This window comes from Schistocerca gregaria, chromosome 4 (genome assembly GCF_023897955.1).
Source record: "Schistocerca gregaria isolate iqSchGreg1 chromosome 4, iqSchGreg1.2, whole genome shotgun sequence".
Taxonomy (NCBI): Eukaryota; Metazoa; Arthropoda; class Insecta; order Orthoptera; family Acrididae; genus Schistocerca; species Schistocerca gregaria.
The window spans coordinates 483,474,217-483,618,395 of record NC_064923.1 but is presented as its reverse complement, the minus strand read 5'-3'; the positions used below and the strand labels follow the sequence as shown (position 1 = coordinate 483,618,395).

General features: G+C 42.6%; 1 long non-coding RNA gene and 1 other non-coding gene across 3 annotated transcripts; one reads left to right on the top strand and one right to left on the bottom strand.

The window, feature by feature from the left end:
- Window positions 1-52,201: 52,201 nt before the first annotated feature.
- On the top strand, window positions 52,202-137,183 carry LOC126365987 (uncharacterized). 2 transcript variants are annotated; one of them, XR_007566284.1, is made up of 4 exons: window positions 52,213-52,283; window positions 78,793-78,925; window positions 128,844-128,986; window positions 135,733-137,183. It is a non-coding gene; the product is annotated as an uncharacterized LOC126365987 (long non-coding RNA). The 2 variants fall into 2 exon arrangements; XR_007566285.1 differs by lacking the exon at window positions 78,793-78,925 and having other exon boundaries at window positions 52,202-52,283.
- On the bottom strand, window positions 82,574-82,648 carry Trnal-caa (transfer RNA leucine (anticodon CAA)). Its single transcript has one exon. It is a non-coding gene; the product is annotated as a tRNA-Leu (tRNA).
- Window positions 137,184-144,179: the final 6,996 nt, after the last annotated feature.

Below are 144,179 nucleotides of genomic sequence, written 5' to 3'. Positions count from 1 at the left end.
ACATTGTTTGTTTGAATCTTTTATATAGCTGGCAGTAGTGGCGCTCGCTGTATTGCAGTAGTTCGAGCAACCAAGATTTTTGTGAGGTAAGCGATTTGTGAAACGTATAGGTTAATGTTATTCAGGGCCATTTTTTGTAGGGATTTTTGAAAGTCAGATTGCGTTGCGCTAAAAATACTGTGTGTCAGTTTAAGCACAGTCATGTATAATTTTTCTAAGGGGACGTTTCATATGGCGACCCTGCCAGAATACGAACCTGGAATCTTCTGATTTTTTCTTGTAGTTTGTGTAATTAGTGTAGCTTTTGTTTATTGCTAGCGCATAATTGTAGAGAGAATCTCCTTTGTAGTTGTAGTCTTTCATTGCTGTACAGTAAAACAGTTGTGACATGCATGTAGATTTGCACCAAGTATTTCGCAGCTGTGCTTGCAATTAACTAGATATTATTTTCAGTGCTATGTTAATGTGTTCTCTTATTTTTGCTCTTCAAATTGTGCTTTTCTGTGTTGTCATCTGAAATATTGTGACAATAATGGCGTTTGAAAAACGTAATACTAGGCTTTAAAGTAAACTGAGAAATGACAGTGAAGACGAAAGCAGTGTGTTAGCGCCACCGTGTAATGAATTAACTAATGTTCAAAGTAGTAATTTGGTAATTGTGCATAGGGAAATGGAGCGGGCTGCAAATAATGGTGTAGTCAGTGAAACAAGTAGTTAACAGGGAAGCATTATCGATCGATCGGTCGACAACAGCTCGCCTCAGGAATCCGAAATGACAGGACACAATCTTGCAAATACTGTACATTCAGGTTTTTCGTCCTCACCGTTTTCTCAAATAAGTTAAGACACGTTTTCTGCTTGTCAAAATGTGAATGTTGCCAGTGCAAATGCAATGCCGAAAAGCATAGAGGAACAGATTCCAGACAATAATACATTATTATTGCAATTAATGCAACAAATGAAACAAAATCAGAGACAAACACAGCAAAAGCTTCAAAAGTTAGACACAATGGAACAGATTCAAAAGTTAGACATTGTGCTTGAACAAACACGTGAAGATTTAACTACTGAGTTACATAAAATCGAATCGAAAGGTCAAAAAGTCTGTAATGACGTAAAAACACAAATTTGTGAGTATTTTCAACCTATTTTTTTGGGGCATGAAAATGCATTACAGAATCACGAAGCAGCCATAAAAGAACTGCAAAAACTATTGTTCGTGAAAATCACGACACCTTGCAAGCTAAAATGGACTCAGTTGCATCCACCGATATGGTTACACAACTTGTAAAAACTCAGGAAAACTTAAAGGACACAGTAGATTCGATTTCAACACAAATGGACACTCTGAAACTTGGTTCAGAAAAACACACTGAGGAAATGTGTTCACTATCGGAGAAAGTAGCCGAACTTTCGGATCAGTTCACTAACTTATCTACAAAGGTAGATGATGATCTGAATGACACAAGACCCTTAGCCTTCACTGACACAGAAGAGTATGAACAAATTAGAAAATTCAAACAAAACCAAAATCAAATCAGTACACAGTACAAAAGAGAAATCCAGGAAGTACAAAATCAGTTGACGCAGGTAATACAAAAATTACATATTTCAGAGGACACACGCGCTCCAACACGGGAAGAGGGACTTAGAAATATGGAAAAGCCACAAAATAATAACACAGGGCATTTCGGAAATTATGAAAGAAATTGGCAAGGTGCAGCGAATTTTGAGATGGAACCGCCGACACGACGTAACAATGACCGATATGCGACTCGCCGACACGATGATTTTGACTATAAGCTGTTTATTACTGCACATAAATTCAAAACATTTAAGAATTCTGACAACGACATTCATCCACAAGCATGGCTTTATCAATTCTCTCATTGTTTTCCTCCCAAGTGGTCTTTGGAGCACAGGTTAGAATTTATGTGTGGCTACTTGGAGAATGAACCAGCTGTAAGAATGCGATCGGTTATTCACGACTGTCACAGAGAAGGAGAATTTTATCATGCCTTCCTCTCAGCGTATTGGTCTCAAGCTACACAAGACCGAGTGAAACATAGCATCATAATGATGAAAGATTTCGAACAATCTGAATTCTCCAGTCTTGCGAAATATTTTGAAGACATGTTGCACAAGAATCAGTACCTGTCAAACCCATACAGCCCCTCAGAACTCATTCGCATTTGCTTAATAAAATTACCTGAACATTTACGACATATTATTTTGGCAGGACCTAGCAAAGACGACATTGAAGATTTTCAGGGACTCTTACAAGAATTAGAAATTGACACTGACAATCGCGGAACGCGAAAACAGTAACACAACAATTACAGGTCACATCCGTCGCAATTCCGCGATGAAAGAAATAATAACTGGACACGACAAGGCTATTCTCACAACACAAATCGTGACCAAAACAGACACCACCCGTACGATAACCGTTGGCAGAGTAGTAAAAATTACAGAGAAAGATCGCATTTCCGTAGTAATGAATATAACAGAGACAATCATGGAAACAGACAATATGGCAACCAGAACTATTATTATCACGGGAGACAGAATAACTTCAGACGCAACGATCCACCGTGCAGTGATAATTCAGGGAGAAATTCTCCACCACATGACTGACAAACAAGAAACTATGTAAATTACCGACAAAACGACAGACCTGAATTCCATCAGAACTGGCGAGCTTCAAACAGGGCAGGACCTTCTGGTCAAGGTGCGGTCTCCTAATCCCAATAACGACGCGCGCCAACAAAGAGACAGACAGTGACTCGCGCCGCAGGCAGCCACGTGCGCCGGCTGGCTCACAGAAAAATAACATAGACGCTAACATTGAGGAAAAATCCAGTATTCCTTACCGACGTATACAACATTATTGTTTTGAAGTTTAAACTCTGTCCACTAGGAAGAGTAAAGGATTGCACCACATTTCACATGTAAAACCATTTATTGAGAGATAATCTGCTTCTTAACTTTGTCTTTGGCATAAAATTTTCCACTTCACGCTACTAGTATGCTTTGTCAGACTTAGAATCTGTTAACATGCAACAATGTTTGAAGTTAAATATCCAGTCAAGAACCAAGAGAACTTATTTAAACAGAAATTACAAATGCATTGTTATTGTGAACAGACTACACAGTGTTATTGTGTGTGTGCATTCCTGCTTGTTAGTTGCACGATTACGTAACTACTATAAGGCTCACATACTTAGAACATTTACCAGCACTGCTAATGAGATTTTAATGCACATTTTGGTTTACTTGAAAATACATTTTGGATTTAAAGTACTTTCTGAGAGATACCAGATGACACAGTGGTTAGTTTATGTGACAGCTACACGATTTTATCACGACGCTACTAATGAGTGACAATTTACAGTGTTGCTTTTGCGGTGTTTCTGTTTTATGTCTGCACAGTTTTATGTATTATTCTGGAAAGTAAAACATGTTTTAGTAGTAACTTTTGTGGTATAGCTACAGTGAGACAACCTTTTCCGTAGCACAACAATACGTTACATTATAGTACTTTCTTGATCACGGTAAGGTACGTGATAACTACGATATCTATACGCAAAGCATTTCACTTTCGTTTATGATGAGGTAAGTACATTGAGTTAAGCAGAACTTTTCTTACAGAGGACGATGACTACGACACTTCCACAGAATTATCTTACAGCAAGACGCACATTTAGCGCTACAGGACACGCATTTGAGTGATTAATTTTGTACTTAAACCACTTATTTTTCAAGATTTTTCAATAACAAAGAAAATTTTCCTTGATATATTTCATTCCATTGCTGTAAGCTGTAACACCTAATGGTATAATTACATTAATCCTCAGGGGGGTACACGCTTACTTTGTGTACCATGTGTTTGGCAAGCACAAGGAGCCCTAGCTAATATGGTATTTGCTTATACAACTTTACACATCGGTACCATTATTTACACAGGTTCTGATCATTTAACTGAGAGAGACAAATATTTATTTTACTAAGTCAGTGACAGATGTTTACGCAATTACACGGTTGGATAACTTCACACTTATGAAATTGTATTTTGTCTGTACTTTGTGAACTGTTCATATTTTTTCGGAACCATTGTGATACTATGAGAGCTTTGAATGATGTGTTTGGTATGGGTTCATGATTTTTAAAGTACGTTTGAGGCAGATGACACTTTTGACATGAGCAGAGAATTTTTTTTAGGTTTTGAAATTATTGGAGGAAGCTACGACGATTTTGAGAGTTGACTGAGGTGTTATGATGTTATTATTACGATGACTATGTGTATTATGCTGTTGTGGTATGTTTATGATCAATAAGCTGATGCTACATGAGTATCTGTTATGATGAAATATTGAAGAAGTGTCGATGAATAAGGTAAGGAATAATGAGTAGTGGTTAGGGACTCTGGTTTGTGAAAAAGGTTGTTGGAAACCAAGAATCGTACTATAAGAGTTATGAAATGTATGTAAATGCGTGAATGTATTACAATGCCGACGAAAATTTTTTGGACACTGTTATATTTACAGGATTTTGTTTCTACAGATTTGAAACGCAAATTCTCGACCTGTGAAATATTTTTATATGAGACTGTCACAGGTAGCAGAAACTGCTGTCGTAAATATTTCGGTAAGAAAGTTAAGTGACCACCTTCACGTAATGCGTCGTGGGCAACCCAGCTGCGCGACAATCGCTTGGAAAAAGCCATTAGTGTGTGCCTTTCAGAGGCACAGGTGGAAAAAAAGGGGGCCATTATCCTCGATATTGACATTCCTTTGTAGAAAGCATCGTAAATACGACACCCTTAAAATTGAAAACATGATTACACTGTAGAGTTCTTAATTTATGATATTTACTGAAATGAAATGATGAGAAACATTTCATGTCTATTGTCTTCCTAGTTGGAAGATTGTTTATTGCATTATGAAATGGCTTATGGCTAGCGAATGACGTTTCACGCCTTGCTTTGCCTATTTTGTTTAATATCTAGTTTCTTGTTGCACCGCAGCATTGTTTAAAATTAAAATTTAATACAAGTACTAATATAACTACTTTCTGTCTACAGACCCAGTAAAGAATAATTTTATGATGTACTTTCGTAAAAAAGGAGGAACACAAATAGACATTTCCCCTCACAGGAATTGTACAATTAATTTTTTTAACAGCTTGGTAACTTTCTTGCAGAGTAAGTTTTTGTGATGCATCACTCTAGTGTTAAAATGTGATATAGGTATTAAACATGGTCATTTTTACTGTAATATTTTTTCTGCTTGAGCTTTGTCATGTTTAGATATAAGTTATTGCATTTGCTGCTGCTGTTTGCCAGGCATAGTGTTACTGAATTTGACTTGGTATTACTCTGTTAAGCTAATTTTACTACTAATTTATTTTTCTTGTTACCGCACATTGGCTCATATTAGTTTTAATGTTGCATTGCTTGGTAATTTAGATTTACTGTAGCTTGCTTTGTCAATTTCCATTTTTTTCATTGCTGTTTGTATTAATTGTTTTGTGCTGCTGCATTGCCTCGTCCCTTAGTTTAGCATCTGAGCTCAGTAGATTTAAGTTAGCTTAAGAGGGGGTAGACTATATGAGAGAACGAGTTGTGATGAATTGGAAGAAATGCATTGAGAAGTTATACGAAAAATGTACAGAAAGCAGGTATATGTAGGATTTTCTAGGAAATAAATGATGAGGTAAGATACTGGAAAATAAATAATGAGGTAAGAAATATGTGAATATGTAAATACAGAAAGCATGCTTGGATAGGATTTTTTGTGTGGAAACAAATGTTGAAATAAGACGAAAGATCTATGGAATGAAGTTTTGGGTTGGACTGCAGTACCAAATGTTACACTGAAAACAAACCCTGCCCTTTCCTCTTGTGTTATCCCACTATCTGTTTGTGTACCCTTGGGTATTTGTGTTCTTCCTGTCTTTATGTGTTTATCTGATGAGAGTTAGATTGTAAAATTTTTCTGATAATATGTTATTTACTTTGTAAAGATGTTTACACATTATTTATCTGTTTTGTTTTGTTGCTCATATGTGAAGTTGATGTTTCAAAAGTTGTTTTGATCTTTATGTATGTACTTATGTCATAATTTTTGTAACACTTATGTGCATGTTTATTTCTATTCTTTTGTAAAGCCTGTTTTACAACAAATGTTATCTGTATTATTATGTTTTAATGATGTATTTTGTACCTTTGTTATTGTATTCTTATGTTATAAAACTGTAATTGACACCAGTTCATCAAATTAAGTAACTTGTAAGCTACATTTCACTACACACATTTTTGTTGGTCATAGTATATGGACAATATGTGAGAAGTAGGGACTGAGAGGTTTGCATACGTGTTAATAATTCAGCAAGGGACTGGATAACAGCATTGCTGGTTCTAAGGACACTTCAAAAAAATTGTGAGTGCACAAGTGGTGGTTTATGGACTTCCCATATTCTCCACAAGACTCTTTGATGGTGATTGTGCACCTGCACAGTCGCAACAGATGGCTGCTGGTCGTCTCACAGATGGCTGCTGGTCGTCTCTACAAGGACTACAGTGGGTCTGCATCTTTGATGGCCCTCCAATACCATTATCTCTACAAAGATTGCAGTGGGTCTGCACCTCTGGTGGCCCACCAATACCATACTCTCTACCAGGACTACAGTGGGTTTGCTCTGTGATGACCTACCTACCAATATTCTTCAAAACTTCGACTGACTCTGCTGGGGGTTTGGTCTGTTGTGGCCTATTACCTGTCTGCATGTCAAGAGTCAGCACTGTCTTTCTGTTGGAAGGACAACGCAACTTCTTCAAGACTGCATGGAAATCCACTACTTCCGTATGCATTTTCTTTTAATGCTCAGACTTTGTGCATAAAATTGTAATTAATACTGTGATGAATGATCTGGACTGTCTTTATGGACTGTGAGAAAATTTTAGCTTTTGACCAACATTGTATCAATAAGTGTGTGCATTTGATATCTTTGTTATTGTAATTATGAAAAATTTTATAAAATCATTATTGGCCACTGCCCCAAACAATTTGTAAATTTTTCTGTGGGGAGCATGGGGGCTATGTAAGTAGGCTGTTTAGGTTTTATTATTGGTAACGCCACGTAGCGCTCTGTATAAAAATCACTGGCTGTGCTGTGTGCAGTCTGTGGCTAGTTTGCATTGTTCTCTGCCATTGTAGTGTTGGGCAGCTGGATATTAACAGCTCATAGTGTTGCGCAGTTGGAGGTGAGCCGCCAGCAGTGGTGGATGTGGGGAGAGAAATGGCGGACTTTTGAAATTTGTAAGACTGGATGTCATGAACTGCTATATATATTATGACTTTTGATGTTATTAAGGTAAATACATTGTTTGTTCTCTATTAAAATCTTTCATTTGCTAACTATCCCTATCAGTAGTTAGTGCCTTCTGTAGTTTGAATCTTTTATATAGCTGGCAGTAGTGGCGCTCGCTGTATTGCAGTAGTTCGAGCAACCAAGATTTTTGTGAGGTAAGCGATTTGTGAAACGTATAGGTTAATGTTATTCAGGGCCATTTTTTGTAGGGATTTTTGAAAGTCAGATTGCGTTGCGCTAAAAATACTGTGTGTCAGTTTAAGCACAGTCATGTATAATTTTTCTAAGGGGACGTTTCAGCTTCAGTCTGGAACCGCGCGACGGCTACGGTCGCAGGTTTGAATTCTTGCCTCAGGCATGGATGTGTGTGATGTCCTTAGGTTAGTTAGGTTTATGTAGTTCTACGTTCTAGGGCACTGATGACCTGAAATGTTAAGTCCCATAGTGCTCAGAGTCATTTGAAAAAAAAAATTTAATTTGGAGGATGATGGATTTGGTTATTTATATACGAATTGTAGGAATCACTTTGCAGATCCAAAAGCTGCTGTGTGGTTTCTGTTGACTCGTTTCCCACAGGTGAAGGATATGGTGTTGAAACAGAATTTGCTGAGTGAATTGATGGACTGATACGTCATTCATGAGTTGCTTCAGTTTAAAGTCTTGTACAATTGAAAAATCCTACTTTTAGCTTGATGAAAATGTAGTGGATGCAACGATTTTAGGGCTGGTGCTATACCAGCCAAATAAGCATCAACTGGGTTTTGTATTTATCTCTGTTTTTCAGAGTTTTTTTCTGCCAAAATGTAAGCCATGAGCTAGCTTGATGCAGATTCTTGTGGTTTAACCTCAGGCTGAAATTTTCGTTTCAATGGTAGTTTCATAAACGTGTTCTTATTTGAAGTGATGGACGAATGAGCTGAGGACGTCTGGGAATGCCGAGTGCGCTCTATCAAATTCTCTGTTTCACTACCTTGGGGTTTAATGATCCATTCTTCATCTGCAATGTCTTCTTGTGTAGACTCTTTTCCGTTTTCAACAATAGACTGCTCCTCTTGTGAATCTGGATTTGATTCTTGTTTATACTCATTATTAGTTTGCGTGTATGGAACATTGGAACTTTAAGAGATCTTCATACTTATATTTATGTTGATGAACAGCAGTTTGTCCTGAAACAGTTTTCCTTTTCTGCAGGGTCTTCCTTAGTTGGTCACGAACAGATGCCCATTTTTTTGCATTCCTCTATTCCGACTGTAGCAAAAATATTTTAAATCGCATATTTATATTACAAGGTTGAAATGCTGCAAATATTTTATAGATTATACAGTATTTCTCATCTTACACAGTTCAATTTTTTTTCAGGTTCCTTGCTACAGGAGATTCCTTTAAAACTGTTTCCTTTAGCTACAGGTTGGAAAAATCCACAGTTGGAGCTATCGTCCATGACACCTCTAGAGCAGTTATCGATTTATTGTTAGAAGAGGTGATGCCTGTGCCGAACGAAGAAAAATGGATCGCGACAGCTGAGGAGTTTTGGGCAAAATGGCAGTTTCCAAACTGCATTGGATCTTTAGATGGAAAGCATGTAACAATAGAGGCTCCAAACAACTCCGGAAGCGTCTATTGGAATTACAAAAAAAAAAAAAAAAAAAAAAAAAAAAAACCATATTCCATTGTGCTTCTTGCTCTGGTTGATCCATGTTATAATTTTATTGCAATAGACGTGGGAGCGTACGGAAAAAATCTCTGATGGGGGCATTATAGTAAATTCAAACCTTGGAAAGTCATTGGAAAACAATACGCTTAGCGTCCCAAAGAGTAAAACTTTACCCGGAACTGATGTTGAACTTCCAATGGTAATTGTAGGCGATGAAGCTTTTCCTCTCAAAACATACTTGATGCGACCATATCGTGGCAGGAACTTAACAAATGACAAGGCTATATTTAATTATCGTTTGAGTCGGGCAAGAAGGATATCAGAAAATGCACTCGGTATATTGCAACAGAAATTTCAAATATTTAGAAGAATCCTACAGGGAGATCCTAATAACCTTACAATGATTGTGACGGCTGCGTGTTTACTGTACAAATTCATTCGAAAAATGAAAGGTTATAGGGTGCCTGAACAGAGGATGGATCAAAAGGAAGCTGCTGAGGGATCCGGAAGATCATCAAATCTTCGAAACCTGCCTCGAATTCGTGGGAGATCAACAGATGCTGCATTTGCTGTACAAGAACAACTCAAAAAATTCCTTAATTCTCCACAAGGGACTGTGGAATGGCAAGAACATGTCGCCTTGACGATATAACGATGACATAGACCAAACATCTGTTTGTAAAATAAAAAGAAAATAAAGATTTTTCGGGTATTAAAACTTGTATAGTTTTTGTCTTACCTTTGGCTTGTAGATCTGTTGCAGTTGTCTTTAAAAAATGGTTCAAATGGCTCTGAGCACTATGGGACTTAACATCTGTGGTCATCAGTCCCCTAGAACTTAGAACTACTTAAACCTAGCTAACCTAAGGACATCACACACATCCATGCCCGAGGTAGGATTCAAACCTGCGACCGTAGCAGTCGCGCGGTTCCGGCCTGAGCGCCTAGGACCGCTAGACCAGCGCGGCCGGCGCAGTTGTCTTCCAAGCTCTGTCTTTGTGCTCGATATTCCCGTAGTTTTCACTTCCCTGATCGTAAAGAACAGGAAACTTACGAACTTCTTCTATTAGTCGTTCCACATCCATGTTTTGCACACAGAACAATCTTGCGCAGTTGCACAGCTCAGAAGACAATTCTACCGTCAGGCCGTGTCCGTCACGTGAAAAATTAAACGCGGTGAATCCCGCCCAGCCCCGGCCCAGCCCGTTAACGTACCCCGTGCACGGCCCGGTCAAGAAAGAAAAAACAGTGTAAGTATTGTGCTTGCGTGTGGCAGCGTAAGATTTGTAATTGGAAGACTAGTATTACTAAAATGTGCTGAGAAAAGGAAGTAAGTCATGGTACAGTATCAGCTGACACTTAACCAAGTGCTGAGCGGTTGTAGGCGCTTCAGTCTGGAACCGCGCGACTACTACGGTCGCAGGCTCCAATCCTGCCTCGGGCATGGATGTGTATGATGTCCTTAGGTTAGTTAAGTTTAAGTAGTTCTAAGTTCTAGGGGACTGATGACCTAAGATGTTAAGTCCCATAGTCGTCAGAGCCATTTGAACCACTTTGAACTTAACCAACTCAGGATAATGGACACGATGTAAGATCTATACTAAAATTTATAACTGGTAGCCTTCCGCGGTCAGAGTCAGTCGACATAAAAGCTTTCTGGATATGGTACCGCGTCATAATGTAAAAAAGTACTGCTTCTGGAGAAAAACCAACGTTTCGGTCACGGTTGCAGCGGCCTTCTTCTAGCTTTGCAGTGTCCTTTATATTTTGTTGTTACTGTTCACTGCGCATGCCATTACGTCATAATTTTAAAAAGGTAGTTAGTTTCATTGGTCACTTAAGGAAGAAGGAGAGTGAACTTTATTTTAATAGGTTATTGCTGTAGAGGGAGAACATGACCGCTGTTGTCTATTGGCTCTTGTGTTATATGCCATGACTGGCTAATGAGAAGTTGGCTGCTGTTTACCAACTGCTGGACGTCGGCCGCGCGGCGGCAGTTACTCGCCGGTAGTGCTCGTGCCTCGTGTTAACAGCGCGGTCTGTTGGGCTCTGATTGCTCGCAGCCAAGATAGAGCAAGCCTAAGTCCATACTCTCTGTTCATCTTATTAGGGTGTTGAAGTATTTCGATGGCCTCTCTGATTTTGCGTTTCATCATAACCGGCTGCTTGGCCAACACACAGGTTTCGCTGAATTTTATTTCTTTTCCGCAGTGTTGCTGATGTTCTGCAACTGCGGATTTGTTGTGTTGCCCTAGACGAATATAGCGCTCGTGTTCCCGTATGCGCGTTGCTGTTGGCCTACCAGTCTCGCCGATGTATGCCTCTCCACATTCGCATTCCACCTTGTAAACGCCTGCAGTGTGTAAGGCATTCACCTTGTCCATAGTGGAGCCTAGCACGTCCTGGATCCTACGACCACTATAGAAGACAGGGTGCAACCCAACGCGGCGAAGGTGTTTGCCTATTCGGTCAGTAACATTCTTCACATAAGGTAAGCGCATTGTGGGCTGCAGTTTGTCTATTTCTTGCTTATCTTTCTTGTTTGTGTTCGTCGACAAGGCTGTGTTTATCGACTGATGGCTGTAGCCATTGGCTAGAAAAGTTGTGCGTAGCCTTTTCAGCTCGAGTGCCTCATTATTAAATGAAATGTTAATCAGCGATATGAAAAAAATATTATGAATGATAACCTGGGGGGGGGGGGGGCAATAACGTTCTTTGAATTGCTAAGTAACTGACGATTACCAGGTGCCTGAGTTAACTGACAGCATATTTCATTTTCTTTTCCTGCTCTTAGTTCTTCCCATTCTTTCATTCAGAACTATTACCTGTCTTCTTTAACATTCTTCAAAAAATAAACAGAGACATACAGGGTGTTTCAAGAAGGTACGGCCAAACTTTCAGGAAACACTCCTCACACACAAAGAAAGAAAATATGTTACGTGGACATGTGTCCCGAAACACTTACTTTCCATGTTAGAGCTCATTTTATTACTTCTCTTCAAATCACATTAATCATGGAATGGAAACACACAGCAACCGAACGTACCAGGGTGACTTCAAACACTTTGTTACAGGAAATGTTCAAAATGTCATCCGTTAGCGAGGATACATGCATCCACCCTCCGTCGCATGGAATCCCTGATGCGCTGATGGAATCCTAGAGAATGGCGTATTGTATCACAGCCGTCCACAATACGAGCACGAAGAGTCTCTACATTTGGTACTTGGGTTGCGTAGACAAGGGCTTTCAAATGGAAGTCAAGATGGTTGAGGTCAGGAGAGCCTGGGGGCCACGGAATTGGTCCGTCTCTACCAATCCATCGGTCACCGAATCTGTTGTTGAGAAGCGTACGAACACTTCGACTGAAATGTGCAGGAGCTCCATCGTGCATGATCCACATGTTGTGTCGTACTTGTAAAGGCACATGTTCTAGCAGCACAGGTAGAGTATCCCGTATGAAATCATGATAAGGTGCTCCATTAAGCGTAGGTGGATGAACATGGGGCCCAATCAAGAAATCACCAACAATGCCTGCCCAAACGTTCTATTACTGTAAGGCAATGAGTCGCATGTCAACACAAGCACCGATGCAACAGTACCTTCCTTCAATTGGGCCAACTGGCGGTGAATCGAGGAAGTACAGTACATACTGACGAAACTAAAATGAGCTCTAACATGGAAATTAAGCGTTTTCGGAGACATGTCCACATAACATCTTTTCTTTATTTGTGTGTGAGGAATGTTTCCTGAAAGTTTGGCCGTACCTTTTTGTAACACCATGTATAAGCGGACAGCCTAGAATATACGAAGTATAGGATTACAGATGGACCAACAAGAGGACACAGTGTATAGTTACAACAAGATACCAATACCGTATTAATGCCCATAACAAAAAAGTATGTCATACAGTATATAGTGCAACAATTTTTAAATATTTATAACAACGATACACAAACCTTTATGTTCTAAATTATTTTAAGACTAGGAAAACAAGGAGAGGGCTATTTTATCCGTAACATAGGTGAAATAACGCACAGAAATAAGCTGAAAGCTGCAGAAGAAGTGGACGACGCTAAACCAGGTAAGTGAATACGACAATGTACAATAGAAGAAATTCTGGTGGCAAGTATAATGGAAATAACTAAATGTTGTTTTCAGATTATGTGTCAAAAGAGACATATCGTTACTCCCTAGCATGAATTGAGACGCCGATGTGGTTTCCGCTGTAATGAATTATGATTCACTGGTAGGCCAGGAATAGTCCTGCCAAAGAGCTTTATGGTAAATGGAGGGTTATGGTTCTAGGTGAGAGAAAAGTCCGCCAGTTGTGTGCGTAGAGAGAGAAAGGTGAAGAGTAATTATTAGGCGCCAGGAAAGTCGGCCAGTCATTTGCGAAGGGTGAGGGACGACGTGTAAGTCGGCCGTTAAGTAGAATTTGTGAGCGAAGTGGTTTCCGCCAACTATTTACATTTACATTTACATTTATACTCCGCAAGCCACACAACGGTGTGTGGCAGAGGGCACTTTACGTGCCACTGTCATTACCTCTCTTTCCTGTTCCAGTCGCGTATGGTTCGCGGGAAGAACGACTGTCTGAAAGCCTCCGTGCGCGCTCTAATCTCTCTAATTTTACATTCGTGATCTCCTCGGGAGATAGAAGTAGGGGGAAGCAATATATTCGATACGTCATCCAGAAACGCACCCTCTCGAAACCTGGCGAGCAAGCTACACCGCGATGCAGAGCGCCTCTCTTGCATGTTTTGCCACCTGAGTTTGTTAAACATCTCCGTAACGCTATCACGGTTACCAAATAACCCTGTGACGAAACGCGCCGCTCTTCTTTGGATCTTCTCTATCTCCTCCGTCAACCCGATCTGGTACGGATCCCACACTGATGAGCAATACACAAGTATAGGCCGATCGAGTGTTTTGTAAGCCACCTCCTTTGTTGATGGACTACATTTTCTAAGGACTCTCCCAATGAATCTGAACCTGGCACCCGCCTTACCAACAATTAATTTTATATGATCATTCCACTTCAAATCGTTCCGCACGCATACTCCCAGATATTTTACAGAAGTAACTGCTACCAGTGTTTGTTCCGCTATCATATAATCATATAATAAAGGATCCTTCTTTCTATGTATTCGCAATACATTACATTTGTCTATGTTAAGGGTCAGTTGCCACTTCCTGCACCAAGTGCCTATCGGCTGCAGATCTTCCTGCATTTCGCTACAATTTTCTAATGCTGCAACTACTCTGTATACTACAGCATCATCCGCGTAAAGGCGCATGGAACTTCCGACTGTTTGCTAACAACTCTTCATTCCAGCCACACAGCTGGTCTGATATTCCGTAGGCTCTTACTTTGTTTATCAGGCGACAGTGCGGAACTGCATCGAACGCCTTCCGGAAGTCAAGAAAAATAGCATCTACCTGGGATCCTGTATCTAATATTTTCTGGGTCTCATGAACAAATAAAGCAAGTTGGGTCTCACACGATCGCTGTTTCCGGAATCCATGTTGATTCCTACAGAGGAGATTCTGGGTTTCCAAAAACGACATGATACTCGAGAAAAAAACATGTTCTAAAATTCTACAACAGATCGACGTCAGAGATATAGGTCTATAGTTTTGCGCATCTGCTCGACGACCCTTCTTGAAGACTGGGACTACCTGTGCTCCTTTCCAATCATTTGGAAACTTCCGTTCCTCTAGAGACTTGCGGTACACGGCTGTTAGAAGGGGGGCAAGGGAGTAGACATATTGTCGACGTAGGACACAACACTAACATCGAAATCTCATAAAAGACATAAAAGTCGTAAATAAGGCTTACATCGATGGCCACGTAATGCGAAGTACAGAGAGTAAAATCACACACTGTTTTTATATATGAAAGGAATTCAGAATAAACTTCTAGCTAAAGATAATTAGCTTCCACACGTTACAAAGTCACACAATGTTCGTATATGAAAGTCAAATAGAAAATACACTGTCATTATGTGAATAGAGTTCCACTAGTACATTTCGTAGTAACAATAACTCTCAAAAACAGAAGAAAAGATGTCTCTTACTGTGGAATGAAGCAGTGGTTTGATAAATTAATGTTTGTGCATTATGCTTGAAGTAAGATTCTGAAATGTTCTCTCGATGTATCTGTGAAATCCAATTGTAAGCGTCCGTAGATAAGATTTAAAGAGCAGGCGACGCCTTCTAGTGGCGTGAGTCATTAGCGAAGCAGATGGTGCAAGCAAGCACTGAGTTGCTAAAAGAGTGCGAAGGGCAACGCTACGGCTACAGCTGCGTGTAGCTACAGCTGTGACCAAAACAAAAATATTGATGAATCATTGTCGTAGTACGATGTAAACATTGCCATTGTTTATAGACACCCTAAATCAAAACAAAACTACGTATTTGTATTATGATAGTGTATGAAAACGTGCTTATTTAAAATTTGTTTAAAATTATTAAGAAACTAATTTAAGGCACTTTGTATAATTTCAAGGAACTCTTCTGGAGCGGTGTACCGTGGTTGAAGATGGGAGAATGGACTGACAGCTGTTGAACTCAACATCACTTCACAACGCAAGACCACATCATGGACAACATAATCATCAATATGGGTTGCTGTTTTGAGCTGCTTGCGTATGCTCTGGTAGAAGGTGTGAGTGTAAAGTTCTTCCGTCCCCGTGTATTTGTGAAATGTATAGGTGTTGTGTTTATTTTATTTCTAACCATGTAATGTGGACATGTTTACGATCCATTCAAATATAATTAAGTGCAGAACAGTATGGTGCCGGCATAATAGTGAAGAAAGGTGTAATGAATGTTTCATCGAATTGAAATAACGGCAATGCGCCCATAGTAATTGTATAGCAGTGTAACTTTGCGAGAAATATTTTGTTGAATTTAATGGACGGCAATGCGCCGATAGTGGTGGTATAACAGTTGGTCAGTTTAAAGGCCGGCAGTGTGCCTGAAGTGAATAACAATGTAAATTCCTTACGAGATATATTTTTTTGAATTGAATGGACGGCATTGCGCCGATAGTAGGTTAACAGTAGCATGAAACATCTGATTCATTGAAAATTGTCTAAGAGACAGCGGTGTAGCAGAAATGGTAGACTGTAAGTTAAAAAAAAGACTATCAGCAAAATAAAGGTGCAGAATAATGCTACTTCGAAAATTTCTACTGTTAAAGTAATAATGTAATTAGTGCAGAAACTGATACTAGCGATTAATGCTTTTGGAATTATACACGAATTTATTCAAGGTAAGAATCAGTTTTTTTAATCACAAAATAATTATGTCTATGATTAATAAGTAAATTAATAATCTGAAAATGAAAAACTATAAAGTAGATTAAACGTATGAAAAATAATAATTCATTACAAGTATTGTGGAATGACATGGCTCTGTGAGAGGATAACCGATATTTTTTTTAAAAATTTGAGTAAAAATTAATTTATTTCGAAAACGGATTGTTGTCTGCGAGAACATCCAAAATTTTGAAAATCTCAGAAGGAGGTGGATATTTAATATTTCTGACTTTGCATGCATCATACTCAGGTACAAGGAGTTCTCCTTAGAGCAATTGAGAAGGAAGAAGTGCAAGATGACGTAATGTGGTGTGAGGTACTGATGACAGATGGTTTGTTCGGCATGAGCATCGTGAGAAAGACCGGCTAAATTGTAGTCCTGCTCCACGACTGGCTGTTGCGTTCGCTAGTTGAGCGCCAAAATGACAAACTTCTATTATTTGTATTAGACAAACTAAACAGCATATTTACTTGCGTTTTAAATTAAAGTATCTCTCAACAGCCTGCCATTCCATTATTTCACAAGTATTAATAACCAGCAGAATAATAAACAACAGCTAAACGAAAAGGCAGACGAAGCACTTCGGTGATCTTCGGATCGTGCCCAACTTGGATGGCGGGCGAAGTCGCTCGGCTGTAAGATTATAGTTGGTTCGGCATTGTCGGAGGACGGTCATGTTGTCTGCGCGGTATCAGTTAGGACTTGCAATGCCTCGTTTGCAAATGTGAGAGCTGGTTGGGTAACCTCGGAGAACGAACATGTCTCTAGCAGTCAGTGTCAAGACTTTATTAGCAATGTATGGTTATATGGACATGTAGCTGAGAACAGGTGCGGAGTAGTTAAGGAAAATACGCAGTTCATTAATTTGTTGAAGACTAGAAATTATTTGTGACTCTAAAGTGGAATGTAACTGTGCAGTTTCTTGTGTTCTGCTTGTAAACAAGCGAGTGAAATCTCGTATACACAAGCTGATTCAAATTTAATTATTTCTAAAATAACAGTTCCTCGCTAAGAGTATCTTACAGCCTCAAGATAACGGATTCACGGCCTACGTGCTGTTTTCCGCCCAGGTGACGACAACTGTAGAAGACTGCAGGTTGGTGAACATATATTAGAACTTATGCATTCCACTCAGGGCGATGGAAGCAAATAGCCACCTCGCATGTACTGCAGTCTTAGTACAAATGAGATCAATGACACGTCATCTGTGGTAACACAGAGGAGGTATGAAGGAGAGACGTTTTCGAAGGAAGGGGTTTGTCATACGCACGTTGAGGAAAAGTTAGTTTATTTCCAAATTTGATTGATGTCATTCCCCATATCTCCCTCTCACTCTCTCGTTTTTCAACTTGTCGTAAACATCACGAGAAGGTATTCTCTTTCCGTTCCCCATTAAATTTCTTTGCAATATTTACAAGATTGTCAGGGGTTTCATTAAACTATTTTAAAATATTTACAAATTTTCCAGTGATTCTGGCGTTTAAGTCGTCATTGTAACTTCTGTGCATAGGCCACACAAACCGGAAATGATTGTAATGTCTCGTCCGTTCGAAGTTTCTTTGAAATCTTTTCAATCGTTTCGTTAGTCTTCATTGATGATTTATTTTCTTCTTGTAACATCAAAGTTTAAAATTAGTCGGCCAGACTGGTGTCTGTAGTACTCTGTATCTTCTCAAAGATTTTTCCCTAATGAATAACCATGCCGATGGTTTTGATATTAATTATTTATTCTTCGGTTCTACTCTTCTGAGACGTTATAAGTGCGTTGGAGCCTTCCTCTGCAATTCCACATCTCTCTTGGCACTTGTTCGTAATCGAGCCACTGGTCCACTCAGTAGTCATAAAAGTCCTGAAGCTTTTGATTTTCAGACTTGCTCTCCTGAATACACAGCCAACCATCATGCAACATTTTACGGGGCAAGATGGACTAGAGCAGAACACATTCATTTGTGACAGCGCATTTCCTCGTTTTCTTTATAGGCTGGAAAGAGGCTGCAACACTGAACATGTTTCTACAAACACTGATTGAAACAATAATCGCAACCAGTATCCCCCGTTCCACGAAACGAACTGTTAGCTGCTTGGGTGACGGAAAATTCGAAGTGCATCATCAGAGACGCATAGTTCCATCCAGGGACATTAGTTGTAATAGCTTTTTTTTCAAAGAAAACGTTCATATATTTCTCACTTTTTCTTTGGCAACAAAGAGTAAACAACTGGAGTGCTTTCTGTTTCCTCCCAATAACTATTAAGATCGGCGTGGAGTATAAAGAACTGTCCAAACTGCTTGCTCGAACTGTTGAACGTTCCATCCACGAAGAATTATTCGAATTTGTTAAACACGCTTTTCCCTTTTCGCTGGCGAACACCAGCATTCCGTTATCCTCTGCTATCATCTGCGAATAAAAAATTGCTACCATCATTCATTAATAACTTATTTTGTTGGAAGAATATTCCTCCAGAATAGGTAGGATGTGGTGTAGTTCCCAAATATTTTGCCTAATGCGATGTAACGATTGTTTCGCTGTTCTGCGTGATGTTAATGATGATAATAAGTTGTAGCCTCCATTGAAGAGCTGCCTTACTTCTCCAACGTAAATTGATGAAACTAGCGTCTGTTTCTTTTGCCTGCTTCTTTGCGTTCACAAAATGTTTTCATACTTCATTTGCTGCTTCATCTGGAATACAAACATGGCTATCTTCCCCTAAAAGTGTGTGGTTTTTTGTGGATGATTTTCATTTGTTTTTGTTGTTTTTAAATTTTACAAACGCTAGTAAGTCACTTCTTGTTTGCTTGTATTGACCATTATATACCGAAGCCTATTGTAAATCAGTAACGGTTTCAGTTTGGCTGTTTCGGTGAATTCCATTATCTCAGCACTAAGACACGGAACACTAGTTGCTAGTCAGAGATCAGCTGAAGTACTGACATCTTGGGAGGAAGCCACGCACACTACGAGCTGGTGAGGAAACAGGTACCTTCGTGCAGGAAATTGAGTTGGTCTTCCCCAGAATACGTCGCACGCAACGGCGGACAGGCCGGTGTATCCTACTTCTGGAACGCCCTGTCCCTCCCTACAGTGTTCTCGGCTCTGTGCAAATAGCAACACAGTCCCTCTCCGTACATGCGCCACTCCGAGCAAGAGCCACAACTCGACGTCCTGACCACACGTCCCTCCATAGCCTCAGCCAGTGAGGCCTATCGGCTGAGGCTGACATGGAGATCGGTCGGTTCCGTTGGGCCTTCCGAGACCTGTTCGCTCGGAGTTTTATAATGCAAAATTTTAATTATACAATTTACACATAAATTCAATTCCTCTCGGAAAAACTGGGGGATTGAAACCTAAAAGCATCTTTTAATTTGTTAAACATAAGACACAGTAAAACTGAATAACCAGAAATTCACCAGTAAGTAGTCAAATTTTAGAAAATTTCATACGAAAGTAATTTGAAATTAATAAACATGGTCAAAATTTTTAACCGTGCGACTGAGAAGGAAAAGTCAAATTTGTATGAGATACAAAAAAGAAATTTTCCATTAATAAAGTTACGTGAGGACAACATGTGGTATTAGTGTACAGTAAATTTATTGAAGTAGCATTATATCTCTTGTTAAGGTAGTCCTTGGTGAAATTCAACCTTTCCTAGAGGGGAATATTTTGAAAAGTTTAGATTTCAAATGCACTTTACAAACTAGCAGAATAAGAGATATTGACGTCAGTTGCGTCTCATAGCTAAACTTTCGCATTTATTTCGCAGACAGGTCGTTTGCAGATCCATATTAAATAGAGCGTTTTTGCTTCTAACTGTCCTGTACTTTCAGCAGGAGCAGCAACTGCTACTAATGATGTTTTACTCGTTACACAAATTTTGCACTTGGGTGCTTCTGGCGGTTTCATCTTAGTGCTCTTAACAGAAGCGATGGGCCAACTCGGGTTTACGCCAAACCGAGTTGAAGGTTGCATAAACCAAGTTACTCTTAGCTGTGACGAAAATATCGAGATAACTTTCAAGTCCGTTCTCTCTTTCGCACCTGCTTTGATTACGATTCAGTTCAGTTTAACTACCCGAGCTTTCCAATGGACTTTCGGCAAGAAATTTTGAAGACAGACTTGTAGAAAGCCTGGAATATGCTGTATAGATTATTACGGTTATCAGGCGATCGTCAGGTAGCAAATGGCTGTTCAGAAACATGAATGCTTATCGCACTACAGGCCGCAATATTGGGTCTTTTGGTTGGAAACTTTGAAATAGACTTGTGAAACACCTAAAATTCGCATTATATCGATCATAAGGCAGCCAAAAGCCTTTTCACGAGAATGACTTAGTAGACAGTGTCGGAAGTACCCTTTAGCTTTTCGCGGTTGATGCTGTAGTATACAGAGAAGCTGCAGCATTAGAAAATTTGCAGCGAAATGCAGGAAGATCTGCAGCCGATAGGCACTTGGTACAGGGAGCGGCAACTGACCCTTAACATAGACAAATGTAATGTATTGCGAATACATAGAAAGAAGGAACTTTTACTGTAAGATTATATGATAGCGGAACCAATTCTGGTAGCAGTTACTTCTGTAAAATATCTGGTAATATGCGTACGGAACGATTTGAAGTGGATTGATCGTATAAAATTAATTGTTGGTAAGGCGGGTGCCAGGTTCAGATTCATTGGGAGAGTCCTTAGAAAATGTAGTCCATCAACAAAGGAGGTGGCTTACAAAACACTTGTTCGACCTATACTTGAGTATTGCTCATCAGTGTGGGAACCGTACCAAGTCGGGTTGACAGAGGAGATAGAGAAGATCCAAAGAAGAGCGGCGCGTTTCGTCACAGGGTTATTTGGTAACCGTGGTAGCGTTACGGAGATGTTTAGCACACTCAAGTGGCAGACTGTGCAAGAGAGGCGCTCTGCATCACGGTGTAGCTTGCTCTCCAGGTTTCGAGAGGGTGCGTTTCTGGATGAGGTATCGAATATATTGCTTCCTCCTACTTGTACCTCCCAAGGAGATCACGAATGTAAAATTAGAGATTCGAGCGCGCACGGAGGCTTTCAGACAGTCGTTCTGCCCGCGAACCATACGCGACTGGAACAGGAAAGGGAGGTAATGACAGTGGCACGTAAATTGCCCTCCGCCACGAACCGTTGGTGGCTTGCGGAGTATAAATGTAAATGTCGATGTAGATGTAGATGAATGACTGCATACTGCGCTACAGGCCGCAATACTGAATGTATTGTTTTGAAATTTTGAAAATAGAATTGTGAACCATCCGACACTTGTCGTATAGAATTTAACAGCCATCGTACGATCTTCAGATATGCAAATGGAACGTCACAAGCATAAATGGATACCGTGTTATGAACTGCAATATTATTTTCTTTTTTGTGATGAAGGGAAAGACTTGTGAGACATCCAGAATTTACTGTTCTCGTCACGAGGATATATGGATTAAAGTTTTCAGTTCGTCATTGCTTCACAGAGTTACTTTTGCACTCAAAATTTTAAACTATGTGTTTATTAATTTCCGTGAGTGCCTGGTCTGTATTTGTCAATTGGTAAATTTGAAAACAAAATACTCAAATTACGACCTGTATCGCGATATAAATGACATTTTGGTTCCTTCATTAGATGCACAGTTGCGTCTTCCACATCAGCTTAGAGTTGTATCAGCATGTCATATAAAGACAGACACACGTAAAAGTAAGACAAATGTTCATTTAACTCTGCTAAATGAAATTTTTGTGAAATATGCCATGAGTCACGCTGAATTTTAATTGCAAATAGAGTTAACTAAAGATGTACTTTTACAGCTTGAAGTCGTTTTAAACTATTAAAGAAGAGCACCTGGCCCTGTTTATTTTTTTTTAGCAAATATTTACAAATGACAAACAGAGAAACGAAGAAATGTAATTCGAGTCGTCCCATCGATAGCTGCGATCGCCGCACATTACGTGAACACATCTCGAGTTAGTAACAGTCTAACTCGCATTGGCTTGAAATCCTCTCATCCCGGGTTACCCGGTTTGGTAACTCGAGGGGAACCATCTCTGCGTAACAGTCACTTGTGTCGCTTGGGCCTTGGGGAAGGGGAAACTGTAGGTTCTGCGAAGGGCGCAGGATCCACGGTACGGTTCCGTTGTTGTTGGTGAACGGAAGTCGACTTTTCGGGCGGAGGTTATAATTATGCAATTATTTTCCGTGGGCCTTTCCGTGGTCCTTACCGGCTTGCGTATTCACTTGCTACCTGTGGTCGTCGTTCTCAAGGACGGCAACACCTGCTCAGCCACAAGTTTTACTCTTCCCTCTTGCCGAAGTTGCCATCTTGACGCCTTCTCGGAACAAACAGGTATGATAATTCCTTTCCACAGACAGAACTTAACTTTTGGTGAAGTTTATCCAATCTTTCGAGTTACTCAGCACATGCTCGCCCATGGCCAATCCTTTCCGTCTGGACAGGTATGCAGTATCGTTTATTTTGAGTGATCCTGGAGTTAATGGCAGGCAGACGTTTGTCTACACCAAGGCATGACCAACTGCTATGTAGAATAACGACTAGGTTGGAGGATAATGCGATAACAATCAATAGCCCAGCGTTACCACCACATGACGATGCTGTAAACTTCTATTTCGATAACAGTCTTCACATCAGCGATAACTGCAATAATGTCTTACATTTACCAAGAAAAAATAAACCTACAACTCAAAGCAGCATTTTCTACCAGGGGCTAAAACTGTAGGAGTAGGGGTCTGATAAAAAATGTTATACAAATAAATAATAATAATAATAATAATAATTACTATAATATATCCAACATTCCACACAACATCTTCACTTTATGTTTTTTCCCTTATTTTCTTCCTTTCTAGAAATACTGACCCCCAAGCTAAGCATAGCACAATACTAACACCTCTTCCTCTCTCTGAGCTCAACATCTCACTCGTTATGGAGGGATGCTGACTCAGTCTTTCAGGATAGCAAATTGGATGTTGCGGTACAGAAAATGGCTCATGGATCACCAGTGTGTGTGCGTCTGTGTGAGTGTGTGTGTGTGTGTGTGTGTGTGTGTGTGTGTGTGTGTGTGTGTGTGTTGTGAGTGAAGTGTTATGAAGCAGTTATGAAACAATGTGTTTGTAGTGTGTTCAGTGACTGATAGTGAGATATGAGTGAACAATTGTAGCGTTACATTATTTATTAAGATATTTGTAAAAAAAGTATTGCATAGCAGGAGTAAATCTAATGATTGTCTCTAACTAGAAGTCTGTAAATATATGTGTATACGAATTAGCTTATTTTAAATTGATCTAAATTTGTAAATACTTTGACATGTCTTATATCCTTGTTAAAAGAGATCCACGGATGAATAAAGCTGCTACTACTACTATTACTACTACTACTACTACTGCACCTACTGGAGCGAACGCGTCACGTGGAGCTTAAAGATCGTGGCGTCCATTGAGAATCAATTCGTAATGTAACGAACGATACGCTTTCCATCAACCGCGCCTTAATTACTAGAACAAATATGACTACTGCCGAGGCCGTGTCTGTGTTAAAATATGGGCGAAACAGCAGCTAACCACTGTTAACTATTCCATTGAATGAGATACATCGCTGTTGCTAGTTTCCAACGGACAGTTTCTTCAGACGGCTATCGGGTTTATCCAATGTCACACGTATACTGGTGACCGTATGACGTCATCTGTTTCCAACTGCGGTGAAATTTTTTTTGAGTTGTTGTGACCTGTCGGCGCGGAGCCGACAACGACGATATTTCTTAATAAACAGATTAATTAACCGTGGCCACTTTGTGTCATTACCTCCCAAGGCATTAGCCAGGTAAAAAGATGATGATGCGCTATTCCAGATGAATGTGCGCCGCCAACGTCTTCGATTACCATCGGTGCCCTCGTTCTTATTTTGTAACGAGGATGCAGACGGACAAGCAGGTACTGCTCCACTGAAAACGAAGCTGCCCGCTGTCTCTGCGTAATACGAGCGCCATTACGCAAGCGCTTGGTGTTAGTATTCGGCGACGCTGCAGCTTCCGCTCGGAGGATGGGAGACACCACCCTGGTTGAGGCAGGCAACTCTTAATACCAGCTCGGAATCATGGACAAACAAATAATTAGGCACACAGGCGAGGCAACTTACTCACTGCGTTTACACGGACTCACAAATGAGATCTTCCGTAAAACGATGTCGCAGTACCTACCGCTGCTGTTGGGCGGTGTACACTGAGGTGACAAAAGACATGTGCTAGCAATACGCACATATACAGGTGGCGGTAGTATCGCGTACACAAGGTATAAAAGAGCAGTGTAATGGCGGAGCTGTCATTTGTATTCAGGTGACTCATATGAAACGTGGTTGTGGTACACGGCGGGAGTTGAGAGACTTTGAACGCGGAATGGTAGTTGGAGCTTAGAGAATTCGATATAGTGCTAAGGCTGTACCGAGAATAGCAAATTTCAGCCATTATCTCTCACCACGGACAACGTAGTGGCTGACGGCCTTCACTTAACGGCCGAGAGTAGCGGCAGTTGCATAGAGTTGTCAGTTCCAACAGTGAAGCAACACTGCGTGGAATAAAAGCAGAAATCAATGTGGGACGTACGACGGACGTGTTCGTTAGGACACTGTGGCGATTTTGAAGTTAATGGGCTATGACAACAGACGACCGTCGCCGAGTGCTAACAGCACGAATCGCCTGCAATGCCTCTCCTGGTCTCGTGTCCATGTCGGTTGGACCGTAGACGACTGGAAAACCGTGGCCTGGCGGGATAAGTCCAGATTTCAATACATCACTGCTGACGGTAGGGTTAGAGTATGGCGCAGGCCCCACGAAGCCAAGGATCCAAGTTGTCAACGAGGCACTGTGCAAGCTGATGGTGACTCCATTATGGTGTGGGCTGTGTTCACGTGGAATGGACTGGGTTCCGAACCGATCATTGACTGGCAATGGTTATGTTCGGCTACTGGGAGATTATTTGCATCCATTCATGTCCCAAAAAAACTATGGAATGTTTATGGATGACAGTGCGTCATGTCGCCGGAGCGCATCCATAAGAACATCCTGGACAATTCGAGTGAATGGTTTGGTCACTCAGATCGCCCGACACGAATCACATCGAATATTTATGGGAGGTAATTTAGAGACTAGCTCGTGCACAAAATTCAACACCGGCAACAGTTCTGCGATTACGGACGGCTATAGAGGCAGCATGGCTCAGTATTTCCGCAGGAGACTCCGAACGACCTGTTGAGTCCATGCTACGCCGTCTGCTGCACTACGTCGGCAAAAGGCGGTCCGACACGGCGTTAGGAGTTATCTTAGAACTTCTGTCACCTCGGCGTGACCGTCGACTGTCGATGTTGGAAGTACAATTATGTCTGCGGATTCCACAATCGGTTTTCACTCCATCATGTGAATGCTTTTATTGTCCGCCCCTGGTAGCTGAGTAGTCAGCGTGTCGGAATGACATACCTAACGGCCCGGGTTCGATTCCTGGCTGAGTTGGAGATCTTCTCCGCTAATGGACTGGGTTTTGTGACGCCTTCATCATTATTTCATCCCCATCGACATGCAACTCGCCTAAGTGGCGTCACCTCGAAAGACCAGGCGAACGGTCTACCCGACAGGTGGCCCTAGCGACACGGCATTTCCATTTCTACCTTATTTGTGGAATGATTGTCTTGTCAGGTTTCTACTTGCTGTTTAACATATCACGTAATTTGGACGTAGCGATTTTGTGTGTGTTGGGGCGTGGGAGGGGCAGAGTACATTTTATATTCATTAGATAGAAATGTATATATAAATGCTGATATAGTGACTAAATTAGCAAAATCAAACTGCTGGGCAACAACCTTGTATGCGGTGTAGCAGGCTAATTTGATAACTGCTACACCCGCCCTTTCTTCTAATGGCAAACTCTCTCGTACACAGTCACTGGCTAATGACAAAATATTCACTGTAGAGTATTAAAAATGTGTCTTTACTTATTAGGAAGTATTCTAGTTATTCCAAGGCTCAAAATGTTGAAATGCAATAATGTTCTACTAGTTCTCAATTCAATCCTTTTCCATTACTCGGGTTTTCTAACTGGAATTAATAAAACAGTTTCGCATGCGTTTGTCAAGAGTACACTGATATCGATGAAAAAATGTTAAAACCATTCTTAGAAATATTATGGTGTTACCGAAGACCTCACTCTACCGTGTTGACGAAATTGTAATAACTAATTAACAGATGTCATTCGTGTAAAGCAGCACACATTTGATGAGAGAGGGACTCAAAACCTGAACTGACAGTTGTAAAAGATAAGCGTAAGCTAAGCCGTGAATGGTTACGTACAAAGATTCCAGAAATAGTTTTAATGAAGAATCTAGGAACTTATTAGCATCCACTACGTATCGCTCCCGTAGGTTTCGTAAAGGCTAGATGAAACTATCCATAATGTGCAAGAGGTAGTTGACCAATTCTTCTTCCCGCGTTTGAACTGAACGGGAAGAAGCTCTGATAAGCGATAGGACAGGAACTACCCTCCACCTTACACTACACAGTGGTTTGCAGAGTACCGTTACAGGTTTAAATGTCGAACGGCCCACCAAAATCGACTCAGGATCAGCATGTAAACAGGACAGCAAAAATCTGTTTCCGAATGACGATTTTCGTCTTCCACATGTTATGTCACACTTAAATGTGGCGTCTTCAGGCTGACAGTAGCACATAATAAAGTTAATGGGTTGCAAAGCCAGACTAAAAAAAATTCTTCGTTTATAAATCGGAACTGACCTTCAAAATCCCTTAAAATCGTCATCTGATCTTTCTTCTTGTTTTTTTCTTCTCCCTCTTCGTCGTCATAGTTGACCTCTTCAAATATAAGACGTTCTTCACTGGCATCGAGAGCATTACTTCTGCCGCATTTCTTGAAAGATTTAACAATAATGTCTTGTCTCACTCTAGACCACGACTGTTATGTCCACTGACACACTTGTTTGATTGCACGTCGTTATCAAGTTGCCTTCAGCGTGAATTCATGTTGAGTTTCATCCATCATCCATTTGTTCCATTACTCTGTCATATACACTTTAAATGGTTTATTATTTTATAGAGACATCGAGAGGCTGCAGATGTAAAGTAAGTTCCTCCGGAATAACAGCAAACTCTGTATTCCCCTGACTCTTCCCCTTGTCACAGAATTTTTCAAACGACTACTAAACTGATCCAGCACAAGAAGAGAACTCTTCTTCAATAAAGCACCTTTCCTTCTCTCCCGCCGACCGCGGTGGCCAAGCGGTTCTAGGAGCTTCAGTCCGGAACCGCGCGATTGCTACGGTCGCAGGTTTGAATCCTGCCTCGGGCATGGATGTGAGAGATGTTCTTAGATTAGTTAGGTTTAAGTAGTTCTACGTTCTAGGGGACTGATGACCTCAGATGTTGAGTCTCATAATGCTCAGAACCATTCGAACCGTTTTGAACCTTCTCTCCCACGCTTTGTTAATCCATACTTGTAATGTACGTGAACTGTATGTAGCCTGGTGATATTTCAGAAGGTTTTGGCATTGTGTTGCTCTTGAAAATGATCATGAAATTTAGTACCGTCAGCACAAAATGACAAGATAGCAGTGTAGTGATTTTTTTCATGTGAAGTTGTTTTTATAGTTGCAGTTGTAGCACCTTTCATGGCAACAATTCTGTTAATCGGCACGTGAAATGACGGAGAAGTTTTGTCTATATCCGTTATTTGGCTTAGTTCCACACGGGTTTTCTTCCGATGCTGAATAATAAAGCGATGGAAAAATTACACGAGGATTGGAACTTAAATAGCGGCAACTATTTATTCACAACCGATACAAAAGAGTTACATGTTTGCACCTGTTACTGTCCTTCAAAGTAGTCACCAGTGTTGGGTAAACTCGATGCTAGCGATGTGGAAGGCGTACTATACCGTTAGCAGAGCCTTTTCTGTTGATGGTGCGAATGGAGCGGTCTGCTGCCTGTCGAATCTCTGGAACAGTTCTGAAACGAATGCCACGAATTGGTTCCTTCATCATCGAAATCAAATCAAATTTACGAGGACTTAAGTCCGGGGAGTATGGTGGATGGTACAGTACTTCCCAGTCCCATCGACCGAACAGAGCAGTCACAGCAAAATGATGGGTGGGTTGCGCAGGAAGTGTCGCCGCTTCTTTCGCAAAACTGGTCGTAGGTGATGCTCCAAAAACGAACAGTAATACGACTTAAACTCTTGTGACTTTGATATGATTCCGATGATGAAGAAACCATTTCGTGGCATTCGCATTAGAACTGTTCTAGAGATTCGACAGGCAGCAGACCGCTCCATTCGCACCATCAACAGAACAGTCGCTGCTAACGGTATACTACGCCTTCCACATCGCTGGCAACGGGTTCTACACAACGCTGGTGACTACTTTGAAAGACAGTAAAGGGTGCAAATAAGTATCTATTTTGTATCGGCTGTGAATAAATAGTTGCCACTGTTTAAGTTACAACCCTCGTATTTTCTCCTCATACGCTTGTGGCCCTGTCTGAGATATTTTGGTGTTAGTTCCATGACGCTTCATAAACCTGTAGCACCAACCAACCTCACCCTTAAAGTCTGTTATGTTCCACTGTAACGCTAGCTTACGAGCGTGTATTTGAATCATTTTTGTATTAATTCCAAAGCCATTTTGACGGTGTCCTTGAATCTATTTCGACATTCTAGTTTTGGGCAGTTAGCATTCAGTCCTCTATTTGCACATTTAGTCTTCCTCATTTTTATCGGTTCTTCTTTACTAGTCCGCCAATCACGAATGGTTTTCTGTTGATGTAGGGCCGAAACAACGCTTAGCTACTCTGTTTACATTTTCTTCCGCATGTGCTATTATTTTCAATTTACAGCCCATGTCATATGAATACCTTTTATTTTCCATTACGAAACTAGCTACAAACAAAAATATTGTACTCTTGCCAATAACACAAGTCATTTTCAGTTAAAGTTCGCTGGCACAGTACACTGCAATGACACATCATAGTCTAGACAGTGTTCAGTTTTTGTAATGGAGGGACGGAAGCTCGTGAATCCCCGCAACTCATGTTCGTCGCATCGGTGCAATGCTGCTGCCAGTTGAAACCAACGTTACCAGATAGAGATAGGTTTCCAGCGGCATCGAATAAATGGCCATTTTTAAGACTGGCGGGAATTTTAATTCAAACACAGGACATTTTTATATTAATTTCGAGTAAAAGACGCATTTGAAATTTTATGGATTTTTTGGCAAAAAAATGCGTGTTCTACTCAGTAAAATACAATATATAAAAATAATACCATGTATAGAGGATGGTTACTATGGCAACGATTTCAGGAGTCATCACTTAATCCACACACACACACACACACACACACACACACACACACACACACATTGTCTCCCAAAATTACTACAGCCGCGCGGAGTGGCCGCGCGGTTTGAGGCGCGACGTCACGGATTGCGTGGCCTTTCCCGCAGGAGGTTCGAGTCCTCCCTCGGGCATGGATGGGTGTGTTGTTCTTAGCATAAGTTAGTTTAAGTAGTGTGTAAGTCTAGGACCGATGACTTCAACAGTTTCGTCCTTTAGAAATAATTAAAAAAAAAAGAAAACTACTATATGCTGATATTGTAAGACGTGTATATTTCTATTGTCTATTGTCAAATCACAATTTATGAAATATTTTTATATTTTATTAATAGGATTAAGTTGGAAAAATTTATATTTGTCATGTTGGAAATAATTGAGGTAGGAGGGAATGTCTGCACCAAAGTATTGTTGGCAAGAGAAACCGCAAATTGATATAATTTTAAAAAGGGCGGGAGAGACCGCGTATGGATACATTTTAAGAAAAGAGCGGGAAAGACCGCGCATTGATACATTTTGTAATGGTAGCAGGGATTGTCTGCACGAGAAAGCATTGTTGGCGGGAGAGACCGCACTTTAGCGTTCGTAGGAAGTCAGTAGTAAGCGAGATGTGAAGCGAGTTGGTAGCAGGTCTGAAGCAAGAGGTTGAGAGGAGTAGTGTGCCTGCCAGCCACCAGCTATGATTTACAAGAGAGTATAAACGGTAGTACAGAGACATCAATTAACTATTATCATAAGAGGAACTAATATTATTGAATTAATTTTTTTGAGATACTCAAGACTACTGAAGGTATGTTTGCGCATTACTTGTTGTAAGTTTATTGTAAAAAGTAAGTCCCATTTGAACGTTTGTAAAATCATTTCATTCAGAATATAATTAACTTTTGCCAGCAATATTGCATTTCTAATTATAATCCATCCCAAAAACCATCAACATAAAACTTTGCAACATTTTATTGTTGGCAAGAAAAAGTTTAACTATGAATTACGTAACTTCAGTCAAATTAATTAAAGAATAACGCCAGCTTTGCCATTAAAGAATAACGCCAGCTTTGCCATTGAAGAATAACGTCAGCTTTGGTAATAAATACAGCCACTTATTATGAAAGCCCACTAACAGCTAACGGAGTATAGTAAAACAGAGTAAGTATATTCATGTCGCAGTTCGATGTAGCAGTCAGATGGCGATCCAGTAACAGTAAAAAAAAGGTACGGAACAGTTTTGGGTTATCGCAGGTAACGACTGAGCGCCACACGACGACGACACATTCTATGTTTCGTCGAAATAATCAGAAAATCACTTTTAATAAGCAGCAATTAAATTTGTATGCGAAGATTGTTAAAGAGAATAACTTTCAATGGGAAGATTTCATTTGTTATTATTAAGCAAGAGATAGAAATGCTAAGGGAAGGTTACATAGGTTATTGTAAAAGGGAAGGTTATCATTAACAAAAGAGGTATAGAGGAGACGGGAAGGTTTCAATATGACGGGCTGCTTCCTAATATCGTGCTAGGCCTCCTTTCGCCCAGGTTAGTGCAGCAATTCGACGTGGCATGGACTCAACAAATCGTTGGAAGCCCCTGCAGCTGAGTTATTTTGCCTCTATAGGCGTCCATAATTGGGAAAGTTCTGCCCGTGCTGGATTTTGTGCACGAAGTAACCTCTCAGCTGAGAGCCATGAGTGTTCGATGGAATTCATGAATGGCTAAATCATTCGCTCGAACTGTTCACAATGTTCTTCAAACCAATCACGAGCAACTGTGGCCTGGTGACATGGCGCATTGTCACCCATAAAAATTCCATCGTTGTTTGGGAACATGAAATCGATGAATGGCTAGAAATGGTCTCCAAATAGCCGTAAATAACCATTTCCTATCAATGGCCGGTTCAGTTGGACCAGAGGACCCAGTCCATTCCATATAAACACAGCCCATTCCATTATACAGTCACCACGAGCGTGCACAGTGCCTTATTGACAATTTGGGTCCATGGCTTCGTGGGGTCTGCGCCACATTCGAATCCTACCATCAAGCCTTACCAACCGAAATGAAGACGTACGTCGTATGTCCCATACTGATCGCTGCGGTTATTACAAGCAGTGTTGCTTTTCTAGTAGCACTTACAACTCCATTCCCCCATTCCAACAATTTATTTCTAAGGAACTAGTTAGATGCAGCTATGCGGTTTGTTACAAATTGTAGGTCAACTCAATCTTTTTTATGAATGCACGTGCTCCATTTGTTGTCGGTATTGTGCATAGGAATACTCAATTTCTTTCCACGTCTCTGCCAACATCTCTTCTATAACCTCCTCTACAATATCTCACATGTGTATTGTAAGAGTCTGTACACCATGAACTGCTGAAATGAGAAGTTAATCCTCAACATAAACCAAAAAAGTCGAGTGGGGGGGGGGGGGGGGGAGGGCTGTGTTGGCGAACGCGGTGGCCGCGATGGTGAACAGTCTGTACCGCTCCAGCTGTTGGAAATGGCGTCATCCAAGAACTGGCGAACAAATAACGTGCAGTGTTGTAGTGCACCACTTGTTGAAACACTGTCCAAGGTTGAAACCCTTGTAACTGAGATGCAGCGCGAAGTACTAACGTGTCCAGGTAAACTGTTGCCGTAATTCTTGAGGGTATTTTAGTTCTGTCGTTGCAACTACAAAAAATGCGTATTTTTTCCACCATACGCGTTTCGCTTTATTGAGGTAAAGCATTATTAGTGGTCTGTAATTAAGTTATTTACATTCTGATTTGCTTTAATATCGAAAAACAGTTCGTTAACAATATGCTCGTTTGTATTTACGGTGATTTCTCACCTACATCTGGAAATGCCGTCTGCTAGCACATCGTTGATGTTGTTCTTCCTTAGACACTGATAGTTGTGGTCTAGTTTTTAGTTTCTGTCCGCAGCTCATGGTCGTGCAGTAGCGTTCGCGCTTCCCACGCCCGGGTTCTCGGGTTCGATTCCCGGCGGGTCAGGGATTTTCTCTGCCTCGTGATGACTGGGTGTTGTGTGATGTCCTTAGGTTAGTTAGGTTTAAGTAGTTCTAAGTTCTAGGGGACTGATGACTATAGATGTTAAGTCCCATAGTGCTCAGAGCCATCTTAGTTTCACTGAGACACTATGAGTTGTTTATATTTTACACTGCATTATATTTCGCACATCACTGTTTCCTGTTTGTTTTCGTACTTCTAAGTATGTATTGTGGTTTGTGTTTTGTAGTGTTGCCAACATAACCTTGCCACTAGTTTGTCTTTGACCTCTACTCATTTTTTTAGTGTACTGTATCTGTGTAATTCTATTTAATTTTGTCACGGTGTATTTGTATGCTGTGTAAGAATAGGGAAGGAATATTGATGGAGATTTTTTTGTTGGGTGGGGGGGATGGAATCTATGATGAGTGGACATAAGTTTATAGTAGTGTGATGGTGTGTGAGTAGCAGTAGAAAATGAGGAGCAAGAGTGGAATGATATTGCGAGGGCGGACGGGGCTGGGTGGGAGAATGAGGGAAGATGAAGGATGGAAAAGGCTCTTTTCTTTTTCATGTAATATCAATTATTTTATATATAACCTGTTTCCAATATTTATTTGGTCATTGAACAACTGTTGATCTTATGTTGATGCTTCATGTATGTGGATGTTCAGTTGCATAACACTCTAATGATGATTTCTGGAGTAATTAAACCCACTAAAACGCAACGGCTCCCAATATTAAGCCACATCCCGCCTCCACACCTGCGACGTACTGACGGCCTTGTACGTGAATACAAAAACATCATGGGAAATCGAAGCCTGCCAGTCCACCAAGACATTGAGGGTGCAAACACTAATAGACTTCGATCTAGGAAACCGCCAACAGGAACAGCAAGGACCTGTGTACAATAAGGTTTTAGCATTACTAACGCATGCTCCGAAAAATGGAACGCATGGCAAAATCATAACACGCCTTGGATCACACAAAAGCCACCTCGTTTTCATCTACCACGCAAAACGTGGTCCACTCTAAATAGGATTCGAACTCGTCATGGCAAATGTGCTGACTCCCTGTATAAATGGGGTAAAATACCATACCCTCAGTGTGACTGCGGAGAAAATCAGACCATGTGTTCCAGAAGAGCCTATAATAGGAGCCCCGACGACTTCCTGCTCACAACTCCAGAGTCGGTAGATTATACTAATAGACTTGATGTTTGTTTGTAATCCTTAAACTTTGTTATATTAGTGATGTTTGTTTGCAATTATTAACCTTTGTTGTATTAGTGATTTGTCTCTTTCTTTCTGATGTGTCTGTATTGCCATACGATAAATAAATGAAATAAATAATCGCAGCTCGCCAAGACATTTTTTATTAGACGAGTCGTGAAATGACAGCAATATAACACGCGACAAATGTTATCAGAAATCACAAGAGGCATCGTCTGTTACGGCAAGGGAATTGCCTTCAGAACAATGATTGTGGCAAGCGTTGGTTTGAAAAACGGGTTTCTCTGGGTGAAATAGACACAAACAGATTATCATGGTTCAAAGAAACTGACAATTCGGTCACTGTTATCGATAATGTGTCTTACCACTGTAGGCAGTTGAACAAAATACTGTTGGTCTATTATCCAAGGGATTTGATGATTGAATGGCTGCTAAAAAGGGGGGTAGAAGACAATGACACTATGACAGAGGTTGAGCTGTATGCTCTACTAGAGGCAAATAAACCTAACGAAAAGACGTGCTACTGACGAACTGGGTAAGAGTGCAGGACACACCGTGATTTGCCTGTCGCAGTACAATTGCGACCTGAATGCAACTGAACTGGCCTGGGTGAAGGTTTAACGTTGAGTAAAGGAGCACGAAGCTTCCGGTGACATACATGAAAAGTATTTGCAATTACGAATAAGAACAACCATAATCTGTAGAATGACAATGAAAATTTGTGCCGGAACAGGACTAGAAAGTGGATTTCTCGCTTATCGCGACTCACGGCCAATAACCCAGTCTTCCATAACATGTCGTACATGGACGACGAAATGGTAAGGCGACCGCTCGCGATAAGCGGGAAATCCACTTTCTAGTCCTGTTCCGGCACAAATTTTCATTGTAATTCTACTGCTGATGGTTGTTCTTATTCGCAATTGCGAATACATTTAACGTATTTCATAATGGCTGTAGTCGCCGCAGTGCTATCTCCTCCTGCCAGCCGGCCGGAGTGGCCGTGCGGTTCTAGGCGCTACAGTCTTCAACCGCGTGCCGCTACGGTCGCAGGGTCGAATCCTGCCTCGGGCATGGAAGTGTGTGATGTCCTTAGGTTAGTTAGGTTTAACTAGTTTTGAGTTCTAGGGGACTGATGACCACAGCAGTTGAGTCCCATAGTGCTTAGAGCCATTTGAACCAATTCTCCTGCCATGCATGCATGTCCAAAGGAACTTTGCGTCGTAATCAGAGTAACACAGGCACTGCAATATCATATTCCTCTGGTGACATGTCTGCAGCAGAACTTAAGAAACTCACAGAAGCTGTCTTTAATTCTGCTACTGCAAACGACTCTGAAGGGTGTTGGAGAACAGTACAAGCGGTCGAATACGATTACAAGAGCCTCGATGGTGTCATGGAAACTGCAGTTGACGACATGATAATAAACACTAATAACTCATACGGACACATCCGAATTTGAAGGCTCATCTGGCACGGACACAGCCGAGAATGTATCGTCAAGTACCGATACGGCCGAGAGTCACCGTGAAACTGATTCACATAAATTGTCAAACATTTGTCGTACAACGTGCGTATATAAGCTGTATACTGATCAGCTATAACATTATGACTACTGCCCTTCGCGACGTTGGATGCCGCCTGGCGGTGTTGGGATCACGTGACGCGGTAACAAAAGTATGTACGCGGAGCAGACACGGATCACGGGCCGGGGGATCACCCTATCGAAGATATTGGCTGCAAATGGGGAGATCCATTGAGATAAGCGACTCTGTTACGAGCAGGTTAATAGTACGCAGAGCGTGTGAACGAGTATCTCGAAAATGGCGATGCTTCACCAATGTTCACGTGCTACTGTCGTCATCATATACAGAAAGAGGTATAAGCACAGTGAAACTACCACTAGGCGCCAAATTGTTAGACGTCCAATGGTTGGACGTCCACGACTCTTCACGGAACGTGGGGTTCAGAGGCTTGACTGCTTTGTAAAGCAGGATAGATGCTGATCTGTGGCATCTCTACCGAAAGAGCACAATCGTAAGTTGTTGAACATGGAGCTCCGCCTCAACATGTTCACATGTTGACTCAACAACAGCGTCAGTTACGATTGCAGTGGGCACAGGACCATCGCGTTTCGACAGTTCATTCAATGGAAACGTGTCTGCTCTTCGGGTGAATCACATTTTTGCTACACTGGGTCAATGGGCGTCTCCACAAATGGCATCATCGAGGCGAACGGCAGTTCGAAACGTGCAGCGTGCCACGGACACCGTCTGGTGGGAGCAATACTATGCTATGGGAGACACTCTCTTGCGCTTGCATGGGAGATGTGGTAGTATTCGAAGACATGCTGACAGTTGTGAACCAACTGCGTCTCTTTGTGCTTGACGCCTTCTCCGACGGCGATGTCATCTTCCAGCAGTATAATTGTCCGTGTCTCGGAGCCAGAACTGTGTTACAGGGGTCTGAGGAGCGCTGTAGTGAATCATGTTGATGTCTCGGCGACCAGACTCGTCTGATGTAAATCCTACGGAACCTATCTGGGTCGCTATCGGGCGCCAACCCCGCGTGCGCACATCAGCGGCCCATTATTAACGCGAACTACATGACCTGTGCGTAGACATGTAATGCCACATACCTCCACTAAGCTACCAACAAACTGTCGGATCCCTGATGCGCAGAATGAGGAATGTATTTCGTTCCAAAGACGGACGAACTAGCTACAGAGGGTAAAACCTGTAGAGGAAAACAGAGACTGGAATACACCCAACAAATAACTCAGGACGAGTAATTCGTCGTGGGCCACATAAAACCAGTCAGAAGCCTGACGACTCAGAAAACAAAGAGTAGATGCCTTCTTTGGACACTTTAGTAAGACGGTTTTAGCTTCAATCGTATGGATAAAATTTGAGTGTAGTCTGGCTATCTTGTGAGATGGTAGCGCGGCTTGCTCCCCGCATCACTCTTCTCCCCTTGACCAAACAAAGTCCTCCTTTGTTTATGCTTGCGGTCGATTGCCAGGATATACACTCTCTGGTCAAAAGTATCAGGACACAGCTATGTAATGCAGACCCACCAATATAAAAGGATTGGTTAGTAGAGCTCATTGGCTTCGAATGTGGACTAGTCGTTGGATGTCACACGAGTAAGACATGCATCAAAGGCTTTTCAACCCTTCTAAAACTGACCAGGACGACAATTGGCGACGTGAACGTGATGTGGCAACGTTTAGGCACAACCACATCTAAAACAAAACCAGGTAAACCTCACGCACTGACGGGCTGGAACCGTCGAGCACTGTGGAGGGTGGTTGTAAAAAGTTCCATCAATACAGTGGAAGGAATGACTCGAGAGCTCCAAAGTGCTACCAGCTGTCCGGCTAACACAATGAATATGAGCAGTGAGTTCAAAAGAGTGAGGTACAATGGTCGAGCAGCTCTTCACACATTTCTGTAGTCAGTGCCAGCGACGATTGATGTGCTGTAAAGAGCGGCGCCACTGGACAGTGAATGACTGGAAACGAGTGATCTGAAGGGATGGTACACGCTACCCCCGTGGCAGTCCGATGGAAGGATTTGAGTTTGAGGAATGCCTGCAGACCGTTAGCTACCATCGCGTGTAGCGTCAACAGTGACGTACAGAGGAGGTGATGTTACCGTATGGATTTTTTTCGTGGTTATGTTGTGATCCCCTTATTGCACGTCTGATAACGTTACATGTGCAAGGATATCAACATATTTTACGGCACTGTGTTCTGCTTGCAGTAGAGGAACAGTCCGGAGACGATGGTTGTTGTTGTAAAACAGCATCTGTGAGGTAACGGTTTGCATACAATATCGTTCTGGCCTCCCTAGAGTTCCGACCCGAAACCAATGGAACACCTTGGGGACAAGTTAGAACGTCGACTTTGCTCCAGATCCCAGCGTCCAACATCCTTCGCACAGGACAAATCTTGATTTCCTTTCGCTTCTTTCTCGCAGTCCGAGCATATGATGTATTCAGAAGAAAGAGCTTCTCAAACTGATCAACGCCTTGGTCCACTGTGGTCCTTTTGCCAGCAGTTATTCGGCTTCACGTTGAATTGTCGTGTTCTCCTGAGGGATATCGTGCCAAATTCTGGCCAATTGAAACTTTATTTCCTCAAAATGCTGAGCTGGTTGGAGGGCCTTGGCCATAATGCTCAAACTGTTCTCAGTTTGGAAGAAATCCAGAGATCTTGCTGGTTAAGGAAAGGTCTGCCAAGCACGAAGACAAGCAGTAGAAACTCTCGTCGTGTGTGGGCGGGCATTATGTTGCTGAAATGTAAGCCGAGGATGACCTACCACAAAATTCAACAAAACTGGGGGTAAAACATCGTCGACGTACCACTGTAGTGTAAGCATCCCGTGGATAGGAACCGAAGAGGCCTTGCTATGAAATGAGATGACACCCCACATCATCACTCTGGTTGTCGAGTCGTACAGCGAGCGACAATCAGGTTGGTATCCCACTGCTGTCTGTGACGCCTCCAGACACGTCTTCGGCCTAGAATCTCCTTGGAGCAGAATTGTTTACAGTGTTGAGTCCCGCTACCAACTGAGCCCCGATTTTCAACGAAGACGCATCTGGAGACGCCACGGACAGCAGTGGAATACAAACCTGACTGTCACCCACCATACAGACTGACAATCAGGTGTTATGCTCTGGAGTTCCATTTCATTTCATAGGAGAGCCCTTTGGTTGTCATCCGTGGAACCCTTAGAGCACAGCGGTACGTCGAGGACATTCCATGCCCAAATTTTGTTGCCCTTCATGGCAAGCCACCTGGGCGTATATTTCAACAAGAGAATGCGCGCCCGCACACGGCAAGAGTTTCTACTGCTTGTCTTCATGCTTAGCGAGGCCTCCCATGGCCAGCAATGTTGCCAAATCTCTTGCCTAACTGAGAACGTTTGGAGCTTTATGGGCAGGACCCTCCAGCCAGCTCGGTATTTTGACGGTATAACGCTGCAATTGCACAGAATTTGGCACGATATTTCTCAGGATAGTATCTGACAACTCTTATCAGTCAATGTCAAGCCGAATAACTGTTTGCATAAGGGCCAGAAGTGGACCAACGTGTTTTTGACATGTTCAGTTTGAGAAGCTCGTTCTCTTGAATAAATCATACAATTGTTGTGAAACTACAATCATTCGTTTGTCTGTACATGTACATTGCATCTACCGATTTCCATGCCATTCGGATAATTCCTTCATGGTTCATCGTTGCTTTGTCTTGTGCATATTTAGACGGTAATGCATAGCGCCTTTTTTACTGTAGCAATTGCGTTTTATTTTCTTTTAGCTACATATAATCTAATAAAGACATATTTTCCTCTTTCTGTAAAGCTAACTCTTCACTGTTAAAAAGTTTTTTTATTGAAGATTGTATTTATGTTCTTACTTAGCACAGTCTTAACATTTTCTTTGTCTAGATATGATTAAGCCTAAATCTTTTTCACCTCCGATATTGCAGTGCCTGTTTTGGTTCAAATGGATCAAATGGCTCTGAGCACTATGGGACTTAACTTCTGAGGTCATCAGTCCCCTATAACTTAGAACTACTTAAACCTAACTAACCTAAGGACATCACATACATCCATGCGCGCGGCAGGATTCGAACCTGCGACCGTAGCGGCCGCGCGGTTCCAGACTGTAGCGCCTAGAACCGCTCGGCCACCCCGGCCGGCAGTGCCTGTTTTGTTAAGAAGACTACACCTTCATGAAATACATTAAATCTAGTCGCAGTAGCGAATACGGACAACAGTAAGTTGTATATTGGAAAGACGACAATGAGAGTTTATACCAGACCGGGACTCGAACCCGGATTTTCCACTTCAGGCGAGCGGTCGCGTTAATCGCTTTGGCTTTCCATGTACGACTGGGCCAGTCCCAAACTTCCACATATAGTCAGTCATTCATGCATCACACTGCACTTGTACACTTTGTGTAATTCCCTTGCAGAGGTCGAGAATGGCCATTTTAACAGAAAGTAGCTGCTGGGTATCGACGGATAAATATGCATGTGTACGAGTACAGGTTGTAGATATATGGTTGGATACATATGGCTCTTTGGGTCCGTCCCTCAGTCGTGCTGGGATTGCCAAAGCGATTAAGGCGACCGCCGGCTTAGAGCAGGTAATCCGGGCTTGAGACCCGATTCGGCACAGATTTTCGCCTCCGTCGTTCCATTACACAGCTGACGGTTGTCCGTATTCGCAACTGCGAATACATTTCATGTTTTTCACTTTCATGTATTTGACCTCGTCCGTGGACGAACACTTGCAAAAAAAATATTCAAATCCTCTCACAGCCTTCACGTCACGAAAACAAAGGATAAGATTAAATAGCAACTGACAAAGCTCACAATCCACTACAGAGTGAGTGAGGGCGGCGACAATAGGTTAAACTTGGGACAGTCGCAATCGCCGCCACCAACGTCAGCGGTAAAACTGCCTTCCCGAGAATACGTTAAGTGTGAACCGACCTTGAGCGTCCCTTCGTGCTCACCACAAAAAGTGACGTGAGGCGGCTCGCACCGGGAAGCCCAGAGTTCCGTCTACGTGCCTCTAGGCTCATGTGTATGCACACTAGAAAACACCCTTAGGAAGACGATAATAATGTTCTTCAACAAGCTAAGCATATTAACGACTCACGAACTATATTTGTGTTCTCGTGCAATTCTTGCTTCCTTGTTATTTTTTTCAATTTTATTTATTTATTTATTGGTATCCGGTCTTTGATATATATGATGCGGCCCTCCACCGTTTTCTGCCCTGTCCCAGCCTCTTCGTCGACTAAAATATCTAATGCCTTAATAAATTTTTTTCGTATATCAATCTTCTACTTCGGTTGGAATGGTTCTAATGGCTCTGAGCACTATGGGACTTAACATCTGAGGTCATCAGTCCTCTATAACAAAGAACTACTTAAACCTAACTTTTCTAAGGACATCACACACATCCATGTCCGAGGCAGGATTCGAACTTGCGCAGTTCCGGACTGAAGCGTCTAGAACCGCTGAGCCACAACGGCCAGCTACTTCGGTTGGAGAGTGAGCCAGTGTCTGTTCAGTATATGTGAATTAATGGTAACACCATCAACCGTGGGTGATATGGTTATGTCTCTTGATTCAAATGTGACCGCTTTCTGTGACACAGCACAGTCATCAGGCCCCTCTATCGGCAAAGTGAACCTATAACCAACATTCTATACTGCCATGGCAGAGAATGAAAAAATGAAACTTGGCATCCGCAGAATGCTCATACATGAGGTGCCCGCTACACATATCAAACAAGTTTCTAATACTGTCACCTCTGTATAACCCATTGCGTAATGTGTGAACCACCCCATAGGTCCGAAGACATCATCCACCAGATCAGACTAGCTTAAGGGAGTCTAAGTCGGACGCTAGATTAAGAACATGAAACGTTCCCTTAGAAAAATTAGTGAATCACTGTGCTGATAAACCTCTTACATTATTTGCTTTTCAAATAGCTGCCCCCCCATGAACCATGGACCTTGCCGTTGGTGGGGAGGCTTGCGTGCCTCAGCGATACAGATGGCCGTACCGTAGGTGCAACCACAACGGAGGGTATCTGTTGAGAGGCCAGACAAACGTGTGGTTCCTGAAGAGGGGCAGCAGCCTTTTCAGTAGTTGCAGGGGCAACAGTCTGGATGATTGACTGATCTGGCCTTGCAACATTAACCAAAACGACCTTGCTGTGCTGGTACTGCGAACGGCTGAAAGCAAGGGGAAACTACAGCCGTAATTTTTCCCGAGGACATGCAGCTTTACTGTATGATTAAATGATGATGGCATCCTCTTGGGTAAAATATTCTGGAGGTAAAATAGTCCCCCATTCGGACCTCCGGGCGGGGACTACTCAGGAGGATGTCGTTATCAGGAGAAAGAAAACTGGCGTTCTACGGATCGGAGCGTGGAATGTCAGATCCCTTAATCGGGCAGGTAGGTTAGAAAATTTAAAAAGGGAAATGGATAGGTTAAAGTTAGATATAGTGGGAATTAGTGAAGTTCGGTGGCAGGAGGAACAAGACTTCTGGTCAGGTGACTACAGGGTTATAAACACAAAATCAAATAGGGGTAATGCAGGAGTAGGTTTAATAATGAATAGGAAAATAGGAATGCGGGTAAGCTACTACAAACAGCATAGTGAACGCATTATTGTGGCCAAGATAGATACGAAGCCCACACCTACTACAGTAGTACAAGTTTATATGCCAACTAGCTCTGCAGATGATGAAGAAATTGAAGAAATGTACGATGAAATAAAAGAAATTATTCAGATAGTGAAGGGAGACGAAAATTTAATAGTAATGGGTGACTGGAATTCGAGTGTAGGAAAAGGGAGAGAAGGAAACATAGTAGGTGAATATGGATTGGGGCTAAGAAATGAAAGAGGAAGCCGCCTAGTAGAATTTTGCACAGAGCACAACTTAATCATAGCTAACACTTGGTTTAAGAATCATGAAAGAAGGTTGTATACGTGGAAGAACCCTGGAGATACTAAAAGGTATCAGATAGATTATATAATGGTAAGACAGTGATTTAGGAACCAGGTTTTAAATTGTAGGACATTTCCAGGGGCAGATGTGGACTCTGACCACAATCTATTGGTTATGACCTGTAGATTACAACTGAAGAAACTGCAAAAATGTGGGAAATTAAGGAGATGGGACATGGATAAACTGAAAGAACCAGAGGTTGTACAGAGTTTCAGGGAGAGCATAAGGGAACAATTGACAGGAATAGGGGAAAGAAATACAGTAGAAGAAGAATGGGTAGCCCTGAGGGATGTAGTAGTGAAGGCAGCAGAGGATAAAGTAGGTACAAAGACGAGGGCTGCTAGAAATCCTTGGGTAACAGAAGAAATATTGAGTTTAATTGATAAAAGGAGAAAATATAAAAATGCAGTAAATGAAGCAGGCAAAAAGGAATACAAACGTCTCAAAAATGAGATCGACAGGAAGTGCAAAATGGCTAAACAGGGATGGCTAGAGGACAAATGTAAGGATGTAGAAGCTTATCTCACTAGGGGTAAGATAGATACTGCCTACAGGAAAATTAAAGAGACCTTTGGAGAGAAGAGAACCAAGTGTATGAATATCAAGAGCTCAGATGGCAGCCCAGTTCTAAGCAAAGAAGGGAAGGCAGAAAGGTGGAAGGAGTATATAGAAGGTTTATACAAGGATGATGTACTTGAGGACAATATTATGGAAATGGAAGAGGATGTATATGAAGACGAAATGGGAGATACGATACTGCGTAAAGAGTTTGACAGAGCGCTGAAAGACCTGAGTCGAAACAAGGCCCCCGGAGTAGACAACATTCCATTAGAACTACTGATGGCCTTGGGAGAGCCAGTTATGACAAAACTCTACCAGCTGGTGAGCAAAATGTATGAGACAGGCGAAATACCATCAGACTTCAAGAAGAATATAATAATTCCAATCCCAAAGAAAGCAGGTGCTGACAGATGTGAAAATTACCGAACTATCAGTTTAATAAGTCACAGCTGCAAAATACTAACGCGAATTCTTTACAGACGAATGGAAAAACTGGTAGATGCGGACCTCGGGGAGGATCAGTTTGGAATCCGTCGAAATGTTGAAACACGTGAGGCAATACTGACCTTACGACTTATCTTAGAAGAAAGATTAAGAAAAGGCAAACCTACGTTTCTAGCATTTGTAGACTTAGAGAAAGCTTTTGACAATGTTGACTGGAATACTATTTTTCAAATTCTAAAGGTGGCAGGGGTAAAATACAGGGAGCGAAAGGCTATTTACAATTTGTACAGAAACCAGATGGCAGTCATAAGAGTCGAGGGGCATGAAAGGGAAGCAGTGGTTGGGAAAGGAGTGAGACAGGGTTGTAGCCTCTCCCCGATGTTATTCAATCTGTATATTGAGCAAGCAGTAAAGGAAACAAAAGAAAAATTTGGAGTAGGTATTAAAATTCATGGAGACGAGGTAAAAACTTTGAGGTTCGCCGATGACATTGTAATTCTGTCAGAGACGACAAAGGACTTGGAAGAGCAGTTGAACGGAATGGACAGTGTCTTGAAAGGAGGATATAAGATGAACATCAACAAAAGCAAAACGAGGATAATGGAATGTAGTCAAATTAAATCGGGTGATGCTGAGGGAATTAGATTAGGAAATGAGACACTTAAAGTAGTAAAGGAGTTTTGCTATTTAGGAAGTAAAATAACTGATGATGGTCGAAGTAGAGAGGATATAAAATGTAGACTGGCAATGGCAAGGAAAGCGTTTCTGAAGAAGAGAAATTTGTTAACATCGAATATAGATTTATGTATCAGGAAGTCGTTTCTGAAAGTATTTGTTTGGAGTGTAGCCATGTATGGAAGTGAAACATGGACGATAACTAGTTTGGACAAGAAGAGAATAGAAGCTTTCGAAATGTGGTGCTACAGAAGAATACTGAAGATAAGGTGGATAGATCACGTAACTAATGAGGAGGTATTGAATAGGATTGGGGAGAAGAGAAGTTTGTGGCACAACTTGACTAAAAGAAGGGATCGGTTGGTAGGACATGTTTTGAGGCATCAAGGGATCACAAATTTAGCATTGGAGGGCAGTGTGGAGGGTAAAAATCGTAGAGGGAGACTGAGAGATGAGTACACTAAGCAGATTCAGAAGGATGTAGGTTGCAGTAGGTACTGGGAGATGAAGCAGCTTGCACAGGATAGAGTAGCATGGAGAGCTGCATCAAACCAGTCTCAGGACTGAAGACAACAACAACAACAAATAGCTGAGCAAAACTGAACGTACTCAGACATTACTCTCTACTTATTCTGATCACCAATAAACTGACACACAACATTTTTAACGCAACACAATCTGATTTTTAATAATCCCTATAAAAGAATGGCCCTGACTAACAATAACCCATACCTTTCATAAACCACTTACCTTACAAAAATCTTCGTTACTCGAACTACTGCAATACAGTGAGTGCTATTACTGCCAGCTAAATAAAAGATTCTAACTGATAGGCATAGTTAGCAAATGAAAGATTTTGACAAATTACAAACAATGTATTTACCTTAATAGTGTTCAATATATCATGATATAGGACTCTTGTGGTCTATCAAGTCCGGAAACAGCAACAAATTGGCCTTCAGAAACCATATAAGCTACATCGTATGCCTGTCGCGCAACGTTTTCAATATCGTCTCGCTCTCTTACACCGTTGACTTAGTCGGCTATTTCGTAACTGATATATATATCAGTTCATGATATCCAGTATTACAAATTTACTGACCAGATCATCCGCTCTCAAAACTCCGCCATCTCTCTCCCCACATCCACCACTGCTGGCGGCTCACCTCCAACTGCGCAACGCTACGCTCTGTTAACAGCCAACTGCCCAACACTACAATGGCGACTATTCCAACAATGCCACCCAGCCATAGACTGCACACGGCACAGCCAGTGATTTTCATACAGAGCGCTACGTGGCGGTGGCGTTGCCAATATAAGAACCTAAGCAGCCTGCTTACAAACATAATGAGCTCTGCTCGGCAAGAAATCTGCTATTTCATAGCACATCTGTTAGAATGTCCTGGACGCTTGTAATTTGTGTACTAGACATCAGTGCGGAATTGTACGGAGGGCTTAATGGAAGTCAAAAACAGACAGCATCAACTGCATAGAGCGACACGCTTTACTCTCTTCTGAATCCCAAGAAAGAACAGAGGAATTTGGTTTTCACATGATTGGTGCTTGCGATAACAACGTTGACTGCTTTACAGGTAATAATCAGTCTCTGGAAAAGACATCACACGCGATAACATTGTTTCCTGTGTATATACAAGAAGTCGACGTCAGTGAGATCCGTCTAGAGTTTAGCTCTTCGGTTGTACGCCCCTTCTTATACGAAGTGTAAACGATAACTTTTTACACCGCTACAAAGTGGTGTAGGTGAAGTCGAGACCTAAAAACTGATGTAGGAGTCTTGTGGACTATCGAGCGGGAAACAGCCTCAAATGTTACGAAATAGCCGACTAAGTCAACGCTGTAAGAGAGCGAGACGATACTGAAAACGTTGCGCGCCGGGCATACGATGTAGCTTATATGGTTTCTGAAGGCCAATTTGTTGCTGTTTCCGGACGTGATAGACCACAAAAGTCCTATATCGAATTGTTCGTCTCCATTATAGTGGTTCTTTGTAAAAAGTTGTCGTTTACACCATGTAGAATGGAACGAGCTGCCTCTTTCTCCAGTCACGAAGTTCGTGAGGTTGTTCTGGTTCTGCAGGAGTGGCTAGTTCATGTATTTACTATAGAATCTAACGCGCACCCCTGTTGTAGTTTCTCTATGTGGGATCTGACATATATTCCTTTTCTCGTTCCCTTGTGTCTGCAGCGAGAACACGAAGAAATCTGGCGCTTTGAAATCAAAAAAGGCGCCTAGAAATAGTTTGAGATGTAATGGAGATGTAATGTATTAGGAAAGGGATGTGGTCAGAAAAGGTCAAACAAGAGAGAAACGCGTAATGTTAATTTTATTATTAAATGCCGCTTTCACTGTTTGTTCAATATAAGCACCGCAGGCGCCGAAGAGATGCTGTACAGTGCTAGATTTGCACCTGGTGTCCAAAATAAAAACTATTTTTCCCGGTGTAAACTAGTTTCCAATTAATGCATTAGAATAACTACCAAGCTCCGCTGCCATACGCGAATTACAGTCCACACTGGACGCCAGTGAGTAACTGTAATTATAACCAGCCAGTTAAAAAATAACACACACACAGTAATGCAACAACCCACAGCTCAGCCTAACATCTCTGTGTTGCTCTTACATTGCATTCAGTTAATTCATACACCAGGTGCATATCGGACTACTCTTCAACAGTAAACCTCTTCTTACTGCTGTGCAATACTGTTAATGTACTACGACTACTAACAAGTTCGAATAGAATCGAGCAGTACTGAATGCAAGCTTTAGGGAGCCGAGTGAAGTGGGAATTACCCTCGCGAACATCAATTACCGTGGGTGAATGGAACAAACTATTGAATCGGTAAGTGCAAGTTCATTCGTTGCCAGCATATCCAGTACTTTTTATCCGCAGGAGGGCTATCTCACCGACTGGTCTGAATAATTTTCGAAAAATACTTGTCGTACAGCGTCACAAGATTCTGTGTCTTTGTCCGAGTTATTCATTCAAAAAGTGTCTGACTCCCAGTCCACAGATGGCAGACTGAAATATCCTCCGTCACTGAGGTATAATCGGTGACGTTGTTTCTGTTATTCTCTCACGTTTTCTCTGGACTGTAGTAAAATCCGATTACTACTTATTCATTTTCATCCAGAATATCCCGCATTGTGGTTCGGTATTTATCTCACAAGCCACTGCAGAGTTCTTTACGTCAATAAATACGCCACCAGCATTGGTGTCCACAATATCCTTTTGGTATATATTTCATTTTGGGTTCAATATTTTCCGGATGTTTATTGCTTTTTTAACCAAATTTCGGTTCCAAGCATTCACGTGGGTTGTTACCGTTAGTAAAAGTAACTCTAGGATTTTACCATGAACACTTCTGCTGTTGATAAGCATTAGGTTTTAATTTTCTTTTTCTGACCTACGACATGCTTATTCCCCCACACAAATTACAGTGGACCCGAACATGGCTGACTGTTGCGCTGTACCTAACTGCTCTTACTTAAAAATAAAAATTATAGAAAAACAACATAATGTGCATGCAAGCCTGAAATCTGCATACGGAGTTTAGCACACGCCTGATCTACCAGCCACAACAAGTGTCTGACAGGTGGAAAATTAAGTTTTAAATCTAATCTAAAATCATTTGTCCTGGACAACATCTTCTATTCAGTGGACGGATTTTTATTTTAAAACTGGATGTCTATAAAAAAACCATGCTCAAAACAATTAGGGGATCAGATGAGATATCATACGCAGTAGACAAATGGTAACGTATTTTTTCAGATAACGGTTACAACTGTAATTTGTGTGTGATACAGTACGATATTTTGCTGTCTCAACTCGTTACTTGAGGTTTACATGGCGTTTACGTAGAGCGAGGCACCATGGGGCTACCATAATAGTGAAACAGTCATTCTCGCTGCCCTCTAATATAGTGTGTGATCACGGTTAGTATATTTGCACACCTGCGTGGCATGATCAGTATATGGTTATCAATCAGTTGACCATTCTTTCGTGAGTGCAATATCTAGCTCTGAAACCGTTGTGAGAGGTGCTGGGCTGGCTGCAATGTGTGTGCCAAGTGCATCCCAGACATGCTCAATCGGGATTTAGTCCGGTGAACAACCTGGCCACTCCATTCGTTCAGTTCCCTTAGATTTAAGCATGTTGTCCACCAGTGCAGCTCTGTGGGGACGAGCGTTGTCGCCCACCAGAAGGAACCCGTCTCCTATGGCACCAGCGTAGGCCACAACATAGGGTCTAAGGATCTCGTCTCTATACCTCTGAGCAGTCAAAACGCTTTTCTGAACGGTATAGAGATCCGTTCGTCCGCCAATACTGACACCTGCCCTCACCATTCATCCGCCACCATGATATGGTGATGTTCCCTGCACATAAACTTGATTGTTCCGAGTTCCACGTTCTCTCCAGATGAGGGATTGACGATTGTCCGGCTGAACACAAAATCTTGACTCACTTGTGAACAGCACCTGGCGCCAATCGTTACGACTCCAATTCTTAAGTTCCTCCGCCCTGTTTCTGCGGGCTAAACGGTGTCGTGGTTTTAATGGGACACACACCATAAGCCTCCGTGCGTAAGGACCACATTCCCGAACGCGGTTTCGGACTGTTTGTGTTGATACTGCGCGTCCTGTTGCTGCCTGGAGGGTGCGTTGCAGCTGAGTTTCATTCATCCGGAGATAACGGTCATCTCTTGCTGATGATACCCGCGGACGGCCTTGGCCTTGCCTTCTTTTGTTTGCTCTTGTTGTCTGACATCGAGTCCAGGTCCTGGAAATTACACTTTGGGACACTCAAATAGGTGCAGCCACCTCCCTCTGTGTCTGTCTCCCTTCTAACCGTCCTATGGTTCACCTTGCCATAGCTTTGGGTAAATCACGTTGTTTTTGCATTGCACTATCTGCTCACTACACTATCTGAATCCAACTGTTTGTCTAATTCGTTTGGTAGAGTAAACACAACGTCCGCAGCTCGTGGTCGTGCGGTAGCGTTCCCGCGCCCGGGTTCCCGGGTTCGATTCCCGCCGGGTCAGGGATTTTCTCTGCCTCTTGATTACTGGGTGTTGTGTGATGTCCTTAGGTTAGTTAGGTTTAAGTAGTTCTAAGTTCTAGGGGACTGATGACCATAGATGTTAAGTCCCATAGTGCTCAGAGCCATTTGAACCAATTTTAGTAAACACAACACAAACCCCCTCTGAAGCCATTTTCCCTTATTACCACTATCTCGGTGATCGTAATGTTGTTGTATCCACTCCACAGAACAAATAGAAAGATATCTAACCACTTTCGTTCATTTTGCAGATGACAGTACTTCAGAACCTGGATATCTCAACTGATCCCCTAACCGTTTTGACCAGTGTACTATTTAAGTGTAACTGCATGAGTAGGGCTTAAAAATAATATGTTCCTCAAGGTTGACACTAATTATCTATGTGTATCCTATTGTAAGTAGGCTGTTTAGGTTTTTATGTTGGTAACGCCAAGTAGCGCTCTATATGAAAATCACTGACTGTGCTGTGTGCAGTCTGTGGCTGGTTTGCATTGTTGAAATATGCTATTGTAGTGTTGGGCAGTGGCTTTTAACAGCGCGTAGCGTTGCGCAGGTGGAAATGAGCCGCCAGCAGTGGTGGATGTGGGGAGGGAGATGGCGGAGTTTTGAGAGCGGATGATATTGACGTGTGCCCATCAGAGAGAGTAAATTTGTAAGACTGGATGTCATGAACTGATATATATATATTATTACTTTTGAACACTATTAAGGTAAATACATTGTTTGTTCTCTATCAAAAAATTGGTTCAAATGGCTCTGAGCACTATGGGATTTAACATCTATGGTCATCAGTCCTCTAGAACTTAGAACTACTTAAACCTAACTAACCTAAGAACATCACACAACACCCAGCCATCACGAGGCAGAGAAAATTCCTGACCCCGCTGGGAATCGAACCCGGGCGCGGGAAGCGAGAACGCGACCTCACGACCACGAGCTGCGGTCGTTCTCTATTAAAATCTTTCATTTGCTAACTATGCCTATCAGTAGTTAGTGACTTCAGTAGTTAGAATCTTTTATTTAGCTGGCAGTATTGGCGCTCGCTGTATTGCAGTAGTTCGAGTGATGAAGATATTTGTGAGGTAAGTGATTCATGAAAGATGTAGGTTATTGTTAGTCATTGCCATTCTTTTGCGGAGATTATTGAAAGTCAGATTGCGTTGCGCTAAAAATATTGTGTGTCAGTTTAGTGATGATCAGAATAAGTAAAGAGAGAAATGTCTGAGTACGTTCAGTTTTGCTCCGCTGTTTGAAAATCAAATAATGTAAGGGGTTTATCAGCACAGTAATTCATTAATTTTTCTAGGCGCGCAGTCCGGAACCGTGGGACTGCTACGGTCGCAGGTTCGAATCCTGCCTCGGGCATGGATGTGTGTGATGTCCTTAGATTAGTTAGGTTTAAGTAGTTCTAAGTTCTAGGGGACTAATGACCACAGCAGTTGAGTCCCATAGTGCTCAGAGCCATTTGAACCATTTTTGAATTAATGTTTCTAACAGGACGTTTCACTATAAACTGACTCATTCAAGATCATTTCGGTAAAAGAATCGTTCAGATGATGTATAGAATATATAACTAACTAGGTCACATTCACACAGGTTGATGAATGGAAGCTACACACCTGTGTAAGTGGATAACTGCCCTCCCATAAAATCTTAGGAATGTGGATCACAGCTGAGATATTTCTCCCTGCTGGAAGACGCGTGTCTGCTGCGTCGAGGCCCCATGCTTTGGCCTTCATCAAAACGTTGTTGTGACCTGCATCGGCTGTATGGTACAAGAAATTGTACGTCCCCACCTGTCCGATCTGTTTTTCTGTTTCCGTAATTTCCACTGCATGCAACGCACGCTCGCCGATACGACAGCTGTACCTCCCGCCGTTGCTGGCTCAGCCGTCAATGTGAGAACGCGACAAAAAATGTGCATGCAGGTGCTTACAGCCGCCGACCGTGGTGGCAAATTTGTATTTTGAGACGCGGCGGCTGTGGCAGGTGACTGCCGCTGCCAAGCCGCCTTTAGTGTGTCAGACACGATACAACAACACGCATTCCAACGACCCGTTCTGCCCTCCGTGGCTCAAAGTCGCAAACCGCGCGGGCAGACCAAGTTCTGTGAGGCCAGGCCTGTAACTACCAGTGCCGTCCTGCGGCAAAGGGAAAGCAGTGACTCACAAGCGAAGGCCGAACGCTTGCGCAGGGAAACGCCTTACGACCTTTCAAGGCGCACTGCCCTAATACGCATGGAGTAAGGCGGTGCAACTTAAAGAGAAGTCAAATGATCGGACCTTCGACGACAAAAGCTCAGGCCACAACTGACAGGAAGTTTTCATTGCAGCGAACGTTCATCTGAAGAGTGAGTTTTCCCCTGGAGCGAACTATTTTTGCCTTTTACCATAACTCCCTTTGCAAAATGGTTTACGTATTCATGCATACCATTTCGTTTATTTGCCAGTAAATAAACTGCTTTCGATAACCGTTCATGCGCTGGAAGCCTCAGTTCAGTGCTTCAGCTTTCTTAACGTAATTTCTGGTCCGACAGCCTACTGAATCCGTGATACAGTTCGCGTGTCTCATGGTTTACCTATCTCTTTTCGGTAAACATCATTTCTTCCTTAATCGCTCCAGACGAATGTCAAAGATATTATTTAAATTATCTCTTGGAATATGTCCTCCAACATCTAGAATTGCCCCCGTTATCATTACACCTTTAAGGATCTCGACATCGACGGGTCTTTCTTTTCTTCCTGCATCTCAGATCAATATCTTTCTGGAACACGATTTCTTCCTAACGGACGATGACCAGCGTCGTGCATCGTTCTTTTCACAGTATACAGCACACGACTGGCGTATGTGAAGAATCCGGCACTATTTTTACTCAGGCAAACGCAGGAATGCTATTATTAGTGCGCTAGGTGTCCAAGACGAAACGAGCACAGCAAATACCTCCCTCATTACGAGTGACGCTAGCCGAAGGTACATGTGTTTTCTGCTGACGCGTACCAAACGTGTTGCTCGGTTTATCGTCTGAGCTGGTAGGTTACTATTAGCAATATTTGTACCTGCTTTTTCACCATATAATAACAATGTGATTACTAAAGCAAACCTTGCCCTTACGCAGATAGTACTATTTTTGTTTTGACACAATCGTAGAGACTCATCCTGAAGCTACTCCTGGCTTTGATTATGATTTAACTGGCAAGTTCAGCACCTGTTTGCTTATGACATCAAATGGGGGTTCGCCATTTAATGTATCCAGAAATATCATTGCAACAGTTCTAAAATATACAACACATTTTTTTCATACAAAGCTGGCTTCGATGGACGCTATTTAGTTGCTGCTTTCTCACCATATAATAATAATGTGGCGGCCTTACTAAGCCAAAGCTTACCCATACACAGATAGTAATACTTCTGTTTTGACATAAGCGTAGAGATTCATTCTGAAGCTCCGCCTGTCTTTGATTATGATGTAACTGGAAAGTTCAGCACCTGTTTGCTTATGGCATCAGAATGGGAGGTCGTCATTTAATGCATCTAGAAATATTATTGCAATAGTTCTAATATATACAACACATTTTGCCATACAAAGGGCTCCGACGGACGTTATTTAATTGCTGCGTGCTACCGTTTTTTGGACTCATACCCCAGTTCTAATTATAATTTTCCGCTTAGCGTTTCGTCTCCTACAGCGGGAGACGCTTTCAAAGGCCATGAAGATAATTGTTTATATTCACCGTCGTCAACAGCTTCTAAAAACGATTGATTGTATTACGTTACTAGCAGCAACAGTAAGGACAGCCGACCTATATGTCCGTACACGTACAACAGCCCTCTGTGACGTGATCGAACACTGTCAGGTATCACCAATATGACTCGAAATGTATCCGGGGCCTTTACATAAAATCAACGAGGGCTTTTTATTTTAACGCCAAGGCTCACAAGCTGTCTAATTACAGACATCTTTCCATCGTATTGATACTACTTCAGTGTTCATGTATTTCTATGGCATCTTTATACACTGATGGGGGAAAAAATCGGAACACAAACTAATAAGAAATGTTTTTTAGGTTAGAGAATTCCCTCCCTAGGCCCGACAAGACGCCTCCTGAGACGCTGCAAGGCAGGAGTAGGCAAAATGCAACAAGGAATAACAATAGTAATGTGCTTATAGTAAACTGCAGGAGCGTCTATAGAAAGGTCCCAGAACTGCTCTCATTAATAAACGGTCACAACGCCCATATAGTACTAGGAACAGAAAGTTGGCTGAAACCAGACGTAAACAGTAATGAAATCCTAAACTCGGATTGGAATGTATACCGCAGAGATAGACTGGACAGTGAAGGGGGAGGCGTGTTTATAGCGATAAGAAGTGCAATAGTATCGAAGGAAATTGACGGAGATTCGAATTGTGAAATGATTTGGGTGAAGGTCACGGTTAAAGAAGGCTCAGGCTTGGTAATTAGATGTCTCTATAGGCCCCCGGGCTCAGCAGCTGTTGTGGCTCAGCAGCTGAAGAATAATTTGGAAAATATTTCGAGTAGATTTCCCCACCATGTTATAGTTCTGGGTGGAGATTTTAATTTTCCGGATATAGACTGGGAGACTCAAACGTTCATAACGGGTGGCAGGGACAAAGAATCCAGTGAAATATTTTTAAGTGCTTTATCTGAAAACTACCTTGAGCAGTTAAACAGAAAACCGACTCGTGGCGATAACATATTAGACTTTCTGGTGACAAACAGACCCGAACTATTTGAATCAGTTAATGCAGAACAGGGAATCAGCGATCATAAAGCGGTTACTGCATCGATGATTTCAGCCGTAAATAGAAATATTAAAAAAGGTAGGAAGATTTTTCTGTTTAGCAAAAGTGACAAAAAGCAGATTTCAGAGTACTTGGTGGCTCAACACAAAAGTTTTGTCTCAAGTACAGACAGTGTTGACGATCAGTGGACCAAGTTCAAAACCATGGTACAATATGCGTTAGATGAGTATGTGCCAAGCAAGATCGTAAGAGATGGGAAAGAGCCACCGTGGTACAACAACCGAGTTAGAAAACTGCTGCGGAAGCAAAGGGAACTTCACAGCAAACATAAACATAGCCAAAGCCTTGCAGACAAACAAAAATTACGCGAAGCGAAATGCAGTGTGAGGAGGGCTATGCGAGAGGCTTTCAATGAATTCGAAAGTAAAGTTCTATGTACTGACTTGGCAGAAAATCCTAAGAAATTTTGGTCCTATGTCAAAGCGGTAGGTGGATCAAAACAAAATGTCCAGACACTCTGTGACCAAAATGGTACTGAAACAGAGGATGACAGACTAAAGGCCGAATTACTAAATGTCTTCTTCCAAAGCTGTTTCACAGAGGAAGACTGCACTGTGCTTCCTTCTCTAGATTGTCGCACAGTTGACAAAATGGTAGATATCGAAGTAGACGACAGAGGGATAGAGAAACAATTAAAATCGCTCAAAAGAGGAAAGGCCGCTGGTCCTGATGGAATACCAGTTCGATTTTACACAGAGTACGCGAAGGAACTTGCCCCCCTTCTTGCAGCGGTGTACCGTAGGTCTCTAGAAGAGCGAAGCGTTCCAAAGGATTGGAAAAGGGCACAGGTCATCCCCGTTTTCAAGAAGGGGCGTCGAACAGATGTGCAGAACTATAGACCTATATCTCTAACGTCGATCAGTTGTAGAATTTTGGAACACGTATTATGTTCGAGTATAATGTCTTTTCTGGAGACTAGAAATCTACTCTGTAGGAATAAACATGGGTTTCGAAAAAGACGGTCGTGTGAAACCCAGCTCGCGCTATTCGTCCACGAGACTCAGAGGGTCTTAGACACGGGTTCACAGGTAGATGCCGTGTTTCTTGACTTCCGCAAGGCGTTTGACACAGTTCCCCACAGTCGTTTAATGAACAAAGTAAGAGCATACGGACTATCAGATCAATTGTGTGATTGGATTGAGGAGTTCCTAGATAACAGAACGCAGCATGTCATTCTCAATGGAGAGAAGTCTTCCGAAGTAAGAGTGATTTCAGGTGTGCCGCAGGGGAGTGTCATAGGACCGTTGCTATTCACAATATACATAAATGACCTGGTGGATGACATCGGAAGTTCACTGAGGCTTTTTGCAGATGATGCTGTGGTGTATCGAGAGGTTGCAACAATGGAAAATTGTACTGAAATGCAGGAGGATCTGCAGCGAATTGACGCATGGTGCACGGAATGGCAATTGAATCTCAATGTAGACAAGTGTAATGTGATGCGAATACATAGAAAGATAGGTCCCTTATCATTTAGCTACAAAATAGCAGGTCAGCAACTGGAAGCAGTTAATTCCATAAATTATCTGGGAGTACTCATTAGGAGTGATTTAAAATGGAATGATCATATAAAGTTGATCGTCGGTAAAGCACATGCCAGACTGAGATTCGTTGGAAGAATCCTAAGGAAATGCAATCCGACAACAAAGGAAGTAGGTTACAGTACGCTTGTTCGCCCAATGCTTGAATACTGCTCAGCAGTGTGGGATCCGCACCAGGTAGGGTTGATAGAAGAGATAGAGAAGATACAACGGAGAGCAGCGCGCTTCGTTACAGGATCATTTAGTAATTGCGAAAGCGTTACGGAGATGATAGATAAACTCCAGTGGAAGACTCTGCAGGAGAGACGCTCAGTAGCTCGGTACGGGCTTTTGTTAAAGTTTCGAGAACATACCTTCACCGAGGAGTCAAGCAGTATATTGCTCCCTCCTACGTATATACCGCGAAGAGACCATGAGGATAAAATCAGAGAGATTAGAGCCCACACAGAAGCATACCGACAATCCTTCTTTCCACGTACAATACGAGACTGGAATAGAAGGGAGAACCGATAGAGGTACTCAGGGTACCCTCCGCCACACACCGCCAGGTGGCCTGCGGAGTATGGATGTAGATGTAGATGTAGATAGAGGTAGGCCTACAGAAATGAAATTTCGGGAATGCATTTGAGTGATTAACATTGCAAGATCGCAGATTAATGTAAGTGTGAGATAATCCATTCCAAATGTGAGATGTTGCTACTTTAATAACCCCCGGAATGTTGAATGTAGGCAAACAAACGTGCATATATCGTGTTGTGCAGGTGCCAGATGTCAGTTTGTGGGCTGGAGCTCCATGCCTGGCGCACTTGGTCGGTCAATACAGGGACGGCTACTGCTGCTAGTGGATGGCACTGGAGCTGTCGCCCGATGATGTCCCATATGTGCTCGATTGAAGACAGGTCCGGTAATCGAGCAGGCCAATGCAACACGCCGACACTCTGTACAGCTTGTTGCGTTACAGCAGTAGTGGGCAGCCGAGTGTAATCCTGGTGGAAAACACCGCCTGGAATGCTGTTTATGAATGACAGCACGACATGTCGAATCGCAAGACAGGTGTACGAATTTGCAATCCGGGTGCACGGGATAACCACGAGAGTGCTCCTGCTGCCATACGAAATTGCACCCAGACCATAGCACCAGGGATAGGCCCAATGTGTCAAGTATGCAGTCAGTTTCTTGCAGGCCCTCAATCGACCTCCGTCTGACCAGCACACGGCTATCACTGGCACTGAGGCAGAACCGGCTTTCATCAGAGAAAAACGTACAGAAGTGACCCTCAAAGGCGTTTATCTTGAATAACTCGAAAACCGTGGCGTCCAGCGAAAACGGATCCCAGTACAAAATACAACTACGTTAAAATTTTCTGCAAAAATGTCCTGTTGATTTTTTTCTGTAGGATTAACAGTTCACGTGTAGCGATCGAGAGAGTATAAAGAAACCATAGCGTGGTATTAGAAGGCGTTGCGGGCTGCATAAAACCCAGTGGTATGGGCAGCTGACTCACTCTGTATACAGTGCACTACCAGCTTAGCGTCTGCTACTTCGCTCGCACAAACTGTATGCTATGCTTAGATATTTTTTCTTTCTCATTTATCGAAATTTTATATTGGTCACAAATTGCAGTACATTCTAAACTTATCTACATCTACATCCATACTCCGCAAGCCACCTGACCGTGTGTGGCGGAGGGTACCTTGAGTACCTCTATCGGTTCTCCCTTCTATTCCAGTCTCGTATTGTTCGGGGAAAGAAGGATTGTCGGTATGCCTCTGTGTGGCCTCTAATCTCTCTGATTTTATCCTCATGGTATCTTCGCGAGATATACGTAGGAGGGAGCAATATACTGCTTGACTCCTCGGTGAAGGTATCTTCTCGAAACTTCAACAAAAGCCTGTACCGAGCTACTGAGTGTCTCTCGTGCAGAGTCTTCCACTGGATTACTAAACGATCCTGCAACGAAGCGCGCTGCTCTCTGTTGGATCTTCTCTATCTCTTCTATCAACCCTAGCTGGTACGGATCCCACACTGCTGAGCAGTATTCAAGCAGTGGGCGAACAAGTGTACTGTAACCTACTTCCTTTGTTTTCGGATTGCATTTCCTTAGTATTCTTCCAATGAATCTCAGTCTGGCATCTGCTTTACCGACGATCAACTTTATATGATCATTCCATTTTAAATCACTCCTAATGCATACTCCCAGATAATTTATGGAATTAACTGCTTCCAGTTGCTGACCTGCTATATTGTAGCTAAATGATGAGGGATCTTTCTTTCTAATTAAGACCATAGAAGTATGGTCTTTTCCAATTGTACTTCCGACCAAAAACCATTCTGGTAGCTGGAGTCAAAGGTTTTTGTTAATCATAGCTTTTTCCTTTTTTGTGCTGATATTTCCATAGAAACTTTCATTTCCTACCACGTTTTCCTATACACCCAATTGAGAAGTGAAATACGGTACCAGTTTTATAGATTTAGCTGTAAATTTTTTAATACAACGAAATATTTACGTAAGAATTTCCAGCCCCTCTTTCATACATGCAGGGGCTGAATTTTCAAAACGAGTGATACACAATAGTTTTTTTACTTCTAACACAGAAGCAAAAAATAAATTTTCATATTTTTAGTTTTTAAAATCCTTTCATAATGAAATATTTACATAAACTGTTCATTCCATATTTCACTCCCTTAGTGGGTCAAATTTCCAAAAACAGTGAAACACGATTTTTTTAATTTCTAACCAAGAAGTCAAATACGAATTTTCAAAGATGTTGATTTCAAAATGCTGCACTAGTTCTTTAATGGTGATAAAAACATTCACTCACTGTTTTACCCCGTAGTGGATGAATTTCCAAAAATGCTGACACGTGCATTTTTTAAATTTCTGAATGAGTAACCAAATACCAATTTTCATAGTTCTAGCTTTAAAATTGCCTCAATAGCGACATGTTTTCACATAGCCTTTCATCCTCTATCGAAAAATCCCTTCTTAAACGTGGCGTCAGCAAATTTTAAATTTCCAGCCATAGTGGGTTGGGCTGGGCGATGATGAGCGAGTGCGTGAGTCAGTCAGGCGGGACACTGCCTTTTATATATAGAGATAAGGCACCTGGAAGAGATAACAGAGCATACAAAGTCGAGTGCGTTTGGAGCAATACTTGAAACAGCAGCTGTAATTCTATTTTCCTTTACTTTACACGTGTGTCACACCATTGACAGGCCGAGAAGAAAGGAGGAAACATTACATTTTAAGCTTTGTTTCTGTTCAAATAAGGTTTGGTTGTGAACCGCTGTGCTATATGATGTTGACTCCTTGTACCCTGCATGTAGGCACTGCCCTGGAATGTGTTTGTCATTCTTTTATCCAGCCATGTGGCATCCTATCAAACTGTAAACTTCATTTGATTCATAGGCCTCATTAATAAGACTAACAGAAAATAAATGTCTCTTTGAACAGCTGTGTTATACAAGAAAACTGAACTTTTTAATTATGAGTTTCCCTTTCTGCGACCTGCCGTCTCGGGAAATATCGTTTGTGTTCAGTTCAAATACTGTGTCTCCGTACCAGCTTTCCAGCTGAGACGTACAAGAATATACTTTTCACATAGACATGAGATGCAAAACGACATGAACAAGTTTATTGCTCTCTATCAAAGTCGACAGTATTGTCCTATAAATCACGTTTAAAGGAAATATTAAAACAGATATTAAAAATATTCTTTTGGCGCAGAATTACAGACGGTACAACGTAATTTTTTCATATGAACGCCAAATACTGAAATGAGTTGGAATCGGTCTCAACTCCATTCGCATCCATTGTAACCTCCAGCCAAGTAAATTCCGGTCGCATTATTGAGAGCAGAGATGCACAATACTGTAGAAGAACAAAAAATGAGTAATTGTTACATTTGGGATCTCTAATAAAAATGTGGTCTAGATTTTACCATATGCTTGGAACACAACGATGAATGTGCGAGAAATGGATAAAATGAAACGCTTGTTATAGGAAATACGTCTTCCACATCATCTAATGTTATCAGCTATTTCTTATCTGACAAGCAACGATTCACTTTCATAACGCCAAAAAATTCTTGCAAAATTGTTGCCGCTTGAAAACGAAAACGCATAGAAAGTGTTGTTTACTGTCCAATTTGTTTGGCAGGGTAGGACTTGAGTTCGATTAATGATTTCATTTTTTTTCTAGAGGGGGGGGTGAATAATAGCTGTGCTCACCTGCTCCTTTTTGGGTGCTCCTTTGTACGAGTTTAAACTACTTAAGTATGATAACAAACGACTGCCTGCGCCATTCGAGATATGCTGTCACATTTAATGCACACTATACTGTTTGCTGTCCACGAAAGCCTCTGGTGCACCATACCACTTCGATTTGACGCCTGCGAGAATCTACGCTCATTGATGTATTGGAAAACAATGTCCTAGCTACCGCGATCGCCGGAACTCACTGTGGTGAAGTTTTTCGTTTGAGGTTACGGGAAGTTGTTGGGGCTTGTTAAACACATGGAGAACATTAACTGGAACTACTTGGTAGGATACCAGCTGCCTTCTTCGTTTCATAACAGATAAATGGGATATTTGACACTATGCGGCAAATTTTATGTGCCGTTGTAACGTATATGACGTCTGAGTAAGCCCGTATTTTAACTGAGCTTTATCGTAGATTCCACGAACAAAAACAGTGCCCTGTATTTGGAAGAAGGTACGGGTCACATTCGTCTACAAGAAGAGTAGTAGCAGTGATCTACAAAACTTAAGATCCATTTGTTGTAGGATCTTAGAACATATTTTGTGCTCAAACATAATGAGGTATCTCGAAGAGAGCGGTCTCCTGTACTCCAGCAAGCTTGGATTCCGAAAGTATAGACCATGTGAAACCCAGCTCGCACTTTTCTCAAATGCCATTCTGAAGGCAGTCAGGCATGACGCATTTCTCGTTTTCCGAAAAGCGTTTGACTCAAAATCAGTATCACAAAGGGATGGAGGCTCCCCCTGAAACAACGGGATTTTGGTCATATGCGGTTTTTGTTTTTCAACGCCAGTTTAACCGTACTGTTAAAACCGCTCAAAGTAACCAATTTCTGAAGTAACCGATTTTCGGTTTTTTATTCCTATTATTCGCTGCGATAAACGTAGAAATAGAACAAAGATTGCTAAATTTTGACTTCTTCAGCTTCGAGATACATGGAAACAAAATATTAAGTTAAACAGGTGAATAAAAGAAAACATAGTCCGTCCACCGTTTCCTGTTTTACTGTAAAAGTGATAAGTGGTTCACTAGTACAACAAAATCACGAGTATAATAATATATGAATTCAGTTTTTTGAAACTGTGCTAAAAAATCAAGTGTAATTGTACATTAACTGTTAATTTGTCTGTTTTCATGGGCTAAAGCAGGTAAAGGGAAGTTATGTAGACACAGGCAGCAGATCACCTGCTTTCTATTTTACTCTAAATCGTGAGTGAACTGTTAAGTTTTAAGCTTTCGCCTTACATTACGTCGCACGTTTGTCGTGCCTCCTCCTGTTTTTAATCTTTTAAAACAAATGGAGCATTGTAATTCATTGATACCACACTTCACAAAATACGTCCAGACTAGGGATGGTGCTGTTCTGTAATACAACTGACGTTTGACAACAACAGTGAGAAACTACCATGTAGACCAGTTGGGGAAAGTCTTGCATACTGTATGTGCATGCATGCCAAGGTGACAGGCACATTATTGGTTCGCAGTGCTGTAGAGTCCCCGCAAAATGCCAGGGCCGGTAGATGTGCAGTCGGTAGGGCACATCATGGGGGGAGAGCGGTAGTGGTGGACAGAGGGGGGGGGGGGGGGGGGGGGGAGGGGGGAGGTTACGGGCAGGCACTGTATCGGAAATGCCGAGCGCTGGAGAGGAAGTGCCTGTTCTAAACTGATGTGCACATTTATTTGTAAATATTAAGTGGAGCGCCTCCACACACTCACTTGCAAGGTGACCATTCAAAATATCTGCCATCGCTGCTTTGGTTAGGATCTATACAAAAGAATTCTTGTTGACATGTTAAAATTGGTTTCTTTCGTCAAAACAAAGTGGAGTTCTTCATTCGATCATGTAGATCGTCAGAAGTTCGTAAACTCATCCGAAAATATTTATAAAACTTATCTTCATCTGCCATTAATTCCTCAAAAAGAACAAAGAATGCACCCACTTCATCTCTTCTCACATTGAGTGGCTGAACCCAATGCAACCTGCATTTCTTCTCACATTGAGTGGCTGAACCCAATGCAACCTTCTTCTTCTCTTCAAACGTCTGTACAAGAGCTGCTGGCAGAAGGACGGCGCGGCACGGCATGCCGTGCTGCTGTCGGGTGAGTGTGAAGAGACGCGGCTTTTGTGTCGGCCCGACAAGAATGCCCGCTTGTCGGCTACCGGGTAGTGTGAAGTAAGCCATAGGGTGTAAATTGTTTGTTCTTGATGTAGCTCTCCATGCTACTCTGTCCTATGAAAGCCTCTTCATCTCCTAGTAAACGTTCCAATCTACATCCATTTGAATTTGTTTCTGTGTCCATCTATTGCTCTCCCTCTACAGTTTTTACCCCACACGTTTCCGTCCAACACTAAATTGGGGATCCCTTGATGCCTCATAATGTGTCCTATCAACTGATCCATTTTGCTCGTCAAATTTTACTAGAAATTTTGTTTTCTCCCCAGTACTATTCAGTACATCCTCATCAATTACGCGATCCACCCATATAATCTTCGGCCTTCTTCTCCAGCATCACATTTCAAAAGCTTATATTACCTGGGCTCGCGAAACCGAATTTTGTAAAGCGACTTCCCAATACCGCTTCTGAGAGATCATGTAAACACTAAATGAAACACCAAGTTTACTGTTACCAGTCACTGTTTTATTTATTTCCACGATGCGTTTCAAAGGTTTAAACCTCTATCATCGAGTGGATTTAGATTAGTTCGTATGACATTTGTGTGTGTGTTGCGTTATGATTTTTGGAGGAACTTCTGGCACTGTATAGTGCAGAAAAAGATACTATTTCATAACATAGTTTCGGGTTTCTTCTGGCAAAAATTAAACTTATATCTAACGGTAGACATAAAATAAGTAAAATAGAGTACCTCCAATGGTCACAGGTTCCTTTCGCTGTCGTAACACATCACATGTATACTGTCATATTTGTAAACAAATATGGCGTCTGGAATCTGCTGGGTGCAAGGTTAGTATAGCAGAAGAGAAGACATAATCACAAAGAATATACGTCGTAACAACATTATTACAGAATAATTATTTAAAAGATTTGGAGGTGTTTGTTTTGAGGTGCCAAATACATTTGTGTGTACTTCAGGTGGCATATAAATCCAATTTTGACAAGTTAAAGTGAGTGAGTGAGAGAGAGAGAGGGTGGAAAGAGTGTGATTGTATGACAGCAAACTTTACATGGCAAGGGGTCTTAAGATTACATGTTACATATATTAGCTGCCTAAAGGTTTAAAATATGCAGATAGATATACAATCTCTCTCTCTCTCTCTCTCTCTCTCTCTCTCTCTCTCTCTCTCTCTCCCTCCCTCTCCTTCTGCCTCTGCCTCCAGCCTCTCACATCTGTCTATTAATCCCAATCAAACATTGTCATTCATGTATAACTTTACTGCTGTAGCCAATTTGATTATTGTACTTAAAGTGTGTAACAAGTCACCTGATTGTTATTAGCTAGTATGAAGTTTAAGCCATTTTAACATTTCACCTGATTGTATAAATGAGTATGAAGCTTAAGCTGTTTTAACTTGTCAAAATCGGATTGATATGCCACCTGAAGTACACACACATATATTTGCCACCTTAAAACAAACACCTCCAAATCCTTTAAATAATTATTCTGTAATAATGTTGTTACGATGTATATTCTTTGTACTCTGCGGTTATGTTTTCTCTTCTGCTATACGAACCTTGCATCCAGCAGATTCCAGACGCCACATTTGTTTACAAATATACCAGTATACATGTGATGTGTTACGACAGCGAAAGGAATCTGTGACCACTGGAGGTACTCTATTTTACTTATTTTATGTTTACCGTTAGATATGAGTTTAATTTTTGTCAGAAGAAACCCGAAACTATGTTCTGAAATAGTGTCTTGTTTTTGTTCTGAAATAATGTCTTGTTTCTCCACTAGACAGTGCTAGTGTTGGCACCTAAGCCAAAATAGGATGTATCTTTATTTTTCACCCTTCTTTTCATCCTGTGAAGTTTCGACTGTTTCAGAGAACGATCTATGGAGCATTCCCGTAGTCAGAGAATTGGAGTCTACTGTCTCAGCTTTACGCACCCTAATCGCGTATGACTATTCTAAACTCTGGAATCATCATCAACAACAAAAAAAGACATCACGAATTTATCTCATGCATGAAGATGTTCTACAGTATTATTGTGAGTATTGGAGCTATAGTCAGAAACTGGCTTACGTTCGTGGAAAAAATTGTGGGAATATTGTGACAGTGTGATTCGAGTTTCGGACCAAGGCTAAATGGACTCAATCCAAATGACGCCGGCCAAATGGACCGCTCGCTTGTGGAGGCCTGTAGAATTTATCATCATGCCATACAAATGATAGTCTCAGACACCTCGTTATCTTTTTCAAGCCGTTATCTTTTCCAGGTTGCCGAGTCAATGGCCTTTCTGATAGCTCTTATCTCTCTATTGAAGTCTGCAGGCATCACCTCCTAGTCTACACAATTCTGCCGTGTGTACTTCTCCTTCCCACAGCACCGTTTCCGTATCTATGATTTTAAACTGAGGATGACTGACGGTCGATCATCAGAGCTGGCAAAATTGCTGCATTTCGTTTTGCAGAGAGGACTACATTAATTTTGAAGAGAAATTGCCACAGTCTCAAATTTTGTTTTTGCAATACAAGCCACAGCTCCGGCAATATTTCATTTTATGGCCATCATTCGAAACACAATACTACATTTATGCGTACATTCACCTTAATACGGTAGAATCTAGATTTGGCCAATTCTTTCGTGGTGGCTCCTTATACAGAGGCCTCCCTACATATAGCAAAAATTAGTAAATACATCAACGTGCGATGTTCGAAAAGTTATATTGGACAATATGGCGAATTTTCTAACGTCTGTAAGTCATTTTAACTTTTGTAGCTGCCGAATTATAATAACGAATTGTTTAAATTGAACTACGTTCTTTATCTGTGGTATTGGAAAGAGCTTCTGAAGAGTACTTCAGGGACTTAAGGACTGTTCCTTTTAATTACTAATTAAAGGACTATGGTGTACTGTTTGTGGTATCTCGTAATAATACTTTTCATTGTGACTGGGGCATGCCATGGGCAACAGACGAAGGGCGTGGATACAGAGCAGGAAACCACGACACCGGTTGTCTTACCTGACCTCGTTTGTAGTACATGCAGTCAGTACTGTTTCACATGATGAAATCATCACGCTACAAAATGCCAGCTGCCAAGATGAGGCACTCTTATTTTCTTTTGTTTCAGTCCCAGTTCAAAGTCCCATATAATTAGCTTCGGTTTTTTTCATGTTAATTTTTTGTGTTTTGCTTTCTAACAATAGCACAACAGAAAAATTTATCTTGGTTTATTAAAATTTTAATAAATGTTTGGCAGTTGTGAAGTCGACCTCCATTTATTACACCTACTTCGTACAACTCCCATGTTTGGGTGACCCCTATTAATAAGTATAAACAGGACTACTCCAAGTTGATGTTTTCAATGTGATGGTGTTCTTCATGTTATGCAATGATGAATAACATGCAAATACGGTGAAGCGTGGATATCGCTCATTCGTTTCACAAACAACTTTAAATGAGTCACTAATGCAGATTAGATTAAGGATGTTCACATTTTTTGCTTCCTCTGGTATTATATTGTGTATCCATTTATTTGTTTGTTGAACAACATCATTTTTTGTTACTAAAATTTTTCATTCACACTCATTTTTTGTTTACGTAGTTTCTCTCAATAACCGTACACACTTTCTCGATGAGCTGTTTTTACTACAGTGCACAACTAGTTGATTAAGACTATTTTACTGTACTGCGAATCTACACGATATGTTTCAGCTTGTATTCTAGGACATTCGAGACGATTCTAGAGCATCTACAAACATTCGTTAACATTCAAGAATATTCATAAGAGCTAGAGAGCGTTATAGAACAATCTCGAATTTTTTTCCCTGAAAAATGCATTGGTGCAAAAGAGACAGAAAATGTGATGGCGGCCACTACAAATCTCGTTAACCACGTCAACTACCATCGCACAACCATTATAGTGCATAACGTGAGAACCGAAGGTAGCACCAAACACAAAAACCCGATACCTTTCAGCATACAATAGCAGTGATGCTCGAAAGCATCTTTTTCACCGAAGCGAACACAAACGAACGCGCGACAGCGAACTGGCATTCGCTCCGGTGTGAAAGCTATGCGCACGGTGTTGGGTTGTGCGCGGTTTGCACTCGCAGGTGTTCGCCTGAGATCCACTGATAGTCGGTTTCCGGGCGAACGTACAAAGGAAGTTCGCTTCCTCGCCATCTTGGGTGATAGACACGTGCTTTGCCGAACTGTTGTGACATAGTATTTTGTGGAGTGATTCCGGAGCGATGGAGTGGCTAAATGATACTGTTCTCTTTTTAGATGAAGAGTACAGGTCCCAGAGGTGTTTGTGGGATCCTAAAATCCTCATCACAAAATTGTAAACAAGAAGAATGACCCCTGCAAGAGAATTAAACGCAATTAAAATAAACCAGAACAAATAATGTTGACTAATGTAAAACAGAAATACACAAAAGACACAATCATTTACATGACTTACATTCAAGGTATCTGTGTTAATGCTACAGTTTATCTCTCTTTTACTACATTTAAAAACAGAAGCAGAACAAGTGAAAAATTTTTGAACTCTGATAAAGATGTGTTTTATTCTATACTGAAGGTTTCCGTATTCAAATACCGATATATGTAGACAGACAGAATACGGCGCTGCGGTCGGCAACGCCTATATTAAGACAACAAGTGTCTGAAGCAGTTGTCAGATTGGTTACTGCTGCTACAGTGGTAGGTTATCAGAATTTAAGTGAGTTTGAACATGGTTTTACAGTCGGCGCACGAGCGTGAATATCAGGAATCCGGTAAAACATCCAATCTCCAAATCCGCTGCGGCCGAAAAAAAAATCCTGCAAGAACGGGACCAACCATGACTGAAGAGAATCGTTCAACGTGACAGAAGTGCAACCCTTCGCAAACTGATGCAGGTTTCAATGCTCGGCCACCAAAAAGTGTCAAGTGCGAACCATTCAACGAAATATAATCGATATGGGGTTTCGGACCCGATTGCCACTCGTTACCCTTGATGACTGCGTGACACACAGCTTTACACCTCGCCTTTGCCCGTCAACACTGACTTTGGACTGTTGATGAATCATGTTTCCTGGCGGAACGAGTCTCTTTTCAAATTGTATCGAGCAGATGGACGTGTATGGGTCTGAAGACAGCCTCATGGATCAATGAACCGTGCATTTCAGCCGGGGACTGTTCAAGGTGATGGAGGCTCTGTAACGGTGTGAGGCGTGTGCGGTTGGAGTGATATGGGACCCTTGATACGTCTAGACAAACACGTACGTAAGCGTCATTTCCATCCATTCACGTCCAGAATTGCTACAGACTGGCTCCAGGATCATTCTTCCGAGTTTAAACAATTCCGCTGCCCACTAAACTCCTCAGACATGAACATTACTGTGCATATGTGGGATGTCTTGTAACGTGCTGTTCAGAAGAGATCTGCACTCTCTTTCGGATTTATAGACAGCCCTGAGTGGTGTCAGTTCCCTTCAATACTACTTCAGACATTAGTCGAGTCCACACCACGTGGTACTGCGGCACTTCTGCGTGCTCGCGCGAAGTCCTCCACGATATTAGGCAGGTGTACCAGTTTCTTTGGCTCTCTAGTGTACAAACTGCAAAGCTTAAGTTATGAAATAGCCTATAAGACTGGTCTTTTGTATATTTTTGTGTTACACTACAAATTTTTGAATCTTATCTTCCAGCCATTTACCTTTATAAAATCCAGGAATGTTTGGCAGCCAGCCAGGATGGCCGAGCGGTTCTAGGCGCTACAGTCTGGAACCGCGCGACCGCTATGGTCGCAGGTTCGAATCCTGCCTGGACGTGTATGCTGTCCTTGGGTTAGTTAGGTTTAAGTAGTACTAAGTTCTAGGGGACTGATGACCTCAGAAGTTAAGTCCCATAGCGCTCAGAGCCATTTTGAATGTTTGGCATATGGCGCTACGTACTTCAGGAATTATTTGGGAAACAGATGCTGGTGATATACGAAATAGATATTTGAGGCTAGCATAATTGTCACTTGTTGCTAAGAAGCGCGATGTTAGTGCTAGCCTCTCTTCTGCAGATATGGCAGGTCGGTTATTTGTGCCTTGCTTTAAAATTTTCGGTTCAGTTACTGCTAGAAGAAGGCGAAAATCATTCGTCGACATACGGGTGAAGTTCTCGAATAAACCAAGGATGGCTGCAGCTGCAAATCACTGATCAGAGCCGAACCACCACATGCATCACGCCGGCGCAAAAATACAGACACTCAAATTTTTCTCTGTCTGTGCCGTTTGGCTTTCATAAGCAACAGCGTGCTCGCTGTGCAAAACAAAACCAAGTTGTGTGTTTCTGTTCTCCACCACGCTGAGCTAAGTACTGATGTTAACGCGACAAAAACGAAATACATCGAGTGCTTTCGGTTTCGTTCGTTTCAGTGTAAATGCCTCTTCGTAGGTACAAGACAATGCGCGAGCGCAAGCACACATTCCTAGCGAACGCACGGTCGTGTTCGTTTCGGTGTAAACGGGGCTTAACAGTTTTGCGATAAACTTAATGTCATCTTCTGCCAGTCCGTCCTTCCTGCTGTGCATTATTCATGTTAATTTTTGGTAAATATGTTTTATTATATTGATGGTTTGGTAATGCTCATATTCTTGATGAAGTCTGTGTGTATTACGCCTGTGTCGTATATCGAAATTATGAGCTGAAATAGTTTTGTCACGATTAGCTCTCCCGAGGATATTAATAACTTAGAAGGTCTGTCGTCTACTATCTACTCCAAGTGCTTTGTTTCGACTTACGTCCTTCAGTGGTCAGTCAAATTCTTCAGCAGGGTTGCATCCCCAATCTTACCTTCTTTCACTTCTTATTCTCTTAATATTGTCTTCAAGTTTCTTTCCTTATACCTACTTAACTGGCACTTAATACGTTTAGCGCTCCTCTTCGGGCGAGAATGTTGTGGTGTGCCCTCGTAATGAGCCTTGAGAACGTGCCTCGGCCGAGTGCGCCGCCCACAATTCAGCATCACATTGTAACAAGAGTATTCTAGAGAGTGGTACCTTGTTCCAACTCACTGCACTTCGGAGAGCAGCTGAGGCTCCAGGATTACGTTATGTGCCGCGTGTGATTCCCAGACGACACAGACATAACAAATGAACATGAATTAAAATACCTCGTAAATTTTAATAAAAACAACCACAAATTGAAACAAATGTGGGGTCCTTTTACAGAATGGCAACAAGAAGATGAAACCGGCGGGATCGGCATGCTGTATAATGCGATCGAACTGAATAAACCTGAGAGATGATTCCAAACTTAGTCGGTCTTTGTGGCCGAGTGGTTCTAGGCGCTTCAGTCCGTCACCGCGCTGCTGCTACGGTCGCAGGTTCGAATCCTGTCTCGGGCATGTATGTGTGTGATGTCCTTCTTAGGTTCGTTAGGTTTAAGTAGTTCGAAGTCTAGGGGACTGATGACCTCAAATGTTAAGTCCCATAGTGCTTAGAGCCATTTTGGTTCCAAACTTAGGTATTTTTCAGTCAGTCAAACCACAGGCCAGGCTGTGACCAGCAGTTGCTGTATTATTTTTCCTAGAGGAAGATTTTACTGAGAGAGAAGTATGCGTCGAGTGATGAAAAAAAACTCAACTGCCTCAATGAAATGCCGACAGAAAAACTGAGAATTGCATCAAAGAAGGAGAATGAAGAAAATGCCATAGATAAATGACTGTAGGTTGTTTCATATTTTGTACAGACTTTACAAATGTTTGACTTTCTCGTTTCTCTGGTAGTAAAGCATGTGTGAGTATGTCGCTTTACTCGATTTCAAGAAGATAGCCTGGCCGAGCAGTTCTGGGCGCTTAAGTCTGGAACGCGCTGCTGTTACGGTCGCAGGTTCGAATCCTTCCTCGGGCATGGATGTGTGTGTTGTCCTTAGGTTAGTTAGGTTTAAGTGGTTCTATGTCTAGGGGACTGATGACCTCAATGTTCCATAGTGCTTAGAGCCATTTTTTGAAAAAGATAGCCACAAGCAGGAAAAAGGGGAAATGGAAAGAAAACAGGGGATTAATCACTATAAATATCTGTCGCGATTTACCCACAAAACCTGAATTTATTATCTGTGTGCGAATGCACGTGATTCACGCACAAGGTAATGCACTGCATCTTGTCCAACATACACTCCTGGAAATGGAAAAAAGAACACATTGACATCGGTGTGTCAGACCCACCATACTTGCTCCGGACACTGCGAGAGGGCTGTACAAGCAATGATCACACGCACGGCACAGCGGACACACCAGGAACCGCGGTGTTGGCCGTCGAATGGCGCTAGCTGCGCAGCATTTGTGCACCGCCGCCGTCAGTGTCAGCCAGTTTGCCGTGGCATACGGAGCTCCATCGCAGTCTTTAACACTGGTAGCATGCCGCGACAGCGTGGACGTGAACCGTATGTGCAGTTGACGGACTTTGAGCGAGGGCGTATAGTGGGCATGCGGGAGGCCGGGTGGACGTACCGCCGAATTGCTCAACACGTGGGGCGTGAGGTCTCCACAGTACATCGATGTTGTCGCCAGTGGTCGGCGCAAGGTGCACGTGCCCGTCGACCTGGGACCGGACCGCAGCGACGCACGTATGCACGCCAAGACCGTAGGATCCTACGCAGTGCCGTAGGGGACCGCACCGCCACTTCCCAGCAAATTAGGGACACTGTTGCTCCTGGGGTATCGGCGAGGACCATTCGCAACCGTCTCCATGAAGCTGGGCTACGGTCCCGCACACCGTTAGCCCGTCTTCCGCTCACGCCCCAACATCGTGCAGCCCGCCTCCAGTGGTGTCGCGACAGGCGTGAATGGAGGGACGAATGGAGACGTGTCGTCTTCAGCGATGAGAGTCGCTTCTGCCTTGGTGCCAATGATGGTCGTATGCGTGTTTGGCGCCGTGCAGGTGAGCGCCACAATCAGGACTGCATACGACCGAGGCACACAGGGCCAACACCCGGCATCATGGTGTGGGGAGCGATCTCCTACACTGGGCGTACACCTCTGGTGATCGTCGAGGGGACACTGAATAGTGCACGGTACATCCAAACCGTCATCGAACCCATCGTTCTACCATTCCTAGACCGGCAAGGGAACTTGCTGTTCCAACAGGACAATGCACGTCCGCATGTATCCCGTGCCACCCAACGTGCTCTAGAAGGTGTAAGTCAACTACCCTGGCCAGCAAGATCTCCGGATCTGTCCCCCATTGAGCATGTTTGGGACTGGATGAAGCGTCGTCTCACGCGGTCTGCACGTCTAGCACGAACGCTGGTCCAACTGAGGCGCCAGGTGGAAATGGCATGGCAAGCCGTTCCACGGGACTACATCCAGCATCTCTACGATCGTCTCCATGGGAGAATAGCAGCCTGAATTGCTGCGAAAGGTGGATATACACTGTATTAGTGCCTACATTGTGCATGCTCTGTTGCCTGTGTCTATGTGCCTGTGGTTCTGTCAGTGTGATCATGTGATGTATCTGACCCCAGGAATGTGTCAATAAAGTTTCCCCTTCCTGGGCCAATGAATTCACGGTGTTCTTATTTCAATTTCCAGGAGTGTATTTGCTGCGAACAAAGTACGTAGATCTTTAGGTGAAGTTTACAACGCTAGGCCATAAAGAAGTCTTTGTGACTGTGTTGGCAGTGCAGAATGCTTGAAGCGTGTGATCTACGTGAATTTCATTTGTCAATTTTTCGAGCCCTCAGGAATGTAAATATTTTTATTGGTAAATCCACAACTGTAGTGGGTTTACTTAACTATTTGACCTCTGATACGATGCTTCGTCCAGAGGTGCGAATCCACGGCTTCTCTTGGGATTTAGATGATTTTTGTAGTTGTGTTACCAATGAACAACTTAAAAGAAATGCTGTACGGAATGTTTGCTCTTTTATAACTTGAACACCTGCGAGAGGCTTTCAATAAGTAATGAAACACATTTTACCTCGGCCAATTTCGGTTGAAAAAATGCTAAATTTGATGTGGGACGTCGTGGAACATTCCCGCTTCAGCCCCTACAGTTTCATGGAGTTCCGATAGCTGGCGGCGCCTGTACGTAGCCTTCAAAACGGAGCATGTAATGGATGTACATTCCAAGCCGAGAACTGCCACTGAATTTCTTTTGCCAGGAAAGCAGGTTATTGGAGATATTCATAGGGGCTTGCAGGATGTCTATTGAGACCAAGCAGTCAAGAAACAGACAATGAGTCGTTGTGCGAGCATCTGTCATCATCGCAAGGTCACGAAAACGTGTCCTATCTCCCAGGTGCCAGCCGATCGCAACCAGATGTGACTCCCGTAGTATTGGAACATGAGGACACTCTCATTGGAGTTCTTTGACAGATCGCAATTAAACACCTCACTGCTGTCCGCTGCTCGTGGTCTTGCGGTAGCGTTCTCGCTTCCGGCGCACGGGGTCCCGGGTTCGATTCCCGGCGGGGTCAGGGGTTTTCTTTGCCTCGGGATGACTGGGTGTTGTGTGTCTTTCATCATCATTTCATCCTCCTTCACTCGCAAGTTAAAGAACCGCCCTGCGTGGGATCTCCCGGCCACCAATGCCACACGCTCGTTATTACCTCACTGCTCAGATGGTGGTCTCTGTTCGTAGTACTGATTTACTCGTCCGCTAGTTGGGCAACTTAAGGGTATGTGTCCTCTGGGTACTCCGTCACCTAACAGAAGACCAAAAAGAGCAACCAAGAAAAGAGTTGCTCGCGCGTTACGAGGCTGATGGTGACAATTTCTTGTCAGACATTGTCACAGGTATTGAAATATGGGTTCAAATAACAATGCATGGACTAGCGCCTCACCACTTTAGCGTGTTCGTCGTCTCAAAAATAGAAACGAACTTCTTCTCCATGACAACGCAAGGCATCCCACAAGTCTGCACAGCCGGCCAATGTGGCCGAGTGGTTCTAGGCGCTTCAGTCTGGAACCGCACGACCGCTGCGGTCGCAGGTTCGAATCCTGCGTCGGGCATGAATGTGTGTGATGTCCTTAGGTTAGTTTGGTTTAACTAGTTCTAAGTTCTAGGGGACTGATGACCTCAGATGCTAAGTCCCATAGTGCTCAGGGCCATTACAACCATTTGAAGAAGTCTGCAAAACCGGGAGGAGCTCACAAAACTTCATCGGACTGTTGTTCCTCATCCATCCCACAATTCGAATCTCACACCTTCCGACTTCCTTCTGTTTGGGCCAATGAAGGACCAACTCCGTGGGAAGCAGTGCGTGGTTGTTGATGCAGCAAGACCTTGGCTCCGTCGTCGACCACTAGTGTAGTATCGTGCGGGCAACTAGGTCCTCCCATTCATGTGGCGTAAGGCCGTCGCATTGAACGGAGACTACACTGAAAAATAGGGTTTTGTAGCCAGATGATTGGGGAATAATAAGGTGTTCTGTAATGCTGAATAAAACCAACCTGATTTCAAATTGAAAATGTGTTGCACTACGTATTGAACACGCCTTGTACAACACGGTAACACAGACACTGAACATTCACGTTGGCAGAAATCAATGTCACCACAAATACAGTGATGTAGCCTATGTGCAGCAGAGAACGCTGCTTCTCTACGCGTGTAAATATGACATGGCTTATAATGCAAAGATTGAACCTGACTAACATCAGAGTAAAAGTACAAAAAATGTATAAAATGTTACCATAGAATTTTCGAAATGAAAGTGAAAGGAAAGCTACGTCTGTGTATATCGAATATTAGAGTCAGGTGATTAGAATCTGGAATCAGACATGGTATAGGCAAAGTCGTTCAAAAGTGTTTTATTCATTTATATTAATTAAAATATCGCGTGAGAAAGAAGTTACCTGAGTCGAAGTATGTTGACCTCTCACTTCGACTGCTGTAGTCGGTTATTTCAAAAGGCAGATTATAAAACACTATCTATAATAGATTTGGTTTCGCGGCATGAACTCGTGGAAACTGCCTTCACAAAATCGATTTTCTGACTGTGAATAAAAGGTTGCTCTTACTGTCAATTAATCTTATCAACGGTACGTAAGATAGTTTAAAAAACTGAAAACTTGAATTGTATGTTGAGTTGTTTGCGTTTATTCAGGATGATCAGAAACAGTTTGAAAAGCTAGTAAGAGTGTTCCAGGTCAGGTTGTGCAGATAAATAATTATTCAGAAATTTTTTTGTACGTTATGCCCTTTCCCAGATAATTAACATTGAAGTTAGCCAATCAGGCAGCCGCGCGCACAAATTCAAGCATTCCGCCAGGTATGATGAGTGCCAGTTACTGGCATAGCGTGTGCAAACATTGTAACTTCTTTGGTAACGGTACTCAGTAAATATCTGAATATGGCCATGTAAGTTGAAAACCGGTTACCCTTATAAAAGTAATATTCTAGAACAAAAGCAAACTAGTGCTTTTCATTTATTATTGAAAGGACAATGGGCTTCTGGCGATGGAGATCTCAAGCGCTGGATCGTGATCAGTGTGGAAAGTCATTGAAAATGCCAAGATTCAAAATTAACTGACGAGCCACAGAAGAAGAAGAAGTAGAAGAAGCAGGGCCGATATCTGAAATTAACTGCCTGAGGAAATAAAGACAGTGGCGTGAAGAGTTTATAGCTATCTCACGACTTGTAGTTTCCCTAAGAACTTTATATTAGAGGCTGAGAGCAGCTGTTGTGTTCTGATCACGGCTGTACAGAGACGAGACCGTCGAAGGACGATTGTTACTAGACTTCAACGGACCATCCCGGGACGAAACCTGAACGACACAGTCAAATGAAGCGTGTTTAATTGGTAGAGCGTTTGCGCAGACAGGACGTCAACACAACGTCACGTCACTCATTCCTGGAAAAGTGAATCAATGAGGGACCACCTTTTAAAAAGTCAGACTATAGTAATGGTAGTAAAGATCATCAACGGCGAAATCAAAATTCATAAAGAATACCCCCGGTAAAATACTTAACGGCCTACCGAAATATATCCTGATGATGATGACGTTGAAAGCTCGAGACCGAGAAACCTGACAGGCGAGAACTCTGTGAAGCATTAACTCAAGAATATCAGCGCGAAAACTACGTTCGCGATTTCTATGCTGCTGGACAGTGAAAAAATAGGAAACGTGCTGTCCAAACATATGTAAACATCAACATTTATTTGCTTGAGAAAATACACGAAGCGTCAAGGAAACTGGTATAGGCATGCATATTAAAATACAGAGATAGGTAAACAGTCAGAATACGGCGCTGCGGTCGGCAACGCGTATACAAGACAAGCGTCTAGCGCAGTTGTTAGATCGGTAATTGCTGCTTCAATGGCAGGTTATCAAGATTTAAGTGAATTTGAACGTGGAGTTACAGTCGGCGCACAAGCAATGAGTTCACAGCATCTCCGAGGTAGCGATGAAGTGGGGATTTTCCCGAACGACCTTTTCAAGAGTGTACCGTGAATATGAGGAATCCGGCAAAACATCAAATCTACGACAGCGCTGAAGCCGGAAAAAGATCATGCAAGATCGAGAATAACAACTGAAGAGGATCGTTCAACGTGACAGAAGTGCAACATTTCCCTTGATTGCTGCAGATTTCAGTGCTGGGCCATCAACAAGTTATAGTCGGTGCACAAGCAATGGGTTCACAGCATCTCCGAGGTGGCAATGAAGTGTGCGAACAATTCGACGAAACATCATCGATATGGGCTTCCGGAGCTGAAGGCTCACTCATTTACCCGTGATGACTGCACGGTACAAAACTTTACATCTCGACTGGGCCCGTCAACACCGACATTGGACGGTTGATGACTCGAATCATGTTGCCTGGTTGGACGAGTCTCGTTAAATTGTATATAGCGGATGGACGTGTACGTGTATGGAGACAACCTCAGGAATCCATGGACCGTGCATGTAAGCAGGGGACTGTTCAAGCTGGTGGAAGCCCTGTAATGGTGTGGGGCGTGTGCAGTTGGGGTGATATGGGATCCCTGATACGTGTAGATACGAGTCTGACGGGTGACATGTACATAAGCATCCTGTCTGATCACCTGCATCCATTCATGTTCATTATGCATTCCGACAGATTTCGGCAGTTCCAGCACGACAATGCGACACCCCACACGTCCAGAATTGCTGCAGAGTGGCTCCAGAACACTCTTCTGAGTTTAAACACTTCCGCTGGCACCACACTCCCCAGACATGAACATAGTTGAGCATATTTGGGATGGCTTGCAACGTGCTGTTCAGAAATGATCTGCACACTCTCGTACTCTTACGAATTTATGGACACCCCTGCAAGATTCGGGGTGTCAGTTCCCTCCATCACTACTTCAGAAATTGGTCGAGTGCATCCCACGTCGTGATGCGGCACTCCTGCTTGCTCGCTGGGGTCCTACACGTTATTAGGCAGGTATACCAGTTTCTTTGGCTCTTCATTGTATATACAAGAAAATATACCAAGCGTCATTTAGAAGGTAGTACATAGCGCCATTTTACTTCATACTCTGCATCTCGTTTTCTGTCTCATTCGCATATAATGTCGGAGAAACTGTTACTCCCCCGTAATGAAGCCAGCATTTTCATTGTTGAATTACACTGCGTGACATAGAAACTGAAGCAACCAGACAGGCAGGAAGAAACGAATTGGAAATTCACGAGTTTAGAGAGAGCAAAAAAAAAAAAAAAAAAAAAAAAAAAAAAAAAAAAAAAAATGTTCAAGTGGCTCTGAGCACTTTGGGACTCAACTTCTGAGGACATCAGTCCCCTAGAACTTAGAACTACTTAAACCTAACTAATCTAAGGACATCACACACATCCATGCTCGAGGCAGGATTCGAACCTGCGACCGTAGCGGTGTCGCGGTTACAGACTGTAGCGCCTAGAACCGCACGGCCACTCCGGGCGGCTTGAGAGGGCATATGATGTTATTTCAGTGATTACAAAATCGAGTCAATTTTACAAGGAACTTGCACCCCTCTGGCGTGGATACGTGTACTGATTCTGGATGGGTGTCATAAAACCGTTCTGTCTTCTCCTAAGACAATCTGGCCAACAGACGTAACTGTTCCTTGATATCTTGGATACTGGCACGTACTATCAGGGCCAAGCTCACTATAGGAGTACTTAAACATCGCGCAGATGGTCCACAATAGGTACCATGTGTGGACGAGGACTGACCTGTTGAAAAATGGCACTCAAACGCCGCTGCATGAGAGACACACATGCGGATACAAAATGTCCGTGACGTCCCCTTCCACTTTGCCTCAATCACTACCTCAAGTTATATCCAATGGCTCCACACACCGTGACATCGGCAGTAACATCGCTGTGCCTCTCCAAAACATTGGAGGAATGGATCTGTCACCAGATCACCGCCATGCTCACCTATGATGGCCATCGGTGCTAATGAAGAACCTCCATTCACCTCTAAAAACAGTGCAACACCATTCGAGAGCAGTCCATGTTTTCCCAGTCACAGTATGACTGCAAACGCAGCCGTTTTTGTTGTTGTGTTAAACGCAGCCTACACATGGAACGATAATTTCCTAGTTCGGCAGCTGCTAGTCTCAGACCAAAGGTGCGGGATAACACAGAATGTTGCAGGGCATCCAATACTAGTTCTCAGATGGCAGGCGCAGATGTGCTTTGTGTTCATCGTGGCAAACTGCCCTTGGATTCGTCAGGCGTAGTCGACCAGAACTTGCCTCACGTTCCTGTACAGTCCAACATGAGGTCACTTTATTATTTTCATCGGTAGAGTGACGGAAATTAATATAAAATGAAACGGACTCAGCCAAAAAAACTTGCGGACTCGTTTCGCACTGTCACGACCGAATGCCACTCAAATCTGTGTACTGTACTATTCGATCAGCAGGGCAAATGGAGAGACACAATATGGCCCAATTTCAAACTCTGTTGGACGCTGATATGGCCGTCTCAAATGGAGTAGCCGCCATTTCTGTATCATTTACAGTGATCACTCGGCACCTGACGCTGTTCGCTCCCCTTGTGGACACTGCCAGACCTGATAACAGCAATAAAAACTCCAGTGGCTGTTCTACGTGCCACAGAGAATTGCAGGTCTTAATAACCGCCGATGGTAAGTACATATACGATATTACATTGACATCCAACCATGCCATCGGGGTTCTTCAATTTTCGTTTCTGGAATTGAAATTTAAATTGAAAACGGTTGTTACTTTTTCAATTTTCTTATTTATACTCAGTCTTTGTGTATTTATTGCAAAATATACATTTTTTTTCATTTCGAGAGATAAGGTATTTTTTGCGACAAAGCACTCATAGGAAAAACAGCAGTTTCTCATGCAACCCACACAGTATCTCAAGACAACGAAGTAATCAATAAAATAAAGATTAAGAAGACACGAAACCAGAAAATCCACTATTATTGCGTGAAGCAGCGCGGCGAGAACGGTTAACTTCAATGTCGTCCACTGTGACTCGATCTTTATTGTGCGCACAAAAAAGCACAAACTGGATCGTGTGTGAATGGAGAGCTTTATCTTTTCAAATGAATTCCACTGCAGTATGAAGTATGCAGAATTATTTACATCATGCATTTCTCTGGAGGGTAAATGTTTCTTTGTTTCTTTTTGAGTCTTCAGTCTTCTGACTGGTTTCACGCGACCCGCCACGATTTCCTTTCCTCTGCCAACCTCTTCAACCTACTAGGAAATGATCCAATGTCGAAACATGTCCTGAATTTTTTTATGCAGAAAGAATACGCCGAAAGAAAGACCCTGCTAGGATATACTGTCTGAAATTTTAAAAAAAATATTGGAAAATTCACAGGTTTGTAGTTCGCCAAGCGGATGGAGGAATTGACTCCCCTACTGAAGCTATGCATGCACTAGATGGCAGGCTCTACATGGCAGGCGCTACTTGGCAGGCGCATATCCTTCGTTGACGGCGCACCGGCAAACAAGTAACACAGCTCGACGCGATCGTAATTTATAAAACGAATTTCAGTTTCCGTTGATAGCTTCTCTGAAACGTCCGCAGTTGCTGTTCACTCAAATTTAAAACTCATTTAATATCCAAAATATTTACCAGCTGCTTTTGCTGCATCCTAAATGTTAACACTGGAGATAAAAATGAATTAATATTCACTGTGTTTAACGCGTAATGTTAAGCAGTATACAAACTAGCTTTTACTTGGTAAACTCTGTCAGCTGCATAAGTGGAAGAAAGACTTAAAGGAAGTAATAAATACACACCAAAAGAGAACTCGCAAAACTTTGGAAGAAAAACTGTCTGAAAGATTTACTGTACAGGGTAGCCACGAAGTCCTGTAATTCCCACTAATAACCAACATAACCCCCTAAACTTAGATAAATAACATGAAGAACAGTTCTTTAGAAGAGTTTTCTTGAGATATGAATAATGTAGAGCTGCTCGTGAGAGCCAGTGCACCGTAACTGATGATCTACAAGAGTAGTCCTTTCGAATCGCAGTTGAGACGAACATCGTTGGTTTCAATTCTTCTTCGACCTGTTTGACTAGATTCAAGAAATCATACAGTATAGGACGTCTCAAAATAACGAAGATTACTTCAGGTAAAAGTGTAGAGGAGAGTCTGTTAATTCGCAGCTGACTTGAAGACAAAGCTTGCTGTTTTCGCCACGTCTGCTACGCCTAACGCCGATCAGTCACGTTTCGTGAAAGAATTGTGAGCAATCAGCACTTCATCATTTCGATGAGAAAGACAGAGTCTATTGTGCAATCATATAAAACAGTGAAAGTGATAGATATGAGTGGATTACTGTTCCTACTGCCTCATATCTGTCTTCAGGACCTAAGGGCATATTGGGACCAAAAATTAAGAAAAAGGACTGCTTTGTGGCAAAAAATCTTATAGTCGACCTATCAAAATCTGGAAAAATAGGAAAAAATATTTAAAATTTTATTCGAAACAATTTGTAGCTAGTTGCAGAAATTAATTCATTGATTTTGTTAGACTCTTTGCCTGGACATAAATGACTATTGATATAATTCCGATTCCGCCAGAAATTAATTCATTGATTTTGTTAGACTCTTTGCCTGGACATAAATGGCTATTGATATAATTCCGATTTCGCCAGGAATAATCAATGTGACTCTCAATAACGAATTTTTTAAACTATGGAAAATATTTTTAAAGAAACTGTCGGACAAAATAATTACCGACACCTCTGTCCCATTTGAGGTTTATCAGTAGAACAGTATTCTTAAATCGCAGTCATTTGTGCATTATCAGTTTCTATCAGCACGTTTTACGAATCGCTTTAAGTATGCCCAGTGTTCAAATGGTTCAAATGGCTCTGAGCACTATGGGACTCAACTGCTGTGGTCATCAGTCCCCTAGAACTTAGAACTACTTAAACCTAACTAACCTAAGGACATCACACACATCCAAGCCCGAGGCAGGATTCGAACCTGCGACCGTAGCAGTCGCAGTCCGGACTGATCGCTATGCCCAGTGTGCAGCACAAGAAGCAGAGCAGCAGCGTGGACCATTTCTTACTCCAGCGCAGTTCTGTCTAACTTAAGCTAGTTATTACTGTGAAGTGCCTGGATGTATTGGTTTTTCTTTCCTCAGGTGTGTCTGGTGTAAAGAAAACGTTTGTTTTCGTCGTTCAAATGACACTTCACTTTATTGTGACGGCTACGGGGGCAAACAAGGAAATCATTGGAACTTCCTGGCAGATGAAAACTGTGAGCCAGACCGACACTCGAACTCGGGACCTTTGCCTTTCGCGGGCGAGTGCTCTACCAACTGAGCTACCCGAACACGACTCATGACCTTTCCTTACAGCTTTGCTTTCGTCACTGCCTTGTCTTCAGACTTCACAGAACATCTCCTATGGAACTTGAAGAACTAGCACTTCTGGAAGAAAGGACATAGCGGAGACATGGCTTAGTCACAGCCGGGAGGATGTTTCCAGAATGAAATTTTCACTCTGCAGCGGCGTTGATACAAGACTTATTGGCACATTGAAACTGTTTAAAAACAGCAACATGCGGCTACGCTCGCTTGTCATGGGCGCCCCTCCACTAGGCAGGAAGGGCTATACAAACCATCGTCTTAAGCAGTTTTTCGTGTGACAATAATGAGTAACTTAAACATTTTTTTTAAATACTTGCAGGATGTCTAGGTAGCTAAAATATTGACAGTTCATTTCTTTCGTTGTATTTTTCCTGCATAAAAAAATTCAGGATGGTTTTTAAACATATCGGGTTGGACCATTCCCGTGTTAGATTAGAAGTTTCACCTAACGTCATGAGTTATTTCTTGGATTTATTCCAGTCTGTGTCTTCCCTTACAGTTTTTCCCCTCTTTGGTTTCCTCAGGCACCATGGAAGTTATTCCTTGATGTCTTAACACTCGTCCTATCATCCTACTGTTATTTAGTGTTTTCCGTATCTTCCTCTAGTTGCTTATTCTGCAGCGAACCTTCTCATTTCTCATCTTACCTGTCCACTTAATTTTCAGCATCCTTCTATAGGACCACATTTGAAACTCTATCTCTTCTTTACCCGTCTTCCCGCCGTTCCTGATTCACTATCAAACAATGCTGTGCTCCAAATGCACATACTCGGAAACTTCTTCCTCAGATTGAGGGCAATGTTTGATACTAGTAGACCTATTTTGGCTGTAGAAAATGTTGTGGAGAAGGCTAACCAAAGACTGCGTTTTATTGCCAAGGCACTTAGAAAATGTAACAGACCTACTAAGGAGACTGCCTACACTAAGCTTGTCGGTCCTCTTTCAGAATAATGCTGCGTGGTGTGGGATCCTTACCAGATAGGACTGACGGATTACATCGAAAAAGTTCAAAGAAAGGCAGCCGTTTAGTGTTATCGCGAAATATGGGAGAGAGTCTCACAGAAATGATACACGATTTGGGCTGGACATCATTAAAAGAAAGGAGTTTTTCGTTGCGACGGAATCTTCTCACGAACTTCCAACTACCAACTTTCTCCTCCGAATGCGAAAATATTTTGTTCAAAAAAATTTTCAAATGTGTGTGAAATCTTATGGGTCTTAACCGCTAAGGTCATCAGTTCCTAAGCTTACAAACTACTTAACCGAAATTATCCTAAGGACAAACACACACACCCATACCCGAGGGAGGACTTGAACTTACGCCGGGACCAGCCGCACAGTCCATGACTGCAGCGCCTTAGACCGCTCGGCTAATCCCCCGCGGCGAAAATATTTTGTTGACACCGACCTACATAGTGAGGAATGATCACCACGATGAAGTAAGGGAAATCAGAGCTCCTACGGAAAGATATAGGTGTTCATTCTTTCCGCGCGCTATACGAGATTGGAACAATAGAGAATTGTGAAGGTGGTTCGATGAACCTTCTGCCAGGCGCTTAAATGTGATTTGCAAAGTATCCATGTAGATGTAGATGTAGATGTAGATGAATGCCCTCTTTGCCTATGCTACTTTCCTTTTTATGTCCTTCTAGCTACATGCGTCTTGCGTTATTTTGTCTCGAAGCTAGCAAAATATCTTCAGAATGAGATTTTCACTCTGCAGCGGAGTGTGCGCTGATATGAAACTTCCTGGCAGATTAAAACTGTGTGCCCGACCGAGACTCGAACTCGGGACCTTTGCCTTTTGCGGGCAAGTGCTCTACCAACTGAGCTACCGAAGCACGACTCACGTCCGGTACTCACAGCTTTACTTCTGCCAGTATCCGTCTCCTACCTTCCAAACTTCACAGAAGCTCTTCTGCGAACCATGCAGAACTAGCACTCCTGAAAGAAAGGATATTGCGGAGACATGGCTTAGCCACAGCCTGGGGGATGTTTCCAGAATGAGATTTTCACTCTGCAGCGGAGTGTGCGCTGATATGAAACTTCCTGGCAGATTAAAACTGTGTGCCCGACCGAGACTCGAACTCGGGACCTTTGCCTTTCGCGGGCAAGTTCTGCATGGTTCGCAGAAGAGCTTCTGTAAAGTTTGGAAGGTAGGAGACGGATACTGGCAGAAGTAAAGCTGTGAGTACCGGACGTGAGTCGTGCTTCGATAGCTCAGTGGTCAGTCGGCTCTCAGCCGTGGCAGCGTGCGGACGGCCCCGCGCACCGGCCCCGTGCTCCGCTGCAGGTTTGTTTACTTCCGCGTCGTAGCTTTAAGGCTTGTGTCCGTCCACCGCGAGCAACATGTCGAGCGCTTACCGCCGTGCGACCCTTAAAGTTTCCTTCCCAGCTGAACATGCGCGACCTCGTGCACATGAAGTTGAAACGTTCCTACGTGAAGAAGTTCGTTTAGATCCTAACCACGTTATCGGAATCCATTTTTCGATCACGAGTAGTGTCGTTCATATTAAAATGACAAACACCGAGGTGTGTGAAGATGTTATTCGCCGCCATACCAATGGACTTAAGTTCAAATACTCTGATGGTCACGTCGGAGCAGTAACACTTGAATTCGCAGAGTACGGTCAACGCACGATTAGGGTGTTTGAACTACCATTTGAAGTGCCGAAGGACGTAGTTGTCTCTGCGTTACGTTGAGGAAAAATGGCAAACCTTCACGACCTACCGTGTCCTTAATGGTGTGCGTCAGGTAAAAATTGAACTGAAAAAACATATACCATCATACCTGACAATTGGCGGTGTGCGAGCCATTGTCATGTACGACGGCCAACCCCGAACATGTGTGGGTTGTGGACAAGAAGGCCACGTCAGATCCGCCTGCATGCGACGCCGCCTGATCCAAACGCCGGTCGGCGAGGAAGCGTCCCCAGCGGTGATCCCTCAGACCCAGGTCACATATGCCAAGGCTGCCCAGGAAGGTAGCACCTCTACACAGGGTCTTCCTGCTCTGTTGACGTCGTCTGATCAGGCAGATGCAACCGCTACTGAGATTCCTTCTGAGGTGCTACAGACGCCAGATCCTGACCTTCCACATCATCGCAGCAGTGTGACTGAAAATGCTGCTGAGATGGACGTTGATCCGGGAGTGGTACCTACTTCTGCTTTCCTTCAGACTGGTCCGGAGTCAGACGAAGGCCACCCGCAATCAGACTCGGAACGACCTGTTCGAAAACAAGGGTCGACACGAAAGAGAAAGAAACGTAGCCGTACACCCCCTGATGAATCCATTCTCCGGATGGATGCCAGAGATGCAGAACCGAGATGGATGATAAACCGCTCTATGATGTCCAAACGTCTGATGCGAAAGACCCGCCACAGGCGACCACTGGCAACGACCACCCCTCCTTACTGGCGCCGTCGCCCCCACAAGCCGACGTTGAAGAAAGTCTATATGCTGAGTCGAAAAATACGTCTCCTCTCCACATGGATGATGTACACAGTCGGTACCCTACCGCAGTATCAGTCTCCTGGGCAGACGACGTGGAGATCGGTTGCGCCCGCGCCCGCAAACTCTCCACAATAGCAACCTCTTCAGCGGACCGGCAAGATCGACGACCTCTCGCTCCTGAAGAAGCAGCCCCACCTGTGCCTGTGGGACTCCAACACCAGCATTATCGTGTCGCAACGATTAACCTCGCGACCATTCGTGCGCCCCACAAACTAGCGCTGCTCCGCGATATGATTTATGATGCGGACATTGATATTGCGCTTTTTCAGGAAGTGCATGTCGCCGATTTTTCACCACCACATGGCTTCACGGCGCATCTTTCTCCCGCTTCGGACACCGGTAGTGGTGTTGCCATCATCTTACGAGAAGGTCTTCCTGCCGAAGATGTCCTATACCTCATCAACGGCAGAGGTATTGGCCCTTATGGCCCTTACTCTCTTTGGTGTACGCATCGTCAACATTTATGCGCCGTCGGGCTCCAGCTACCGTCGTGAACGCAATGCCTTCTTCGCAGATGAAGTTACACCCCTTTTTATGGGACCACACGATGACTGGGTCATGGGTGGAGACTTCAACTGCACCCAGCGACCTCAGGATCAATTGCCGCGTCACTCACCATGCGCGGCTCTGGAAACAGTCGTGACGCGGCTACAATTTGTCGACACGTGGAGACATGTTCACGGTGATCGTTTGGGCTTTACATACTACACTGCGCACTCCTCTAGCCGACTGGATCGCATCTACATCTCGCGATCCCTAATTCAACACACACGACAGGCTGAAATCTGGCCTGTTGCTTTCTCAGATCATGAGGCTTACTTCTGTGACGTTGTTCTCACAAGACAGGCAGTATGGCACGGACGTGGTTTATGGAAACTGAACACGGCACTTCTTAATTCACCTGACTGTCGACTTCTAATAGAAGACACTTGGATCACATGTAATACACGCCGTCCCACGTATCCATCTACCATATACTGGTGGATCCAGTGTGCAAAACCTGCTCTTCGAAAAACTTTGATCCGATATGGCAAAGATGTTGCCGCCTGGAGGAAGAGCACTATGGACTTTTACTACAGGATCCTACGAGAATGCTCCACGATGCCAGCCTCCCCTGAGCGCCATACAAGGATAAACCATGCTAAGGCCCAAATCTCCAATCTCATGAGAAGGCATTTGGAAGGAGCGATAGTACGATCTCGTACTGCTGATCGCATGCCTCATGAACATCCATCTATGTACCATATCATCCAAGAACGCCAACATCGTCGCCGAAAATTTATTCCCATCCTAACAGACCAAGATGGGCGTCGCTACGTAACCCAATCTGCAATAGGGAATGTGCTTCACGCCCACTACCAGCAGCTCTACGCCGCAATTCCACATTCCCCAGAGTTGATCGAGGAAGTCTCACAGCTCAACTTCGGTGGTCTTCCAGGAGATGCGGCGATTGACTTGGTGTCAGAGGTGACTGATGATGAAGTCCGCGATGCGATCCGAGCAGGAACCATCAATCGCTCCCTAGGACCCGATGGTCTTCCCCTCGAATTTTATCGCACCTTCCGTGATTTGTTAGAGTCCACCTTCACCTCCATATGTCGGGAACTGATGTCTCCGGAAGTACCTGTGCCGGACTCTTTCATGGAAGGAATTATTATTCCTGTACATAAACCGCATGGTGGCAACAATATCAGTGATTAACGACCCCTCACCCTCCTTAACAGTGATATGAAAATCTTCACTCGCCTTTTGGCGGCACGACTTAAAACCGTTGCCCGATATGTTGTGTCGCCAGACCAAGCATCTTTGGGAGGGGATAATAATATCCGCACGGCTTTATGCCGCTACAGGGATATGATCGCCGTTACCCAGGCACAACGCCTCTCTGGGGCACTTGCGTCTTTGGACTTTAGTCAAGCTTTTGATAAGGTTGACCATTCGTTCCTTACGGCCGTTCTCCACCATATGGGTTTCCCAGTCGCCGTTATCACGGTAGTGATGCGCCTTCTGCGGGGTGCCTCTTCCAGGATTATGTACAATGGCAGACTCACTCCTCCGATAAAAATAGGTCGATCCGTACGTCAAGGTTGCCCTCTATCAGCGATTTTGTACGCCTTTTCCTTGGAATCCTTGCTATGTGGGCTCAGACAACGTTTGGTAGGGTTGTCCATAGATCGATACCGATTCTGTTGCACGGCCTATGCTGACGATGTAGTCATCTGTTTACGTAATGCCGACGAGGTTCGAGCTGTTTTGACGTGGGTAGCGACTTATGGTGAGGCGTCGGGTAGCTCTTTAAACGTACGTAAGTCACAAGTTATGTTCATTGGCACGGGACTCCCTGTGGAGTGTATTACACCTCTCACCACCGTTGATACCATTCGCTGTTTAGGAACAGACTTTTCATCTGATCTCCGGCGTTCAGCCGCCATCAACTGCAGACGCCTCCTTTTAATGATCAGAGCAGGTCTTATGGACCATCGCCTTCGATCCCTAGATATTCTCCAACGAGCTCCATATGTCAATATACACTCCTGGAAATGGAAAAAAGAACACATTGACACCGGTGTGTCAGACCCACCATACTTGCTCCGGACACTGCGAGAGGGCTGTACAAGCAATGATCACACGCACGGCACAGCGGACACACCAGGGACCGCGGTGTTGGCCGTCGAATGGCGCTAGCTGCGCAGCATTTGTGCACCGCCGCCGTCAGTGTCAGCCAGTTTGCCGTGGCATACGGAGCTCCATCGCAGTCTTTAACACTGGTAGCATGCCGCGACAGCGTGGACGTGAACCGTATGTGCAGTTGACGGACTTTGAGCGAGGGCGTATAGTGGGCATGCAGGAGGCCGGGTGGACGTACCGCCGAATTGCTCAACACGTGGGGCGTGAGGTCTCCACAGTACATCGATGTTGTCGCCAGTGGTCGGCGGAAGGTGCACGTGCCCGTCGACCTGGGACCGGACCGCAGCGACGCACGTATGCACGCCAAGACCGTAGGATCCTACGCAGTGCCGTAGGGGACCGCACCGCCACTTCCCAGCAAATTAGGGACACTGTTGCTCCTGGGGTATCGGGAGAACCATTCGCAACCGTCTGCATGAAGCTGGGCTACGGTCCCGCACACCGTTAGGCCGTCTTCCGCTCACGCCCCAACATCGTGCAGCCCGCCTCCAGTGGTGTCGCGACAGGCGTGAATGGAGGGACGAATGGAGACGTGTCGTCTTCAGCGATGAGAGTCGCTTCTGCCTTGGTGCCAATGATGGTCGTATGCGTGTTTGGCGCCGTGCAGGTGAGCGCTACAATCAGGATTGCATACGACCGAGGCACACAGGGTCAACACCCGGCATCATGGTGTGGGGAGCGATCTCCTACACTGGCCGTACACCTCTGGTGATCGTCGAGGGGACACTGAATAGTGCACAGTACATCCAAACCGTCATCGAACCCATCGTTCTACCATTCCTAGACCGGCAAGGGAACTTGCTGTTCCAACAGGACAATGCACGTCCGCATGTATCCCGTGCCACCCAAAGTGCTCTAGAAGGTGTAAGTCAACTACCCTGGCCAGCAAGATCTCCGGATCTGTCCCCCATTGAGCATGTTTGGGACTGGATGAAGCGTCGTCTCACGCGGTCTGCACGTCCAGCACGAACGCTGGTCCAACTGAGGCGCCAGGTGGAAATGGCATGGCAAGCCGTTCCACAGGACTACATCCAGCATCTCTACGATCGTCTCCATGGGAGAATAGCAGCCTGCATTGCTGCGAAAGGTGGATATACACTGTACTAGTGCCGACATTGTGCATGCTCTGTTGCCTGTGTCTATGTGCCTGTGGTTCTGTCAGTGTGATCATGTGATGTATCTGACCCCAGGAATGTGTCAATAAAGTTTCCCCTTCCTGGGACAATGAATTCACGGTGTTCTTATTTCAATTTCCAGGAGTGTATATATCGCATCCCGAGTTCCCCATGTAGCACAAGTTCTACCTTTCCCGCTTACTGTGGCACGTCGCATGTTGGCAGCGATGGCATCTTTCGTCAGCTCTGGGCTGTTGTTCAAAGTTAACTATGCAACCCTTACTCTTCCCCGTGAACGAGGTGGGATAGGTCTGTTTCACGTGCCGGATAGAGCTCGCGCCCTATTTGTCAGCTCCCAGATGACGGTATGGACACGATGCCCAACGAGCCTCACTGGTCTCCTCCTGACGGCATATACGCCGGTCTCACTGTCAGCCCCAGTGATGATCTCGGACGTTCCGGTCCAGTTACATTATATACGATACTTCTTTCTTGAACTCAGTTATCTACGCCTCACCTTACCAAGACAGCTTTTACTCAAGACAAAGGCAGTATACAATGTCCTCCAATTAGGTCGTCCACCTAACCCGATTGAACAAAAGTTCCCCCAGGTAGACTGGCGTCATGTATGGCGCGCGGTTTTCGCCCGTTACCTTGACACGAATGTTCAATCTGTCTGGTACCTAACTGTCAATGGTAAGCAAATCAACCAATCTCGCCTTCATCGTATCCACCTCGCCCAATCACCTCTCTGTTCCACGTGTGGAGTCCCAGACAATGATGAACATCGGTTTGTTTGCGGACCGGCGGAGGAGGTTTGGCACTTGATTCGTCTTATTGTCGCTTTTCTAACGCGGGACATTCCGGACCGGATTACTCCCCTTTCATTATTATTTCCGGATCGTGAATATTTTCCTCGGACAAAGACCAATGCTGTGAACTGGATTCGCGGACATGCCATTCACTACCTATTTGGACAAACTGTAGACTCTGTACTCGATTTTTGGACATACCTCAATGACCGTCATTATATCGTTGTCCGTCACCCAAAATACAGACAATTTTTCTCTAACTTCCTTGGGAGTGCTTTCCACGACCCGCCTCGCAGCTGGAATGTGTTAAGCCAAGAGAGAAGAACGTTTCCTGTTTGAACCAATGAACATTTCTGAACAATTGAACAGAATGCATCAATTTCGAGAAGACGTGACTCAACATATTACCAGCGGGGCGCAGAAGGCCTCTGATCAATGACACAACAAAACTAAACAAAAACAAAAAAATAATAACATAACAACAATAAAAATAAAAATAAAATTCAGAAAAAGAAGATTTTGTTTTGTTTGTAAGGATAGCCCTAACCTTGATTTCCTATATTTACTCTGGTAGATAGGCAGCTCTCTGGGGTAGGTTTAGTCAGGAGCCAACGCCTGAAGAGGAACAGATTTTTTTTCTTTTTTTAGGATGAAAAGTGGCGGTGGCACTTGGTTCTTTTTTTTAGTTCCATTTTATAAAAGGGTTAACTAATGTAAAAAAAGTAAAAAAAAAAAACAAAAAAAAGAAAAAATTTTTAAAAAGGGGTAGCATCAAAAAAATAAAAAAAGTAATAAAAGAAAAAAAGAAAAAAGTTGGTAAAAAATAAATAAAAAAAGAAAAAAAAAGTGGTAGAGCACTTGCCTGCGAAAGGCAAAGGTCCCGAGTTCGAGTCTCGGTCGGGCACACAGTTTTAATCTGCCAGGAAGTTTCATAAATCTCCCCTTCATTCCGAATTGTAATACCACTCGTGAATCTTATTTTTTCCATCGTTGCTGGTTCGATGTACAGGGCGAAAGACTGCATCCCTGACCTACACCCTTTTTAATCCGAGCACTTCGTCTCGGTCTTCCATTCTTATTCTTCCTTTTTTGGTCTTGTACATTTGACACCTTATTTCACGACAATTTCTAACATCTTGCACCATTTTACATCGCTGAACACTTTTCCTAGGTTGAGGGATACTATGAATGTGTCTTCCGCGTTACGTAACTCAGTTGGTAAAAACGGACCCCTTATAGGATAACTTTGTTGTCTGTCCGACTGTTTTTTTTTTTTTTTTTTTTTTTTTTTCGGGCGGGTGCACGTATCAAGTTGGATTTATGTCGCGTACTGAGGTCCATAGTTCCTTGGCGAAGTAAAACATTGCAGTCAAAAGATACGGCAATGTCACAAATATTAACACTCGTAAACTCACTCATCAAAACCTGCGGGGTACTTCCTGTTGACCACGAATCATGAAATAAACGAAAAGGAAGGTCGCACAATAAAAATAAAGGAAAAAGTTCGATAACTGTAATTTTGTAATTAGATCACACGAAAGAAAATTGATTGTGTCATATCTTATCCGACGATCTGTCTGTTCGTTCGTCTCTTAAAACCAAATTTTCTTAGGATTGAGCTGACGTATGATTTCGAAATTTATATCACATACTTTAATCTCTTGATGGTAAACCAAACGTTGTCTTTTAAGTCAATGCATTCAAAAGGTGCGGTCACCTACGTTACATACACTACTGGCCATTAAAATTGCTACACAAAGAAGAAATGCAGATGATAAACGGGTATTCATTGGACAAATATATTATACTAGAACTGACATGTGATTACATATTCACGCAGTTTGGGTGCATAGATCCTGAGAAATCAGTACCCAGAATAACCACGTCTTGCCGTAATAACGTCCTTGATACGCCTGGGCATTGAGTCAAACAGAGCTTGGATGGCCAGGGCAGCAGCAATCGAACATTCTCTGTATCCAGTAAGGCCTGTACAGGACCTGCAACATGCGGTGGTGCACTAACCTGCTGAAATGTAGGGTTTCGAGGGATCGAATGAAGGGTAGAGCTACCGATCGTAACACGTCTGAAATGTAACGTCCACTGTTCAATGTGCCGTCTATGCGAACAAGAAGTGACCGAGACGTGTAACCACTGGCACCCCATACCATCACGCCTGGTGATACGCCTGTATGGCGATGACGAATACACGCTTCCAATGTGCGTTCACTGCGATGTCGCCAAACACGGATGCGACCATCATGATGCTGTAAACAGAACCTAGATTCATCCGAAAAAATTACGTTTTGCCATTCGTGCACCCAGGTTCGTCGTTGAGTACACCATCGCAGGCAGCAGCGTCAAGGGTAACCGCAGCCATGGTCTCCGAGCTGATAGTCCACGCTGCTGCAAAAGTCGTCGAACTGTTCCTGCAGATGGCTGTTGTCTTGCAAACCTCCCCATATGTAGACTCTGGGATCGAGACGTGGTTGCACGATTCGTTACAGCCATGCGGATAAGATGCCTGTCATCTCGACTGCTAGTGATACGAGGCCGCTGGGAACCAGCACGGTGTTCCGTATTACTGTCCTGAACCCACCGATTCCATATTCTGCTAACAGTCATTGGACTCGACCAACGCGAGCAGAAATGTTGCGATACGATAAACCGCAATCGCGATAGTTTACAATCCGACCTTTATCAAAGTCGGAAACGTGATGGTACGCCTTTCTCCTCCTTACACGAGGCATCACTACAACGTTTCACCAGGCAACGCCGGTCAACTGCTGTTTGTGTATGAGAAATCGGTTGGAAACTTTCCTCATGTCAGCACGTTGTAGGTGTCGCCACCGGCGCCAACCTTGTGTGAATGCTCTGAAAAGCTTATCATTGGCATATCACAGCATCTTCTTCCTGTCGGATAAATTTCGCGTCTGTAGCAAGTCATCTTCATGGTGTAGCAATTTTAATGGCCAGTAGTGTATTTTGATGCAAACTCACTGATCTAAACCCACAGGGTACTTTCCGTCGGCCTAGAAACATGAAATTTACCAAGAAGCAAGGTTTCACGATAAAACAAAAGTAAAAAAAACGAAATTTGTTAATTTTTGTTTACATCATGTAAAAAAATTCCCATTTCTTATGAAACCGTCTCGAAAAGGACAGACGTATCTAGTTGAAGTCACATATTAAGGTGTATGGTCCCTTGGCGGTATAACAAAGTCAGCTTCTAAGCCAATGCAATCAAAATATACGGCCATTTATGACGCATATTTTTATACTCGCAAACCCAGTCATTAAAACCTATACGGTACTTCCCCCTGTCGTAGAATCATGAAATTTTGCGAGAAGGAAAGGTTTCATAGTATAACAAAAGAATAACTTCTGGAAACTGTAAATTTTTACTTGTAGGCTATCACAAGATTTTATTTGGTCATTTCTTATCTGACTGACTGTTCGTTCGTCTATTAAGACCCCTTTTTCTCAGAAACGGGTAGAAGTATCAAGATGAAATTTATATTACATACTAAGGTCTATAGGCCCTTGGTGTTTAAAACTGTAATCTTCTAAGTCAATGCAGTCAGGAGCCTGTATTTATCTCACAAGAAAAAATTGTCATTTGTTATCAGAATGTCTGCCTATCCGTCTGTTAAGACCTCTTTTTCTCAGGAACGGGTAGACATATTTTAGTTGAAATTCATGTCATTTACTGAGGTATTTGGTCTCTTGGCGGTATAATAAATAATGCAACCAAGAGGTACGGCCATTTATGTTACAAATTTTGATACTAGCAAACTCGCTTACCACACAACCTTAGGGTACTTCTCGTTGACTTACAATCATGAAATTTGGTAAGAAGCGAGGTAACACAGTACAAGCAAAGGAAAAAATCCTAAAACTGTTAATTCGTAATTATATAACAAGAAAAATTTATTCCTTTTGTCGTTTGTGAACCGACGTCAAACTTGAAATTAAAACCATCAGTAGTTCTGCTTTCAGGTTGACTGGTTCACAATGGTAAATGCCAACATCAGACAAGGAATGATTTCATTGCTCGGAATTTATTCATCATCAGATATCCAGGAGCAGTTACTTCTCGTAGATATCTGGAACAAACATTCGCAGGATAGACTATTTTGAAATAATATTTTCCACGCTTTTGTATCTATAAAATGATCTAATACTTTATGAAAATCAATAGTTTGAGCTTTTTCAATTTTTCAGGCACTTTTAGTAACTTTTTCTGTGAGTGGCAGACAATTTTTGGTTCGTAGATAGTCTACAGTTTTTAAGAAAAGTTCAACATCATTGTACATCGCCAAAACAAGTTCTCAGTGACATGTGCTCTCTTGAAAATAGGTGACTGAATGGTTAGGATGAACTCAGTAACAAAGTAATCAAACGCTGTTCAGCTGAACTTTGCAGTACAGTGAGTTACTTATACAGTGAACCTTTCACTGTAATACTTTCGCATAACTGAAAGTGCTGCTGTCAAGTCACTTCACAAAAATGAAGACAAAACATGAATCAGAAGACAGTTACTGGTTGCATTACCCACAGTGTTTTAAAATTTCTGCTTCGATCTCATAATAACAGTCACCCAGAATTACGAAGCAATGAGACATGACGTAGCACAAAGTTCTGTTTCAAGTCCTCTGTTGTTTCTGATGTGATACACATGTTTTCAGAAGATGCTAAATTTGTCGTCTTTGCAGAAGATACAAGTACAGTAACAACAAGTGATCCCCCCCCCCCCTCCCCCCAGTCTTCTTACTGGAAACACTGCTGACGAAATATTTGAAACATCATGTTCGAAACTTTCAAGGGTGATGAGAAGGTTCAATATATCAATTTTAGGTACAGGACCGTCGTCCGGAAACCAACGATTAGTAAGTTATAAGCGGAAACCGTTCTGGTACCTCTGACAGAGGAATACATGTACGGGTACTGTTGTTGATAAGATCGTAGGATAGGCAATTTTCAGAGGTGGTAGTACAGACTGAAACAAGAAAAAAATTTCCATTAAATACGGGCTCTAATACGCGTATCTTAAAAGCTATGAAGATTTGTTCAATAGAGCAATGTGTTTCACATTAACGAAGATGAACAAGTGCTCATATCTCCTCAAGTATGCATTTTAGAGCCCATGTTTACTAGACTTTTTTTCTTGTTTTGGACCATACTACCACCTCTGAAGGTTTCATACCCTACATTCTTAGCCACAGCAGTACCAGTACATGTATTCCACTCTCCGAGGCATAATTTCCGAACCAGGGGCCCTTATCTCAAATTGATACGTTTATCCGTCTCGATCATTCTTGAAAGTTTGTAAGATCATCACGGAATAATCCTGTATGTACATGCATTTATTGGCGCCGGCGTCTATAACTTTGACTCTCTGTAGCGTCGTTGCATGACGTACCGGACATGGGTTACTATTCAAAATGTAATGTACTCACTCTTCTCTACAGTCCTAGAACTTTGTAGCGAGAATTTGCGGACACCCTGTAGATCTAAACCTTATTTTGAAAATACACTGCTTAAAATTAAGGAAGCGCCTTGGTTCAGCTACATTTTCATTAGGCCTAACTACTGCTACTGCTGATTTAAAAATAAATAAACTAGTTTATTCTTGCCGTCCGATGTGGCCGAGCGGTTCCAGGCGCTTTTATCTTGTTTTATTTTAAAAATTTTCGATTCGGTTTCAAAACTTACTTAATTAGATGCTTTGGGAGCTTTTGTGTGGTAGATGTCTTGTAATTAAGTTTTATATTCTTCTGGAACCCTTCCGACACCCTGCTCAGGAATTATTGTCCCGTTTATTGCTTACGCTTAAGAACATAGTTGTATTTACGGTGACTGCTTGGTTTGAGAATTGCAACAGCAGGCATTGAATGAGATTTAGATACTATGGTGCTAGATGACTGGCGCTCCAGGCTAGTTATATGTTGTTCACTAAAAGCGAGTAGCAACATTTTCTGCACCGTTTGATAGAGCTTTACATCTTAGCGAGCATCAAATAACGGCTATGTTTGTAAAATGTCAGAATATTAGATTTATTAGGTCGAAACAACACTTTGATTTCCGTTTCGGGTGAAGAAATATCTGACATCACGTTTCCTTTCTGAAAACAAATATTTTACGCTCTTCTGCCGTAAGTCTTTGTTGTTGGTTTTTTAAATAAAATGTCCTTTGCGCAAGGAAGTGAGAAACAAGTTCCAACCCCGTCGTCAGATCGCATTACGCAACGATAGTTGTCTCGGTGTAGCTTGCCCAAATTCCGTCTAGTTGTAGTGCAAGAACTTTTTGTCGACCAAATTTTACCGCTTACACGGGGCAAAACTATAGTAGAGGATTACAATCCACTGTAGTAGGGGATTACAATCCGTATGTCTCTGTGCCTTCTTGCAAGTTGTGGCGTTCGCTGTGTTATTCAGTGGTTTGGTATTTAACTAATTTGTAAATGAAAGTGATAATCTTATTTCATTGCATTTAGTAATTACTAAATAATTTTTTCTCCCGGCTAAAGATTTCGTCAAGTTGCTAAAGAACTCCAAGTTAACGTCGTGTTAAAGTGTTGTCTATAAGCTGTGTGTCACTAAATTACAGTTCATACAACAGATTCTATACAAGTATTGATTATGATGGAAACAGTTATCTTCAGCAAAATGACCACCGAATATCAGTCGCGCACAACAATGACGTATGTTAGCTGAAACAATATTCTTCGTAACTCGTGCGTGATTAATTTCGGCTCCATACATCAGCAAGAAAAAGTTTGTTATATGGATCGTGCTATGAGCAGTGTTTTTAAAGAACCAATCTGATTCGAACTATTTTCATTAAAATGAGTTCGGGACCACCGATGAACATTTATTTTTACACAATTTTATTACCTTCGGCGTTTATGTCTGCAGAGTTGCGTAATTTGAATTTGCCGCTGAGATAATTTTTAAGATGGCGGCAGACAATTCATAGAGACTTTTTATTGTTAGAGCAAATAGGATAAGTATTCGAAATGCTTATTAAACTTTACTTTCGTATTGTGCACTATTTAGACTTATTTTCATCAAGCAAACCTTTGAATTTTTCGTAAGGAAAACAGATAAAAACACGATACAGATCGCTATCATCAATGGCTGCGCTCCTTGCAGCGAAAAGAAATAATTAACACAGATAATGCTTATTGAGAGAGGAATTAAAGTTAAAAATATTTATTCACTCATATTTATAATAATAATGAAATCTGTTCTCAAGTAATAATTAACAAATAATTACAATTTCTTAACAGACCTCAGTTTGATATGCGTCTTGCGTCCGCAACCTACAAAAGCCAACCAACAAAACGTAAAAACAAAGGTAGACAAACGCAGATCATAAAAGGAATTTACACTTATCATTGTCTTTGCATGACAGACATCGATGTGTCCAGTTACATCATAAAATATTATATAAATAATTAACATTTATTTCACTGTTTTTTCATGTGTCGCAGGTTCGAATCCTGCTTCGGGCATGGATGTGTGTGATGTCCTTAGGTTAGTTAGGTTTAAGTAATTCTAAGTTCTAGGGGACTGATGACCACAGATGTTAAGTCCCATAGCGCTCAGAGCCATTTTTTTCATGTGTCGTATAGATAATGTTTATAACTGTTAGAGGCATAATTTCCTCTCGTCGCACTGTAGCTAAAATTTATCTCGTGGATGTTACAAAGTATGCAGTACACTAGTGATGGAGAGGAATCTTTCGTGTACAGAAACAGCTCGATGATATACTTTGGCACTCTTCGAGAGAAATAGGTTGCGTGCTGGAAATCGGTTTCTTCGTCTCTGTCCATTTCATTTACAAAAACTCAGACACATTACTACAGGTAACAAGACATAGTACTCACTGCAGGCATCTATCGCAAAAGTTGAAGGAAGGCATCCGAAAACTTGATCTCTAAGACCTCGCCATTAGCGCTACATAGGCGTTCTTACAATTACTGAGTATGAGAACTTCGTAGCAACGTAAAGGTCGTTAAATAATATTACCCATTCAAAACAAAGTTGTCCAGCAGAAGAGAAAGGTAAAATGGTACCGGCAAGAGGAGAGGAAGATGTATAGGCATTTTGACTGCCGCTGTGAGGTCCATATATACTGAGATGGATAAAGCCATGGGACAGCTATATGCACGTGTATAGCTGTCGGTAGTATCGCGTGCACAAGGTATAGAAGGGCAGTGCTTTGGCGGAGCTGTCATTTGTACTCAGCTGATTCATGTAAAAATGTTTCCGACGTGTCTACGGCGCACCGCGGAAATTAACAGACTTTGGACGCGGAATGATAGTTGGAGCTATACATAGTGGACATTCCATTTCGTAAATCATTAGGAAAGTCAGTATTCCCAGATCCACAGTGTCTAGAGTGTGCCGAGAATGCCAAATTTCATTCAATACATCTCACCACGGACAATGCAGTGGCCGACGGCCTTCACTTGACGACCAAGTGCAGCGGCGTTTGCGTATAGTTGTCAGCGCTTACAGACAAGCAGCATTGCATGAAATAACCGCAGAAATCAATGAGGGACTCATGACGAACGTATCCGTTAAGACAGTGCGGCGAAATTTAGTGTTAACGGGCTATGGCAGCAGGAGACTTACAACAGCTCTCCTGCGTTCGCGATCATATCGGTTGGATACTAGACGAAGGGAAAACGGTGGCCTGGTTGGATGAGTTGTTGTATGATTTCAGATTTTAGTTGCTAAGAGCTGACGGTAGGTTTCGACTGTGGCGCAGACCCCAAAAAGCCATGGACTCAAGTTATCAACAAAGCAGAATGAGATTTTCACTCTGCAGCGGAGTGTGCGCTGGTATGAAACTTCCTGGCAGATTAAAACTGTGTGCTGGACCGAGACTCGGACTCGGGACCTTTGCATTTCGCGGGCAAGTGCTCTACCAACTGAGCTACACAAGCACGACTCACGCCCCGTCCTCACAGATTTACTTCTGCCAGTACCTCGTCTCCTACCTTCCAAACTTAACAGAAGCTCTCCTGCGAAACTTGCAGAACTAGCACTCCTGGAAGAAAGGTACTGGCAGAAGCAAAGCTGTGAGGACGGGGTGTGAGTCGTGCTTGGGTAGCTCAGTTGGTAGAGCACTTACCCGCGAAAGGCAAAGGTCCCAAGTTCGAGTCTCGGTCCGGCACAAAGTTTTAATCTGCCAGGAAGTTTCATATCAGCGCACACTCCGCTGCAGAGTGAAAATCTCATTCTGGAAACATCCCCTAGGCTGTTGCTAAGCCACGTCTCCCCACATCCTTTCTTTCAGGAGTGCTAGTTCTGAAAGGTATGCAGGAGAGCTTCTGTTAAGTTTGGAATGTAGGAGACGAGGTACTAGCAGAAGTAAAGCTGTGAGGACGGGGCGTGACTCGTGCTTGGGTAGCTCAGTTGGTAGAGCACTTGCCCGCGAAATGCAAAGGTCCCGAGTTCGAGTCTCGGTCCGGCACACAGTATCAACAAAGCACTTTGCTAGATAGGGGTGGATTCAAATGTCGTGGAATGGACTGTTTACATGCGATGGACTGGATCCTCTGGTATAACTGAACCGATCATTAACTGGAAATGAACCATTTGCAGTCAGTCATGGATTTCATGTTCCCAAACAACGATGGAAATTTTATGAACGGCAATGTGTTATGTCACAGGGCCACAATTGTTCGCGATTGGTTTGAAGAACATTCTGGACAAGTCGAGCCAACGATTTAGCCACCCAGATTACCCGACATGAATCCCATCGAACATTTATGGGACAGAATAGAGAAGTCAATTCGTGCACAAAATCGTGCACCGGCAATATTTTCGCAATTGTGGATGGCTGTAGAGGCAGCATGGCCCAATATTTGTGAAGAAGACTTACAACGACTTGTTTAGTCCATGCCGCCAGGCAACAGAAGGTCCGACACTACATTAGGATGTATCTCATGACTTTTGTCACCTCATTATATAAAACACTGATATTTATGTACCTTTTCACTCTTAACTGTTCGCAGTGGGTCTATACCGAAACATGTCCAGGTATTGATGGATAACAGATTGTTGGAGCTATATAGGGACCAAAAGTTCATAAAGCTGCGAAATGAATATTTTCAAGCGGAAAAAGAATTCTAGACGTAGCCGTTTATAGTTGATAGATGTGCATAATATCTGAAGGATGGAATAGGCGTGTAGCCATAGATACACTGGAGTCTGGGAGAAACATCATTTTTAAAGATTTCAAGAAGACACTGACTAGTATCGGGGGTCGAATATTTGCATTGAGGCAGAAAAATTCAATTGCTTTTAGTTTGCGAGGAGACAGTTTCGTGACTGTTGAGCTTTATGGAACATTTGTCGGTGCTGAATTCTTTCTCTTTGGTTCCATGCGGAATCAACTACTTGGGCAGCATTTTTTAGACAATGGTGCTGTCGTATCAGCTGTGGTCTGGTGATTTTTGTCGCCCGTGCCGTGCAGTCCTGTGTTCAGAGGAGGAAGAACGAACTTTCAAGCGAATGAGCCTACTTATAAGAAATCTGCGACTGTTTGCTTTCCGTATCTGAAGATTTTTCTATAAAAATAGATGAGACATTAGTTACAGAAAACAACCGGAAAGGGAGGTGGGGGGGGGGGGGGGTGGGAAGGGGGGGAGGGGGGGGGCAGGGAAAGAAGAAATATTTACTAGAACTGAAGCATGCAGATGGCATATTTCACTAAATTTACAGAAAAGAGAAATATTCATCTGGTGCCGAAAAGAATGCCAAACAGTTGTTTAAAAACGTGTTTCTGATTGTTATGCATAATACTGTTATAAAATGGAATTAATAGTGAATTTTAAGTGTGCTTGTTGTCAAGATTTTTGTCTCATCTTGTGGAATATCGCTGTATGGTGGAAGGTACACACACACACACACACACACACACACACACACACACACACGCACACACACAAAGCTTTTTTCCATGTCACCGGTTTTCCTTAATGAACACTATAGTGTCCGTTGCTGGTAGCTGCGGTTGAATGTTCGAATGATGTTGCTGAGGCCTACGTTAGTTCGTCAGGCTACTTTCTGTGACAACTTTTCTTGCCGTAAAGCGAATATATGTGCACGATGTACTCTTGAACTGGTCCTTAGACGTATGTTGAGAGACTAAACAAGTAGCTAAACAGGGACAGTCTATGACAGCCTAAATTGTTGCCACATTCCATTATCGTCCTCTCTCCTGTGAGATAATACAATACTACCAGCTTTCACCACACCTCTCTCCTACGATGTCATGCAGTTCCGTCACATTTTCCCTCTTCCTCTCACTCTGATGTCATTAAATGGTTGGAAATTCAAAACAGCAGGATGGAGGAAATAGCCCACTTGAGCTTATTAAAATGGTGAGAAATTGAGTAATACAAGATAGCAGAAATAGCACACTAGTGATTATTAAACTGGCAAGGATTTTAAAAATGTAAGATGACGGAAGTAGCTCACTTACGCTCCTGCATCTGTGTCGCCTCCTGACTAGTTTTCTAACTTCGAGTTAGTATCAGAACCTACGTTATGATGGTAACGAAAACCTGATTCAATCTGATCTATGCAGATGTTTCCAACCTGAAGTGACCAAACATGCTTACTTGCTCATTCACTGCCCTGCTGAAAGATTTATCGTCATTGTTATGAAGTGTTTGAGGTCCATCTGAACAGGTGCTAGGCAGAAAAAGCTGGTTTGCACAGTCGATTGTAAGTATTAAGTCTCACTCTCAATGTTTAATCACTGTCTGTGTGTCTTCATGTGAGAAGTCCAAGCAGTCACAATTTTCTTTTGATTCTCATGATATACTTGAGCAGAAATCAAGTGTGGTCAAACCATTGAAGTAACAGAGGCACGCAGAATTGTTTCCAGGCTTCGAGTTTCCACTATCGCTAATATTAGCACCGATCGTCAAGCCACAAACATTACACAGTGCTTTGATGAATCTGTTATTGTTCTCTGCAACATAGAAGCTGAATGCCAGTGAAAGTAAACCTGTTGCTGTGAGCATGTCCTCAGATTAGAAGTTCAATATAGTGGTAATTTTCGAAAATCCGCGACACAGTGACAAGAAAGTAGTGCGTTACCGGATTATGAGTAGCAATAGTTACGGATGAATTCAGTGTCAATAGGTGCAATGTTTGCTGGTGGTGTTGCTCAAACACGAGCAAAAAAATGGTTCAAATGGCTCTGAGCACTATGGGACTTAACATCTGAGGTCATCAATCCGACTTAGAACTACTTAAACCTAACTAACCTAAGGACATCACACACATCCATGCCCGAGGCAGATTCGAACCTGCGACAGTAGCAGTCGCTCGGTTCCGGACTGAAGCGCCTAGAACCACTCGGCCACAGCGGCTGGCAAACACGAGCAGTGTTCCTGGATTAGTATGCTAACCGTGATGGTAACTTCGGAGGAACAGTGAAAATATACAGTACCTCAGACAACATGCATTGCACTCACTTTCAGGAATCTACCTTCAGAAATTTACTGAACAGTGGTGGTGGGTGGTGGACGAGCACACTAAGTGGTACACTTGCGTATGTTGATTTTATGGACGCGTTTGTTGAAATCGTAGAGAGTTTGCTCATCAGGACCCGTCTCTTCCATTGCTAGAATTCATTGTTCAGGATTTCAACTTGTTGGAATGTTACCTTCCTTCTGGATTTTATTCTTCTTAGGTTGGTTTTATTTTGCAATGAAACGTTTTGGCGTTCAACAGCAGTCGTTCAGTCTGTCAGACCTTCTTACGAACACAACAAAAAAAGTAAACTCTCCCAACGATTTTACACCTAAAAAAATTCATACAGAATATAACAATCAACTCTTTATCTTGAAAAATCCTCATTTGTGGTACCTATAGGATACATAGCGACTGAAAGAAAGCGCCGGTCCTTCCCGTTTTTAAGAATTGCCGTAGGAGAGATGCCCACTATTGTAGAACCTACAGGATGATTTTTTCCACAGTGTACAAACTCTAGGGATTGATCGATGAGAGGATACGGAACAAGAAAGATCTAATTAACTTTCGTCCGGAAATGCATGATTTCCATGCTAGAGACCATTTATTCAATCATACATTGTTACAGAGACTGAGGTCTGACACATCTACATCTACATCTAAGTGATTACTCTGCTATTCACAATAAAGTGCCTGGCAGAGGGTTGAATGAACCACATGGTTTCCATGTGCCTCAACGGATGCGTGTACGCGCCGTAACGTCTCACACTTCACATCGGCCAGGCCACATCCGAACAGTGTGAAAGGCAGCATGAATAAGGTGGAACGGGCTCTGCATATGCGATACTTTTGAGATGACCCCATAACCAGAAATCTCATGTGTTGAGATCCGGTGAACGAGTAGAACATGCAACTGGCTCCCCTCGTCCGATCCATCGACCAGGGAAGACACGATCGAGATGCGTTCGGACGTTAACGTCGAAGTCGGCTGGACCACCATCATGTAGCAACCCACATAACCCTTCGAATCATCAATGGCGCCTCTTCCAGTAGGGGACCGCACGAAATGCCAATAGTTCCGGCCTGCTAGGATACACGGAAGGAAGACTGGTCCCAAACTCCGGTCGCCAGTTATCCTGGCCCACACATTCCGACCGCACCGATGCTGATGATTCGCTGTCACCATACCATGAGGGTTCTGTACACTATCCCGCAGATGGCTGTCATGGAAGTTGAAGATACCACTCCACGTAAGGGTAGCCTCATCTGTGAATAGAATGGATGACACAAATCTCGGAATCGTGGACAAAAATGCTCCCGAAGTGGAAATTCTGTCGCTAATAAGCCCTGCACACGCTGTAACTGATACGGGTAGTAGCATTTGTCATGGAGAATGTTCCACATGTTCGTCTGGCTTCCCCTGTACTGGCAGGCCAACTGCTTGGTAGTGACATGGCGGCCGCCTTCCACAGTGTTAATCACAGTTTCTTACAAGTCTGTTGTCCGAACGTATCGGGAACGTCCTTCATGGTTTCCTGCTTCCTAAAACGGCCTCGTCTCAAACAGCCATTTCCGTAACTAAACACCATGTCGGCAAGCTCTCGATTCGAATACGGAACCATTGTGTAAAACACTGTGTCATATACACTACGAGGTGAGTCAGCAAGAGAAGTGAATCGGAAACAACATTACCAATTACTATGGCAGGAGAGGGCGCTAGGGCGTTACATACGAGGAACATTACCACCTACTAGGAGGAAACCATGCATACTGTAATTGTGGCTGCATGTTACAGCGAGAATTAGACCGCAGTCTCCGTGACGAAGTATGACTGAATAAATGGTTTCTAGCATGAAAAACATGCCCTTCCAGATATAAGTTCATTAGACCTTTTTTGTTCCGTATCCTCTCATCGATCAATCCCTAGGGTTTGTACACGGTGGAAAAAAAAATCAGACTGTATATCGTTGACGTCAATCTGTTGTAGAATTATGGAACACGTTTTAGGCTGAAGAATTATGATGTTTCGGGAGAATGAAAATCTCCTCTGCAAAAATCAACATGGATTCAGCACACAGAGATCCTACGAAACTCAGCTCGTTCTGTTACCCGGCTGGGCCAGGAATTTTCTCTGCCTCGTGATGGCTGGGTGTTGTGTGATGTGCTTAGGTTAGTTAGGTTTAAGTAGTTCTAAGTTCTAGGGGACTAATGACCTAAGATGTTAAGTCCCATAGTGCTCAGAGCCATTTGAACAATTTTTTTTTCGTTCCGTTACCCCATGAGATCCATAGCGTAGTAGACAACGGCACTCAGGTTGATGCCGTGCTCCTTGACTTCAAGAAGGCTTTTGACACCGTCCGGCGCTGCCGTTCAGAGGAAAAAATACGAGCTTATCGAGTATCGGGACAGATTTACGTCTGGATTCAAGACTTACTTGCAAACAGAACTTAACATGTCGCTCTTAATGGAACAAAATCGACAGATGTAAGGGTAATTTTCGGAGTACGCTAAGGAAGTGTGATAGGACCGTTATGATTAATGATCTATATAAAAGATTAGTAGAAAGAGTCGGATGCTGTATACGAATGTTCACAGATGATGCGGTTGTCTATAACAAAGTAGCAACCCCAAAAAACAGTTTCGATTTGCAGAATGACCTACAGAGAACTGATGAATGACGTAGGATCTGGCAGTTTATATTGAACGTATGTAAATGTAACATATTGCTCATACTTATGAAAATAAATCCACTACTGTACAGCTACGCTACTGATGACAAAGCCCTGGAAACAGTAACTACCGTAAAATATCTAGGAGTAACTATCCAGAGCGACCTGAAGTGGGATGGCCACATGAAACAAATAGTGGGAAAAACAGATGCCAGACTCAAATTTATAGGAAGAATCTTCAAGAAACATTACTCATCCACAAACGAAGTGGCTTATAAGGCTCTTTTTCGACTTAGTACTGTTCATCTATCTAGGCTAGCTACCAGGTGGAAGAGAGAGAGAGAGAGAGAGAGAGAGAGAGAGAGAGAGAGAGAGAGAGAAGATCCAACGAAGAGCGGCGACTTTCGTCACGGGACCATGTAGACGCCGCGAGAGCGTCACAGAAATGCTGAACAAACTCCATTGCCAGACATTACAAGAAAGGACTAGTCCATCACAGAGAGATTTTTATACTTGTGAAATTTCGAGAGAGCACTTTCCGGGAAGAGTCAGATAGAGTATTACTTGTCCCCACATACATTTTGCGTAATGACCACGAGGAGAAAATTCGAGAAATTAGAGTCAATGCAGAGGCTTACCGACAATGATTCTTCCCAAGCGCTATTCGCGAGTGGAACAGGGTTGGAGGGCTTAATTAGTGATACAAAAAGCACCCTCTGTCAAACTCCATAGGTGGCTCGCGGAGTATGATGTAGATACATCTGCTGCAAAAGATCGCGATCACAATGAAAACACAAATTAATATATATAAATGTGACTGAATGTAAGTTTTTCAGTAATGAAGGGTCTCCTGTTCAAAGTCGTGAGAGAGATTCTGGTCATACATAAAGCACACCAGTGGCAAGACGCAATTAATACCTTCACTGCTCGATAACAACGGTGAAGTCACTGATGATAGTGCCACTAAACCTGAGTTATTAAACATGGTTTTCCGAAACTCCTTCACCAGAGAAGACGAAGTAAATATTCCTGAATTCCAATCAAGAACAACTGCCAAGATGAGAAACATAGAAGTAGATATCCTCAGTGTAACAAAGCAGCTTATATCACTTAATAAAGGCAAGGCCTCCGGTCCAGATTGTATACTTGTAAGGTGTCAGTCAAATCCAACACCTTCCATGAAAACCCTGACATGATAAGCAAATCCAGTAGTATGTCACGTAGCTCCGAATAAATCGTGACAATAAATTTACCAAAGTAATACGGAATAAATCGTGACATTAAATTTACCAAAGTAATACGAGTAACGAGTGAGCAAATGGAATACCACAGACTAACACAAGAATTCCTAAATGCATGTCATACCTTCCCACCGTGAGACAGACGCAGTTCCGAGGGGAGAAACGAGAACAGAAGTCGAGAGCAGAACCATGTTAAGCTAGAAGGCCCTACGATAAGGGACGGACTGGACACCCACGTCGCCAGCTAACCACTAGGGCCACACCACTCGCAAGTTTTAGCGTGAGACTTTTTCGCGTCTCTCTTACGTTAGGACCATCCCCCAGCCTATGTTAAAAGATAGAGCCCTCCAGAAGAACAGTATAGATCTTACGATAACGCTAAAAGGACCACACCGGCTGTAAGTTTTAGTGTGAGACTTTTTCTTGTCTCTGTTACGTTGCAAACTTTAAAAACATTTCCTCACCACGAAAAGTATAACGTTTCTCATTGGATAGACTGAATTTTTGTAGGCGGAGCTTAAGAATAACATTGAGACCCTGATTGGTCAGATGAAAACACAGCCAGATAGTTTTTTTAAACCAACTTCGGTAAATGGTAGTAAGGAGAAGTGAGGAGAAGAGTTGCTTCCGAGATGGCCAGGTGAGCGGAGCGGTGCTGCCCGCTGTCCCCCTGAAGCTGCCTAACCAACGACAAGGTAATGAACGCACGCGATGCCGCGTAACAGCGCATATAGCTTCACTCATAACTGCAGAAGTCTCATCTGTTACACCCCTTTTTTGCGTAATACTAATGTCGATCGTAAATTAAAGCTCACGGTGTTCACATTTGCCACTTGAAGTAAAAATCTGCAACGCGATGATTTCTCTGTTATATAATTATTGAGAAGCCACATCAGCCACTGTAATTTACGACAAGTTAGATAAGTAATTAAAGATAATTGAGGGTCACTGTAGACCATTTTGATAGTTTTCTCTCTTATGAAAATTAATTTAAACCTAGATTATAGATGTGATATGGCACAGGTCATCCTTCGATCCATTGTAGAACTTGGAAACCCACTCCGGGAATATTCGTTCACATTTTTGTTGAACGCAGTTGGTTTTTACCATCCTGTATTAAAACATTTCCTTTTATCAATAGTGCAATTTATAAACGATGTTTTGTGAGTAGAATAAAATTTCCAGTGGTAAACGTAACTGCTTTTTCGACGTTATTTTACCAGCTAACTAAAAATAGGAAAGCCTTGAACCCCTTCAACTAAATTTAGTTAGTATTAAGATTCTTTTACAGGGAGTGCAGTGGAGCTGACGCTGAAATCATTAAGTATTTGGTTATAGCATCGCTAGTCTCACAGAACTCTTCTGAATTCTACATGTCATGTGTGGTCTGGCGACTCCTTAACAGCAACAGGTCCCAGGTTCAAGCTAGTCAATTCCCTAAAAAACACGCTCAGAGCGTTGTTGCGCGAAAGTGGTAGGGAGACACGATATAGAACAACGGACACCACCATGAATGTTAGATGCTAGTCAGGTTGCTCCCAGAGAATGCTGATAAAATAGCTCCATACTTAGCAGTTATATACAACCACTCGCGCACAGAAAGATCCGTACCTAAAGATTGGAAAATTGCTCAAGTCATACCAATATCCAAAAAGGGAACTAGGAGTAATCCACTGAATTACAGGACCATATCACTAGCGTCGATTTGCAGTAGGGTTCTGGAACATACACTGTATTCGAACATTATGAAGTACCTCGAAGAAAACGATTTATTGACACATAGTCAGCACGGCTTCAGAAAATATCGTTCTTGTGAAACAGAACTAGCTCTTTATACTCATGAAGTAATAAATGCTATTGACAGGGGATGTCAAATTGATTCAATGTTTTTAGATTTCCAGAAGGCTTTCGACACCGTTCCTCACAAGCGTCTTCTAACCAAACTGCGTGCCTACGGAGTATCGCCTGAGTTGTGGAACTGGATTCGTGATTTCCTGTCAGTAAGGTCACAGTTCGTAGTAATTTACGGAAAGTCCTCGAGTAAAACAGAAGTAATATCCGGCGTTCCCCAAGGAAGTGTTATAGGCCCTCTACTGTTCCTGATCTATATTAACGACATAGGAGACAATCTGAGTAGCCCTCTTAGATTATTTGCAGATGATGCTGTCATTTACCGTCTTGTAAAGTCATCAGATGACCAAAATGAATTGAAGAATGATTTAGATAAGATATCTGTAAGGTGCGAAAAGTGGCAATTGACCCTGAATAAAGAAAAGTGTGAAGTTATTCACATGAGTACTAAAAGAAATCAGCTAAATTTCGATTACGCCATAAGTCACACAAATGTGAAGCCTGTAAATTTACTACATACTTAGGGATTACAATTACAAATAGCCTAAATGGGAACGATCACATAGATAATATTGTGGGCAGAGCAAACCAAAAACGGCGAATGATTGGCAGAACACTTAGAAGGTGCAACAGGTCTACTAAATAGACTGCTTACACCACGCTTGTCCGCCCTATTCTGGAGTTCTGCTGTGCGGTGTGGGATCTGCATCAGGTGGGACTGGCGGATGACATCGAAAAAGTACAAAGAAGGGCAGCTCGTTTTGTACTATCGCGAAATAGCGGAGATAATGTCACAGACATGATACGTGAGTTGGAGTGGCAATCATTGAAACAAAGGCGTTTTTCGTTGCGACGGGATCTTCTCATGAAATTTCAATCGCCAATTTTTTCCTCCGATTACGAAAATATTCTATTGGCACCCACCTACATAGGGAGAAATGATCATCACGATAAAATAAGAGAAATCAGGGCTCGCACAGAAAAATTTAAGTACTTGTTTTTCCCGATTGCCGTTCGAGAGTGGAACGGTAGAGAGACAGCTTGAAAGTGGTTCATTGAACCCTCTGCCAGGCACTTTATTGCAGAGTAATAATAGCAAAGTAATAACGTAGGTGTGGATGTAAATGAAGTTGAACAAACCAAGTTAAATGGATTACTTTTAATTAATTTATTTTACAATCTGAGGTCAAAGACTCTCACAAAATATTAACATTTGTTGTAAGAATGCTACAACAAGAAACAGCTTGCTTGAAATTAAAAACCGTGGAATCTTAACTATCCACGAAACGCTAAAAGACGCTTAAACTTTTGTGTGCAACTAACAGTCTTCACATAGAAGATCAGTTTAGCAGACTAGATAACTGATTATACTGCAGTTATTTATCACTAAATAAAAGTAGTAAGGAAGACTTTTAGTGGATGTGGAGTTGCATTCCAGCGGGTCTGAGCAAGACACAAACGCAATTAAAAGAAACTGTTGAATACTAAATCCAACTCCGAACTAATACAAATGCAACACAAGTTGCTGTTTAAAGGAGACGCAAGTTGCGAGTTGCTCAGAGATAGCAGGACTGCGCTGCTGCAAAATTGCGACATTCACTCAAACAGTAAACCCATCGCAGATTTGCAGACCAGCATCTTAGCGTTCGAAAATCGGCCATAGCAGAGCCATGCGCCGCTCTCCGCCCTCTCTATAACCACAGTAACAATCGCTCCAGAACACAACATCCCTGAGGGAAGAGTGCATCACGATTACCAGTCTGACAACCCAGGAGTTCTCTTTCCAGCACAAATCATAGTGGAGAAACTGATAAACTATTGAATAGCGTCCAACTGTGTATACCTTAAGTGCCTGAAGGTTGGTACACCGTTTGCTACCTCACTGCTGATTGGGTAAACCCAAGATAGGAGTGCGAGCAGCTGCTGGATCCAAAGAGGTTAGAATAAGGGGAGATGCCCTTACGCCACAAAAGTGAAACTATCACCCCCATATTGGTGTGTCCATAACATTTGCATTGCGGTGATACTTTATACTGTATCAAAATACATACTCAGAAAAATTGCCTATTAGATATATCAAAGCTAAGATGGCGTCACACAGCGTTTAACTGAGAAACTCACTTCCTGGGCTCACCAAGATGGTGCCCCTGGCTTCAGTCGATGACTGTGCTCGGCATGGGTAATGCCGTCTCCCCTTATTCTAACCTCCTTCGCCGAATCTCTCAGAACGCGAAACGTTCTCACGGCCTGGAAGCACAAATGGCGAAGTCGCGTACTTCTGTGGCCTGCAGGAGGGGCATATTCGTTATGCTAGCGAACACTTCCGGAACTTAACGGAACTTCTTGACGTGAAAGGGTGCGCTCTGCCCTGGCCATAAACAAGGACGTCCATCGCATTCTGTACATTATTAGGATTTCGTGGCGCTTGAGAAGCTTACGGAAAGAGCCCTATGTTCCGAAGCGACAAGCCCTCCAAGGCATGATGCCAACTCGCCTGTGCTGTTTCACACAAGAGAAAATTGTTAATCGGCCCCCAAATCACTACGTGTATCCGTTCTCCTAGAATAAATAAGGAAACGCAAATGTTTTCAGATATAATAAGGATCGCATAGTGATGTGTAACAGACCAGTTATGTTAAAGTGTGTTGTACACCAGTACCTAGTATATATGATGCAGAAATGTGTATGTGTTTGAATGTGTTTTCATATCGAACGATTAAGTGGAGCGATATAACTCCTCATCGTTGCCTGAATTATTTTCTCGAAACGGTGTTTCTCCCCTCTACAAAAGAACTCAACCTTTACTGTATACAAGGTTGCTGTTAAGATAAAGTGCGTGAAGCATCCAAGACGTTGTCACATTTGAATGGTGATGTGGTATCGTCGTTACAAAAGAAGGGGACAGAAGACACAATAGTGAAATATTTTCTGATTCTTTTAGAGGTGATGTTGGTCTCTCTAATTGTTGCAAAATGGATATGAAAATGACCCTGCTATTCCATTTTAGGCATTTTTGTACGCTCTCAAGGTTGTTCTATGTAAACATGCTTTGTCTGTTCTTATTTAAGAGCAAGAGAGGATGGTTTCCATTTCCATGTTTTTTTTTTTTCCAGCTGCTGGCTTTACATGTAATATGGGTCACTTTATGTATATTATCACATGTTTTCGGTGCATGAAAATTTTATAAAAGTAAATAATACAAAATTTTTTCTTTAAACTGGCTTTATTTTTCTTATTTATAAGCTCTTTCTCCAACAAATATGTACAGGTTTTTCAATACAGTTAACGAGATAAAAATACAGCGTGACCATAAAGTCCGTTTATAGCTTCAAAATTTTATTACAGCGGCAGTTGTTGAAACATTTTAATAATATTTCTTTTATTGTGATCAGTGTTTATAAAACTTTTTTTGACAGTGTTTAATAGACTTCTATATGGGCGCCTTTAGTTGCACGAAGCACGTCAAGACGGTACTCGGTTTCTGCCATGTTCGCTGTAGCATAGCGTCATCACTGGTGGCAGTGACATTACCCATCCCTCCCAATACATCTGCCTGGAAATGTTTCACTGAGGAACCGACGAACGTGCGGTCCCCAGTGTGGTGGTGCACCGTCTTGGTTGTTAGTCAATCAATTGTGGTTCTACATATTCGGTCAGAAGGTCGAGGTAAGCTACGGTCGCAGGTTCGAATCCTGCCTCGGCCATGGATGTGTGTGATGTCCTTAGGTTAGTTAGGTTTAAGTAGTTCTAAGTTCTAGGGGACTGATGACCACAGCAGTTGAGTCCCATAGTGCTCAGAGCCATTTGAACCATTTGGTCGAGGTAAACATCTGCAGTAATTGTTGATTCGTTGAAGAAAAATGGACCAATTATTCGGTTGCGCATCATTCCACACCATTCATTCAGTTTTGAACTATCCCGGTGAAGCTCCCTAGCCACATGGAGGTGTTCAGATCCCCAGATTCTCACATTGTGTCTGTTTAATGTCCCAGAAACATGAAAAGTTGCCTCGTCACTGAAACAAACTCGCTTGAAGAGTTCTTCATCCTCCGAAAGGCCTTCCAGCATGTTGAGTGCAAACTCTGTCCGTTTTGGCTTGTCATTTGGTTCAAGTGTCTGTAACAGTAGCACTTTGTAAGCGTACAACCGTAAAGTTCTTGTGGAGGACCTTATGCATAGTTGAACGTGGTAGTTTCAACTGTCTGGCAGCAGTGCCGATTGACTTCATAGGTGAACAAGTGAAGACGTTTAAAACGCGATCGATGTTTTCCTCGGATGTTCTTGGTCGCCTGCTCCTCCCTTTATCTAACACTGTTCCTGTCTCCAAAAATTTTTTGTACCATGCAGGGCGCGATGGTGGAATTCTCCCATACTTCGTTCAGAACTTTCGTTGAATCTGAACATCCGAGTATGTTTCAATAAACCAGGACACACATTGTGCCGTCTCTTGAGGAGTTGCCATTTTATACAGGTCCAGTTCGTTCCATCAGCATAGTATACTAAACACAAAATTTTAGTATATATAAAAACTTTAGTAAAAAGTGATTACAATAAAATTTTGTTAAAATATTTCAACAAGTGCCGTTGTAACAAAATTTTGAGGTTGTAAAGGGACTTTATGGACACCCTGCATATTTCCCACCCATGCGTAATTGTGCGGCTTTCTAGCACAGGAGAGTGAAACCTGCAAGCTGTGTGATAATAAGGTATGGATTGTGATTGTTGCAGTGCTAGTCTCGCAGAGCCATCAGCACATTTGTCAAGTCTGAGTGGTATTGTTGTCCAGCCCCACCCCCTCAGGTTACCATTTGCCTGATGCTTAAGTTTTGCTGTATGTGCAGTCATCTAACGTGAAATTTCAGGACGTTGTATGGTCGCTTATATGAACGAGGAAAAAAGTGTGGATGATTATGGCCATCCTCGGTATATTTCATCACATCTTTGTGCCGCATTCACACTGTAGCAGTGAACGATGTTACCGTCAGCTGTATGTTAGGTGTTCCTGGGCAGTGGCAAGTGTTCACGTGAGGTTTCAGTCTTCCGTGAAAATGTGCATTGACTTGGATATTGTAGTGAATGTAATACAGGAGTAAAGGCCTACATGCAGTAATACACCGGTTCGTGCACGTAAAGGGCGACAAGACATTAAAAATTGTATTGAATTTAATTGAGTTTTTTCAATGATCTGGCCAGCAGTGAAGAAGCCATCAATAATATAAAATTTGCGCTGATTAATAAACCGACAGTAAAGGCTTGTGGTACTATATGCCACACTAGCAGTTCAGACGTGGGCTCATGTTTTGATTATCTAAGGAAAAGAAAAAAAACTTTTGTACATAGAACTGCACACGGTTACTACGACAGAGGCTGCATAAACAAAGAAAAGGTGATCTCGCTGAAAAAAGTAATTATTCTAGCTCAGGGGTCTGAGTTGTTCGTCTTCTCACATGCTTGGTTTTTGATTAAGAAAGTGTGATGATGGACGAAAATGTTGCAGCAAGAGCGAAATTTTTGTGTACAGTGCACTTATTGCATGGTAAGGACAATACTCTTGTTAGGCAAAACTTGAGTTTGACAAAACATATTTTGCTCGAATTCAATGGAAATAGTGGCCTGAAAATACCTGGCATTACTTTTGTATAGCATATATTGACGGTTTGGGTGATGGCTCAGTGACGAAGAGTCTGTAACAGGTGCAAAGAAAAAAATTTCTGAAGACAGGGAATGTTCCCTATTTTATTGACGGAAGCCGTTGGAACAACTATTCTGGCGACCGCCTAAAAGTACTCGTGTCCTACCGAGCACGTAATCTCTCGCAAATAAGTAGCGTTCGTAAGTGACACGACACATTAATTACGTCTCAGATGTTACAAAAATTAAGTAAGTAGTTTTCTTAACAACTTTCTCGCTGTAACTTTCTTCGAGGTCCAACAGAACGCCAATTCATCAGCGATGACATTTTTTGTTACACAGCTGAAACAGTTTCACACCTGTTACGGTATTTTATTTTTATCTCGGAATCTCTTTACGTTTTCACGACAAAATTTGCATCACACGCTTCTATAAACATTTTGAATGTTCATATACATGTTTCAGTCGAAATATATTAGTGGCTCTGGTTTTTTTTCCACGAGTTGAAGTAAAAAACTATTTTTCTTCAAAATTTCTGGTAACATATTTTTTTTAGAAAAAAGTGGCAAGAATTTTCTGTTGGAAAGCAGTCCATCATATGCTAGACTAAAAATTGTAATGTCTAACATCTTCGGAATCTTTGTTGACACTTGAAATTATCACTAACTTCCAGTGCTGTAAGGCAGTGAGATGACCTTGACTTGCCTGTTTTCGTAATGACCACTATTGTCACACACATTCCTACTGCTCCTTCATTTAGTCACTGAACAGATGATTAGCATTGCAAGTACTCTAGTTTTTCGTGAACAATACTACAGCTGCTTCATACAGCCAGTGAACGAAAGATTGGTACTGTAAGTTCACACCTCACTGAGTCAAATACCCCAAACCACATATTTACGTACACTGCTTGACAAAAAAATGTGAAGTGCCTAAAAGAAATGGTCATATGTCAATGTAGCTTTGTACTTGTACGAACCATTGATGTAAATGATGAGAGTTGCAGTTGTTTGTTGCAGCTTTGTTCGTGTTTAGTGTTGTTACCAGTCCTGCTAGGGTGTACAACAGCATCAGATGCTACGTGATCACTGTTAAGTTCGCAGAGGTGCTACATGGTTATGTGTACGAGACAGTGTTATCAATACCTCTGTATGGGTCTCCATTTGGTCAGCTGGTCGTCTTGCGGTACCCAGATTTGTTGGGCTTCGTATGTGAAGTGACTCTGTGTTGGCCGCCGTGGAAACGTGAAGGCAGGCACAATCGTTGTCAAGGTTAAGTCAACCACGTCTGACCACCAAAAGGGAGGATGGCCATATTGTGCACCAAGCACATCGTAATCCTTCCAAATCTGTGTGTGGCATACGAGAACAAATACTGAGCTTCCTGCAACATACTGTGTTGAAGGCTGACAGCACTAAGATTAGGGAATTACCGCCCCATGCGTAGGCTGCCATTAACTCCAGAATAGAAATGACTGCATTTGGGTTGGTGCCATGAGTGGGAGCATGGACTGACGCGAATATCGCGGCGACCTGGACACACACAGTCATGTATGTCATGGCGTGGGGAGCCACCAAGTATAGCTTCAGGTCACGGCTTCAAGAGATTGAGGAATTTCTGATGGGACAGTGGGATGACACCGACATCCTGAGTTCTTAAGTGTTACAGCTTATGTGAGAGTATCATAGTTGCATTTCGCAACAGGACAATGCTCGTCCGAGCATGAAAGATGTCTCCATGAACAGCCTGCGAGATGCTGAGGTTCCCCGGTGTCCATCAAGATCCACAGTTCTATCTCCAATAGAACATATGTGGGACTAGATCGGACATCAACTCTCTCACAGTGCCATTATCCTGAAGTCAAGGACCAGTTACGGAAGTTGTGGACCACCTTGCCTCCAGAGAGGATTGAAAACTTTTATGATCCACTTCCCAGTCAGATCAGTGCATGCATCCAGACCAGAGGGTGTGCAACTTCGCACTAGTAAGTGAGCTCATACTACCAATTATTTTTTTTTTTTTGAAATTTGACTCGGTTTTGTAATCATTGAAATAACATTACATAATTCCTCAAGTGATTATACACTACTGGCCATTAAAAATGCTACACCACGAAGATGACGTGCTACAGACGCGAAATTTAACCGACAGGAAGAAGATGCTGTGTTATGCAAATGATTAGCTTTCCAGAGCATTCACGCAAGGTTGGCGCCGGTGGCGACACCTACAACGTGCTGACATAAGGAAAGTTTCCGTCCGATTTCGCATACACAAACAGCAGTTGACCGATGTTGCCTGGTGAAACGTTGTTGTGATGCCTCGTGTAAGGAGGAGAAATGCGTACCATCACGTTTCCGACTTTGATAAAGGTCGGATTGTAGCCTATCGCGATTGCGGTTCATCGTATCGCGACATTGCTGCTCGCTTTGGTCAAGATCCAATGACTGTTAGCAGAATATGGAATCGGTGGGTTCAGGAGTGTAATACGGAACGCCGTTCTGGATCCCAATGGCGTCGTATCACTAGCAGTCGAGATGACAGGCATCTTATTCGCATGGCTGTAACGGATCGTGCAGCCAAGTCTCGATCCCTGAGTCAACATATGGGGACGTTTGCAAGACAACAACCATCTGCACGAACAGTTCGACGACGTTTGCAGCAGCATAGACGATCAGCTCGGAGACCATGGCTGCGGTTACCCTTGAAGCTGCATCACAGACAGGAGCGCCTGCGATGGTGTACTCAGCGACGAACCTGGCTGCACGAATGGCAAAACTTCATTTTTTCGGATGAATCTAGGTTCTGTTTACAGCATCATGATGGTCGGTCGCATCCGTGTTTGGCGACATCGCGGTGAACGCATATTGGAAGCGTGTATTCGTCATCGCCATAGTGGCGTATCATCCGGCGTGATAGTATGGGGTGCCATTGGTAACACGTCTCGGTCACCTCTTGTTCGCATTGACGGCACTTTGAACAGCGGACGTTACGTTTGAGATGTCTTACGACCCGTGGCTCTATCCTTCATTCGCTCCCTGCGAAACCCTACATTTCAGCAGGATAATGCACGACCGCATGTTGCAGGTCTGTACGGGCCTTTCTGGATACGGAAAATGTTCGACTGCTGCCCTGGCCAGCACATTCTCCAGATCTCTCACCAATTGAAAACGTCTTGTCAATGGTGGCCGAGCAACTGGCTCGTCACAATACGCCAGTCACTACTCTTGATGAACTGCGGTATCGTGTCGAAGCTGCATGGGCAGCTGTACCTGTACAAGCCATCCAAGCTCTGTTTGACTCAATACCCAGGCGTATCAAGACCGTTATTACGGCGAGAGGTGGTGGTTCTGGGTACTCAGTTCTAGTATAATATATTTTTCCAATGAATACCCGTTTATCATCTGCATTTCTTCTTGGTGAAGCAATGTTAATGGCCAGTAGTGTATTTTGTTTCATTCTACCATTATGGATGCTTCATTTTTTTATCAGGCTGTTCATTAAAAACTGTTGAACCTTTGAGAACAAGAAGATATCCTGCAAGGCGCAAACATGAAAACTAGTTGATAACAAGTCTGTACAGGCATTATGTAGTAAAGAGTGCCAGTGATGGAGTTGCAGGCGCAGCTGAGCGATGGACGTAGGAAAGTGGATACAGGCGAGCAGGGTGCAGCTGTGGTGGAAAATGTCGAATCCCGATATTTCTGGAAGAAGTATATACTTCAAGAAAATTACCAACACTGGGGAGTCGAATCTAATATACACTCCTGGAAATGGAAAAAAGAACACATTGACACCGGTGTGTTAGACCCACCATACTTGCTCCGGACACTGCGAGAGGGCTGTACAAGCAATGATCACACGCACGGCACAGGAACCGCGGTGTTGGCCGTCGAATGGCGCTAGCTGCGCAGCATTTGTGCTCCGCCGCCGTCAGTATCAGCCAGTTTGCCGTGGCATACGGAGCTCCATCGCAGTCTTTAACACTGGTAGCATGCCGCGACAGCGTGGACGTGAACCGTATGTGCAGTTGACGGACTTGGAGCGAGGGCGCATAGTGGGCATGCAGGAGGCCGGGTGGACGTACCGCCGAATTGCTCAACACGTGGGGCGTGAGGTTACCACAGTACATCGATGTTGTCGCCAGTGGTCGGTGGAAGGTGCACGTGCCCGTCGACCTGGGACCGGACCGCAGCGACGCACGGATGCACGCCAAGACCGTAGGATCCTATGCAGTGCCGTAGGGGACCGCACCGCCACTTCCCAGCAAATTAGGGATACTGTTGCTCCTGGGGTATCGGCGAGGACCATTCGCAAACGTCTGCATGAAGCTGGGTTACGGTCCCGCACACCGTTAGGCCGTCTTCCGCTCACGCCCCAACATCGTGCAGCCCGCCTCCAGTGGTGTCGCGACAGGCGTGAATGGAGGGACGAATGGAGACGTGTCGTCTTCAACGATGAGAGTCGCTTCTGCCTTGGTGCCAATGATGGTCGTATGCGTGTTTGGCGCCGTGCAGGTGAGTGCCACAATCAGGACTGCATACGACCGAGGCACACAGGGCCAACACCCGGCATCATGGTGTGGGGAGCGATCTCCTACACTGGCCGTACACCTCTGGTGATCGTCGAGGGGACACTGAATAGTGCACGGTACATCCAAACCGTCATCGAACCCATCGTTCTACCATTCCTAGACCGGCAAGGGAACTTGCTGTTCCAACAGGACAATGCACATCCGCATGTATCCCGTGGCACCCAACGTGCTCTAGAAGGTGTAAGTCAACTACCCTGGCCAGCTAGATCTCCGGATCTGTCCCCCATTGAGCATGTTTGGGACTGGATGAAGCGTCGTCTCACGCGGCCTGCACGTCCAGCACGAACGCTGGTCCAACTGAGGCGCCAGGTGGAAATGGCATGGCAAGCCGTTCCACAGGACTACATCCAGCGTCTCTACGATCGTCTCCATGGGAGAATAGCAGCCTGCATTGCTGCTAAAGGTGGATATACACTGTACTAGTGCCGACATTGTGCATGCTCTGTTGCCTGTGTCTATGTGCCTGTGGTTCTGTCAGTGTGATCATGTGATGTATCTGACCCCAGGAATGTGTCAATAAAGTTTCCCCTTCCTGGGACAATGAATTCACGGTGTTCTTATTTCAATTTACAGGAGTGTATATATAGTGAGTCACCTAACATTACCGCTGGATATATTTCGTAAACCACATCAAATACTGACGAACCGATTCCACAGACCGAGCGTGAGGAGAGGGGCTAGTGTAACTGGTTAATACAAACCATAAAAAAATGCAGGGAAGCATGTTTTTTAACAAAAACCTACGTTTATTTAAATGGAACCCCGTTAGTTTTGTTAGCACATCTGAGCATATAAACAAATACGTAATCAGTGCCGTTTGTTGCATTGTAAAGTGTTAATTACATCCGGAGATATTGTAACCTAAAGTTGACGCTTGAAACCTCCGACGTCCAGTTGCGTGTTGAAACAAACACGGGCCACGGTCGGCGAGCAGTATCTGCAGGGACATGTTCACGATGACGACCGTGTTTACGAGTGTGGCTCTAGTGCAATGCTGTGGTTTGGTCTAGCTGTCGCAGTGTCCGCATGCAGGGCTTGCTGCTATTGTTATTCTGCATTCGTCTCCGCACGCAGTCCAACTGTAGTACACCGTGTTACCAGACGGCTGTGATAGAGTAGTGTTGTAGGAACTGTGACCATGGTGTATTCGAACTCTGAAAAGGCGAAGATGATACTCATCTATAGCGAGTGTCGACGAAATGCAGCTGAAGCCTGCAGGGTGTATGCAGAACGGTACCCGGACAGAGAGCATCCAACGTGCCGCACATTGCAAAACATCTACCGCCCACTGTATGCAACAGGAATGGTTGTAGCACGCAAACGGGTCCGTAACAGGCCCGTCACAGGAGAAGCGGGTGCAGTTGGTGTGTTAGCTGCTGTTGCCTTGAACCCACACATGAGTACACGGGACATTGCGAGAGCCGATGGACTGAGTCAAAGTAGTGTCATGCGCATACTGCATCGTCACCGCTTTCACACGTGTCATGTGTCGCTGCATCAGCAATTACATGGTGATGACTTTAATCATCGAGCGCAATTCTTTCAATGGGCATTAACAGAGAATGCGTTGCAGTTCTACCTGTTTACCGATGAAGCGGGTTTCACAAACCACGGGGCAGTGAATCTACGGTACGTGAATTACTGGTCCGTGGACAATCCTCGCTGGCTCAGACAGGTAGAGCGAAAGCGACCGTGGACTGTAAATGTATGTTGCGGAATCATTGGCGACCACCTCATTGGTCCACACTTCATTGCAGGGGCCCAAACAGCTGCAACATACATCGCGTTTCTACAGAATGATCTGCCAACGTTGCTCGAAAATGTCCCACTGGTAACGCGTCGACGTATGTGGTATCAGCATGATGGTGCACCTGCACATTCCGCAATTAACACTAGGCTGACCCTTGTCAGGATGTTCGACGGGCGTTTCATAGGACGTGGTGGACGCATAAACTGGCCAGCCCGTTCTCCTGATCTTACACCTCTGGACTTCTTTCTGTGGCGTACGTTAAAAAAGAATGTGTACCGTGATGTGCCTACAACGCCAGAGGATATGAAACAACGTATTGTGGCAGCCTGCGGTGACATTACACCAGATTTACTGCGGCGTGTACGGCATTCATTACGCCAGAGATTGCAGTTGTGTGCAGCAAATGATGGCCACCACATTGAACATCTATTGGCCTGACATGTCGGGACACATTCTATTCCACTCCGTAATTGAAAACGGAAACCACGTGTGTACGTGTACCTCACCCCTCATGGTAATGTACATGTGCGTCAGTGAAAAAGACCAATAAAAAGGTGTTAGCATGTGGACGTAATGTGCTGTTCCAGTCTCTTCTGTACCTAAGGTCCATCACCGTTCCCTTTGGATCCCTACGTAATTCGGTGCTCTCCGATACACACGATCGGACAGCGGAGGAGTGTTACTCAAGCTTCAACTTTAGGTTACAATATCTCCGGATGTAATTAACATTTTACAGTGCAACAAACAGCACTGATTACGTATTTGTTTATATGTTCAGATGTGCTAACAAAACTAACGGGGTTCCATTTATAAAAACGGAGGTTTGTGTTAAAAAACATATTTCCGTGCATTTTTTTATGGTTTGTATTAACCAGTTACACTAGCCCCTCTCCTCACGTTCGGTCTGTGGAATCGATTCGTTAGTATTTGATGTGGTTTAAGAAATATATCCAGCGGTAATGTTAGGTAACTCACCCTGTATATAGGGTGGTCCATTGATTGTGACTGGGCCAAATATCTCACGAAATAAGTGTCAAACGAAAAAACTACAAAGAACGAAATTTGTCTAGCTTGAAGGGGCAAACCTGATGGCGCTATGGTTGGCCCGCTAGATGGCGCTGCCATAGGTCAAACGAATATCAACTGCGGTTTTTAAAAAAAATAGGAACCCCTATTTTTATTACATATTCGTGTAGTACGTTAAGAAATATGAATGTTTCAGTTGGACCACTTTTTTTTTTTGCTTTGTGATAGATGGCGCTGCAATAGTCACAAACGTATGGCTCACAATTTTAGAGGAACAGTTGGTAACAAAAAATGGTTCAAATGGCTCTGAGCACTATGGAACTTAACAGCTATGGTCATCAGTCCCATAGAACTTAGAACTACTTAAACCTAACTAACCTAAGGACATCACACACATCCATGCCCGAGGCAGGATTCGAACCTGCGACCGTAGCAGTCGTGCGGTTTCGGACTGAGCGCCTAGAACAGTTGGTAACAGGTAGGTTTCTTAAATTCAAATACAGAACGTAGGTACGTTTGAACATTTAATTTCGGTTGTTCCAATGTGATACATGTACCTATGTGAACTTATCAGTTCTGAAAACGCATGTTGTTACAGCGTGATTACCTGTACATACCACATTAATGTAATAAATGCTCAAAATTATGTCCATCAATCTCAATGCATTTGGCAATACGTGTAACGACATTCCTTTCAACAGCGAGTAGTTCGCATTCCGTAATGTTCGCACATGCATTGAAAATGCGCCGGCGCATGTTGTCAGGCGTTGTCGATGGATCACGATAACAACTATCCTTCAGCTTTCCCCACAGAAAGAAATCCGGGGACGTCAGATCAGGTGAACGTGTGGGCCATGGTATGGTGCTTCGACGACCAATCCAACTGTCATGAAATATTCTATTCAATACCGCTTAAACCGCACGCGAGCTATGTGCCGGACATCCATCATATTGGAAGTACATCACCATTCTGTCATGCAGTGAAACATCTTGTAGTAACATCGGTAGAACATTACGTAGGAAATCGGCATACATTGCACATTTAAATTGACATCGATAAAATGAGGGCCAATTTTCCTTCCTCCCATAATGCCGCACCATACATTAACCCGCCAAGGTCGCTGATGTTTCACTTGTCGCACCCCTCGTGGATTTTCCGTTGCCCAATAGTGCACATTATGCTGGTTTACGTTACCGCTGTTGACGAATGACGCTTCGTCGCTAAATAGAACGCATGCAAAAATCTGTCATCGTCCCGTAATTTTTATTGTGCCCGGTGGCAGAACAGTCGTTGCCATGCAATTCCTAGTGCATAGAAAATGGTACGGGTGCAATCTGTGTTGATGCAGCGTTCTCAACACCGACATTTTTGAGATTCCCGCTTCTCGCTCAATTTGTCTGCTACTGATGTGCGGATTAGCCGCGACAACAGCTCAAACACCTACTTGGGTATCATCATTTGTTGCAGGTCGTGGCTGACGTTTCACATGTGGCTGAACACTTCCTGTTTCCTTAAATAACGTAACTATCCGGCGAACGGTCCGGACACTTGGATGATGTCGTCCAGGATACCGAGTAGCATACATAGCACACGCCCCTTGGGCATTTTGATCACAATAGCCATACATCAACACGATATCGACCTTTTCCGCAATTGGTAAACGATCCATTTTAACACAGGTAATGTATCACGAAGCAAATATCGTCCACACTGGCGGAATGTTACGTGTTACCACGTACTTACACGTTTTTTACTTTTACAGCGCCATCTGTCACAAAGTGAAAAAAGTGGTCCAACTAAAACATTCATATTTGTTTACGTACTACACGAATACGTAATAAAAAATGGGGGTTCCTGTTTAAAAAAACGTAGTTGATATCCGTTAGACCTATGTCAGCACCATCTAGCGGGCCAACCATAGCGCCATCTGCTTTCCCCCTTCAAGCAAGACGAGTTTCATTCTTTGTAGTTTTTTTTTTTTTTTTCATTTGACGCTTATTGCGTGAGATATTTGGCCCGGTCACTACCAATGGACCACCCTGTATACGTAGGGTATCTGATTACTCTATATTGACAGGGATAGCCCACGGCGTGTTGCAGTGACGACTGTGCATAAAACATCAGATAGTAAATTATGTGATTTGTTTTCGAAAAGATTATTAAATGCAGAGAGAAAACGACTAACTCACTGCAGTGAGTACTTACCGAGTTGCCAATTATCACGATATCTATACTTATGGCCCTGTTACCCTATATATAATTCCAATTTGTCTACTTCGAAGGGGGACGTCCAATGATACCACAATCGACCCTCCATCCCACCCCTTGCGTGGCTGGTGGGAGGGGGGGTGGGGGGGTAGCTATGAAAGCTTCAATGGGAACCCGCGTTTTTTATTGCAGATTAAGATTCTACGACAAAATCTACATACGTTTTGTCTGAAGCATCTTCTTCGTCTCGCCACAGATGGCGCTGTAATAAAAAATGGTTCAATTGGCTCTAAGCACTATGGGTCTTCACATCTGAGGTCATCAGCCCCCTAGACTTAGAACTACTTATACCTAACTAACGTAAGGACATCACACACATCCATTGCCGAGGAAGGACTCGAACTTGCGACCATAGCAGTTGCGCGGTTCCGTACTGAAGCGTCTAGAACCGCTCGGCCACAGCGGCGGGCTGGCGCTGTAATCGGAGGAACAGAAATGGGTAGTCCGTCGTAATTTACGACATGCTAATCAATGGCCCTTGGATATCCAGACCGAGCGAGGTACCGCAGTGGTTAGCACACTGGACTCGCATTCGGGAGGATGACGGTTGAAACCTGCATTCCGCCATCCTGATTTAGGTTTTCCGTAATTTCCCTAAATCGCTTAACGCAAATGCCAGAATGGGTCCTTCGAAAGGCCACGGCTGATTTCCTTCTCCAGTGTTTCCTAACCCGACTTGTGCTCTGTTTCTACCTTGTTATCACTGAGACGTTAAAAACTAATCTCCTTAAATATACAATGTCACGTGGGACACCATCTCCATGCTGTGAGGGTAGGTCACGAAAGCATTTCATAAATTCTAATTGTAAATCCCATTCGCAACGTTGTACTCATCTGACATATCCAACAGGGGGTTACTCAACGCGCCAGTGTGGCCGTAGCTCGAGGCGAACACTACTTTAGTTTTCCAATTAGAGTAAGCGTTCAACCGTAGTACCGCGACCTTCAATATACTTAGTGTTCAGCTTTGGTTCAAACGGCACTGAGCACTATGGAACTTAACTTCTAAGGTCATCAGTCCCCTAGACTTAAAACTACTTAAAAGTAACTAACGTAAGGACATCACACACATCCATGCCCGAGGCAGGATTCGAACCTGCGACCGTAGCGGTAGAGCGGTTCCAGACCGTAGCCCCTAGAACCGCTCGGCCACACAGGCCGGCTATTCAGCTTTTCAAATGACCATGCATAGGACAGCAAGATGTATGTGGGAATGTCAGCACAGGCGTTTCGGATGCAGTCGACTGTGTCATCACGGCCTATTTGCTCTTGCTGGTACATATTATCTTTTAAATATACCCACAGAAATAAATCAAAAATGGCTCTGAGCACTATGCGACTTAACTTCTGAAGTCATCAGTCGCCTAAAACTTAGAACTAATTAAACCTAACTAACCTAAGGACATCACACACATCCATGCCCGAGGCAGGATTCGAACCTGCGACCGTAGCGATCACTCGGTTCCAGACTGTAGCGCCCAGCACCGCATGGCCATTCCGGCCGGCAGAAATAAATCCGGCGATGTCAAATCCGTCAAATCTGGCGACCTCGCTGGCCAGTTAATAGGGCCACCTCTGCTCATCCTCGACCAGTGTACACACGGTCTAATACCTCCTGTGCTTCGTTCAAATGGCTCTGAGCACTATGGGACTTAACATCTGAGGTCATTAATCCCCTATAACTTAGAACTACTTAAATCTAACTAACCTAAGGCCATCACACACATCCATGCCTGAGGCAGGATTCGAACCTGCGACCGTATCGGTCACGCGGTTCCAGACTGAAGCGCCTAGAACCGCTCGTCCACACCGGCCGGCCCTCCTGTGCTTCAAATGCATAATGCGCTGGGCAGCCACGATGTTGAAACCACGTACGTTGTCGAATGTTCAGGGCAACATCCTGCAGTAGTACCGGTAGTTCCTGTTCCAAAAACGTACGAATTTGAGTCCATCAACGCGCCGTCTATAAATTACGGACTAATGAGTTTGTTCCTCACGTTGCCACACCAAACGTTAACCGACCAAGGACACTGATGGTCAACTTGCCATAACGAGTGGGGATTGTGCATGTTATACCAGTTAATGCTACCGTGGTTTGTGAATGTAGACTCATCAGGAAATAGTACCTCGGCAAAGAATATGGGGGTCTTTTGCATTTGTTGATGAACCCATTCACAAAAAATACTTGATTATGAAATTCTCCTCCAGGAAGTTCCTGATATAATGATACGTCGTATGGATGATACTTATGACGATGCAGTGTTGTGGCAATACTACCTACGGACATACCAGAATTGCTGTGTAATTGCTGGACGCTTATCCGTGGGCTGTACTGCACTGCTGCTGGTACAGCTATTTTATTAGCTGCTCCTCCAACACATTTTCATCGTTCCCTTTTACCGCTGTATATGCTGCCACCAGACATAAGCGTTTACAACTTTGTAAAAGAACGAACGAGAGCGAGCTTTCCCTGGAAAACGCTCAGCATACAAGGCAACAGCAGCCTCAACATATCTCCTACTTTCTCTGTAAATCAGGATCATTTCAGTTTTTTTCTTCTGTGCTTGCAACGTTCATCACCCACTTGCAAGTCTGTTCTCCAAATGATAGATAGGTGTGTAGACAATAAATATCCGCAAGTATTTCAATGTTTAGAGCCGCTATGTGTTCTACGTCTGCACAATACATCAGCTCCGGTATTGCCTGTTATAATATGTCGTAGTTTGCTACACGGCCACAGTAGTACGTCGTTCGGTATGTCGGAGGAATACAACCTTGCAGATGGGATTCCTAATTAGATGTTATGAAATAGTGATCTGTCGTACCCTCACAGCATGGATGTGGTGGCACCGGGCATTTAAAGGCCATTGAGTATCATGTCGTAAATTGCGACTGTGTACGCGCCTCTCTCTATCCTTCCGATTACAGCGCCATAAAAAAAAGCTTTAGACCAAATGTACGTTGATTTTGCAGTAGAACCCTAATCTTTATTTTTTAAAAAAACGGTGGTTCCAATTGAAGATTTCAAAGCTGACCCCCAGCACCCATGCACGGGGTGGAGCGGTGGATCGAGTATGGTATCGTTTGATGTTCCCCTCCGAGGCAAACAAATTGGAATTATAGTATGAAAAGCTTGTGAGAGTGTTGCAGGGCAGGTTGTCCTGAGAAATAATTGTAAGTAAAAAATTCGATGCGTTTCGCCGTTTCCGATTCACTGGCATCGAAGTTAGCCAATCAGCCCGTTACGCACGCAAATTCAAGCGGCCTGTCAGATATCATTAGTGTCAGTTCTCATAGCGTAGATGACAGCGCATGAGATTGGTCAGCCTTTGGCTTGTGTTCTATCCTTACTACTGTACAATTCCCAATTTTTGTATCGCTGTCTTGTTCGGTTTTACGAAACCAAATGAAGGACGCGTTTGGCGACATCGTCTGTGGCGGGGTGCTTCAATTTGCGCGCGCAATGACCTGATTGACTAACTACAGTGCTAATTAACTAGGAAACGGCGCAACGTATCGATTTTTTTCTCAACAGTTATTTCTCGGCACAACCTACTGTGAAACATCCTTACAAGCTTTTCAGACTGCTTGTGACCATCCTGTATAAATATAATGTGATTCATCTGTAAGGTAGCAGATTTTGCACCTTACATGATGCTAAATCAGTAATAATACACCGAATAATAATTAATAATTGGCCCACCGATAGGAGAGAATGGACACAGAAAAAGAAGTTGTGTTTGTCATGTCAAACTAACGAGATAGCCGCAGAGGCTGGAATACGGCCGAAACCCCTAAGGAAGGTGTTCACGTCATGTCAAACTAACGGGATGGCCGGGGCCGGACCCATTTGTCGGCTGGCACTTCAGACCACCAAAGACGTTGGGAGAGGCTGGGACATTACAACAAGAAGTGAGAAGGAGCTATATGCGGAAGAGAGAAAGACGATTTCGCGCCACAGTGGAAAATTTGCGGAAGACTGTGACGGGATTGGCGTAGATATACGTGTTAAAAGTTTGGCGGCAATAGTAACCGCGGGAGAATTCTGTGTCGTGGTTGGGTACAAACGCGCACGGATACATGGAAGTGTGTGTCGTGATTGGCTACGACGCGCACGGATCCATGCGGCGAAGAACGGTCAGATTTTCAAAAACTCTGAAGGAGGACTCGGGGGTCGGCAGTGGACTAGAGCAGTCGCGGTGTCTGGCTGCCCTGCTTGGAGAGCGTGGAGAGAAGTAGGTTGGAGAAATTACCGGCATTGAGTCCAGTGGTTACTCTCCAAGACGGAATAGTGTAGAGCATACGACTCCACACACGTATCATTATCTGTTGCTCTGAGAAGAGAAACAGATTTGTGCTAACTTGTGGTGTTCGTATGCTATCTGAAGAGTACCTTTGCTGCCACGCATTTGAGTCGACCAACTACTCTTGGCATATGTGCAAGTAGCTCGAGTATTGACTAGTGACGGTCTCCGCAATTGAACACTTGCGTACAGGTGTTTACGGACGCAAACCACGTCCACGTTGGAGATTAAAGCCAAGCCCGCTCACGGGAAAGACGGCATCACGACGTTGGCTGGGCCGACCGTCGTAATCAACACAGAGAATTACGGTGATATTAGCAATCGTCAGCCAAAGTAGGACACTGTAATTCTAAATGACTTCGCATTCCGCTAGCTCTTTGACTGGCGCGCTCTGAGTCTGTGTCCGTTCAGGCAGAACTTCAATAGAGTCACATGCGGGTTCAGTGTTGTCTTGAGTAATTAGGAAAAGAGGATGCATTATGCCAATGATAGGCTAGATAGGATAGCGAGTGTATTGGGTTGCCATGTTAGGCTAGAAATAATGCTCATCCTGTTTTTTGAATAAATCTTAATTTGGTATCATATGCTAATAACCGCATTATTGATTTCGTAGTTAGCAATCACCATATTTTTGTTTAATAATTAGAGTGTAATGGTAATTTCGATGCAAATTATACTGGGGGCATAACCGCGCGTTTAAACAGAGCCAACTTAAGTCAGATAGCAACTCATGGTCGACTAAGACTACCAATAGATATTTTACAATATATCGATAATTTTACAATAAACCATCCCAACATTGCACATCAAAGACATATCTATGCACAAAACAAATGTTGGATGGTGAGCTTCAAAAATAACTAGGGTGCAGTTACACATACTTGATGCATGTAGTATTGACAGTACAGACTGTAATGAATGAGTCATTCTACGGATTATTTTCCCGATTCATTAGATATACACACACTCACACATACATTCATTCTATGTGGATAATGAATAGTACGACCAGAGAAGTGTTCCTCTTTCACGGTCGCAAATGGATTATTATCTTCAAGAGGAGACAGCCCGATTTCCCATTCGACCCCAGAATGGACCTCATGCCTCTTATACTCGAGACGACACCATCACGCAACGTGTTGAACGTCGTCGTACCCACCATGCAAGTATGTCAGGTAGTCATTCAAGCTTAAGACAGTCTGAGGCAGCTTGCCACAAGTCTTTACTCTGTCCCTCGGTTGCAACCCACTCTATGTGGTAGGAAGACATTTTAAACCTGCTCACATCACAACCTCCGATCCATTCTCGCATATTTCATCGCCCCAATAATCTTATTGTAAAATGTAAACTTTCACGGCCGGAACTGTAAAGCCTTTCATGATATCCGCTTGTGGCTGCCAGTACTTGAGTTCTATCAAAATAAATGTGGTGGTCTCCTGACTGCAAAGCGTGTTCCGCAACAGCTGATCTATCAATCTCTCCCCTTCTACAATTGCCCTCGTGCTCTTCTAGTCGTTTTTTGACCGTTCTTTTTGTGGTACCCACATAGAGAGGCTATAGAGATTATGAAACACCCCCGGAATTTTAATAGGAAGGAGGAGGGCGTGAAATTGAATGACATCTGGATGCCGGTGCTGAAGAAGATGTGTACCAGTCTTCCGCCATGGGATGATAGCAACAGCAGACGGCGGCAACCGACAACGGCCAATTGCGCTCGCGTATTCAAAACATGTGACGTCACGCCTATGCGCGGGAGCACGCGAAAACAAAAATTTGCTGCAGTCAGTAGTGAGACAGTGTGTGTTTCGGAAGTTAACAGAAGCCACGAACCCCCTTGAAGATGTCCTCCGCAGATGGGGACGAAACGTCGGGTTACAATGCGTAATCCACCAGACCACGGCATAATAGCCCGGAAAAGAATTTTATTAATCATGACAGTTCCGGCCGTGGAAGTTTACATTTTACAATTAGACGCCTCTACGGGGAGGAGATGTCAAGGAATGTGCGACGCATGGAAAATCTCCAGAAGAAGAGAGTGCAGCTTTTGTGTTCACTCACATTTCTGTCTCGTTGCAGAGCGGTCGGTGTTATTCCAAAGTTTTTGAGGATTAAGCGACTATGCAGCTCGGCCAAGGCGCAGCGTATTTTCAAACGGACGGAAGACGCTTTACTACGAGAGCGGATTCAACAGACCCGCCGGGACTTGGCAAGCACAAACTGTAAGTTAATGTCTCTCCATATTACTATCAGTAATAAATTGTGTAGTGGTGACTGGGATAGAATTGACAGACTGTTGCATGGCGTGTTTAGAAACCACATGTTGACAACGTCTAGTAAACAGAGGAAGAAATTTGATAATTTGCATCCTAATCAGACGATCCGCCAGTTAGACGCTTCCCGTACTGTTATCAATTTATCCGAACACTTGTTATCTGACGATGAGAGATCTGTGCTTGCCAAGGGTGGAAATTTTGCCATTAGTCCGCGAGTTGTGCCCACTGAGGAGATAATCGCCAGTGTAGAAGCAGGCATTCGTAGTGTGGACGCGATTACAGCCGAAGAAATCCGCATAGAAACTGTGAGAGTATTAGCTCGCGCAAAGCCTCCAAAAAGTAATTTAACCGTGGGTGAGAGGAATGCAATAAAACGCCTAAATGAGGACGATAGTATTATCATTGTCCCCGCTGACAAGGAAAATGCGACGGTGGTTTTGAATGTTACTGACTATCACAGCAAGATTAATGACTTACTAGATCCGCAGACTTACAAGAAGCTGAGTAAAGACTCGACTGATAAAGTTCTTAGAACGGTTACGCGGTTAATTAAGAAGTCCTCTATCGAACAGAACGTTCAGAAAAGTCTGTTCAATTCAGTTGCGCTGCCACCAAGACTCTATGGCTTGCCGAAGGTTCATAAACAACTTGTTCCTCTGAGACCTATAGTGAGTGCCATTGGTTCGCCCACCTATTCTATTGCCAAGTTTTTGACAACGCTATTACGGCCGCATGTGGGACGATCGGACTCCTATATCAAGAATTCTGCACATTTCATCAGTAAATTAAGCGGCATAGTGGTCCAGCCGGAGGACATGTTAGTCAGTTTCGATGTGGCATTGCTATTTACTATGGTTCCTCTCAATGAGGTGTTGCAACAGCTGAATAGAATTTTTCCTCCCGACATTGCAGAACTATTTAAATATTGCCTTACGACCACATATTTCAAATGGAACGATGAGTTCTACGAACAGACTGATGGCGTGGCAATTGGGAGCCCCTTAAGCCCGGTTATAGCTAACTTTTTCATGGAAAAATTCGAGGCGCAGGCTCTAGAAACTGCCAACAAAAAACCGAATATCTGGTTCCGCTACGTAGATGATACGTTTGTGTTGTGGAGGCATGGCAGAGAGGAACTAGGCCGTTTTCACAAACATCTAAACGGTATTAATCCGAAGATTCAGTTTACCATGGAGGAGGAGGCAGAAGGGAGACTAAATTTTCTGGATGTGCTAGTTTACAAGAAACAGGATGGTACCTTAGGCCATACAGTTTACCGGAAACCCACGCACACGGATCGTTACCTACACCGGGATTCGAACCACCACCCACAACAAAAGCGAGGCATAATAAAAACGTTGGCGGATAGAGCGAGGAGCATCTGTGAACCTGGGCTACTGGATACGGAACTGGAACACCTCACTGATGCATTACTCAGGAATGGTTACTCGGCTGCTGAGATAAAAAGAGCGTTAAGACCGCCGCGTGAAAATCATAGCAATGCACAAGCGCTTGCAAAATCGAAAGTTTTCCTGCCTTTTATTAAGGACGTCACTGACCGCATAGGGAAAATATTGAAAAAACGGAATATTGCGGTGATTTACAAACCTACCCGGCAGATACAAGAACACCTGAGATTGGCTAAGGATGCTCGTAAACCGCTGGAAAAAGCAGGAATTTACAGGATCCCGTGTAGTTGTGGGGAGGTATATGTGGGTACCACAAAAAGAACGGTCAAAAAACGACTAGAAGAGCACAAGGGCAATTGTAGAAGGGGAGAGATTGATAGATCAGCTGTTGCGGAACACGCTTTGCAGTCAGGAGACCACCACATTTATTTTGATAGAACTCAAGTACTGGCAGCCACAAGCGGATATCATGAAAGGCTTTACAGAGAGGCTATAGAGATTATGAAACACCCCAGGAATTTTAATAGGAAGGAGGAGGGCGTGAAATTGAATGACATCTGGATGCCGGTGCTGAAGAAGATGTGTACCAGTCTTCCGCCATGGGATGATAGCAACAGCGGACGGCGGCAACCGACAACGGCCAATTGCGCTCGCGTATTCAAAACACGTGACGTCACGCCTATGCGCGGGAGCACGCGAAAACAAAAATTTGCTGCAGTCAGTAGTGAGACAGTGTGTGTTTCGGAAGTTAACAGAAGCCACGAACCCCCTTGAAGATGTCCTCCGCAGATGGGGACGAAACGTCGGGTTACAATGCGAAATCCATCAGACCACGGCATAATAGCCCGGAAAAGAATTTTATTAATCAATAATCTTATTGTCGACAGATGTAATGCCATGAAGTTTAACAGACGTGTAGCTAGGTATGTTGAATTTATAGGGGTGGGTTGTATTTGTCCTTCATACGATAAATTAAGCTCTCAGTATTGTTATATAGAGGAACCATTGTTCTCTAAAATGATCCCTTGTGAAACTGTAGTGAAATTGGTTCATGTGGTGTGTGGAGATACCTAATACTAACGTACCATCATAGATGGATTTCATATACTGCAGCCTTCACAGACACAAATTCTATGTGAAAAATAGTTGCCCATTTAAAATTTATCTTGGTGATTAATTTTCTCGCTCCATTACGTCCCTGCCAACGGTTACCTAACTTGAGGTCTCGATATATCGTACTTTTTTAAGTGGTTTCCCAAAAATCGTATTATTCATTAGTTCAAAAAAAATCTTTTTCGCAGTTACACATCGTGAGCGATAGTTCCTGGTATTTAAGTCAATGTAAATTACCAATCAGGAGCACTCGTTATTTTGTACAACATAGTGGACTCTAATCAGCCCCGTTACTAACTCGAGTCTCTGTTTGAGATTCATGTAATGCAATACATGGTCTTCCTTCTCCCTAAGAGTCGTTAATAACTTGGGAAGTGAGTTTTCGTTGAACTTATTGCTCTAAAACGTAGCGATAGATCACAGTGCAGGGTGCAGGTCATGAAGCTTATTAGGATATGCAAGGTGCACCTGTGTGAGACTAATCTGGAACTCCAGAAAAAATCTGTGATTTCTCGTCACTGCAGCCATTGGAGCGGACACCTCCCAAAAAGATTTTGTATTTTAAAATATATGATAATGACACCAAAAACAACTCACACAAACACAGTGATGCAAACAAAATACACATACCTCATAGATAGTGCTAACCAAACACTACAGGATCCTTCCACACAAGGTGCAATTAGTGTCATTTATACAATTATTGTAATCAGAGAGATTGGCTTATATTAGATAAGCTTCACATGATATTGTGTGAAACCGAATTTTCGAGGCCTGTCAATTAATCGTTGCAAGTGAGACATCAGAGTCATAAATATAACAGACTTTCCACTCTAAAGGCATAGTGGGTTAGTGTAATAGTCTACCTTGTAGAAGGTCAAAGGTTCAAATCTCGCCAAATGCACAGTCAGCTTTTGGCTGTGGCCGTGGACCAACTCAGAGCACCGGGCAGTGCTCCAGTAAAGGAGTTGTACTAGTTTATTTGTGATGTATAGCGTCCATCAATATCGTACCCATGGCGCACTCTTATTGGCGAGTGCGCTGAACATGTACGACCATTGAAACGTCCCCTTTGAAAATTATGAATGACAGTACTGGAAAACTTCAACGTTAATTGATTTTCAAACAGCTGAGCAAAACTGATTGTACTCAGTCAGCTATTTCTCTCTTTACTTATTCTGATCAACACTAAACTGACACACAATATTTATAGCGCGACGCAATCTGACTTACAATAATCCCTACAAAAGAATGGCCCTGTCTAACAATAACCTATACCTTTCATGAATCACTTACTTCACAAAAATCTTCGTTACTCGAACTACTGCAATACAGCGAGCGCAAATACTGCCAGCTAAATAAAAGATTCTAACTACTGAAGGCATTAACTACTGACACGCACAGTTAGCAAATGAAAGATTTTGATAGACAACAAACAATGTATTTACCTTAATAATTTCCTAAAGTCATTATATATATATATATATATATATATATATATATCAGTTCATGACATCCAGTCTTACAAATTTCCTTTTTCTGACGGGCACACCTCCAGATCGTCCGCTCTGAAAACTCTGGCATCTCTCTCCCCACATCCACCACTGCTGGCGGTTCACCTCCAACTGCCCAACGCTACGTACTGTTCACATCCAACTTCCCAACACTACACAAGCAAATATTCCAACAATGAGTCCAACTAGCCACAGACTGCAGTCAGTGATTTTCATACAGAGCACTATGTGGCGTTACCAACATAAAAACCTAAGCAGTCTGCTTACATAGCCCCCATGCTCTCCACAAAAAAGTTTGCAAATTGTTTTGGGTAGTGGACAACACTGATTTGAAAAAATTTTCATAACTACAATAACAAAGATATAAATACACACACTTATTGATACACTGTTGGTCAAAAGCAAAAATTGTCCTCACAGTCCATAAAGACAGTCCTGAACATGCATCACAGTAGCAATTGCAGTTTTTTGACAAAGTCTGGGCAGTAAAAGAAGATGCATGCAGAAGTAGTGGATTTCCATGCAGTCTTGAAGAAGTAGTGTAGTCCTTCCAACATGCAGACAGGTAATGGGCCACAACAGAGCAAACCCACAACAGAGTCTGTCGAAGTTTTGAAGAATATTGGTAGGTAGGTCATCACATTGCAGACCCATTGTAGTCCTGGTAGAGATTATGGTATTGATGGGCCACCAAAGGTGCAGACCCACTGCAGTCCTTGTAGAAATAATGGTATTGGTGGGCCATCAAAGGTGCAGAGCCACTGTAGTCCTTGTACAGATGGCCAGCAGCCATCTGTTGGGACTGTGCAGGTGCCCAATCACCTTCGAAGAGTCTAGTGGATAATATAGCAAAACTATAAACCACCACTTGTGCACTCACAAACTTTTTGGAATGTCTTTAGAACCAGCAGTGCTGTTAACGAGTCCATTGCTGAATTAACAACAGACATGCGAGCACTAAAAGTCATTTTTTTAACTTATCACATATTGTGCATATACTATGATCAATAAAAAAGTGTGCAGTGCAATGAAACTTAATTTGAAGAACTGGTGTCTATACAATTAAAAATGTACGGTGTAAGAATACAAATATAAAGATACAGAATACATCATTAAAGAACATAAAAATATAGATAACATCTGTAAAACTACAGGCTTTACAAAAGAATAGAAATAAGCACATACATCAGTGTTACAGGAATTATAGCATAAGTAAATAAATGAGAATATTCAAACATTTATTTGACATATGATCATTAATGAAAAACATAACAGAGTAAATAATATCTAAACATTTTTCCAAAGTATTTGAGGATAACAATTTTCCTCATCATAGTGAATGTAGCTTGGTATTAGAAAAATTCTACAACATAATTCTTATCAAACAAACACATACAGACAGGTAGAACACAAATAGACAAGGTTACACAAACATATAGCGGAATAACACAAATGGAAAGGATAGTGTTTGTTTTCAGTATAACATTTAGTACTGCAGTATTTTTGTATTTGATTTGCAAACAAAATTTTCTTTACTTCTCAGAGATCTCCATAGTTCATCATTTGTTTCCAGGAAAATCCTACCTAAACCTTTTGTTCCTAAACCCAACTTTTTTGTTCATATCCTCTTTCAAAATAATTATTCTTCGATATACACTACTTGTATTTTGTCAAACTTTTTAATATAGCTTCTCAATGCATTTCTTCCAATTCATCACAAACCATTCTCTTATATAGCCTACCCCCTCTTAAGATAACTTAAATCTACTGAGCTCAGATACATAAATAGAGAATGAGGCACAATTAACACAAATAGTAATGACAAAAAATGCAAATTTGCAAAGCAATCCGCTGTACATCCAAATTAGCAAAGCAAATGCAACATCACAACTAATATAAGTAAATGTGCAGCAACAAGAAAAATAAATTGGTAGTAAAACTGGCTTAATACAAAGAAAAATTCAGTAGAACAATGCCTGGTAAACAGCAGCAGCAAAAGCAATAAACCATACCTAAACATGACAAAGCTCAAGCAGAAATAATATTAAAGTAAAGATAGGAAATGTCTATTTAAACCTTAATACCCCTGTCACATCTTAACACTAGAGTGATGCATCACAATAACTTACTCTACCAAACAAGTTACCAAATCGTTGAAAATTTATGTATGCAATTCCTGTGAAGGGAAATGTCTATTTGTGCTCCCTTTTTTTAAGAAAATAGACCATAAAATTATTATTTATTGCAGCTGTAGACAGAAAACAGTTATATTAGTACATCCATTAAATTTTATTTTAACCAATGCTGCAGTGCAGCTGGAAACTAGATATTAAACAAAATAGGCAAATATATACACAAAGTAAGCCACGAAACTTAATTCACTAGCCATATGGCCTCTCCTAAGGCAGTAACAAAATCTCTCAACTAGACAGACAGTCATAATCAGGTGTATAGACGTAAAATATTTCTCATTTCATTAGGCATTTCAGTAAATATCAGAATGTATGAGCTCCAAACTGTAATCATATGTTTTCAAATATGAGCGTGTATTATTTGTGATGTTTTCTACAAATCAACCTCGGTAGCCAGGTTAATGGCCTCTTTTTTCTCCACCTATGGCTCTGAAAGGCACACAGTAATGGCTTTTTTTTCCCAGGCGACCGTCACGCAGCTGGGCGTCCACAACGCATTACATAAAGATCACCTACCTTCTTTACTGAAATATTTACAACAGCTGTTTCCGCTACAGTGACAGTTTGATGCAAATAAAATTTCACAGGTCGAAAAATTACAGTAGAAATGTGTAGAAACGAAATCTCATGAGTAGAAGTGTTGTGATACATTCATGCATGTGCACACATGTCATAACTCTTAAAGTAGGATTCTTCGTTTCTAACATCCTTTCCACAAATCAGAGTCTCTAACCACTACTAATTATGCCTTACCTTGTTACACATATACGTATTCAACACTTCTTCAATATTTCATCATAATAAATACATAGCATAATCAAATTCCTCATATAGCATCACCTCATTGATCATAAACATACCTCAACAGCATATTACACATTGTCATTGTAATAATATCATTATAGTACATCAATCAAATCTCAAAATCGTCATAGCTTCCTCCAATAACCTCGCTTCAATAGAGTCATCTGCCTCAAACGAAGTTCAAAAATTAGTATCCCTTACCAAATACATCATTCAAAGCTCACATAGTATCACAATGGTTCCGAAAAAATATGAACAGTTCACGAAGTACAGACAAAATACAATTTCAAAAGTGTGAATTAATTTAACTGTGTAATTACTTAAATATGTGTCACTGACATAGTAAAAAAATGTTTGTCTCTCTTAAATGATCAGATAGCTGTGTAATTCTGTGTTAGAGTAATGCGGTACCGATGTGTAAAGTTGTATAAGCAAATACCATATTAGTTAGGGCTCCTTGCAGTTGCCATACACATGGTACACAAAGTAAGTGTGTACCCCCTGAGTATTAATGTAATTATACCCTCCGATGTTACAAATTACAGCAATTGAATGAAATGTGTCACCAGAAGCCTTACTTGTATCTTTGTAATTCAAGAATCTTTCAGAAAAAAGTTTTAAGTACAAAAGTTAATCACTCAAATGCATTTCCTGTAGCGTTAAACTGTGTGTCTCACTGTAAGATAATTTCTGTCATTACTTGACAGTAAAAACGTGCCAAGTGTCGTAATTATCGTCCTTTGTAAGCAAGGTTCTGCAAAGTCAATGTACTTACCTCATCATAAACAAATATGAAATGCTATGCGTATAGATATCGTAGTTATTATGCTTATTGCCCTGATCAAGAAAGTACTGTACTGTAACATATTGTTGTGCTACGCAAAAGGCTGTCTCATTGTAGCTATACCACAAAAATTATTACTAAAACATGTTTTACTTTCCAGAAGAATACAGAAAAACTGTGCAGATATAAAACAGATACAGCAGAAAAGCAACAATGTAAATTGCGTCACTCGTTAGTAGCATCGTGATATAATTGTGTAGCTGTCAAATTAACCAAATACTAAGTCATCTGTAATCTCTCAGAAAGTACTTTAATAAAGAATGTCTTTTCAAGTAAACCTAAATGTTGCATGAAAGTCTCATTAGTAGTATATGTTCTAGGTATGTAACCTTATAGTCGTTATGTAATCGTGCAACTAACAAGCTAGAATGTACACACAATAACACTGTGCCATCTGTTCACTATAATAATGCAATCGTACTTACTGTCTAAATAAGTTCGCTAGGTTCTTGACTGGATAGTTACCTTCAAAACTTTGCTGCATGTTAACAGGTTCTAAGTGTGACAAAGCGTACTAGTAACATGAAGTAGAAATCTCATAGCAATGACTAAATCAGAAAGCAAATTATCTCTCAATAAATGGTTTTACATGTGAAATGTGTAAATCTATACTCTTCCTAGTACGCAAAATTTCAACTTCAATGCAATTATCATGTGGTATACGTCAGATTCTGTTAGGTCCATTGTCAATCAGAAATAATTTGTGACTCAAGTGTTTCTTCGTATGTGACAATGAATGAGCTTTAATGAGAACATTCTGACCAATATATAGGTTCTTTGCATTTGCTTTACAATGTAGTTTTCTCCTTTTGTCTGTAGCAAACTTTATATTTTTAATTGCCGAATCAATTATGTCTTTGTGTCGTGTGTTTACGTGTATTCGGAAATGGTACAACCTCTCTGATTCTGTTTGGTGGATCCTCATTCTTCAGTACAAGAATAGTTGGTAAACCAGTGGAGTAATGAGGCATTTCATTGAGCATGTTATCAAATAAGTGTAAATCTCTGTCCCAATACTGATGCTTGCTGTGACATTTAAGTCTGCAAAACTTATTGATTTCTTTCATAATCTGTTCAGATGGGTTACAATGTGGTGAGTACAATTAAATAAAAACAGGTTTGATATGACGATTCCGAAGCATGTTTGACGAAACAGCAGATCTGAATTATGGTCTGTTATCTGAAACGACTTAAGCAATGTGTCCAACTTTATGTAAGAAATTTTTAATAAAGGTGTTGGATACAGACCGTCCAGTGGCTTTACTTAACGGTGTGAAAGAAACAAATTTTGAAGTAAGTTCAGCAGCAACTAAAATGTACTAAAATCCATTCGATGTTCTGACAAGGGGTCCCAAGAGATTAACAGCAGCAAATTCTTTTAATTTAGAAGAAATAATAGGAAACAACGGAGCATGATATAAGATGGTAGATGGTTTAGCTTTTTGACAAAGTTTACAAGTAGACAAGACTCTTCGAATTCTCTTTTCCGTATTGTTAAAATAACAAGTCGTCCAAAGAATACAGTAACATTTTCGTGGACCGAAACGTGCATAGCTGAAATGAATGTACCAAATGAGCTTATTAACAAAATCGTCAGGAAGCAAAGTACCCATAGCTTGTCATCAACAGTGCAATGTTTGAAGAGTATGTTGTTTCTAACCAGAAAATAATGATGAATCTGCATGTGTGTCTTTTCATACCATTTACTTTTGATGTCCTTCCAAATGGGATCCTAATCTTGTTCATGAACAATGTCCTTTAAAGATATGGTGATGAAGTTTTCAAAAGCGACTTTCTGAATGTAAAGAATACTGAAATTTTTCTCGAGGTTGCCTTCTGTGTTACTTTTCTTAAGCCCAGCCGGTGCAAGTGACAGTGCGTCCACAAAAATGTTCTCCTTGCCAGGAATGTAGACTATTGTGAAGTGGAATTCTTGCAGAAACAATGCCCAACGTTTTAACCTGTCATGATTTAATCTTGAAGACAGTAAATTTTAATGCACGATGATCACTGTATACTTTTACGTGTTTACCAGAAAGAAAGAAACAGAATTTGTCAAATGCCCAAATGATAGCTAAAGCTTCTAATTCAGTGATGAAATAATTCTTTTCAGAATTTGTTAGCACCTGGCTAACAAAAGCGATGATTTCTGAACAATAGTGTCATTTCCTATGACTTCTTGAAACAAATGGACACCAAGACCAACTTTAGAAGAATCCGTGCTAAGGCAGAATTCTTGTGACAGATCTGGATGAGCTAGTACTGGCGACTTAAGTAGCGCTTCTTTCAAAGAATTGAATTCTAACTGTGCCTCTTCGTCCCAGTTCAAAATAGTATTTTTCCAGTGAGAGAACAAAGTTTTGGTGTTAGTAGAATTTGCATATTCAGAAAACGAAGGTAAAAATTTACAAGACCTAGAAAACTGCGAACTTGTTTTTTTGTGGATGGAACTGGAATAGCTCTGATTGCCTCTAACTCTTCAGGATCTGGCTGAATGCCTTCAGAAGAAATAATGTGTCCGACAAACTTCACCTTTGTCCTACCGAATTCAGACTTTTCAAGTTCACTATAATTCCAGATTCTGCAAAAATATGTAGCACACTGTTGAGGATGCAATAATGTTGTTCCCATCAGGGTTCTGCTATTAGAATATCATCCACACATACGGTGACGTATGAAGAACTTAAGTAATACGGAATTTAGTCCACGAATGAATGTTCAGACCAAAAGGAAGTTTTCGATTTTGATAACAAACAACGAAACCAAGAAAATCTGTGTATTTTCTACATTCTGGATGAAGTTCGATCTGATAAAAGCTGGATTTGAGATCAATGAAAGACAACACTTTTACACCATTAAAATTTTGAAGAAATTCTTCCAACATTTGCGCTCTCTCTCTTTCAGGAATAATGATAGTATTGATTGTTTCGAATTTAAGACAAGCCTGATCGATCCATTTTTCTTCTCAACAACATGTAATGGATTGTTGTATGAGCTTACTGCAGGCTCAATAATGCCCTCGTCAAGCACAGATTGTATTTCTGTTCTATCATGGTCCCTATAATGTGCCAGAATTACGTATGGTCTAACACAAAATTTAGTATCCTCATGAACACGAAATTGGCATTGAAATCCCTTGATTGTTCCTATTTTGTGGGTAAAAACTGTGTAATGTGCTTGTAAAATGTCAAAAAGCTCCTGCCTATCAGTGTCATTAGAGTTCTCAATTGTTTAAATTTTATTCTGAATTAAGTCATTAGTATAAAATATGTCATTGATATCATCCCTGTCAATACTTGCAGAGTGATTGTTAGTGTCAAGGTCCGTGTAAAGTTTCGAACTGTTGTCTAACAAGAGGTATAGCTGATTAATTTCCTTGTCGTGGCTTGAGAGCAAATCTTCAAATTTCAAAGCTGTTGACTTACTTTCTTCCTCTTAACTTATTTCAGCATCGCGAAAGTTTAAGACCTCTTTGAATTCATTCAAAAAGTCTACTCCCAATATAATTTCCGCCGACGATGATGGAACAATAAGAAAGTTCATTTAGAATCTCCGGCTTTGACAAAAGAATTCTTAGTTAGTTTTGCTGGCGTACATCTACACTTTTTCCAAAAATTTCACCTTGTAATTGAATCTTAAGCAACTAAAGTGTAGGGCAATCATTCAATTTGTTACATTTGCTAAAAGCTGTTTCACTAATTACTGAAATGGGACTGCCAGAGTCAAGTACTGCCGTAAATTTCATGTCATTTACTGTAATGTGAATTACAGGATGTGCAATGTTGTTCTGTTTTACGTCGTGTTCCTGGAGTAAGATGTCCCTAATGTAAGTAATTAATAGCCACGGCAGCCACATCGTCAGCTTCATAAGTACGTTTTGTGGCTGCCAGCAGTGTGAGTAATTGTCTACTGTCTCTTTTTTTGTTGTCGCGCGTCGTTATTGGGATTTAGAGATGTAGCATCTACAATTTCAACTTGTCGAGAGGACCGTGCTCTGTTTGAATCACGCCAATTTTGGTTAAATTCTAGCCTATTGTTAAGATTATATCGTCTGTCGTTTTGGTGGTAGTTTCCAAACTTTCTTTCTTGTTGGACATGTGATGGAGAATTTCTCCCGGAATGGTAACTGCGCAGTGGACTGTTGCGACTGAAGTTATTCTGTCTTCCTGGATAATAATTATTTTGGTTCCCATATTGTCCTTTTCTCTTATTGTCTCTGTTATAGTCATTACCGTGGAGAGGTGATCTTTCCCTGCAGTTATTATTACTCTGCCAACGGTTCTCATACGGGTAGTGTCTATTTTGGTCACGATTTGTGTCATAATAGTAGTCTTGTCGTGTCCAGTTATTGTTTCTGTCGTTACGGAATTGTGACAGTCGTGATTTGTAATGATTGTTTTCCTGTTTTCGCATCCCGTGACTGTGTCAATTTCTAATTCTTGTAAAAGACCCTGAAAACCTTCGATGTCGTCTTTACAAGTCCTGCCGTCGTACCTTGGGGTGGCTGATTCCAACATCGCTCCACGTTACACATTAATAGCATTTGTGAAGTGACCCACCATGGCATCGCCTATAACTGAGCAGCTGCTGACAGCAGATGTGGCAACACTGTAGCGGCAAGTGACAGTTGTGAACTATCAACTAATTTTAATCGGACTATACTCGAAACTTTGATGTCTTAGGGAGAGATAAAATATTTCCACCAGTTTCTGTAGTGGTGGCTGCATAAGTTTACTAACATCTAAGAACCACAGCAGAATATTTTCTTCTTCCGCTTCTTCTTTGTAATCTTTTTCTTTAGTGCATGAGCATGTGATGTTCTTACTGATAAGAATTGCGCTAAGTAATATACTGACCGTTTCCGCATTCTCTACTCCTGTAAACAGTTTTCGCCTTATCAGAAAATACAGTTTGCTGCTTGGCGATTGGCAATTTTCATACTGGAAGAGTACATAATGGTGTGCTGTCTACATGCCTCAGTACATAGTGAATTTATTTTACAGCTGCTGCTTGCTTGGCATCTGCTCAACTTAGTCCAGGCCCAAAATACTTATAGTCTGAGATATGCAGCTCTGTAAATGGAAGAGATAAGAAAGTGGCTAATGGCTCTGAGCACTATGGGGCTCAACATCTTAGGTCATCTGTCCCCTAGAACTTAGAACTACTTAAACCTAACTAACCTAAGGACATCACACACACCCATGTCCGAGGCAGGATTCGAACCTGCAACCGTAGTACTCCCGCGGTTCCGGACTGAAGTGCTAGAACCGCACGACCTCCACGGCCGGCCATAAGAAAGTATCGAGACATAAAGTCAAGATGAATATGATGATATTTAATAAACCATTCAGCCACTTTTATTAAACATTTCGGCGAGGAGCAGGTATTTGTACTCATACTGACACAGACTTGATACAACACACTCTTGTATGCCAATGATGCTCAGGGAAGCTTCTTGAAGCCGAAATGATCATTTTTGTCACGAAATACTTGAAAATCAAGAATGATAGTTTCGCTTTGAACTGATACCGATATCTTTAGGTTATAAAGCAGTTGTACCACACATAGAATGATCGGTGTTAGAGGCGTATAGTCAAATATTCTGTCACATAAAATGAATGCACAGACTGTAGTGTTTGAAGGGTAATTTGTTGCTGATTCTATCTCGTCATACATGAATCAAGCTTAATTTGAGTGTTTCGTTCTGTCTGCAACACTCAACAACTGCAATCAGCACCAATTTTTAAGTTGTTTTGGATTCAGCATACAGACGGTGGACCCTCCTTTTTCATAGTAGGGGTGTCGAAACTTGCATTCATATCATATAACAATGAGGATATCTCACTCTCTCAGTCTTGCTGTAAATTATGGTAGTGATAGAATTCAAAATTGAGAAAGCCTGTAACATTTATCGAAATACAGTCGTCAAATATACTCGATTCTAGACTTGAATTAGATCTTTTCCTCATCAATAATGCCAAAACAATGCACCGTGGCGACTCAATTTGCGTCAACGACTCTGTAGCTGAAGGCTGATGGGATGTGGTTGCTAATACAGGAGTGTAGCAACAGAATTAAGTACTGTACTCGCAATAGGTTAAGGATACAGGGTACTTTTCTGACCCAATATTATTTAAAAATCAAGACCTATTTCTTTCAGGCACTGTTTATAATATTTTTTGCTTTTTGGTAACCACACCAAGAATCTGCTCCTTTAGGGCAAAGTCCATGAACAGGATGGTAATCTGTGGAGAACTTATGAAAGTAGGTGGCCCATACAGCTTTTCTCATTGCTGTAACATCGTTCAGAGGTGCCGTTTGTCTAATGGCCAGCCCATAATAACGCTGAAGAAGGTCTATTTAAGTTTCCATCAATCTGCCTCGGCCAGACAGAGATTTTCCATCACAGTTCAACTTTCCTTTCATTTCTCTTCGTAGCCTCCTCAATCTAGTGCCCATCCTCTTTTGCACATGTCCACAACACTCCAGTTTTTTACCAATGGTATCTTCATAAACATTGAACTGATTAATTTTATAGAAAGCTTTAGAGTCCCTATCGCCTAGATACTTCATGTATCTAATATATCTATTTGTATAGCTCCATCACACTGCATATTTCCACTGTAACCATCATAATTCTTAGAACACTGATGTTCAATATGTTCTTCAGTGTTACCATGAGAGGTATGGCAGTACTCTGATAAGCACTCAACATCAACAACTTTATCATTCTCCAGGGAATTAGCACTTGGGATACTATTCAAGGAATGATGTCCTCAACATTTCCATGTTCCATCAAGTGCAACAGCAATGTCCCTGGTTCCACTAATATTTACACTTTCTTCTACTGCATATTTCATAGATGCTTTAGACACAACCGCGAAGGCACCTAAAACTATTTTTGGGTGCTTGCTGAACCTACTGGGAGAAGGAGGAAGTCCATCAAACAACAAAACGTTTGAGCAGCATTTTTTTCCTTTTCCTATTGCATGCATTGCTTACACTAACTTCAACTTCACATCATATGAATTATGCACAATGTTCAAAGTCATTTTTGAGAAAGATTTGTTGCAGGATCTACATAGAACAACTAATTTTGACGCTGAGCCCTTCCTGCTACATTGTTGTTCAGTTATCTCCAGACAGCGTACTCCATCACATTGTTTACACGGCGCTGCGCCTTTAACAAAGAAGATAAGATGCCTACATCATCAACATCAAAACCACTACAAACAGTGTCACTGTTAAAGGAAAAATTTGAAT